Consider the following 125,161-nt stretch of genomic DNA (forward strand, 5'->3'; position numbering starts at 1 on the left):
AGATTTTACCAGCCTCACTGATGGAATGTGACAATTTCTTCAATGGGAATGAGTTGGGCGTGAATTGTTCATCAGTCGTTTTGATTTATTCAACCTTTCAGCCCCAGAGTTTGCAGTGGCAGGGATTACTAGAAACTCAGCAAAAGAAATTCTTTCTCCCACTTAGTTTATAACCTCTGCAGGTGCATGTAGAGTTACAGAGAGAGGATTAGGTATTACAAAATGGCTCCATTTACTTCATTGACGAGATAGCCCAGAATTGGCTGTGTGGACTCCATGTGAGAATCTATTGCAAAAGCTTTTTTGGCATTGAAATATCTCTCTCCTTTTCGAGATCAAAATCTTTCCCCCAAACCTTTCTGCATAGCAATTAGTTACAGCTGTGTTTTGCAAAGCCACCTAGGGAATTTGGATGTCCAGTTCCCATAAAGTTTTATGTGAACTAGGTTTCCAAGCAGCTTTGAAAGTTCAGCTGAGTTAGGACTGGAACTTCATGGTTTTGATACAGTTCTGTACACGGAACCCCTACACCTCTGGATATCAAAAAAAAAAGGGTATTTTGAGTTTTTGTCATCACCTTGCAGAGCTCCAGTGAAAGCTGCACTGGAGCTTGCAGGACCTACAAAAGTTACACTTTGTGTCAAAAGAAGCAGAAGTAATTTTCCCGGAGTTTTTCATGGTTGTTAAGACCAGATTTCCAAGGGAGTCCATCTTTGCAACAAAATAAATGCCAGGTTTCCAAAGGATCCCTTTATGAAACCACAAATGTTGCATCGCAGTGCACTCAGTACTCCTGAAAATCTGGTCAAGGATGAAGGGATGCAGAAGACTCTGTACTCAGGAGTACCTTGTTCAGGCCAGAACAAGCTGTAGGGTACATTTTCCTGGAGGGCTTATCAGTGAATGTGTGAACTTTGCCAACTGTGGCCACCCCCAGAATTTCCAGTTCTTCCTCTTGTCAATTAGGAGGTTCCTGTCTGATCTGTGAAGTACAAGCACAGGCAGACAGCCTGTCACATCTACTGCTTGAAGAAAAAATACACAGGAAGTAACAAATAGAAATCCAAGTGAAACAGCTCAAGAATTGCAAGGGTGAAAGCTTGACTTGCACTATGCACCACATGACATTCTCCTTGCTACCAACACCTACAGAGGTGATATCTTTTTTATCACCAAATTATGGCTTAAGAGGACAGAGAGGTGGGGAGAAGGGAAAGAAGAGAGAAGCCAACTAGCTGATGCAGAAGCCTCATGTAAAGAGACTGGTTATTTAAGCTGCAGACTTCTCAGAAAAGGAACACTTCAGAAATGTTTCCTGTAGCTACACCAGGGGTCTACAGATCTTAGCCAACAATCTGGAGCCACACTGGTAAACAAACATGTACTGAAAAAAAAAAAAAAACAACCCAACATATTTTGAGAAATAGGTCCAAGGCAACTTGGATGACTAGTTTCCAGTGCTAGTACTCAGTGGCCACAGAGCAATAAACCAAAAAGATTCCCCTCTTAGTTAAAAACAGAAGCAGCTGTTTATGATCAGTCCTATTTGGAGCCTCCAACACTGTAAAACTAAACCTGCAGTGACCTGAGTGAATGTAAAGATTTTATGGGGCCACAAAATATATGCATGTTTGCATTGGTGTAATAGAAAGGAGAAGCCAAACTGGAGGATTTGAGCCAGTCTCCCCACATCTTCTGTTTAAAAGTTAAAGTGTACATTAGCTCTCAAAGAACAGGAACAGAATGCTGCATTTTTGAACTCTTGTCCCACTGTTTGCAATACTTGTCTTCCAGGCTTTTTACTTTGCTGTATCTCTACCCCCTGAGCCCTGGAGAATTCATGGAGTTCCTCAGCTGCTGTGGAATCAGCAGGTACTGAAGAAAATGGTGTTGGGTACTCAGGGGTGGCTTTCTATTCAGGCATGACCTGAGTAAAACAATTCTGTGGTGCTGGCTGGTCAGGTGGAGTACACCAAAGAAAGCAGAAGACTTGGACTCCCTTTATTGTCATTCTTGATGACACAAAGCTATCATCTACTGATACTTTAGAGGGAAGGGATGCCCTCCAGAGGCACCTTGAGAGATTAGGAACCTGGGCTTATGTGAACCTCATGAAATTCAGCAAGGCCAAGCGTAATGTTATGCATCTGGACCAAGGCAAATCCCAGACAGTGCCTGGACAGGGCAATGTGTGAGCAGCCCTGTAGAGAAGGACTTGGAGGTGCTGGTGGATGAAAAATTGGACATGATCTGGCCATGTGTGCTTCCAGCCAAGGAAGCATCCTGGGCTACATTAAAAGAATTGTGGCCAGGTCAGGGGAGATTATTCCCCTCTCTACTCTGCTCTCATGAGTCACCACCCAAAGAATTGTGTTCAGCTCTCAGGTCCCCTGTGCAAGAAAGACATGGACATGTTGGAATGAGTCCAGAGGAGGCAATGAAGATGACCAGAGTGCTGTAGCCCCTCTCCTCTGATGACAGGTCGAGGGAGTTGGGGTTATTTAGCCTGGAAAAGGAAAGATAAGCCTCTAGGGAAACTTGATAGCAACCTTCCAATACCAAAGGGAGAGCTACAGGAAAGATGGGGAGGAACTCTATATCAGGAAGAATTATGAGGAATAAAAGTTTTAAACTGAAAGAGGGTACATTTAAATCAGATCTTAGCAAGAAATTCTTTACAATGAGGGTGGTGAGGCATGGCAACAGGTTGTCCAGAGAAGCTGTAGATGCCCCATCCCTGGAAGTATTGAAGGCCAAGCTGGACAAGACTTACAGCAACCTGGTTTAGTGGAAAGTGTGCTTGTTTGTGGCAGTGGGTTTGAAACTAGATGATATTTATGCCCCCTAATCCAAACAGTTTCATGATTTTGATGGCCTTCACATAAATAATTATGGTTGGATACTGTTGGCCAAATCCTACTTTGATCATTTGTGTTATCAAGCATTGTCATACCCTTTAGCTCTGAAAAATGTCTTTTTTGTTCCCTGCAATTTTATTTTTTTCAAAATTAAATCTTTTTTCCCAAAATTGTTTTTTCTGTTTTGTTTTAATTTTTCTTCAAAATGCTGCTTAATGTGGTCTGGATGTTGTCAGATGAGTCCAAGTGCTTGTAAGCCTTGACCTACCACAGGAAAAAAGATAAGTATGTCTTAGGTAAACACACATATCTAGCTGAGGGACATTGTGCTCAGTGGCTTTTTGTTCAATTTTCCTCAACTAGGAAAAGCCCTTTAGTCTTTAGAAAGCTAGGATGGGGAAAAATAAATGGAGTGGTGTAAGGAAAAGGTGCTCACTTCATGAAGGTGAAGCTCAGTACAGCCCAGCAGAGGTGAGCTGTGGCTTCTTTTGCCATGCATCCCTTTTCCTCTGCATGAAATAAAAATTCCCTCTCCCCATCCCCCTTTGCATTGTTTCCTCTCTTCTCTTTTTTCTCTTCCTGTCAAATATTTAAGCAGATATTTCCTTTTTGGTGGTGTGCCAGGGAGCATTCCAGCTCTGCCCCCTTTGAAAATAAAAAGGCTGACCCCCATTTCCATAACCAAGGAAGGGACAGGTAGCCTTTGTTTGTGTTCCAGAGCATGACTGTTTTTCTTAGATTTACACCAAAAGAAGAGAAATGATGCTGTTATTCAGAGGAGGAATTGGTCAGTGACCCCAGCAAATGCAGTAGCAATGACAGCAAAATGGGTGGTATGATCTGAACCCTTTTTGGTGATGAACCTTTGGCTTTGGCCAATTCCTTTTCTTGCCCTCTTCCTCTCCTCTCTTTTCTCTCTCCCTCCAAGATTTCCCTATTTTCTTGTGTTTAAGACACGTCAAACCCTGGAATAGCCCTCACAGGCATTAGTCACCAGTGATTAAAATAGCCACTAAGCAGGCAAGAGCCTGCAATGATTTGTGCTAAATTGGGTATATCACTGTTTGTAGCAAGGGTTGCTAATTTGCAAACCTCCCTTGTTATTATCGTTGTTTTTATTAATAGCGCCAAGGGGCTCCAGCTGACATTAAAATTCCATTTCATCCTCTGCTCTACAACAGTAAGGAAGAGTTTGTCACCTCAATGGGCACTGTAAAAATCAACATAAATGAAGGACTGTCGGGTCCATACAGCTGAAGAAAAGAGGTCTAGTTGGAAGAGAGGGAGAGGGAAATGGCAGACTTGAGAAATGGGCTTAGGTCCCCCTGGCTCTGAGCACGTTCTCAGCTGGATGACTGCTCATCAGCTCTCTGCTGGCAGCAGGGGACTTGGTGGCCTGGTGGTGCAGACAGAGCATCTGCCAGAAATGGGTGCTGTGCTGGGAGCGAAGAGGGTACTGGAAAGATGGAAAGAATTCAAAAACACCAAGCAGAAAGGCCACTTTGCTGGGGATTTGTGACAATCAACTCAATTGAAAGGCTGGAAATTTCACCTCGATCCAGAGAAACATATCCAAAACTGCAATTGCAGTTGTGTACTTGCCTTTTCTTACTTATAGAATGATGACAGTAGTGCAACCTCACAGGAACTGTGTGTGGTTTAAGGCTCCAATTTGATACATGTGCATGACCTTGGACTGCTCCTGGTGACCTGAGTGCAAAGTCCATTTGCTACTAAGGATGACTGCTGTAATATAGTGACTGAACTTATTGATGTATTCATTAAAGACATCAGGCTCCCCTCTAGTCAAAAGTATCGTTAGTGGTTCGGGTTTTCACTTCTAGCACCTAGAGGAAGCTGTAAGCATTTACCCCAGTTTGGAGCCCTTTAATTTCAACAACAAAAAAAAAACCCTAGCCCTGTGGTTTTTATTGCTCAAAGTCTTGGGTTCTCTCCCTGCCAATGGCTCATGGATAATACATGTCTTTGATGCAGAACAGAAATTGGAAATCTTGTAAGAACAACTTGGGTCAGGCCGCGAGTATATCAGAGGGAGTTTTCCCTCTGTGTATCTGCTTCCAGCTGAGAGGAAGTAACAAAGAATGTGTTTAAAATCAATGGAATTAGAAACTTCTTTGACGCATAATAAAGATCTGGATTTTTGGAGATTTTAAGTGAAGTTTTGGCTATGATTTTGTTTTGTCTGCAGTAATAACATATCTCTGACTGTATGATAAACTACAAGATCTAAGAAGGATTGCTGGAGGTTTGTGTTGCTCTGCAGCAAGCAGCACTCCAGCTGCCCACACTGACAGTAACAGTGGTGGCTTTGCAGACAGGGCACATTCTAAGTATTGGTTGTCAACTTGTGTCTTAATGTGTGGTGAGTTGACTTAAGCAGAGAAATCAACCTGCAGTTAGTTTTAATACAGCAGTACATAATTCGAGGCAGCTGTCACCAGATTAAAACCGTGAGCATTTTTGCTCCCAGTGAAGGGGATCCCTGGTTTGGGAAAGCTGCTAATGAAGCATTGAATGTTGTGATGTGATTAGTCTCCTTGCCATTGACAAGGCTTGAGCACTGAACTTCAAGTAAAGTGCGTTTTTGGAGTGAGGGGAGAGTGTGTGGGAAATGTACCAAGCCATGAGTGTGGAAAGCCCAGGAAGTTGAGTGATGAGGTTTAGGAAGGCTTCAAAGTGGCTGTGGATGGATGTGCAGCGGAAGGATGAAGTGAGGGTGAGCTGTGAAAATTACTCTCAAACATGTCTTGTCTGCAGCCAATTTATTTTGGTTTTTCTGAGAAAATGTCGTGGAGATAGAGAAAGGACATTTGGCTGCTGGATTCTCCAGCAAGGAGTGTGGTGGTTTGGGTTTGGTAACTCTGAGGAGCCAGAGGTGAAAGTGGAACTGCTGGGGCTGGCTTGTCCCAGATGCAGGATCTGGAGGGACAGTGCTTTCCAAGGCACCACCCTGATGCGCTGACACTCTTGCCAGGTTGTGCTATTGTACCTTGGGTTGTCCCTTTGGGGTTTTATCCTGCTTGGTGGTTTTACCTCTCACTTGCTTACTGAGAGGAAAGGATGCAAAGAATCTGTGAAGCAGTAAAGCTACCTTTCATTATCAGTTCCAAAGAGAAAACCTCAAAATATTCTGAGAATCTGCCCTGGGGGAAGGAACTCCCCAAACCTCCTATTAAGACACCACCACAACACCTCATTTTAGTGAGGTAAGAACTCTCATTAGATCCTTCCCAAGCCATATCTGAGCTACAGGCTCTCTTTCATGGGTACTCTAGATGGAGGGGAGAGGGGGGAAAAAAAGAAAAAAGGAGGAAAAAAAAAAAAAAAGCCCAACTCATTTTCCAAATGCTGTTCAGTCTGCACTGATTATATAATGTGATTGATAAAGTTGAGGAGTGAGCTGAGGTCAGATCCCCACGATGCCAGCTTCTCATTCCATGAAGGAGCTTTTTGTGTGTACGTGTATGTGCATGGCGGACGAAGGTTGTGTTTGTTTCTTGAAAAACCCTCAGACACTCTCCAAAGAATTCCAAATTTAAAGCAGTGTAAAATGCTCCATCAAACATGTTTTACAGTCTTGACATTGCTGCCTGTGAAATCTACTCCAGTGACTGTTTCTGACACTTTTTGAATAATCTCCTGATTGTGCTTTACTTGCTGTTGGGCAGAGTCATCGTGGAAAACGGGGCAGTTGTTTTATAGTCCTGTCTGCATGGGGAAAACTTGGAGGAAGACTGTTTCACCCAGGGTCACTCAAGACATGTAAAATATATTCTGCCTCCAAAAATAAACAAGATGGATACGTATGGCTGGGCTAGGGGATGAAGCAGGAGAAAATGAGACTTCTGGGGCTGAGGACTTGCTTTCAAATTGAGCAGAGATCACAGCGTAGTGGTCACATAGGGATGTTTTTCTGAAGCTTTTCTTGTTTCTCCATAGTGCCCAGGAGTGGGACCAGCCACGGTGGAAGCCACAAGGGAGATTTCTGTAGATCAAAAGGGAAATAACTGGTTGCCCTGAGGACTGGTGAGTTCCTAGAATCAGTAACAATGCTGTTAACTTACACAGAGCTACTCCATCCTGGGCTCTTGCCAATTGTCTGCTGTTTGTGTAGTAAAGGGACACTCTGATGGCTCATTAAGGGCAGCTCAATTGTATTTCAAACATGTTTTTTTCACCTGCTTTGCATCTTGGATGAAATATCCAAGACTAGGACTTTCAAATCTGCCCAAAAGACTAGGGAGCAGAACTGCCACTGGTTAATTTGGTCTAGGTGTGGTACTGGTGTAGCAGAGAAATGCACTGCGATAGGACATGATCTCATCATTACTATACCCAACAGGAAAATAAACATTTTGTCTCTGTCTCACTAATAATTTGTGTATTTGTTCCAGTAATATCTTGACTCTGGCTTAGCCTTTATGTAGCAGTATAAACCCATTAGTCTGTGACATTTCTACCTTTCTACAAATAAGCAGAATGGAAGAGAGAGGAAGAGTGGCAAAGCTATAAACTATAATGTTAGGAACAATAAGACATAATTAGACATGGCAAAATTGCACTTCAGTCTGAAGGAAGAAGAGTGTAACACTTCACCTGTGGCTAGGACTTGACAGTACTGTGCTCATACAGAGATAGTTCCTGCCTTGAATCATTTACAGTCCAGAGAGATGACAAGTGATATGTGACAAGCAATCCTTCATTTTCAGAGGAAGAATTCGGGCATACAGGGTTAATTGGTTTCCTTTGTAAGTCAGCAGGATCTTTGCTGCAGCCAGAAATAGAGTTTCACTGTATGTTGCTTGGCCAAAGTGTGTGTTGCAGGTTTGTCTCAGTGCCTTACCCATCCTTCTGCAGTCTGGTCTTCACCTCTAAAATGTGAGTGATCATTGTAAAGTTTCCTAAATTTACCTAAAATGAGGTAACCCAGGCTTGAGCATTGTGCCTGATCTTGTGCATTTCTATGTTGTCTGCTCAAGCACTATGGCACTGCAGGCAGAACGGGTGGATGTGCTACAGCTGGCAGCAGATTGTCACTCCAGGGCAGAGACACCCTAAGCCACCCTCAGCTCTGAGGAACAGGACATGCTCTGGGAAAGCCAGTGAAATACAGGTGCAGAAGTGCAGGATGGCTCTCACACTTGGGGCCAATTCGACCCTTATGTGGTGTGATTGTGGCCAAGTCCTTATGCCAGGGAGCAGGCTCTGAGCAGCACAGCAGCTGTTATCCGAATAGTCTGAGACATTTTCGTGGAGGACTGTCTGGTGGGAATATGGAACTCGGATCTTGTCTTTCCGCACTCATGCTCGTTCCCGGGCTGGCTGGCTTGAGGCTGGAGCCAGACTGCAATTGCCCAAGTTATTTCTGCAATGAGGAATATATGCAGAGTCAAGCAGAAAGCATCTCGGAAGAAATGAATTACCAGCCAAATATAGATTATTTCATTTTGAGGGACGTCATCCAATCTACTCAGCTTCTCAGCCATTCAGCAACTTTTAATGTCTATTAATGCCTATATTTATTATAATCATGCATACTGAAAGCTCAGCCTGAATTACATCTTTATTGCTTGTTCCTGGCATATAATGTTAGACAGGGCAATGCCTTTTCTTTTTCCTTCGAGGCACTGAGTGCACAAATTCATCATGTGTAAGTATTTCCCAACAACTTTACCTCCTTTTTGTGTAGCAATAGGGTAGGAGAGGTTAGAGACACTGAGGTAATTTTCAAAGGGAGCTACTTTCTTTTAAATGCATTTTCTGGCACTGATTCAGTGGCCCATACATGTATTTATTTATTATAGCTTTGATGGGATTTAAGCATGGGCCTGAACTTAAAGGTAAGCTTTGTATTTTGCAGAATATTTGTTCCAATGCCCCATTCGATGGTGCAACAGTCAAATGGCACAATTGTGCATGCTGCTTGGGCCAAAGTGATATGGAAGAAAAAGACAGCTAAACTCAATTAATTACAAGCCCTGCATAAGTACAGCAAAATTCACAGGCTCCATAAAAAACTTCTTAGAAACCTTGTTGAAAATTGGTAGTCACCAAATGATAAAATACGAAAACCTTTTCTCCGATAAAGTTGAAATACGGTGATTTTTCTTCTGAAATACTCTTGCAGAAGCACTGATGAGATAAATGTATTTACGTCGTGAATAAAACGCCTGATGAAAACTAATCTGAGAGACGGAGTATCTGATTGAAGAGGGCCAGGATTGTCAGTGCTTCCCATCTGCTTTGCATCACTGAGCCGGGCAAAACATCAGAGCATATTGGTGAATCTGGCAGACGTCATGTTATTTTTATGTCATCCTTATTCTTCCAGGGCCTGATCCAAGCCTCACTGAAATCCATAGAAATGAGTGGACTTTTCCTTTACATCAGCGAGCTTTGAATTGGCTCCTTCCTCACTCACTGGTAATGTCAGGAGCCTGTGATGGGTCTTGGAGGCATTTTGACAGAGCAGTTGGGCACAACCGTGCTTTCCTTGTTAATCCTGCCCTCTGACGATCTTGTTATTGATGTATGGTGAAGGCTGGAGTCCCGAGATAAAATGAAACGGGGAGCATAACAAACTGGAAAATGCATACTGATTTAGAAGTGAATGAGACCATTCCCAGAAGTGCTGAAATTCAATGGGATTTAGAATCCCAAGGACCCTATTATTTAGGAAAATGGACCACATGCTTTCAAGACATTTGGGCAGCTCTGAAAACTTCATCCATCACTTCTACGGAGAGCAGTGTAGACCTTATGTAATATCACAGGCAACAGCCAGAACTGTTGAGAGTAAAACCCACAAAATGGCTTGATCTTCTATTGTTTCTGAAGGTGTGAATTCCTCTTTTCCTGATATTAAGTAACTTTTGGGTATTGTCCTTTTCTGTTAAAAGAGGAGTCTGCTGTATATTAAAAAGATGTTTATAAATTCTCTCACATGCCTGTCAACTCAGACATCCCTCCTTATTCTCATTATGTTTATTTATATAGACACATAAAAAGCCAACAATCTTACACTTATTAATCAAGGTGATTCAGCTATGCCTCCCACTGTCTTTCTCTGATTCCAATCTTATTCCAAAATACAGCCCTAAATGTCACTGGGGTTACTCATAAAACACAGTGCTGCTCTGCATGAGTAAGACTATTTGAATCTGGCCTGGAGTAAAGTTACTAATTCTCAGTGAGAAGCAGAGCTAGACAAAGATTGCAAAATATTGTCCACTAATCTGTTCTTGAATTTTTAAAAATATTTTTTGGTCTCTGTTCACTCGTGGATCTCTGAGCTAATGAACTTGCTGACAGGAATGTTCACCATAACAACCCATTTACAGCAAATATTGCAAGATCTTTGCACTCTTGCCTTCATTCAAAATAATACCAGTCTCCCTCCCCAAGAAATGACCTTCCTGTTTCAGAGTTTTTTCATTAATTGTGAATATTCACATTGGTAAGATGTTTTGTTTGTTTTACTGAATCCTCTTCCAGCAAGAAAACAGAATTAAACCAATTGAAGTAGAATTTAACAAAGAAAGACCTCTGAGCTCCGATGCCAAGAGAAAGGATGGTCCCAAAGCTGGAGCTGCAGGGAAGTGTGGAGGTCAGTCCTCAATCCACCAAGGGCTTCACTGCTCTCTACCTTGCAGCACACTGAAATGTGAACAGCTTCCAGGACCTCAGACACGCTGGGGTGTGCACAAGGGATGCATAATACTGACAAATCATCTGCTTGTGACCCATCTATAAAAAAAAAAAAAAAAGTGTAGAAATTATTTAGTTACAAGTTCTTTACCTAAAGATGTCCTTTCATCTGCTGGTGGATATGTTCTTCGAGGAGATTATTCATGGAGCAAGGTTCTAAAATAAAAATTGAGGAGGATGGAGCAAAGCTGGGCTTTGGTGAATACATCTAAACCCTAGACACATTGCAAATAAACTAAGCTTGTTCCCAGGCAACTCCCAAGTAGAAAATAGGCACAACTGTTCTGAACGATTTTCTCTACGATTTGTTTACCTAGCTGTAGGGTCTTCTTCAGAGGCAGGCAAAATCAAGGGAGAGACAGTTATTGACCTCAGCTTGCTTTGAATCTGGCTTGTCATGAGAGCTATACCCACACCGAGTTTCAAATTCCAAGCAGCTTGATGTGGCCTTTTACAGAGAAAAAAAATTGTTAGAATTTTTATTACAATAAGAAAATGCAATTTTTCATTCTCTCCTCATTTCAGAAGGTCTGAAGGGATTTTACTCAACTTCCTCTTCTACCTTCAGGCAGAGACCAAATCTGAGAAATTGCAGCTCAATTTTGGAAAGTTCTCAGGATGTGAAAATCAGGGGCTCATGATGGGAAGCTGCTGTTCAATACACTTTGTTGTCATGAGCACTTCTGGGAATCTGCTGCGGACCAGGTGCCCCCTTCACCCTCACTTTGTTTTGTTTATATCCTTCCAGCATCTGATCAGAATGATTTAAAAACAAAAGTGTCTGATCAGAACAGTAGGAGGTTTTGCCCTGTTGGGATCAAGATGGCTAGAAGGTAGTCAAGATCTGGCCTTGCAGAGACTGGGAATTATCTAGCATCTTGTAGAGTGTAACATCCAGCAGATGCCTGAACCTCGGCAAGGTCAAATGCAGTCTTGCTGTTACTCTGGCACTGAATTTAGGAGCCCCAGACAAGACTCCAGGGGCAATTCAGGGAGAAGGAGAGAAATGACAGCTAAATTCAGGGGTTCTTCCTTTAGGCAAAGTCTTGAAACTGTTGTCCAGGCTTTTGACGATGCAAGGTGTAATAGAGTTAGTATTGATCTGCTTTTGCAATGCTCAGTGTTTAGAAGAGTGTGGTGTGCCCTTATCAAGAGCAAATGGGAGCCTTATAAATATCTGAATGCAGCTAGTATTATTTTCAGGCCCAATTTAGGTACCCTTGTTAGACATTTTAGCAAAATTCATCAGCAGTATGGAAAAGAGTCCATAGAACTGGAAAATTTTGATGTGAATTCTCTGTTGTTATATCCACCAGTTTGGAAAAATTGGTGCACAAAGGCACAATCCTTAAAATAAATAAAAGAAAATGTCTCATAGCTGCCGGCAGGCACTGGAGCTCCCCAGCAGAGGCTGCCTGGGAGCAGCACAAACTGTGCACAACTCCTCAGCCCCAGTAAACAGCAGCTTGGTCTTCTCCCTCCCTGGGAGAGATGTGCTCTTTGCCATCGGTGTAGGTTGCCGATGCTTCGATCTCTTCCCTGGCTATAGACACCTACTCCTAATTTGCGATCCTGCGCTACTCCAGGAAGAGCTGGAGGAGACAGAAGGTGTGAATGGACGGCCAAGACCGAGCAGAGCCAAGGGACTGGCTTGGCTCTGGAAGGCAAAATGCAAGCTGAGCCATTGGAGCCGGCTGTACACAGATGAGAAGGAAAATGCACAAAGTGATAAATAACTTTGCTTAGGCTGCCAGGAAGGGCTGCCAGAACATTCTCTCTTGGCTATGCTCTGACTTGGCTCGCCTGCCGCCGCCAGCCCCCCTCCTGCACAGACGAAATGCCGGGCCAGAGCCACGCATGCATCTCAGGGCCGGCTCACCCCATCCACCCGCTGGCCAGCCAGCCCCCCGGGCAGCTGCCTCTGCCCGTGCCTCTCCCGTTTGGAGCCCACCCTCCGCCTGCAGAGGTGCACCTGGCAGGAAGGCATGGAGATAGAAAATCACGAGGTGTTCCATTAGCTTGGGTTGTTTTTGGAGGAGCCACCTCTCCCAGTGCCTCCCCGGCAATCTGGATGGTATCTGCCTCTAGCGTCATCCTACAGTGTAACCTCCACGGGCAGCAAAATCTCTCCTTCTCCGGGGTCAGCGCTGCACCCGCTCCTCCCAACACAAGCACACGGGTGGCACGGATGGTTTCATCAGAAGTGATCAGACACCTGCATTCCCACCCATGAGTGCCTGGCAGTTTGCAGAGCAGCCTCAGATGAAGGGCTGGAGTCACAGCAGGGGATGTGCAGAACGGGGATGAGCTGCCACGCATGGCAGCATGCAAATCAATGCAACGCTTTCTCCGGTGCTGTGTGGTGCTACCAACTTCATGCCTCATTGGAGTGCAAGGAGAGATGGATATTTTAGAGGATTTATCAGGCAAAAAGAAGTGTCGGCATTTCTCAGTTTCAACTGGCAGCTCCAGCTTGAGGAAAGCTATTGTTGCAGGATTTCCAACGTCTCGTTGCCTTTCTGATCTGTGGTGCACATTGAACATATGTCTCTGTTTAGTTGCCCATTATTTAACCTAGATTTTTCCCCCCCTTGAGAGATTACAATGAATTCAGGGCACATGAATGGTGTAATTTATCATTTTCCAATATAGACTGTCGTGCACTTACATATAGAGAAAATAATTTGTTGTCAAGTTATCCAGTTACCACCTCATTTTATAAGCTTCATAATAAGCTATTTGTAATGATCCATGCTCGTCAGAAGTCTAAGTAACCAAAATATTGCCATCTCACTACAGATAACTACTAAATATTTCCAGCAGCACTGAATCATCCTGATCCCTGGGAGAGCTATGTCCACATTTTTACAGAAATGGTTTGCTACCAGAAAATCCCTTTTCAAGAGTGCCCAGTTTTCTTTTGAAACCCTATAGACTGTGGAAAAATTCATTTTGAGGGGAAAATGCTATTTTATTGGAATTTTTTTACATCTGTTCCAAGTTACATTTTTTTCCCTGTTTTCCTCTTACTGTCATGTATTCCCTTCTCAAAGGGTATGTCTTACTTTGAGACCCTCCTCATAGCACTAGCATGGTGAAGGTTATGGGCATGCCCTTGTGGTACATGCAAGCTATTTTTCTAAAATATTAGAATGCCTAGAGTACTCTGATTAGTACTCTCCTTGTCACAAAATCCCCAAGATCCTTGTAGTCACTGTTAGAAAGTGGTTCTTCCCGCTGCAGGATCCAGATGACCCTTGGCTGTACCTATCCCACCTCCTGACAGCTAAGGTGTGTTAGAAGAGGCCTTCAGTTAGGTGCATAAAAATGGCTTAGGCTGAACCTGGCTCAAACCCTTCTTTTGTTCCTCTGTTTTTTGGTGTTAAACCATTTCCCTCCCCTGCAAGCCGGAGACCCCAGCACCATTTGTTGTGCTTTAGCATTGCGTTGTGTTCTAATCCGCCAGCCTGATGGGGTAGCTGCCCTCGGGGATTTCAAACCTAAGTTATTCCTCCTGTTATTTTATGGCATGACTTCGCACGATGTGACATCCCTGTTTGGCTTGAACAGGGCCCAGTGGCTTGGACTGCCTGACAGACCATAGTCAGAGACTAATGACTGCCTGCATACTGCTAGGAGGAACCCCCTGGGGCAGCAGGGGGACTGCTGCCAGCTCTGCTCTGAATTAACATCTTCACTAAGGAGCAGGCAGGGAGATTAGGCAGCTGAGGACAGAAGGACAAGTAACACCAACCTCCCTGGTGTTCCCGCTGCCGAGAAGTCAGCCTTTTGAAAATACTGTGGGTAGGTTGTTCAGGTCGATCAAACAGATAAATAATCGAGGACCCACACTGTTCCCCAGGGGATTTTAATGTTTCAGATGGATGTAAACATGGCAAGTTGTTATCAGAGAAATTGCAGGAGCTGAAACTGGGCTGAAACTGTTTGTACACAGAAATGATCTCCAGAGCATACGGTTAGGATGTTTATAAAGTGATGAGCTGCTAGCTGCAGTTTCTGTGGCTTCCTAAACAAAATGATGGGCTTAGGTAGAAAAATCCCTGCCCTGCATATTCTCAAACTGCTAAAACAAGGCTACAGAATAAAACAGTAGTGGAGAAAAAAATGGTGGGGGGGAGGTTTGAGAGCTTCTTTGAAGCAGCTCTCTGGAGGAGGAGCACCTCAGAAAAAAACCTAGGGGACAAAAGAGCAAAAAATTAACACAAGATAAACTTTCAACTTGAGTCTTTCTGGTTTTCTAGCTCTTCTTTTGCAACTGTATTTCAAATCTTGTAATTAAAAAAATTAAAAAAAAAAGCTTTGTTCTATTAGAATAACATTGTTTTTCTTCTTTAACCTTGAGTGGGCTTTTGAAGGAATTCAGATAACTCTGGAAAGCAATAGGAACACTGGGTTTTTTAAAATATTTCTGAAACTAGAAACACTTTAAAGGGCTTGTCTTTGCAGAATACATCATTATTCAATTTTCTGAAAGATGGGTCTTTTGAACCCTTTTCAATTTGCTATTGCTTCTTATTGGGTTGTTTTTTGGATTTTTTTCGTTGGCTGGCTGGGGTTTTTTTTTGCTTTCCAGATATTTCAGTCAAATTACATCACTTGACACTGCAGGGGGACACATGGCCCTCCAAAGGTTTGCTTTGGGAAACCTGGTGCACATTTTTAAAGAGTAATGAATGGTAATACAAATGAACATAGGAGATAAACCAGGGAATCTCCTGCTGTTTGATTAGTTGTGCAGCTCTGGCAAAGAACACCAGCTCAGGGGTGTTGTGGCTTTCTTGGGCATCGGTGCCATTGGACAGGAAAACAAACTTTGGCTGGAAACATCTTCAGGAAGTGCCATGGATTTACTGTCTTGCTGAGACTACACAGGAGATCATGCTCCAGTAAATCAATGCTGAGGCTTTGCAATATGGTGTCCTGGAAACTTGGGCTCTTTTTGTCATTTTGCTTCTGTTTTTTTCTCTGCCCATGGTCCAGTTACTCCATCAGCTCTGACCAGGAAGTGTTCCTAAACTGTTCAAGGCTGGAAATGTTTTTTAACTTCTTCAAGTTATGCACATCAAATTATGATACTTGGGAAGCTGATGGATTTTTACAGGTGGTAGTTGGGCTGTTGCTCCTAATTTTGTCAGGTATTATTCTCACTGACTGCTCACATGTCATGCCTTACCCCAGCCCGGCCCTCCTTGCAGGGTTCATGAGAGGTGTGGGGTTAGGGATGCTGTAGCCCCCACCTTTTTCCCCAAAATCTTCCTTAGGAAGATATGTACTGTAGTTGGAATGAAAGAGAGATGTCACACAGCTGGTCTGCACCTATGAACCCAGGTCAGTCTCTGTGTATTTATTTTAAAACTGTAGCATTGTTTTTGCTTGACTTGTCTTCACTTTCAGGCAGAAGTGCAGTTAACATGACCCCTGTTAAACTGAATGTGGGTGTTAGTCATATATCAAATTGCACTCAATTAATGAAATCACTATGAAATAATGTCTTGAGTGATAACGGTATGAACTGGGGTAGCCCCAGAATGATGTGAAATAACCATAGCAATAGTTAAGAATTCTGTGCTGTTGCCGTGGCTACTAGCCTATTTGACTTACCATTGCAGTGGAAGAATATTAGCCAGGAGACAACTCATTTCTGAGACTCCCACATGACAATAATACTTTCTGCCAAACCTCCCTCCCCCCCCACCCTGCTGGATTGAAACAAGGCAGACATCAAACTGTTACTATTGTTGATTCTTACAACGTGCCCCAAAAGGGAAGCTAGATTTTCAAATGCCATCAGAAGAGGTATTTGAAGTGATATTTGAAAATTTTCACATAGGTTGCTCTTTTCTTAAAAAGAAAAAAAAGTTTTTAAATAAATTGATTAGTTGTATATAAGGGAGAAAATTGTTAACTTTCTACAGAAATTATTTATATTTTCAAAAATATAAACTATCCCAAATGGAATTATTGTAATCAAAAACTTTAGGATATGTTCTCCAAAACAGCACTGTGGTGCCCTTTTGAAATTCAGTCTGAACATTCCCCTTATCTCTCGTGCATCTGAACAGGCGATCTGAGGAGCTCTCCCAAAGTGCACTGAGATTTAGAGGTACTTTATTCACACTGTCAAATGGTTCCTGTTAAATTACAGCCTAGAAACATGTCCAGTCTGCTCCAATAGTTCAGAAATCCTTGTGGTTCTGGTGGCTTTTTCCACTCTTGGTTCAAGATGCCTAGGAGGAAAGCTGTTAGCCGGAAGGCACCCAAAATAATGTCCTTTGGATAAGTAATAGGGAACCCACTCAAACCACTACCTGCTGTTGAAAATCTAGACCAGGATGTTTTCTTGCCTGTCTGAAAGGACTCCTCTTCCAAAAACAAGTCCAACAAATCCCCAGTGCTTTGGACAGTAGTTATGAGGATTTCCTCAGATGACATTTGTAGGGGTGATGTTGAATATATGTAGTTAAATATGTGTAGTTAATTTTTTTTGGCATAAGACCATGTGCATCACTGTAGCTATAAAGCCTCACAAAACTGCAGGGCTGAAGTTCCAACAGCAACATTTTAGGGATTTGAAAGGAAGAATAAGAATCGCACTGCATCCTCATATCCCAAAACTTTTACCAGAGATAGGTCTTGTGCTTTAGATATTTTGCTTGGCCCAGCTTGTGGGATATAGGTACACAGCCATGGAGTCCTGCATCCCAGCAGTCAGAGGGCTGGAGTTTGTACAGAAATGCCTCCAGCTCATGGGCATTTGCAAGGCAACTACTGGAAAAGGCAGCAGTCTTCAGCTCTCCCCTTTTTGGTTGCTCCTGGCATGGAGACCTGTAGCTGGTCTGAGTGAGGCTGAAGCAGGTGCCTGGTGTGGAGGCAGCAGCAGAAGAGCTGCAAAAAACCTCCTTGATTAGCCACTCAACATATCTAGTGCAACTTCTGAGGATGCCCTGATCCAGAGCCTAAGGACAGTGAGTACATTTGGATGACTCAGTGAGGTGGGACAGGGTGGAGAGGCTAATCCCTGTCTGTTCCTAAACAGTACAAAAAGGAAGATCCAAAACAAGCAAATCATCACCAACCTCCAAGGAGTCAAGGAGACTTGCTGGTGGATAGCTGGTGTCTCTCCTCCTTCATGTCCTTGCAAGGGATCCTGGACTGGGCACTTGGAACACACGTCTTGATGCCTGCTGATGGACTGGCTGCTTGGACACGGTGAGTATACAAGTGTGGGGAAATAATTTTTACTTTAAAATGCAATCATTTCCGCCTCCTTCAAGATTCTGCAGTGAACTTTGCTGCACTGTTGCAACACTATTTCCTACATTTGTTCAAAGAGGAAAAGATAGTTCAGGACCCTGCTTTAACCCTAACATGAGTCAGTTCAGTGTGCAACCTCAGTCACACCGACTGGTGAATCCAGACCAGCACTCAGGGAGCTGGAAAGAGGGGAGTAGTTCAGGAGGGAGCTGAGAAGAGAGGATCTGATAGGAGAAGGATAAAGCTGCTCCCAGCCCTTGAAGTGCCTGCAAGGAGGTGCGAAGGTGAGAGATGCTTAAAATCCAGCGGTCAGCTCTCTGTCCCAGTGATGGCTTGAGAAAACTGGGATGCTAGGGGTGGTCTCTGCTGCAGCAAAAGCTTGTCTGGAGCCTGCTGAGGAGGAAAGGCAGCTTGCATGTAGATTTGTGGTGTTGTTGTATAGCTGAATGAAAGCATAAATCAGCTCTCCCCTCACCCTGCCTCCCCTCCTCTTTCTGTGTCCCTTAATACATAAAAATAAGGATCCTTTATGTGAATAAAAGTAGAAGGCGCCTCCCCTAAGTATGTTTTAAAAAAGCCAAAAATAGTCCCGAAGTCTCAACCAAAAGCGAACATAGCCAGAATTTCTGTGGAAAATGTCTGTAGCTGAAGTGGAGTGTGTGTGTAGCGGGGGGAGGAATTCACATTCAAACAGGGGCTGCCCTGTGCAGCCGGGCATTTCTCCTTGCCCCCAGCCCTGCCCCGCACCCTGCTGGGGGCTGACCCAGCACGGAGCCGGGACGGGACCCCGGGAGGCAGCAGAACCTCTGCTGTGGGCTTCCCTGTCCTTCGTCTGACAGTTCTTGGCAGCTCTGGCGCAACGTGTTGTTAACAGCAGTCCTAATTAATGGGGAACATGTGTGTGTTGCAGAAACCTTTTTTTTTTTTTTTTTTTTTTTCCTCCCCCCCTTCTTCAGTTTGATGGAAATACCGTAAAACTGTTTATATCCACTATAAAAGGGGCGGGGGAGGGGTTTACTATCTTCCTATCCCAAAGGTTTCCTTTACCTCAGATCAACCCATTTTGGGAACAGGCACTTCTCAAATCCCGGGGTGCCTTTTCCTAAATGCTTTCACACATCTGCACCACTCTGTCTTGCATTCCTGCCATACCATCATCTTGTCCTAATGAAAAATAGCAGACTTCAACCCTGCCAAGTCCATCTTTTACTTTTTTTTTTAAAGACAAAATCCTGTTTATCAAAAAGAATTTGGGAAGTTTGTTGATTTTTTCCATTCATTAACTTAAATTTTGGAAAAAAAAATTAAGAAACTTTTGCTTTCCCAACTGTTTTCCCTTCTTGAGTAATAAGAAAACAAATGTTTATATACCATCTGCCACCAGCATGTTCCACAGATGATGTGGTAGACTCATGTCTTCAGTTCACCCCTAGCTCAAAAATAAGGGTCCCATGTCATAGGTGACTTGCTCTGCAGCTCAAAGAGTGTTTTGGTTGGCTTAGGAATAAACACAGGAAGAGCAAAGCAAAGCGAAGCATAGATCTGTCCTCAGCTGGTGCTGAACACTGAGAGGACAAGTGAGCCCAGTGCAATGCAAGATTTCTCCAATGGCTTGTGAGTGTTGTAGGGCTCAGGGGACAGAGGTACAGTGTGGCAAGGCTGTGCTGAGATTGTGGACTCTGAGTGGGTTGGACCTTGGCAGCCCTTTGTGGTGCCCTGTTATGCAAAGCACACAGACCCACAAAGTTTACTGCAGCCGGGCCTGGAGCAAGGACCATTTCCAGACCTCCCCAGGGTACAGATAATGCTGCAGGACACCCCTATAAAGCTGTGCTTGGCCTTTCTTTGATGCTCAAGCTATAGAGACACCTGTAGAAATCCTTTCATAGAGGGGTGTGAATAAAATGCAAGACATGGGAAGAGAGCCCTAATGAATCTGATCTTCTTAAGAGAGGCAGATATTCCTGCTCCCACTTTATAAATGTTGAAGAAGGAGAGATGGACTAAAAAAAGGCCAGCTGGTAGAAGATGGTGGAGAAATCCATACTCCACACCCATCTTCTGAAGTTTCCTACTGCCAGGATGAGGAGAAGCAGCTGATAACCTTCTGGATTTCCCCAAGATCTGGAGAGGCTTTCACATCTCCCTTGGGTGGGTTCTTCTGCAGCTGGATAGATGAGGTGGGCTGCAGGATCAGCAAACAGCACAAGGGTTGTGGAGCTGTCCTTTGGATTTCAGGTTGTGTGCATGCACTGGTAACTTGGAAAAAACCTGTCATATCCTGACGAGCCTGGAAGGAAACATTATCCTAGACTGTAACCAGGTTCCTGAATGTGTTTGCTGAAGGTCCTGGGAGACCGGATATCAACAAAGAGCAGCTGTCCAGTCTCTTCTGGAGGAGGACATTTCTGAGCAGAGATGTGGGGAATACCTGTTTTGGAAAGAGTGGCTTCATCCAGCTATTTCTTGAACTTTGATTGCCGTGGTAAGCTCTTGGAGACATATAGAGTATATAGGAGGGGAGCAGAATGATGAATAGCAATCAGTATGCAATTTTGGCTTAGGGCAAAGTTAAATCTTACATTTTCCAGGAGAATGTTATTTCTGGTGGTTTTGGTGTTTTGCGTTAAAGAACAAGTTCTAAAATTACATAGATAACACTTTTTCCTACATTTGCCCCAAAAGAGGGAAAAAAGAGAAGGCCATTCGTAAAGCCTTGCCCTTTGTTTCTTGTGGAAGACAGCAGAAAATTTGAGACCAAAGCATCATATGTTTCACTTCTCATCAAACCCATGGAAATGTCATTTTTTCCAGGTTTACCAGAGCCACAAATATGTTCACACAAGCCGATACTACCAGTACAGCTAATGGGCAAGTCCACAGCCAGCAGTTGTTGGCACTGCCCTGGGGTATTCTTGTTACCTTAGCAGCTTGCCAACCAGGGTATCATTTTCCAGATGATTTGCATGGAACTATGGCAATTTGTATCCAACGAGGACCTGGCCAACTTGGGTCATACCCTCTCAGGAGGACTTGCTTTTGCAGAGCTTTAACCTTACCTTCTAAACCAACTTGCCTGAAGTGATTCACCTTTTTGTCAGGTTCTCAGCTGACCTGACGTTTCCTCCATGAAATGATATATTTATATACATGACATTTCCTCCATGGCAATGCATTGTGTGGCTTTGTGACATATCTGGCAAAGCCCCTCTGGGAGAGTCCAGTTTGGGTGAAACTCCAGCGAAGGAACATGGCAGGGGTACTCTGTTTTCTGGATGAACAGAAAAGGAAGAAAAGCAAGCAAGTGGAGGAAACTAGTAGAATCCTAAGATGAAAGAAGAGATGGGGTCATTGCTGAATGACTATAACAGACCTTGTCTGAGGTTACTGATTTGTGACAACCTTGAAATCTTATAGATAGTCTGTTTTTTCCCCACAGTCTGCCAAGACCTTGCTGACACATTCAGCATAAAAAAAGAACCAGCAAATGCTGGTTTCTGGATAACCCTCCTCTAATGCATTTGGTGCTTTAGCATGCAGAAAGAGAAGGCTCCATCTTTTTGTCTTCTATGAGAAGCTGGTTAGTCCTTATCCCCTTTTGGTCCACAGATTGAACTTGTCCTGTTCCCATCTTTTGTGCCTTTCAGGAATGGGAGCTTTTTAAAGTTTGTGATGCCTTCAGGGCTCATCCCAATACACATAGACATGTACTCTGTAACAGCTTTCAGAGAAATACCCTTACCAGCATGACCTGTTGTTTTCTGGACACTGGTGTCTAAGCAGATAGTGTTGCCAACCTCAGGTAAAACAAACTGCATTTGCCTTTAGAAGAGCAAGGCAGGAAAAGTAGCTGTAAAGTTGGGAATTAAAAGGTAAGATGTGTCACTGCTGGGCTGAGAAAGCCACAGCATGCTAGTCCTCAGAAATGTCCATAGCCAAGCCTAGGTTCATCTCAAAGAGCGTTAATGTCCAAACTGGGTGGATTTGGGGAGGTGTACTCAAAGAAGAGGACAAACCCACCCATTTTGGGTTTTCCCACAACTGAGAGTGTCAAACCAGTGTGTGCAGAGTTGACTTCTCATCACCATCCCACCCTTTGGTGCCTGTCTCCCCTGGTGCTCCCCTCCTCCATCAAGGTGCCTCTGCTGTGGCTGAGGAAAAGCTCAGTGTGGTGAGGGACCTGCTGTGCACAGTGACCGTGCACGCCAGGGGTTGTGCTGTAGCATTTTCTCACCAACTCTGGCTTGTTTCAGCTATGCTTGTAGCCTATACATACCTTTTTTTAGTTTTTTGCTGGACACTGACTTGGAACTCCACATTATTTTTCTACTTCAATTCTCTTGACAAATGACTGTTCAATCTAGGCTTCCCCATATCCCCTCTCTGTTTCTCTTTCTCTTGGATCTTAGCCACTCTTGGGGTTTTAACCAGGGTCTTTGACAGACATCTTCAAAGCAACCTGTTTCCTTATTCAGCTTGAGATCAGTTGTAAGTTATTCTGTGGCCAGCTTTTTTTTTTTTTAATGCAATCTCTGCTTTAGAGCATAGTACTTATATGTTTCTTCTTTGTGGGTAGAGAAAAAGGCATTCTTCTGATTTCTGGCCTGTGGTATCAGAACTGGATTTCTTCCTGCCAAGCACCTCAGGACTAGTAGCTGTCAGACATAACTTATGTCAGACATAAGTCTTATGTCAGCCAGTCTGACTTGTCCCACAGTCATCCTATAGCTTTCTAGGTGCAGCATGGAGTACTATAAAAATGTTCATAGTTTTAGTATTTCAGCCTTGGTAAAACATCCAACTACTACGTGCAGCCACCAGCTACAGGTTTTTTTGTTCTGTTGTTTTTTTTTCTCCTTATTCTGGTGTTCAGCAACCACCTAGCACTTTTCATGGTCTTTATATAAACCTGCCACAGCTACATCTCCTCCAAAAAAAAGCAACAGACCTTGGAAAGGCAGCTCCCTCTTTGAAAAGAGAGGTGTAGGGGCCCTTTGAGAACATGATACAACCCATCTGGACCTGTTTAGGGTGGTGAGAAGGGGTGGCACTTGGCATAAATAAAAGGTGAAAGAGGCACTCAGCAGGGCTTTTGGATGCCTGTGTGATCTCCTATGAAGGAGGATGTTAGAAGTGGGGTAGAGGAAGAAAGTAAATGAAGGTCTTTGCTGAGAAAAGGATGAGGGGTGCTGCTGTGTCAGAGGTGTTTCTCTGAAAGCTTCCAGAAATCAGGGCTGAAGAAGACTACAGTCAGTAGAAATATTAGGGTATTGTCTTCCTAAATTCATATAGACAGGTGAGAAAAGGTAGGGAGATCTCCAAAGGATGCCTGTCTGTTTTCCTCTACCATGAGAGGAAATATACAGGGAGACTGGATGTTACAAAGAATTGGAAATAAGGAGGGGCTCTTCCATTATGTCTTTTATGCAAGTCCACAAGGCGAAGGCTGAGCTGCTGAAGGCAATCTCTAGGTAAAGTACTTAGGAAATTGTTGTAGGAAAGAACTGAAGTGACTGATGGCACAAGAGATGGCAGACAAATTTGGGGGATAACAGGAGATGTGAGAAAAGTCAGATGTGTATCTTAATGAACAGCAATCAGGAGTTAAGTGACACAGAATAGTGAAGTACCATATTGCTGGATGAGGGCTGTCAGTGCTCCTCTGCAGCCCAGTGGCAAATCAAACTCTCTGATTTCCTCTGCTTAGAGGGGAAATTTTGGACAGATGGGCAGGAGGAGTAAGAATTGCAGCAATTCCAGCAGTTTTGAAAACTAGGTGACCTAGGAGAATTTGATAGAAGGCAAATTTCTGAACCTCTAAAAGCCTATGTGATTGCCGATTTTCCTTCATAAGTCTGATTCAAACCTGCTGGAATTGTGTTAGCTCTTGTTATTTGTAGTCTGCAGCTTGACTTAAAAAAAAAAAAAAAGAAGAAAAAAAAAAAAGAAAGAAAAGGGAAGAAAAACAAACCCTGAGGAGAAGAGGAACAGACCCAAATCCACAACACATCAAGTGGCCGTGTAATACCACATTGCAAATGGGCTCACCATGGGCTTGCAGATGACTTAATAGTATATAACGGCCCACAATGCTCCAGTGACTCATTGCATTTGCTATATCTGTTCAAACTCACCATTCTGAGTAAGAGATCTGCCTTCAAAAAAATCTCTAATAAATTCTGTTGCTTTGAAATATCCCTGGTGCTTTTGAGAGTATCATGGCATATCTCATCCTCTGACAACATCTCAACCCACTCTGAGGGGCTCTGGTAGGACATGCAGGCAGTTCAGCCTCCATCAAACCAGATTAAAACACACTTTGAGCCAAAAGGGACTTGAGAGGGTTCCCCACCATCTTTCTGAGGTGAGTGAAATAGATGATTTGTGATAGAAACAGTTGAGGTATATTTCTCATCTCCTCCTGCTAGCCAAGGGAGGGGAGGTGCTGCATTTGCTGGGCAAGGGCAAGGAGCTGTAGGGCAGTCCCATGCCAAAGATGGCCCCATGCCTTGCATATGTGAACCATTACCAACATCCAGCCTGCAGGGCTTCCCACTGCATTGCTTGTGCTTCATTACCTTGTCTTTGACTTTAGTAGGGTTGTATTGGTACAGCCTAGTGCAAGCTAAGGTCCTAAATTCCCTACCTTCCTCTCTGCCTCATAAATCCATTTACCTGTATTTATTGGATGTATAGCAGCAAATTAGTGCTGCCAATAAAATAATTGCACTGGTAGCATTAGTGGAAAGAGCACAAAGTCATGTCAGTCCTGCTGTGCATGATGCTACAGATACGTGCACAAGAGGTAGGATGCCCTGATCTGCAAGATCTTGGCTATGGAAACAAACTTCCTAAAATCACTTTTAAATTAAATGTTTCATTTTTACAATTCAGCCCAGACTTCCTTCTGCCAGCTTGCTTTTTTTTTCCCAGTGAACTCTTTAGCTGCTCAGCTGAATTAATTATCACAGCTTACCACAGGTTCTTAGTTTTTACTAATTACCAAAATTGGCAATTTCCCTCTGATGTCAGTATGGGTTTTGTCTGTGGAAGGACTAAATGAGACCCTTGAGATTACAGTGCTCCATAGGTTTTAGAAGAGGGAGCTTTTTATGTTGCTTCAGTGAGGGTGTGTGAGAGGGTTTGATAGAAAACTTTCTAGCTCAGCTCTCTTTGGTTACTTTTTCCATGAAAGGTAACAGATGGTCATTGTGACGTGAACGTTATTCCAATATCCACAGAGGAGGAAAAAGGACCAGCGTGATCCAAACTTACAGGTTAGTTTATTTTAAGTTATTTTTTGACGTCAATAGGCAGTGATATATATAGCAAAATATTTTTCCTCCTTACTGCAGGGCCTTTAAAAGGATATCTTTGTTGTCTTAGTTGCCATAGCAGTGACAAATGTGGATATATATCCATATGCACATATATACATGTGAGGAGGGATTCCCCAACCCTGGGACTGATTGTGTTGGCTTCTGTGCTTGTATTTCCTCTTTCTTCCGCTGCTTGAGGTGCTCCAAGGCACTAAGACAGCTTGTGAAACATCCCCAAGTTGGAAAATGAGTATTTTCAGTCAACCATCTTGAAGCGTGGGCCTCACCATGTTTTGCAGGGCTACGTTGTTTAGCGCTCATCTCTAAAAACAGGTAGCAAAGCTGGGCAGAGCAGAGCTCCTCTGGTGCCAGGTGATTGGTGTGTGAAGGAGATGACAGAGATTTGCAGTGTGATGGGGCTCCATAAATAAATTAGAAGGCTATTAGTAGTAAATGCGCTGTTTACTATTTAGATGGTTCACATGTGCCCAGATTGTGCTGAAAGGCCTTTGATGTATTTAGCTCATCCTCACCTTGGAATAGATTTTTATCTCTGTGCTCATGTTTCAAAACTGTTCCTCCCTTTCAGCAACCTACTAACATACTCCAGAGATATTCCCTCAGTGGTGTCTGTCACTGTTCTTCCCTGCATTTTCCCTGCCCTGAGCTCTGCATCCTGTATACAGCAGGACTGTGATCCAGACCTGGAATGGCCCCTGAGTGCAGCTCTTAGGAAGTGAAACCCTTGCAGAAGGTTTATTGGTCTCCTTACAAGTTCAGTTGTCACTTAACTTGAGGGCCCGCTGTGTTGGTGAAGGGAGAGGATTAATACACAACACCATCCCAGAAAGCAGAAATAGGGGAATCTAAAAACCCAACCAGCCTACTTTTTTGGTTTTAAACTCTTGCTTCCTAATGTTTCTATTTCCCCAGTGATTTTCATACTGTGCCTTTTTCACTTTACCTATCCAATACATTTCTGAATGCCCACAGCCTGCCAAAAATCAGCTTTTCCCTTTTTGCCTGTTTTTGTTGTTACCAACAAGTAAGATGCTGGAATGAGAACTTGGCTGGCCATTGTGTTGATGACAAATTAAAGAGAAGCAAACACAGCTTGCTTGTCTGCAGCTTCAGTGGTTCAGCGGGGCTGGCAGTAGTAAAGACATGTTATTTGTTGATAAAACATCACCAAACTCTGAGAAGGAGCTGAGACAGTATCTCAGTGCAATCATCTACCTGTCCTGCCTGCACCTTTGGAAATCCCAGCTTCTTGTGCTGGCTGAGCCTGGCGAAGTCACAATGGGGCATGGTTCCTGCTGGGTCAGGTCAGGAGGGACACTCCATGAGGGGCTATGAGCACAGGGCAAATCACAACGTGCCTCTTGCAGATGTGATGTGCACATGTGTGTACATTCAGACTTTGTCAACGTAGTCTGTGTCCACATCCATCTTTACACATATATAAATAAACATAACCACACATATGTATGTGTGTGTATCCATGTACACACATGGAAATGCCATGCATGGAGGGAAGGCACCAAGTGCCCTGCAGTGCAGGGCAGCTAATTGGTGCTTTCTGAGTTTTAATCCCACCTTTACCAGTTCTCTACACGGTGATTTCTTTCACTAGTGCCATTTAATCTCCTCCCCTTTGTGTCACTCCCTGTTGAGGCTGAGAAGTCTTCATGCAGGGACTGTCCTTCCATGTGTGTATGCCCAGTGCCCAGCACGGGAAGCCTTACCCAGAGATAATTTAGCAGCTACTGCGGAAGCTGCTGCCTGAAGGCATTTTAGGATCAGCCTTCAATGAGATTTTGGAGCTGAAGCAGGACCTGTGCTCTTAGTGGTGTGATGGCTCCTGGAGTTAAGGATCCTTAGAGCAAAACAGGGAAGAGGGTGGTCTCATACTTTGTAAAAGTCCTGCCTCTGGCACAGCCCCTTTACAGAGCTTTAACCCCTGTAAAGAAAAAGGGTGCTAGTGTCACACCCAGACATTCTCTTGTGTTTTGGTCTATGCTGGTCAGAAAGGACCCTGTGACTGCATGCATGACCCTGTGCAGTACTGCTTGCAAAAAGGTGCATGCATGCCAGGCTGCAAAGTCAAGGCATTGCCAGGAAGCTCAATGGCCCTCTAAGGTCAGGGATAAACCCTTGCCTTACTCAAGCAGTCATGACAAATGCGTGCTGGGTCAGAGGTGCACCTCAGGGCAAACCCCTCATATTTCTTGTGCCTCAAGAACATACCTTTGCATTGTCACTGGTAAACAGTTGTCCCTGGGTTGTAGTCCCTTTGGGGTGCTTCTGGTGGGTGATATGGGCAGATTGTTCTTCACAGTGTGTGTATGTCCCAGGAAGGGATGGTAGAAGCTGGCATGGTGTCTTAACAGAGGTCTGTGGGAAGGGGTGCTGGAATGCAGCATATATCAAATTCTCATAATTATGGTGGTAGCTAGAACAGTAGGAGACAGACTTGGACCATAAAGCTGGCAGCCTGAATAGCCAAGAGGCACAGGATGGCAAGGAATGTGGAACCATGGAGGGAAAACGTGACTTTCCAAGGTTACACGGTAGGGTGGTGAGATGGCCATGAAGAGTGGCCTGACTCCTAGGCTACTATCTTAGCAACATGACCACATTCTCCTCAGTAATAGGAGCCATGCTGAACCTTAGCCAAGCACCATCTTTGTTCTGCTTTGAATGGTCACCATTTTTGAGGGTTTTTGTGGGGGGAAAAGGAGTTGGACAGTAAATAAACCCATTCTTTTCTAGTTCTAGAGGTATTAAAAGCAGTAGTGTTGGAAGCCAGCAGTATTAGGATTTCTTTATTGGCCCAAACCTTCTGCAAGGCAGAAAACCTTCATCTCTGCTGCTGTTTCTTCTAAGGCTGCTGTCTCTGCCTTGAAGCATCTGAGTTGCTGGGTACTTCTCCAAGATATCTTTTTGCTTTTTGGTTTGCTTACTAGACTCAGTGGTGGAAAATGGGACCATAATAAACCTGGCTTCTCACCTGTTTAAAAAGTTGCTTTATAAGTCAAGGTCCTCCAATATGCAGAAGTCAGTAATCCCCATCCATCTATCCATCCATCCCCCACCCACCCAATTTTACTGACTTGATAATACACAGCAATGACCTCTACCTTGAAAATAAAGCATCAGACCCTCAATTACTTTTACATGAAGATAAACAGATTGGTATGGAGTTTATGGATGTTAGGGACACTGATCCAGGCTCTGAACAACAGAGCCCATTTAATTTTGAGAGCCGAATCTCCGCAAAATATTCACAATAAAGCCCCAAACTAGGTGCAATAAACCTAATACCAGCCAAGTTTGCAAACCCAAGCTGAATTGCAGGGAAGCCCAGGGCCAGGTTTCCAGTCAACTTTGAAGCCACAGTTTTAAAGAGGCTCCTGATCAGGATTTTGGTCTTCTCACAGGATGTGCTTCAAGTGATTTCCACCAGCCAGGATTTGAGCTCACTGCTGCCAAATCCCAAGCTTGCTTAGGATGGAGCAGTGGCAGTGTCCAGAGGTGAGTTTTAGCCATTCCTAGCACGCAGTTTGGTGTAGGACTGGTGCCCCAGGGAAGGTGCTCTCAGTCCAGCCAGCAGCATGGGCAGGGCTGAATGGCAGGCAGCTTCCCCTATAGACTGTAATGGTTTCATTTTCACTGGGTTTCAGCACTTGGCATTTTCGGCTGAATTTCACGCCAAGTTTTAAAATCCAAGAGGCCCACAGGCCTTGTGGACATGCAAAACCACCAATGTAATGAAAATTGGTTTAAAATTGATTTAGTTAAAAAGAAAAAGGAAAAAGAAAAAAATAATTCAAGCCACCATGTGGAAACATTTAGAAGAGTCAGTTATGAAGTTTAACCAAATGGAAGTGAATGCCTTTGAATGTGTCCATGCAAAGCACTGGCACTGGCAAAAGGAAATCTATTTGCCATGAATTTTAATTAAACCAGTTGAGCTCTCTTTTAATAAGAAGTATTGAGTAAAATTTAGCAAAATACCAGTACTTGTTCTTAAACTTCCAGAAATGCATCAGTCTCACAGTCACCTTTGTAAACTTTTTCAGATGCGTAATGTAATTTTTAGGGGGCTGGGCATTGGTATTTCAGTCCAGGTCCTTGAATATATTTACTAAAATGCCCAAGCACCACTGATTTCTAAGAGGATCTAATGCCTTTGAGGATCTTGGCTTGCAGACCTCCTGCTGGTTAATCTGAGGACAGTTTTCTTCCCTCCTTGGTCAGCTGAAAAACTGTGAAACTGTGACTGGATAGCAGGATCCTAAATGACTTAAGTGCAGTAGCAGCTTATTCTGTTGTTAACGTTTTGACGCTACTGTAATCAAAACACATAGGGCATGGAGATGTGCTGTAATCCCAAGGCTTCCAGCCTCTCATGGGCTTGTGGAAATCATCTCCAGGCATTTGGCACTTAAATGGTCCTTGCTTGATGTCAAACCTGTTTGGTCAAGGCATAAGTTTGAGTGAATATCTTTATTTTGTGTTGTTTCTGTGCAGACTGGGTAATTTCCCATTGAATAAAGAGCACTCAGCAGTCCCTGTACCAGGTTTCAACACAGTAAAGAGCAAGCTTCAAATTTTCAGGTAGGTTGTCCTGACAGCGGCATGGAAGAGATTTGTGGGTGTTTTTGCTGAGCTCTCACAGCAGCACCAGTGGTCTTTGTCCCACAGTTGTTTTGTTCTGTGTATTGTGGTTCCTTGTTGGGTTTTTCCCCTTGCTGGGGTTGTCCTGCAAACCCTACCTGCAGTGCCACAAGCGCAGGATACTTTTGCTCCCTGTCTTTCCCTTCAGCATCTGCCCATGCGCACAGTTCTGCACATAAACACAGCAGTCTTAGAAGGGATGTGATCAAAAGGTTTTAGAAGGGCTCTGCATGTTATGAAATGTTTTGAGGCTCAGAGCCCAAAGAGGGAACTCCATCATGAATTCCCCATGTATAACTAATTTGGGAAAAGGGATTAAAATGGGACAGAGCTTCTTGCTTTTTCTCCTCCCTCCTCGATGGCCCCTTTCAGAAAATTAGGGGGCCCCTCTCCAAGGAGAAACTGTTGAAAATTGCACACTGTTTTCCCTTCCCCTTCCTCCTGAACATAGCCAGAACAGCAATATACATTTCTGAGGTTTGGCAGCAGCATCTGAAAGCATGTTTTTTGCCAGAGAGGACTGGCTGATGGGGGCCAAAGTGCACGTGGGTCGGGGGGACACTTGGGGAAGAGAAGGGAAGGCACCTGTACCCTCTCTTCCTGCCACTGCTACTACCAATCTTGTTCCCACCATTTCCCAATTGGTACCTGATGATCATGTTTATTCTCTGGATTGTATCATTGGCTGCTGGAATGAGACCCATCAGGCGAGATTTGTGCCTGAACTTCAGTTTCATAACAAAAGCAGAGACAGTTGTTCTTGCGACAGACCTCTCTCGGACTGAACAAAAACATGTACGACCCATGTGCGGTCCATACAATTGAGAAATATGTTAGCTAAGCTAGTCCAGAGCTAGTGATGATCCTGGTTTATGTTAAGCTTTCCTCTGCTGTAACATCACTGCCTTTCTCCTGCCAGCCCCATCTCCATCCTGCCTGATGAAGCACCAGTCCCAGCAGCTTGCTGAAAGCCCCTTGGTCTGCTGTGGTTCTGGTTGCTGCAATGTCTAGACTGGTATCTGGTGCTGCAGCACACACTCACGTTTTTAGCACCATGCTGAAATCTAATGATGTCATCTCTTATGGCTCAGAGGAAGAAATTTCCATATCATTTCAGAATTTTTATGGAAGGATTTGAAAAGTTTGGAAGGGGGGTGTGTGGAAATTTTGATGCCCAATGAATCTGAAACTCAAAGTGTTTTCATGGCTCACAAGCTCAAAAGCCCTTCCTGCATTTCCTCCGTAGCACCTTTCTTTTCTTTAAAAGGAAAAGGGAGATAAAAACCAGAAGAGGACAATAATTAAGAGTTTCTTTCCCCTTCTGAACATCACTTTTGAAATGTCATAAATGAAACTTTCTCTGACCATTTTGTTAGCATTAAAAAAAGGGTTATTTAGTTAGAAAGAAGCCTTTATTTGACAAGAAGTCCAGACTATTTCCAATTATTAATATTAATTTATGGGCACAAACCTATCTTTTGTTGTACATGTTTGATGTGGAGGTTCTAGGGCATGCCCAAAGCCCATTCAGCAGCAATGGGAACTTATAAATGTTTCCTTATTGTCTGCCATCATAATTAAGAGAACAAATATGTACATTTAGCTTGCCACCTTCCTCAGCCTGGGATGGGAGGAGGCATTCATGTTCCAGTGATCTATTGTCCCATGGTTTAATTCTGCTAAACTTCTGCCAGTCCACAGCAGAAGGGTAGATGGAGTTGTTTCTGCTGCCCCCAAAGTTCAAGCCCCCATCAGAGGAGCTGCAGCCATCAGCGTGGGAGAGGAGAGAGGGGCTGCTGTTATTCATGTTTTTTACATGGCTGGGTTCCACTCTGGCAGACAGGAGAGACTGAAGTCTGAAAGCCGTGGGCTGATAAGTGGCTTTTGAGAGATAAGATATGAAAGACTCTGTAATTCTGGAAGAGAGTGTTGAGTAGTTTATATGTGTAAGTCCAGATGTTCAGTAGAAGGAGCTGTTCCAACCCTTCAGCTGAGGATGTCTGCTTGCATGTGTATGGTCAGATGTGCTCATGGCAATGGCCAAGCAATGAGGTCCCCAGTAGCAGCAAATGGAGCACTGAGATCCCTGTGGAACTCGGGGAAACCACAGGGTTAATGTTCAGGTAGTGTCCCATTTCCATTTTGCTTTGACAGATGTATTCCACTGAGAACATGAGGATCACAGGAGCTGTACACCTCTTGGTCTCAGGGGCTGCCTTGCTGGTCCCACAGGACTCTAATTTACTACTGGGCCATTAAATGCTATCCACATGTAGCTGGTGTGAATGCCTAAGTCTTCCAGAACACAGAGAGGCTCAGGGATAGACTCCCTACTTTCTCCCCTGAGTAATGAGCAAGTTGCAAAGTAGTTCTCCACTCACATCTGATGGAGCTATGGTGAGAGTGGCCACTGCAAGTCAGGAAGAGGGTTTGTCCTTGCGTCTAGTGTTAGGCTTTGGAGCACAGTTCTGGGATTTCAGTATATAACCTGCTTACCAGCAAAGCCGTGTGAGATACCTCCTCCAGAAAGTGCTTTTCTTGCAGAGGCAAGGCTTGTGTCCAGAACAGCTGGACCACTTAACTGCTCTTGAATGTGAATCATAGCTGAAGGAGGGCTGCATTTAACTAGAAGCGTATCTTATCAGCAGCCCATGTCTTAAACATGCAGTCACAGGGTAAAGGCTGTTTGAGTCAGAGATTCAGGGCCAGGTTCCCAGGATCTGTCAATTGGGGGATAGCTTCCCTAAAATGGATATAGCTGTATTGATTTAAATAGGGTGGGAATTTAGCCCTGAATATTCTGCAAGTACATGAACTGTCATTTGCCACGATTTTTCCAAGGAGGCACATCATTTTTTATTGTGAGCAAGATCATTGCAGACAGGGAAACAGATAAGCAGTTGGATTTTCCTTTGGGCTGTGATTTTTGGAATAGATGCATTGGTTCATCTAACGTGGGCTTGCATAGTTCGGTGTTTGAACAGAAACAGAAAACATCCGTACTTAATGAAGCCTCTTCAGAACCAAACTCCCATAATTCATCTATTTGTCTCTAAGAGGAAGTTTTATGTGGGGCCCTTGGACATTTTAATTGATAGGCATCACCAGGTTGTTCATGTATGCTCAAGGGCAGGTTATCACTCACCTGGAGGATCTAAGTGAGGTGCTGGGGATCCCATTCTCCTCTGCAGGGTTGGCTATCCACCAGGGAAGCCTTTCCAAGTTTTGCCTGCTGCTTGCATGCACAGCCTGCTGACTCTTCTGTCCCCACTGGTGGGATGGTGACCCTGACAGGATATGTGGTGGGCAGTGGGGGGTAATGGCCTCTTGAGCATGTACTGTGTGTGTTGGACACTCACATGTCATGTAGTGGCTACTCTTTGCCCATGGGGATGCCCTGCTGAGAGCCAAGCAAAGCAGGGTAGGCTCATGTGGCAAAGAGATGTGTCTGCAGGAGCTAAGGCAGGAATGGTTACAGTGGGGTGGGGAAAGACCCTTGGCCTGTGAGTGACCTGGTTGCTGGAGCATGAGCAGCTCATGGTGCTGTGTCATTATGTCCCTGTACAGCAGTACTCTACCTACTTCCTAAAATCCTCCTCGCCTGCCACAATGCCTTCAGGCACCACCAGCTGCTCCTGAAAGCTGCAGCTGCAGAGGAGCATGACCACAGCACTCCTCTGTTCCACATTACAGCCCGGGATCCACCTCTGTTGCCTTTAGCGTGCATTCCTCACTCTGATTCACAGTGGCATCTCTCTCTGCTTCTTATTCATTACCCAAACATCTTGGCGAGCAGCGGCCTGTTAGTGGCTTTGGTCACTTGGCACAGGCATTGGAATCTCATGGTAAACCCAGAGACACTTTATGGAGGTGTAATATCTTGGTTTTGGTTCCCATTGCATTTTTGTAGCACAGAGGCCAAAAACACATCAAAGAAGTGAGTCTGGCATTGAGCACCAACCCTAAATTCATTACACTCCAATTAGGCTGTTACGAAGAGATAAAAGAAGCAGCAAAACTGAATGTCCCCCTCAATTTCTGTTTGCTGAGGTTACTTCTCTCTTTTGTGGTCTGGGTCCCTGGGTATCTTAGTCCACCAGGACCAGTGGTGGTGTATGCTTAGGGCAGCTGAGGCATCCTTCTCATTAAAGCCGTGATTGGATCAAAGTGCTTTAGACAGTCCCCAAGGAAGAATGAAAGATTTTTCTTTTTGTGCCTCCCTTTGGGACGAAGCTTTTTCATTATTTCACCTCCTTGTCCTGGTCCTCTTCTCTCTGCAGTTTGTGAGGGATGTGGATTCCTTGCTGCAAAGCATGAAGGCCAAGACTTTGGGCACTGAGGCAATGGGCTTTGTCTCTTGCAGCATCCTTTGCTTGGATGGAGTGTCTACAGCTGTCCCTTGGTTAGGGTCATTCCTCTGAGGGCAGGAACAAAGCAACAATTACTAAGATAGGTCTATCAAGAAAGAAAATCAGTAGCTTGGGGATTTGGGTGAAGAATTATTGCATTCCAGTATCTTCTCGCAATGGTTTATTAAATTGGCAGATCTCTTTAAATTGTCTACCACTGCTTCTTCCCATGGCACCAAGTACAGGAACAACCAGGGTTTGAATGGCAACAGCATCTATGGAAAAAGCTGCCCTGGCTGTTAGCTCCTGGCAGAAGTAGTTGCAAATAAAGTAATCTTTTTTATATTTACCTGTATTTTATTTATGATCTAGATACCTAAATAATGGTAATGTCTTCTATAGAGAAACGAAGAAGTTTTACAAGCAAACAAAATTGCACCTTTTAACAAACATTGATTTTTGCTGTTGAAAGTAGTGTCAGTTCCCCCCTACATCTTGAAATGTGAAAACTCCCTATAGTCAGGCAGAAAAATGAGGATTTCCAAAAACATTCAGGAGTGATTTGTTCAGTTCAGAAAACCTGATAAAACCTGTGAAAGTTTCTTGACAGCTTTATGGATAACACTGACTCTATCCTCAAATGTATCTGGCTTTGATGGATAAAGAATATTTCTGTTTGTTAATGTGAGCTAAAAGTGCCTTTTCATAAAAAGTGGAAAACATCACAGTAGGGCCATGGTGTCTCTGTGGGACCATCTGGGATGTCCAGAACTTGACTAGGACAGGGAGGTAAAGTCATCAGTGGTCCTCAATAAACTCCTGCATGTAAGTTATGCATCCAGGTGAATCTCTCTTAACTAGAGGGTTTGTGACTGTGCCTCAGCTCCCTGACTTTTCTTCAGGGCACAAACCATCTTCTCCTGCACACGTCATAGTGGTCATGGGAAGGAAATCTGTGCACATGAGTTAGTCTTCAATCATATCCTCTCTCCTGTATGTCTCTCATGGCAATAACCTCAGGTAACAGCATGGCATAAGTGTGCCATGCAGTTTAGATATGGCCCCAAACCCATCTCTGAGTCCAGGGGCAGTCTGTTCTTTCTGCTCTTACTGTGTGACAAAAAGGTAACATATCCACTGCACAAAACACTTTCGGTAATAGTTTCATTAATGACTGGAACAACTGTCAGTTTGTCAGATCTTATTAAGCAAAGAAAGTGGACAGTCCTTCTCTCCTTTTCTTTCTCATCCCTTCCTTTGATGACAAAAGATGGCTTTGTCTTCACTGGGAGAAAATGGGGTGCTATGTAGCAGGTAAAACAGAACTAAAGCTGTAATTCCAGAGAAGTCACTGGAATTGTATTTTTTTTCTTCATTTTCCAGATCAAGAAAATGCTGTCTTTGAGCTGGCCTGTTAGCTCATCTGAAAATGTGTAAAGCATCTTGTCTTTCCAAGGCATTTACTTGGTCTCAACCACACTATTTTGTTTTCATTAATCTTAGCTGATGCTCTATATTCCCATTAAAGATCAGTGTCTATTGTTCTTCTGGCTGGAGACCACAGACAGAGGGACTACAGATGCCAGCAGGCATACAGGTGATCCTTCTCCCTGCAGACACAACCAGCTCTTTCCTCTGCACCGCAGGAGGTTTATAGAGAACCCTGGCTTAGGTCCTGGTCACCAAAGAGTGGGCAAACCTGTGCCCCCAAATAATAGAAAGCAGTTGATGTCTTGCAGGGAGCCAGCACCAGCAGTTTCCTCTTAGCTGTCTGACAAGGGAGGAAAAGGCTGCAGGAAGCCAAGAAGCCTCAAAGAGATCCCTGAGCACAGCTCAAAAGGGATTTCCTAAGCTCACCGCAAAGCCGCAGGGGAGGACAACTGTTCAGATGCTTTTGATTCAGCACACTGTGGTCCAAATCCCACTCCCTACATGTGCTTTTTCCAGAGCAGCACTGAGCTTCTCCACAGTGTTTAGAGCCTACCCTGCCAGGACTGGCCTCTGTGGTAGCATCAAGGCTCAAGGAAGAGGGCTTTGGGGTACCTTTCTCCTCACTGAGGAGGGAGCAGGGTTCAGAAATGGAAATTGGACACTTCCTTGGGTGGCTTGTGGTATGGCAAGTATCTCAGGTAGGACAGGAGCTGCTGACTAGCTGATAAAGGGAAGAGGTGGGAGAAGACTTCTCCTCTTTGTGCCTAGGGCTACATGGTGAGCTAATATCCAAAGGCACATTTTTCTCCCTCGTGCCCTGATCTTTGCTGTGCAGGGGAAGGGCAACTGCTGCAAACAGGCACCAGAATATGTTCTGGGTGTGTGGGAGCCCTGGACCCTCCTGTGGGCAGGGGCATTTCCCCATTGTTCCATTTGTTACTGGCTCTCTGAAAGTCTGCAGGACAGGAAAGAACTTCTCTCTTCCACCCCATGATCTTTTTGTCTTTGAAGCCTTCCGCTTTGTTGTTGTTATTGTTTGTAAAACTGGTCTCTGAAGGATCTCCTCTCCACATTCACACACGTGATCATTGAAGACTTCCAGAAGAAATTTGAGTTTGGCTGGAAATTGTGTTCAAAACCTCTCCCTGCGGAGGAAGATGAAAAGATTCCTACCGAAGGTTTTCACCTCTTCTGCCAGGAACTGTAGTTCTTTGGATTCATTTGAGTGACCCATCAACTTCCCGTACTCCCAGCTCAATCTGTGTCACCATTTTCCAGCTAACAGGCATCCAGTGCTGCAAGAAAGAGTTGTCAGCTGGGTTGCAGCAATGTCAGGAACTAAGGACAACCCCTTATTGGTAAGGCATTTCGAAATCTGTGCCTCACATGTTGATAGTCAGAAGCTTCCTGATAGGCTCCCGAGGCAGCTCTTCTTCCACTGCACATGCCTTGATGTAGCTCTGCCCACGGTTGGGAAAGAGGTACCGGGGCATCTGTTGCCCTGCCACCAGCAGCCAGTTTTAGCCTCAGCAATGAAATTATTAAGCAGGTGGAAGCCTTGCTTCTTCCCGTTTGTAATGTCTATGCTAGAATATTTCATTAATGAAATCACTGATGTTTATTACCTACTAAATGATCTTTCTCCCCAGCAATCTCTGAGGGTTATTACCACAAAGACTTGCACAACAGATGTTAAAAGCCATCACTTTAGATCAACATATACTTTCATTAAAAACAAAACCAAATGGGTTTTTTTTCCTAATCCCTGCATTCCAGTCACTAAAGCTGAGATAATCTTCTGGAGAAGCTAATGGATATTGTTAATATCTGGATTGAATTTATAAAGAGCTAGGAGAGAACAAACAGGAGAGCAGAGACAACCTTCAGCAGCAGCAATGAAGACAATCTGTTGTGCTTTGCTAGCAGAGCTTTATTTGTGCCAGCCATTTCATCCATTCAGGATGATGCACAAGATGAAATTGGGTATTTGTAACTATGCCTTGCACTTTTTTTCCTTGACTCAGGATCCCAGATTTAAGGAGTTAAGCAACTCTAATGTCAAGTGTGTATTTGTTGTCAGCCATTTTTCATTCCTTGTGGTTTGCTACAGAAATCTAGACAGGCTGTTGTTTGTGGTCAGTTTAATGCAATTTGAAACTTTTGTAAAGGTGACTAAGGGTCTGACATCTTCAGTCAAAGCTTATTTTTTCCTCCTGCTCATGAATGGAGCCAAGTCTAAGCAAGAACAGCCGAGGTTCAAATCTTTCTAATGTAGAGGTGACTGACTGCTGAGGATGAGGGGTTTGCTTAACTGTAGGAGCAACATAAGGAGCAGATAAAAAGCTTTGGATCCTGATTGCATTGAGTTGATGTTGTCACTAGTGAGCTCTAAAAAAACAGCAATACCTCATGAAATCGAAACAATTGCACTTTACAGTGCCAGTAGTGGTGCATAATCCATGCTAGTGTGAATGGTGATACAAGAGAAGCAGGGCAACATGAATGATGGTCCAGGTGTGGCCTTGCTTTCCTCAAAAAGGTTTCCAGTTTGACCTTATTTATGCTGGGGACTTTCTCGAAGATTTCTAAAGATCTCCTGTGAATTGACATGTTTCCAGTTGATCTAAACTCAGAAATCAATTCTAGCATGTAGACTTCAGTGGAAAATTTTGTAATAAAACCCATCTTGTGACATTTCATCAGGTACTGGAGAAGAACTTTCTCCAAGAGACTATTTCCCTGATGCTTTCTTTTCCCTCACTTTGGGTAATTCTGTTTTAAGACCTGCCGTGAGTCATGTCCATCGTAGTGGATTAGGAATGGTGCCTTTGGCATGTTTCAGAATACTCAGTTTGGAAATAACGTTACGGTTTCTGCAAACAGTGTAAACTGAAGATGTGCAGAGCACTCATTCCTAGAGCTTCAGAATGCCCCAAGGGATGGCAGAGCTGGCAAATATGCCTCCCTGATTTCAAAACAGAGGGGAAGCAATCTAAACCAAGGGTGCTCTTCCCACCACTCTATCCATCTGTAATCACATCCCGATCTGACTGCCCACCATTTGCAATAGCCATCCAGTCTGCCTCTCAAGAACCTCCTTCATTGTCTTCACCTTTCTTAGATTAAATAATAAGTGGCAAACACTGTTTTGTCCTCTTTTCTTTTCTTTTTTTTTCCCCCCCTTTCCCTTCTCCATTCCTTAGCAGAGCCTGATGTCACTCTCTCAACAGATATGTGGGAGGTTCGTACTGGGATTTTCCTCCCTGGGATAACGCACAGTGTTTACTGTCTGTTGGCTTTCCGGTGGTCTCCGGCCTCCAGCAATGGGAGTCACGAGGTCCTTTCCCCCCCCGTCCCATGGTCTGTGGTATCTGTTGTTTTCTGAGCGCTGGAATCTTTGTCCCCGTTACGTAGCCCCAAACCTGACCTTGTCGGAGACCACACACGGGTGTCTCTGGATGAGAGGGGAATGTATGGAATGTTTTTCAATGAGCAGTTTATGAAATTCCTTTCCTATATGTTTCAGAAATTCTTTAAGTTAAAGAGCACAAGCATTTCTCCAAGGAAACTAGAGTTCGCAGGAGCTCAAATGCAGGCACTTGTTTTTAAAAACATTCTTTATTAAGAAGAGGAGGAAAAAAGGAGGGGGTGAAAGAGAAAAGAGAAAATGTAAACAAGAAAGCCTAATTTCCCGCTCTGTAATGCACAGGCAGGAATAACAGCACAGTGGGGCTGCACTCCTCTGAGGCCTGAGAGCAGGCTGTGTCTTCCCTCCAAGTGATAGAGCTGAACCGACTCTGTGTATGCCAGAAAGTTCAAGGGGTGAGACCCACAGAGCCTCATCCTGATCCACAAAATGTGAGGAAAGAGGAAACAGGCCAAAGCTGATTGTGGAGATGCCCGAGATAGGCAAAAGCAATGCTGAGGACTAGGGGATGCCTTAAATCAGAAGACTCTCTTGAAGAGGAAAGCATATGGCTTTTAGGCATGTTTTCCTCAGACAGTGTTTTTTATATTCACACATTGAAAATAGCAAAATCAGGTATTTATACAAAACTTGACAGAGGAAACCAGGGCCAAGATCTATTTTTTTTTTTTTTGCATGCAACTGAAGTGCAGGGAGAAGAAGAGGAAGGGCTCTGGCCGGGGCACTCTCTGCAGTGTAGGCTGAGTCCTCACGAGCTGAGGGAAACCAGCTCTGCCTGGGTGTGTGCTCCAAGCGCTGAGCTATTGTATGATAAGGTGGTACCACCTCTTCCTCTGTTTGTATTTTGGAAGAAAGTGGAGTTGCCGTTGCATATTTGAAGGGCCCTGGCTTTGGTGGCCATGCTCCAAGAGATCCTGGGGAGGTATGGATGAAGGTGAAGAGGAGATGTGGGCATGGAACTGCATGTCAAAGATGAGGTGCTTTCAGGCATTCTCCAAAGCAGAATTAGTAATTTTAAAAACTCAGTGGTTTCCAGGGACTGAGGAGGACCTTTGTCTGGGCTCGCATACCTCAGTCCCACTTTAAGTACCTAGGTCCCTTTTTGGATCTGGGCCTAATCTGCTAATTCAAATCCAGCTTGCATGCGTCAGAACTGTAAGCCAATATAGAGTTGGCAGGAAATGGCTTTCCTATCCTGTGAACATTTTCAGGATTTTTTTTAACCAAACCTGGGTTTAAAAATTGGGCCAACAGCCAGAATTTTGAAAATTTTTGCAAAATGAAAACCCAAGTTCTGAATCCTTTTCCTCTAACATCAGCGAAAACATTTGATTTCAATATTGACTTCTGCTTTGTGTTTTGTTCTTTTATTACTAGTGGTTTAATTTTAAAAACAAAAGTGGAATTTAAAACTGGAGGGAGTTGGTTGAACTCTCTTGCCCCATCAAAAGTCTCGGGTTTGACGGATTGGCATGTTCTGATCTGAGAGGCACTTCATCAGAAACAACCGTAGGCCGATGAGCTGCAGCTGTTGGCATCTGGTGGCAGTGGTCTGTAATAAATGAGTATGTCAGTGTAGTGCAACAGATGAAAAACATAACAGCTGGTGTACACTGGCTATCTCAGCAGAGGCACCATCTCATAGACACAGGAGATGATTTTCCTTCTTATGAGGCATAGTTTCTTATCTGCTAGTTGAGGGACTGGTGCTGTGACTTGTAGTATCACTGTATGGATCATGGCATGAGGGACAAGGTTTGGATCTGGGACATTTCACCACTGTATGCCATTTATGCAACAGATCCATAACAGTATCTTTTAACAATCTGCAGTATGCCTAGGACTTCTCCTGCTGTATATAAATTTAAATTTTACCTTCTATGCCTTCTTTTATGTTACCCTCTATGCCTGGTGCCAGTTCTTCCCCATTTGGTTCTGATCCAAAGACCATTGGAATCAACTAAACTTCCAGCAGTTTCAGTGGGCTTTGGAGCAAATCCTTTGCATGCTAAAGAACTTTTGTCTCACCTTTCAGAATCACAGAACATTCTGAGTTGGAAGAGACCCACAAGGATCATTGAGTCCAACTCTTAAGTGAATGGCCCATGTGGGGATCAAACCTACAACTTTGGCATTATTAATACCATGCTGTCACCAACCGAGCTAATCTCAGGCATTTCCTGGAAAATACACTCCTTTCACAAAGCTTTTAAGCACAGCTGATCCCATGTAACTTTTGCTGTACTTTGCAATAGACTTTCATCCACTAAACTGTATGTGGGTCAACTGAAGGAAAACCAGGATTCACTGATCAGGGTTGCCCTGTGTTTGCTCTGTCAGAGCACACAAGCAAGAAAATAGGTTTTTTATTAGTACTGAGGATGAGTTTAAAAATGTGCTAAGTGCCATCTAGAAACATGTGTCATAACTCTTTCACTGTCATATAATATTCTTGAAGAGATTTGCAGTTTCTTTCCTTATGATATTGAGAGGCTTTTGGAACTAGAGTATGGAAATGTAATGAAAATATGTGGGTGTGGGGTGGCTCACTTCAGTGTCTTCTTGTTTCCACTGGCCAATAATTTAGAAATATATTGCAGTTTAAAAAATCCTGTGTGCAGTGAAAGCCAGAGAGATGTCAGATCTGTAGTCTTCCATCATACCAGGTGTTGTCTTTCCTTGGAGGACAGTGAATGCTGTTGGCTCGCCATACAGCAGTTCTTATCTGTCCCTGTATGACATTGTGCAAACAGACCCGTTCAGGCTGTGCTGACAGAGTATTCTACCGTGTCTTTTCTATTATTCTCCACCCTCAGATGTTCTTAATCCCACAGACACTCACTTGGTGTGCCATTTTTTCCTCCTCTCCTGCTCTCTGTCCCTTCTGTCTCCATAATGAATGTTAGTCCTACAATGATGTTAACTGATCTAGAACTGCCTTTTGGGTAGCACAGATGACATGCAAACACTAAATAATTGTCTTTGCCCTGAAAAGACTAAACAGCTGGAGAAGATGCATCGGATTCAGAAAGATGCTTGTTCAGGACTGAATGTCAGGTTGAAGAGAGAAGTCCAACCCAGTGATACGGTCATCTTCTCTTTTTGTTACCCAAGTGATTGTTCACCTTACCATGGTCAGTAGAGATATGAATCAAAAGGATTCTTACACCTGGGGCCAGCCCCTTGCACCTTCATGGAGTGTCAAGCAGACATGAAGCCAATATTCCTACCCTGAGTAGCTGGTGGTCTCCTCAGGTGAGCCACAGACAGTGGCGTGGGGAGCAGAGTAGCCTCCAAGAGCAGGAGAGCAGGCAGCTGTTGGTAGCATTATGGATGGGTAGGGCTAACTGTCCCTTCAACCAGAGTTGTGGGGATCTCTTGAGGAGGAGGTCAAGGGAAGGTGTGGAGAAAGATAGATAGTTATTCAGAGTTTCCATAAGAAATAGAGCTGTTTGGAGGATTTTAAGAATGGGAGGAGGCCATAAAGAGGGTATGGAGCCTGACCAACTGTATAGAAGTAATGGAAGGGGCAGAGAACAGAGACTGACACTGTCTGGAACCCTGCTGAGTTTAAGTTTCAAGATCAAAGCAGAACATCCTGGAATTATTGAAATAAAGTATAGTAACTGATATAATTATATTTGCTGGCTTGAAAAATGTTTGGAGGTTTAGAAATTCACTCTTCTACATGGCAGGAAGGGGGGGAGGGGAAAGGAGTGGGTGGGGGTTGGAGGGTGTGTGAAGAGAAATCAGAGATACTGGGAAAAAACCCACAACCTACTGATCACACAGAATAACATCATTTTTGAGGGTGACAGAAATCTTTGTTCTCACTGAACTCCTACCATAAAAAAGTTTATCTTGTGGACATTGCGAGAGCAGAAAAGGCAATTGAAAAAGCCCTGTCGAGACTTGCCTCTCCTCTCCATCCTAATTTGCTTTCAGATCTAGCCAGTGCTATCCTTAGTATGCCCTATGTCACCGCATTGGATTTTTTGTTGTACAACGAAGTTGTGAACCTGAAGAACAGTGACTTCCATCCAGTTGTCTCTGCAGTTTTCCAAGCCAAAAAAGAACAAACAGAATGAGACCATCAGCCTATCTAAGAGAAGAGAAGTGAACACAACTTCACTTTTAAAGCCATCTGTCAAACAGCTGGTTTCAGAAGGAAAATTTACCAAGCAGGAGTGTGGAGGAACTCATGATTATTGTTTTGTTTTTTCCCTTCCTTTCATCTGGCTAGGATTAAGTATTTTGTTTTTCTCTTCTACATGCATCAACATGCCACCATGGGACTATATTACTTCATACACAGATGAACAAAAGTAAGAAAAAAGAGTTACCAGTGCTTATATGGAACATCAGCTGGTTTGAGGTAGAAACTGCTCAGGGCTGAAGCAGAGGTGTGAGAAGCACAGCATTAGCTCCTAGGCAGGGGAGTGAAGTCAGCAGCTTTTTCTGCATGTTGGGGGAGAATGTGAAATTTCAGGTCATTCCAGAAGCATGGGGGTGAGTTTAGAGAAGTGTTAGAGAATACGGAAGGGAAATTTCGCTAGCTGATTCAAGGTTGGCTTATTACAAAATCATGGGAATCAGGGCTAGAAAAGAAAACATGTTCTATTAAGTCATTCTATCCAGTCCCTGCAACCAGCCAGTGTACACTTCCTCCCATGGGCTTTCCAGGCAAGGTTAACCCTTAGAGAATAATGAATGGTCATTGCTGTAGTACAAAAGGAAATTGGCTTCTAGATTTCTTCCCCCTCACTCCCCTGGAAAGGTATCTTTTCCTCTTTCTGATTCACATGTCCTCTGCCCTTCCCACCCTGCTGAGAGCCCTCAGACAGTTGTCTTCTCCCAACTCAAAAGTAAAGGTCAAGAAATACTGGTATCAGAAAAAAACAAAGATTTAGGAGGTGACTTAAAAGATGGATGGTCAGAGAAGTTCTTAATCCCTTAAGAGATATGTTTCTTTCTTTTCCTATTCTAAAGAAAGCTCCTTCCTGCCCTCCTACCTGCTTTGCAAACACTTAGCAGAGATGATGATTTACCAGTTGTTATCTAACTTGGAGCTGTCAGTTTCCTGAGGATGAAGGCCCAGTGCACAATACAACAACAAGGTCTTACATTTAACTGCAAAGTCCCTTGACACTGCAGCATTCCAGCACAGCAGGCTGGAAAATGTGTTGCAGCTCTGTATAAATTTAAGGTAGGGGGGAAAGGGAAAAAAAATAAGAAGAAATGTAATGAATTAAAAATGGAAATGAATAATACACTCAAGTATCATCTCCTCTGTGTCTTCTTGGTATTAAATTCCATTTATTTTATGTTGTCTCTGCATGATTGACTTGCACAGATTTATGTGTAATGAATGTGTAACTGTTTTGTTGAGATTATCCAAAATAAAGCTGGAGGCTCAGCCATGGAGGAAGAGAATAGAAAGGGTTTGTAGGGCTTGGGAAGGCTTTAGAAGCAGCCCCAGAACAGAGGAAAACATGTAATCCTGGCATTTGTTGCTGGGGTAATTGTAAGGATGCACCAACTGCAATTGAAATATACGCCTTTAGGTTTTGCTAGACCACTGGCTCAAACAAAGGAGAGATTCCATCCATCAGAGCTGCTTTTTCAGGCTGACATTATTTTAGTGTTTATGAGCATATCTAAATCACAAAATGAAGTTTGAGGTTTTCAGAAGAATGTAGAGCTTCTGTGGTGCAGAAGACTCAGCTTGGAGTAATGGAGCTATCCACCCTCATATGTGACTTTTACTGCTTTGACGTAAAGATGTGCAGCTTGATTTTTCTCCTCTTCTTAATATCCCATTATTTCTAGTGTAGGCTTCTTTTTCTTTGATCCCTAGGTGAGAACAGACGGTGGTGAATCTCTGTATTTTTCCTCTTGGGTATAGTTAGGTTGCAAAATGTTTTTGTAGGGGCTGCTGTGGAGTGACTTCTTTATGAAATATATTGATCCAAGAACAGGTTAACTTTAGCTGATGAGTTACCATGCATCAGCTGCTCTGCAGTAACTGTCCAAGCACATGCTTTTAAACCTAAGCACTCCCATGTAATCATGTGTGCCAAAGTGCTAAAATGTCAGTTTGTGTTTGACAAACTCCAAATGTTTTGTGATTTCATTACATGTCTAGTATTAACTACCCGCACAGTGAGGAAATCGTATCCTGCTTCGCAGTTGCATTTGTTTAACATTAGCCTGAATTCTCGCTGAATCTTTCCGTGTCTATTGGTGAAAGACTTGAAAAGTCTGTAAGACATCTTTCCCTACATATAAAAATATCAAGCCACATTTTGACTAACTTCAGCAGATTAAAGGCTTATACTCATAGCATTTCAAGACTTGTTTTCTCTTGCAAGGTCATTTTTGTGACTTGAATGCTGAGATGTCCATAGCCTTCCTGAACTGGGGGTGCCAAGACTGGAGGTATAATTCTTCTAATGAGTTTAAAGCAACCAGCTCAGGGACAAAACCACTTCTCTGTTTCTACTTGGTAAAGCCTTTTTTTTACACCTGAGTATCATATTAGTCACCAAACACTGTACTGAGATCTCATGCTGAGGTGGTTAATTTTTATGTTCTTTATGCAGAGATTTGCAAGACAGATTTTTCACCCTAAACACTGGGTCTTGGCTTCAACCTTCAAACTTCAGTCAGACTTTCCTGCTGAAGGTGCCATCTTTTCTTCATCAACTATAGAGGAAGCCTAAGCCAACTATGCTCTCACTTTAAATGCTTTTAGGGGCAGGAGATGGGTGGAGTTGAATCTCAGCCTTTATTGCCAGGTGTGATAAGTTTCACTTGCCTCTAGTAAAATGCACCTATTGCATTGTGATAATTTAAGCAAATACTTCTTGTATCCCCCTCCCCAGTCCAGCCTGTTCTCTTTCTTCTTTACCTCTTTATCTCAGTAATTTGTACACTACCTGCAAATCCCACTAGCAGAGATTTTGTGTCATCTAGGTTATTACTGAAAATACTAAACCTTATTGGACTAATAACCAATTTTCAAAAGCATCTTGCTAATAATGGTCCTATTCACAATAATGTTTCCCAGTTAATAACAATATGTTGAAAGCTGTCACTGAAACATATGTTGGTAGGTCTAGTACATGCCTTACTATTTCCATACGCTGCAAAGTATTTGTGTCTTAACTAAGGTCTCATGAGATATCAAATTACACACCTTGGAGCAAAACAAATATTCTCTACTATTGCCATTGCCTTTACCAAGAGAAACCTTTGTTCAAAGAAAGGTGACAGTCTGTGTTTCTCATGAGTACCAGCACATTTTCACACCTCTGTAGGTCTGTTTCTAAGAGACATTGAATTTGCTGGCAAATGTTTAGCAAAAGTCCCATGGCAAACCTCTGGAACTCAAATTTACTGCCTTTATTCCCCTCGGACATGTTGGCATTCATGTCCTGTTGTTGTTGGCCAACATCTCCTCAGTTGTCCATATCTTGCATTTCAAAGAATGTGACCCTTTCTTTGAGAAGGTATCATATTTCTTTGAAATCAAAGACTTTTGCTCTCTTAAGGTCTTGAAAAGTTCAGCCCACGCTTCAGATACTTGTGTGATCTACCACAATCCCCAAAGCTGAGGGATTTTCTTATTTACTTCCAGATACTCAGTGCAGGATGTGTTGGCAGAGGACAACCTGGGAGGGCAGCTTGCTGCCAGTAATCATTGCTGGGTGTATTTTACCTCATGTAAAGCATTACTGTTCTTCAAATTGATGTACAGGCAATAAGGAGTTATCTATGTGTCATTTGTCAGATGTTGTTGCTCTTGGAGCATCTTCCCAGGGTTTGCCTGCCTCTCTTGTCATGTTTAATTTTTCTTGCTAAGGGCTTTGGGATGGGGACCTGTGATTATTTTTTTCTCATTGTAATTGTAAGAGCCCATAAAGCTGCAGACCTCCTCTAGTACTGAGTAAATAATAAACAATGCTAATTCTTTTCACTCAAAAACTCAGTCTGCAGACTCTTAAGAGAGAGAATAGTGTCAATGCAATCGCAAAAGTGCACATCATCACCAGATGGAAATCAATACATGGCATCACTGTGAGAGTCCACATGGTAGCATTTGTCAGTAATTTTCTTCAGTCTGTCAACACAGTACTCCATCACACAAACAGGAGGAGCATGTTGTGGGTTTATGTATTTGAACCTCTCTGGGGACACCACTAATATAAAAAGCATTGCCACCAGAGGCTTCTTCTGCACTTAATGAAAGGAAATACATTTTCCTTCATTCTCTCCTTGAGCTTGTGGGAGCCTGGACTCACAGAGCACACCTATACTCTTATTTTGTGGACAGCAGCACTGCAAGAGTTACTGGCAACTGTGATAAGACTCCTACCCCTGCAGGCTGAAATAGGACCAGGCTCTTGGTTCCTGTTGGCAACATCTATAAAAAACTTTAATACCAAGCCTGCAAATCCAGGCACTGGAGCAATGGGATGATGTTGCCCATGCATAGGACCTCCAGGCCTTGCCTGGTGCTCCTGTACTTCACCCTTTGGAGAGGGAATAACTGCAACATGTAGCAGCTCATTCGGTCACAGGTGCTCAGCCAGCCATGGGCACATAGCGATGGAGAGACACTCTGGCAGCCCACAACTTCTTAGTCAGCCATCTTTCTCCCCTGGTCTCCAGTGGGAGCTCTCCACAAGGTGGCAATGTAACACCACGCATCCCACCATTTCCGCTGGCACCTGAGGCCTGGTGGAAGTTTCCCTCATCCCAAGAGTGGTGCCCTTGGCTCTGTGCACCCATTGCAGGCATGAAGGAGAGCCCAGCTCAGACTGAGGTGAATACAGGTGGACTTTCTGATGGTTCTCTGTCATGTCTTCAGGGACGGAGAGCCAAGTCCAACTTCGTAGCTTTGACACTACTTGTTGGCCATGGGAAAAGATAAGGCATGAGCCTCTGGAGTTACTAGGCTTGGAGAACTATGGTCGTGCTCTTTGGGCAAAATGGCAGACTTCTAAGAGACCAAATCTGACATCTTTGTCTTACTAAATTGTACCTAATTGAAAAAGTAATCCTGCTGCAATATGTAGGATATCTGCGAAGCACAAGATGACCTTGACTTGAATGAGCAAGCCAAAAAGTGTCTATCCTGGCTTATACCTGCTTTCTGTTAGTTTAAAAGCAGCCAGGAAACATGTTTGCTGAAAATGAGATGTGATCATTATTAGGTTGCTTATATCTGCTTAAATCTGGCAAGAGTAACAAATGAAATACAAATGATAGATACATAATGCTAGCTTCCTTCTACACCACAGGCCAGGATTTTGTGAATTATCCCCAGATTTCAGTACCTCCCCTCCAGCTTCTGTTCTGTCTCTTACAATAAAGATTTGCTTGCCAATTTCTTTGAACAAGGGAACCAAGCCAAGCTAGTCCTGGAAGGGGTTGTTCTGTGTTTGTTGTGCTACGTTTTGGGAAGCCCTTTTTTGATATGTGCCAATGTACTTTGTCCCCCTTAAGTCTCTTTATCCTTATTGTGGGGTCTCTGTTGTTTAGCTGACGTCTTGAGAAACCCTCTCAGAAAACCTGGGGCAATTCAGGGTGGAAGTGGGAAGGATGCTTTGTCAGCTCCTCACAGACAAAGGACTCTGTGTAAAGCTGAAGTGTCTTGTAGCTACTGTGCAGTTGTGTTGTCCTCTGAAGCAACAGGTATTGGTCATGGATGGCAAGAGGAGAGCAGATTAGATGGATCCAATGAACTCATCTGGTATGGCAGGCTTTAAGCAGTTTGAAGCCTACAAGGGCATTTCTATTTCCAAACCACAAATTATTTCCAGAAACTGGGAAACAAGAGGAGGGAAACAAGAGGAAGGAAAGCTTGCACATGGCAAGCTGAACAGAGAAGAAAAATCCTTTGCAATGAAGTCATTGGACAGAAAGTAAACTGCCCACAAGCCTTTTTACCAGAAGAGTTTGGATCAAGAGTCCAGTGAATAGGAGAATTATATGTAACATGCAGTATATGAACTGTCTGGACAATAAAGAACTATTGTCCATGGATTGGTCTCAAAGCTTCCACTGAAGCCTTTAATGCATGAGTCAGTCCCAGAGAAGATTGGTATATATTACCAGAGCTAGGTTAGAGGAAAGGTGGAACTTTTCACAGAAAATAGTTAACGCTTTGCTTAATCAGGCTTGCTAAACTTTGCTTAACTTGTGCAATGATTTCTGGCTCCTCCATATGGCCTTCACCTTTGAGTGCTATTGATTAACTAATACCTAGTTTACCATACTATCTGAGTTCCTCTTAAACACCTTTCTCTGCTTTATTCAATGAAGTTTGTTATTTTAACCCTTTGACTGGAATTTACTCACCCAGTAGGTGGCTGGTACCTCTTCTGAAAAGCTTTGTGTTAAGCAAGTGAGTGAGAGAGACTGAAGATCCTGTCAATGAAAGCCAAACTCTTTTGAACTGTTTAGGCTCTGAATTCTTTGTGTTATGGTAGGATCTAGTAGGAATTCTTCAGCTAGGAGTGGGGGGTTCTGCTCTGAGACACAGGACCAGCACAAAACAAGAAGGCTACTCCTTCTCTAAAGAAGTGCAGCCTGAAGAGAAAACACAAAGAATGGGAGAAAAACTAGAGAAACAAAGGAAAGATATTACTTGGCCAAGATTGAACAGTAAATCAGTGGCAAAACTTCGAAGAGTTCCCTTGAGTCCTAATCTGGTGACCTTTCCAGTGGGGCAGGCTGCCTCTGGCTTTTCACTGAAGTGTGCAAAGCATTGGCTTTTGGTTTGCAAATAGATTAAAGCATACAGCACCTTATGCCAAAATACTTGAGCACAAAGTTAACATTGCCTAATGGTGTCTCGTATTGTTCCAGAATGCATAGAGGATTAATCCTCAGCACAATGTGAAAAATTAATGCAAATTTAAACTTCTGAAAAGAAGGAAATATTGGTACACTGTCAAAATAATCTTAACTCTTCCCTCTTTGAGAATTGCTGCTATATTTGCTTGTACAGACCAAATCTCAGGGAAAATTCAAGAAACAAGGCACATGAAGGCATCCAGTACAGATTAATATTGTCTTTGTCAAATTCCATAATGAGAGATGGAACAGGTAGCAGAGAGTTCTCTTAAATTTCTTCATAGCCATTTCCTTTAAGTTCACAGACTTTAAAGCCAAGAAGACCTCCCTAGAACGTCTGAAATTATCTATAACAACTTTCAGACTCCTTTTAATTCCTCTGTATTGAGCCAAATGTACTGACATTGTCCACAACATCTTCAACAAAGGCAGGTCTTGAGTGCTGGAGTAGTTTCAGACAGAGAACCTATTGTCTGGGGGCCTTGGCTCAGGTCCTCCCCTGCACAGCCACCACAAGGTTGGCTGGCTAACCTTGGCATGCTCAGCTGAGAGGATGCATTTTGGGGTGTTGAGGCATGCTGCTTTGGGAGTGCTTAGAATAGTCCACCTAAAACAGGAAACTGATGCTTGGTATTATCTATAGCAGAGCTGGGATTCCTCTAATACCTGGATGAATTTATTCTAGTGCCCCTTTTCCTTTTGGGGTAAAAGGGGTCTAGCAGTGACGCAAATAGGTTACAATTTAGAAAATGGTGTGGCTCTTCAGGCTTTACGGTCCCTCCCATCTATGAGCAAGGTGCTAACAGCTCAACTTCCTACATCAAGGGCAAATAAATAAATTTACTTAGTCAGGATGCTTTGCCATAGAGGGAAAGGGCTAGTAGGGGTCTGTAGATCCAGAAGCACCTGCAGAGATGCTGTCGGTATATGGCTGCAGGGGACCTGGTGCTGGTTGGGTGGCCAGTGAGGGACTGGGTGTGGGACTCCCAAATCACCCTTGGACCTTGCTAAAAGCACTGAAGCCCCATATATGCTTCAGCTCCTCACTTAGCAACACTTCTCCCTTTGCCTATCTTAATTATTTAGCTTATAAGCAATTTGGGCAGAATGTGGGGCTCACTCCATATGCTCTGGGTGTTACATTTAAGTGTAAGATGCTCAAGTCTGCTATGCTGTGTATATAAACCCTGGATTTACTAAGCTGGGAGGAAGAAAAACCCTCTTTTCTCATCTGCAGCACACCAAACTCTTGTTACCCTGTAAGTAAGAGCTGGGTAGGGAAAGCTCAGGTTCTTGTGCCATTTAATCACGTCTGATCTTACAGCCCAGTGAAATGTTTATGGGGGGCCATTTATTAGATGTCTTTTCCCTCTACGTGCTCAGGTGCTTTGAGGAACTTCCTGAATTTGCCCCTGTGCAATGTTCAGTTGAATCATTCCTCCAGACAAGTTTCAGCCCCAGATTAATAGCAACTTGAGTCCAAACATGATTCACTCTTTTGACTGGATGCTGAAAGTCTGGTATTCTCTTGCCTGGACAAGGGCAGCTGTTTGTATCTTTCTTAAAAAGAAGAAATAATGAGTAAGGGAAATGAAATAATGTACAATGAATTGCAGTCAGGAGTTATTTGTGTAATGAACAATGTCTTTGCAATGCTTCCATGACACTGGGACTAAAACCCAGACGCCAAAGGGAAAGTGGCTGAAAGGGGACTCCCATACAGCCTACCCATCTGGAGTGGTCCCATCTGGTCCTCATCCCTCACACCTCAGGATTTGTCAGTCATGACATGGTTTCATTTTCTCCATCCTGCAGTGATGCAACATCTCTATGTCATGGTGGGAACTGAGGCACAGGCTAGATGAAATGTCTTGCCCAGTGGTTTGTGGGAGGCAGACTCCAAGTCATTTATAATGTTTTCTTCACTTCCACTGGGCACATTCTCCCAGTGACTTTTTATTCTTTTTTTCTTTTTTCTTTAGGGTGGAAGGAGGTTCCCTTATGTGCCCTGGCATCTCTAAGGGACACGGACACCCCTTTTGTTTGGTCTCTATACTGCTGTTTCCTAGAGGCTAAATATCTGTCCATGCCCTGTTCTTTACATTTGTCCCTGAATACCTGTTACCAGTTACTGTCACATCCAAAATACTGCACTGCTTGGACATTTGGTCTTATGTAATGTGGCATTCATGTTCTTATGAGAATTGGCCACTTCCCTGTTTTTCATTGTGGTCTCCACGGAGCAGGTAGCATGCAAAATGACCCCAGAAAATTTGGTGTCAGTGTCTCTCAGACGCTTTCTTTTCCATAGAGTCCTGCCTCCAGTGGAGTTGGCAGTCAACTGAGTTCTCTGCCACTCCCCCAGAAAGTTTTTACCAGGTATATATTTTGTGTTCAATAAAGAACTACTTTTCCCAGTAGTGTAACTAGGAGTTGTGCAAGCAAAACATGTCAGATTCTGGAATCCTGGTTCTTTTTAGTGGCCCAAGGAGCTGCTCCCATTGCAGAACCTGAACCTTCAAACCAGCCTGAAGAAGTTTTACCCTAATCATTGCTTTTGTTTGTGGGTGAGAAGGCACACGGATGCCTCCTGAGCAGTTGTCAAAAGGTGGGATAGGTGTATGGCACAGGAGAGGGCAGTAGAAAGGAGCAGAGCCACATTGAAGAGCCAAGGTGGTACAGTAATGGCCTTTTGACAGGGATGTGGCTTCCAGAATCTCTCTCTATTTCTGGCAGAAGATGTCAGGGCCAATGAATCCTGGAAGCTCTCAAGTACAAGTCTGGATATGTTCTGCCTCCATGTGCCAGCTCTGCTGAAGGAAAAATGACTGCCACACCACTGTCCCATCCCTCAGCAGCTATTTGGCAACCTCGCCCCTTCATAAACACAGCAGCTGGCTTGCCTGCTATCTGCTGACCCTTTTCTTTTCCTCAACCCTTATGCCCTGAATGGATCAATTTTTGGAATTTACGAAGAGTCAGATGTACAGCTGAGAATTGAACGTGGATGAAAAACTACTGGAAAAACAGGAGGGGGTTGCTGGAAAACAGCATTATTTATCCCCCATGGCCAGCATCAGGTCAAGTAGCACCTCTCCTGGCTCCCTTGAAGTCCTTTGAGCCCCTGCTGAATTTGATGCTTGCTCAAGGTCACCTGGCCACTTTTGGCTCCTGGCTCTGTGCCTCAGCCCCATAATGGGTGTGTTCTGCAGCATGATCAGCCAGGAAAGAAGGGGCAAACCACACAAACCTCACTCACTGGCACAAGTATTCTTGTTCACAGACCCTCTCTCCTTCCTTCATCAACAATCTTGGATCCACCAGTTTCTTTGACAATGTCCTTGGCTCCAAGCAGTTTCAGGGGCAAAGTCAGAATTTTATTTTGGTGCATCTCTCACCTTGAAAAGTGTTACAAAAACATGAAGTCACTGCTAGAAAGGGTTGGAAATTTAATTTCATTTTTTTTTCTGTCACAAAAGACAAATATATTCAAACTGAAATTATTTGTGGTAAATGGGATGGTTTTAACAAATTTTCCAGCTTATAAAACTGTTACAAGTCTTCTAAACAATTTTTTAAATTATTAGAAATTTAGAGGTTTTCTACATTGAAATAACATTTCATTTTAAAATATAATTTATAGTAGAAGAAAGATATTAAATAGCAAGAAAAAGTCCAAATCAAATATTTCAAAATTATTTTTATCTGTACCAATTTTTGTTTTGCCTTGCTTTGTTTTTGTTGGGTTTTTTTTTTGGAGTTTTTTTTTTTACTATTTGCTCATGGTCTGTGAACAGTTCTGAGATTTCCTTCCAGTTTTCTTTCTGATGTGGAGAGGAACATCAACTGAAGTTTCAAAAACTTTTATAAGTAAGGGAAAGTCTTCCCTGCCAAGCTCTAGCTACAGCTTGGATATGTCTTAAAACTGACTGTCAAAAGCTGTGATCTGATTTTACCAGGAAGGGTTTTCTTATGTTGTGACACCCCTGTGTGACACCGAAAAGTGAGTAACAGGGAGCTATTCCTGACAGTTTCCACCTGCGTGAGCTCTTAAACTTTTCTAAAATAGAGTATATCATGTTTTGGAGATGGAGATGTGTTAAGATGCTTGGAGACAGCCAGAAGGATTTGTAAACAGAATTATGTGAGACAGGAGTCAATGAATAAGAATAATGACATGTAGGAAAGGATTGGGAAATAAGTTAGGGATGACTCAGTGTGAAGGTACACAGCAAACAATCACCCATCACTGACAGAAAGTGCACAGGAGAGCTTTGAAGCAGAAGATTATCTCCAGTTGAGACTCCAGCTTCTAGAGGTTTGCAGCTCAGGGACTCCTTGAGCAAGGAGCTTCATCCCTTTGTTTAAAGGCACGGCTAAGGTATCTTGAAACACAGTGTGAATACAGTTAAAAATCTAGTAATTGTGACCTTTTCCAAGTTGAGTGGAACTGCTCACTGGAGCCAATGGAAAAGATCCTGCGACATCTTTTTTGTTAGAGCATCTTTCATTGCCCCACATATCATTTATCCATGGTTTGATTTCTAGAACAATCATGACAGTCCTGTGTTTTTGACTTTTACTTTTGCCTGAAAAATATTTTTTTTTTTTGTATAGTAAGCCTTCACCCTTTCTTCCAATGAAGTTTCAATTAAAAAAAAAAAAGTCAAACTGCAATTTAAATCTTTTATTCCACCATGGTTTTAGCCTTATCTCTCTCCCTAGCAGAGTGGTTAATTGGAGAGATGAGGCACTGGGGTGGCTTTGACCCTGAAGAACATCATCTACTCTTTCTTCTCCTGCACATAAATCTCAGTGGTGCACCTTGCCCTTTGCAGCACGATAAGACTGAGTGACCAGCACACACTCAGCAGAGAAGATGAGAAGGATGTAAGTACAGATAGTTTCCAAATGACCCCAGAGAAGTGTACAAATTATGTTGCTAACAAACATACTCTACATGGCAGGGATCCAGGGCCCTGCAATTAGATGTGAATATTACAGTTGGCTTCAAAACACTATAGAAATAGGAAATTGCTGTATTTTTGGGAATTAGAGCATCTTTTTATTGGATGTGGGGAGAGCGGCTTGGTGGCAGGCTCCTTGCATGTTTTTGTATTCCAGGCAGTTTGCCTGCTCGAGAGGAAGCTATTTATTGATCTCTGACTGTGAGGGTTAATAAATCTCTGTTCAGATTAGTTCAAACTCTGGCCAGGTCAGTCTGAGGCAGATAACTGCTTCTTAACCAGAGGCATTCTCTGAAGCTGCCTTGGTCTGGTCTGCAATAAGAAACCAGAGGTTTCTTGATCTTCCCTCAAGCCTCTAACATTCAGGTAGTTTGGATTTAATTCACATGGAGTTCTTCTTTTTTTTATTGCATGGTATTGAGGCAAACAGCATTTTTTCCCATCCCTTGACATATTCCATTATACATCCGTGCCACCTTCGGTGGGAGTGAGTGCTTGGCAGGCAGGCTGGTTTCATTACCCCGTCTCCTCCCCTCGCCTCCTGAAGGACATCTTCACTAGGAATCTCTGTGTGTGGAAATCAGCTTATGCTCCACACAATATGTGAAAGCCCCCTGGAAGGATTTTATGAGAGGTCACACGCTCGAGCCTGCCTGTCACTGCCCACCCGGGGGTGGCCACCCCACCCCGCCGCCTCCCCGGGACTTGCCCTTTGATTCCTCACCCTGAGCAGCAAATGCCTCCGCTTCAATAGACCTAATTTCCAATTGTCTCCATGCTCTTTGGAAGTCTCTCTATCACACCCTGAACAAATATGCTTTTTTTTTTCCCCCTTTTTTATTTGTTCTTTTGAGCTCTCTGCTGAATAATCGGTTCTTTCCCCCACTTCCATGTTTCTGCTTTAATCAAGGACAGATTCTTCTGAAAATAGATTGGTCTTTCCACCCCCCAATGTGTGTATGACTTTTTTTATAATAATTTCCTAGAACTGGTAGATTTGGCTGGCCCTCGGGTCTCTCCTGCTGTAGCAGGGTTAAAGGGAGAGCTGGGTGGCCTGTTTGCTTTCAACTTTAACTCTTTCATCATTTTCAGAGAAAACCTCTTCCCCTACCCCCCACCCCCCTTCCTTAAGAGGGTCAATCTCATGTGGTGTAGGAACCCACACTGAAACCTTGTCAGCAGCTTTGGGCTCAGGTAATGCCTCCTACCATCTGCCTTGAGCAGCTCTCAGCTATGGGTTGATACTGAGAGGTTCTGGATGTTGGATGCTTAGTGCCCTTTTCTCACTGGAAATGCCAGGTCTCAAGGAAGGGACCCTTTTCTTCAGGGCTATGAGAACACCTTGAAGTGTGGGAGCTCTTGATGTTGTTTCATAATTAAGGATATTGCGTTCCCTGGACTTCTTTATTTCCCTGGTCTCCCACTGGGTGTAGAAAGCACCAATTCTCACCTTCCTCAAGGGTGCTGGATGCCTGGCAAGGAACAGCAGGGCCAGATCAGTCTCACATCTAGAGGAAGGTGAACCTCACATCCAGAGGAAGGTGAACTTCTGCAAAACCTGAGGAGGGCACTAGAGAAATGCAGATATGTCAAGATGGGGACTCAGCCAGCCAGTGCATGTGGCTGCCATCTGCAGAGCCCACTGCCTCTTCTGCTAGGCTTTTCCTTGGAGGCTGAGGTGAAGAGGTGGGGGGAAAAGGGTTCTCAGACAATTTTTTATGTTGTGGAGCAGCTAAGGTCTTATCAACACTTTCCTCCCCGTCTGATCTGTGATTACTGAGCCTTCACGTGTACACACTGGCTGTGTGTGCATATAAAAATATATGGCTGTATAATTAGAACCAGCCAAGAATATTTGGCTGAAATGGTGGTGAAGGAGGGGGGGAAATCAGGGAGTGTCCAAATATACCAATTCATTGGAGCCAGAACTCTTCATGGGAAGTGTCAGGTTTGATGAATTTCCCATTCAAAAAAAAAAAAAAAAAAAAAAAGAAAAAGAAAAAAGAAAAAAAAAAGAAGATTAAAAAAAAGAAGTTTTGACATATTTTAAACATTCTAATGCAACATTTTTAAACCATCACCTCCCAGCCTCATTTTTTTTTCCTACTTGCAGAAGTTTTCTGAATCAGGCAGATTAGGGATTTAAAGTGTGGCCAATGTCCTAAACACTAGGTAAAGAGCATCAGTCTCCTCTCCTTTTCACCAATAAAATCTTCCTTTTAAAACTGAAGCCGAAATGGTCCACAAGGATATTTCGACTTTAGCCAAATAGTATATCTGACTAGATGAGGTGACAGCCACCTCTATTTAGAATGTTTCCATTGTGTAGTTTAGTGACTCCTCCCCGCTACGAGATGCACCTACCATCCTACCCTATAGCAGCTTTTTGACTGAGTCCCTTAACTGCGCTGGTTTTTACTTCCTCTCCTCGTATGCCCATATCTTTCCCTCTTCCCTGAAAGGCTCCCTGCTCCCTCACTAATGCTGCACAACCTCAGCCTTGCCACAGAAACAGGAGCTCAAGGGGATGGCAGCTCTGGCAAAGGCAGAGACACCACACATCAAGATGGTGTGTGAAACCACGCAGTTCAGAGAGGCTCTGAGGAGCTGGGACCCACCTATCGAGGATCTAAGCCATTATTAGAACCACATCCATCAGGGGAGCTGGCCTGAGGGCCACGTGCCCAGTACTTTTGCCCAAACTATTACTCATGCTCATCTAGGTAGAAAGTCCTTGCGCTGGAGCCCAGATCTTCAAAGGTTTGGTTTGAGCAGATAATCAAATACCTAAATACCTCTGAGGATTGCAGCTTTAGTCACTACATCGACTTGCAGTTTTAAATCCACCCTGGAGAACTTGTAAATGCTTCTTTATAAGCCTTTCAAGCTGTACTCTGACCCCAGCTGGCTTTGTCCTGGTGGCATTGAGCACCTCAGCTCACATCCTTGCAGCAATCATGGCCACAGCTCTTCCCTTCCTCCAAGCCCTTGAGCAAAGCTGTCTCCTGAGCCACTGTTTCAGTAGGTCACTGTGGGTTGGACTAAGCAGAGGTTAGCAGCTGAACAAAAAGGTAATGTAAATTTACAGGTCTGTTCGCATTTAAATAATACATAGATAGTCCTACATAGTTTATACATATTTATATCTACGTATTAGTCTCTTGCTGTTCTTCCAATACCTTGAACTAGTTTAAAGTCAGGCTGAAGAGCTGGGGACAAAGGACCCATTCCCAGTGTTCTTCCCACAGTGCTCTCTTCTGAGTGACACCACTGTGGATGACAGCAGCTTGTCACTGTACCAACACCTGCATTTGGGAGCAGTGGGAGGGACACTCAGCATTTCTCTTTCCTTACTTGGCACATTGGAAAAGAATTACTCCTGTGGGTCACAAAGGAGCTGCCATCTGCAAGGTTTTCTGCACTTTCCTTGCCACCATCAGGTAAAAGCTCTAAAACTCCAGATGTAATTCAGCTTGAATATCTATTATTGTCCTTTTTTTTTCTTTTCTGTGCCATCCATGTCACCTTCAAAGGTTATCTTTTGCATTAGTTACAAAGGACAATCTTGTTAGATATGCTGATAAATAGCAGCAAAAAAATAATGCAAGCAAGAAATTATGAACTGTTAAAAGGGAATTACACTGTAAAGTATTCAAATCTTAATGGAATACTCATAAGTGTTGACAACCCTTCACAATCCTGGGGGTATTTGAGATCAAAGTTTTAATTTATCTATTTTATATTGTGGCAAACTCAAATCTAAACCCAGACAGAGGTCTGGGATTGATCTGGTACCATCTGAACTGAGAGCAAATCAAAGTGCTGCCATACTGGGAAGCATTCCCACGGGAGTACCTGACTGAACCCAGCAGAGTAGAGTTTCCCCATGGATGTGCAGGAAATGGTGATGCTTCCAGGGGAGCCTGGCCACCAAACCTCTGCTGATCCCACAACCCAAATAAGCTCATCATTGCAATGCCAGCTAATTGTGCCTCCATACAGGAGCTGGACTCAATGATCCATGTGGATCTCATTCCCACTCAGAATATTCTGTGTTTCTGTGATACATTGCCCAAAACACCATCAGTCTCTGACCTACTTTTGTCTCCAACAAAACATTTTCTATTCTTATTTTTCCTGCTCTTTGCCCTGGTTTTCAGCTTGCTTTCCGTGCCATGACTCTGCATGTACATTCAAGGCTTATACAGCTGTTATTGATGTTTTCTTGTAAATATAGGTTTGGGCTGCAACCCACCCATTACATATTCAAAGGGTGCTTGATTGACAAGTCTCTCCAAATCAAGAGGAAAATCAGCTGCACGCTACTCTTTTATTTTCTTCTCCAGAGATCTGCTTGGACTCCCTCCTGTGCTGTGCCAATTCTCAGGCCTGCCTGCTCCCCACAGACATTTAGGGGACCTTTAAGGCTTCCCTGCATTGATTTTTACATCCCATGAGCTGTGGGAAGCAGAGGGCTGGCATTGCACCTTGCAGTGGGGGTGCGGGGGCTGCCCTGGAGCTCTCCTGTGAGATCCATGGTGGGGCTGTCTGTGCCAGGGGTGGTGCAGCCCTGCTGCTGGCATGCATGCCACCACACCAGAGAAAACACCGCAGCCAGCTCTGTCTCCAGAGCAGGAGAGCATCCCCTGAGCTAGCAGAGGCAGCAGCTCACATCTGTTCAGGTGGCCACACGAGCTGCACAGCCGTAACACTGCTGCTTCTCATTTATTCACCTGCCTTTTTTTTCTTTTTCCCCCTCCACCCTCTTGCAGACAGATTTCCCTCAGACAGGACCTCCCCGTGGCTGTTTCCACTTGTGTTGTTCCCTCTGCTGAGTTCTAGGCCCTGCACAGGGGTGGGCTGGGGGCTGAGTTTGCCCGAAGGGCATTGCTTTGTACCTACCAGATGTGCTGAATTTCTCACTCTGGCTCCCTCTGAGCAGCCCCCTGCTTCCCATTGACCTTGCTGCAATTTAGATTCTCATCCTTTTGCCAGTCCCTGCAGCTGATTTATTCTCCTGGTGTTTAATGTTGGATTTGCCTCTTTGGAGAAAGGTTATAACCACCTTGGAAATACTTGAAGAGCCGACCTTCTCTCTTTTTTGTTACTTTTTTTTCCTCACTCCTTGAGAGCAAGCTCCTGTTATGGTATGTGGTAGCCTGCAGTTTCCCTGCTAGCAAATTCTCTGCTGGTCAGGTCTCTATGTGAGCATTTGCATTCTATCATTAAGCCTTTAGAGATCTTGCCAGCCACTGGTTTGGCATCCAGTCATTCTCAGCAGGACTGGTTGCCTGTATCCTGTCTTTAGCTAATGCTCTGTCAACCACAGGGGAAACTCAGCCAACAAGATCTCTATCAGCCTTTCAAGGACCAACCATTCTTCCATGTGGACTGAAGTCGTATGCTCTGGCCTGATCTATTTATTAAAGAGCTCTGCCAATCAGCAGACCTTGTCAAAAACAATGTTTCCCCTTATCCTCTCCCTCCTTCCTGGAAAATGTTGATGTGAGTGACAAAATGTTTGTTTTCATTGACTTATTCCATGGAAATTTACAGCTTCTGTTGGAAAATGAAAGATACTTTTTCAGCTGCTGAAGATCTTTCACTTTAAGGCTTTTCAGATTTCCAATAAAAGAAAAATAATTGAAAATTTTAAAGGAAAGGCACTAATCACTTGTTAACACATTTCAGATTTCACTGAATCTCAGCCTTCCAGCAAGACTGCTCTTTGCTTAGGTTGACCAGTGATTGAAGGGTTCTCCTATCACAGAGGTGCTCCTGCAGGATGTTGCTGAGGCTTGCTGTGGCACACATTGCCACCTGCTCTTCTGGGCAGTGTTGGCTACCTCTTACCGCCTCCATTATTTTCCTGCATTGCTGGTTGGCTTCACACATGCAATAATGGTCTTTTTTCTTGATGGAGTCTGCTGACTGTCTGATCATCTTGATGGCTTTCAAGCATTGTTTCAGAAGAAGTGGTTTTTGTTTGGAAGACAGATGTAATTGTGTGGCTTAAATTCTTCTTTGTGTGGCAAAGATCTTGATCTTGTTACCATTTCTTTCTTCCTGTGTGGACTAGATGTAGTCATATAAGCTATAACCAGAGTCTTGTTCATTCCTCTGTGTTTGGGACACCATGTCTGAATGGAGGGGGAACTCTCTTAGACACTTCAGACCCAAGACAGGGGGTTTCCCTTCACTTATTCTTTAGATGTGTAGAAATCTGTGAAAAAACCAAGCAGTTCACACAGGTATCTTGCATTTTGATGACTACATGATCCTCTCTTGCTCATCTGAACACATCTGGTGCTGCCTTCCCCTCCCATCAGATATTTACCTACTGTTCACCTTCCAGACCTAAACACACACATGGGATCATGTCTTTGTTTCTATCCAGGCCATGGGCTTCCTATTTTATGGACCAGAGAGTGAAGCATTGCATCACATCCATCTCATTAGGCTCTGCTCTGCTGTACAAGCATGAGGGAAGGTGGAGAGGGTTGACCAAATAAAGCCTGGAACTGCTCCATAAGTGAGATGTGCTCACAAAGCTACTGTGATCACCAGAATTAAGCTTTAAAGTACTCTGAGCAAATGCTGTATTAGCTGAGCTCTGAGAATTGCTGTGTATGCCTGTGGTGTGTGTGCATGCACATGTGTGTCTCAGACAGATGTTGTCAAGCTCACCCTCCCTGAGCTTGGCAGAGAGCTCTTTCCAGAAACTTGGGCTTGTGACTTCAATGCCTAGTTGATTCCTCTGAGCTGGCCTCCAGTTTGTCTGACACATATTGGCTGGCCATTTAAGCACAGCTGGATTGGTAAGAGAAAGCTTTGGAAACCAAAGAGCCTTGCCCATCCTTGTTGGCTGGGGGAGATGAATCTCTCCCTCTTGCCTGCCCAGCTCTGGAGGTGCTGTCACTCCAACACCTCAGTTGTACCACGTAAAAAATCATCAAACAGATGGTAAGGCAAACACAGGAAGAGAGGGTTTTCCTTTGGAGAATGCAGCTCCGTCTAAACTCCAAATATCTTAAAATACTTTCAGTATGAAAAGTGCTATTTTTAAAATCTTGAAACAACTTTTAAAAATGTGATGTAATAGGTTATATGAAATATAGAGTAAGTCCAACTAGTCTTGTCCAGATTAAAAGAAAAAGGTTTGTTTATTTTTATCATAGAGAATTTAGTCGTATTTGTGTTTTATCCTAGCTTTGAAGAGAAAACTTTTCTCATCTTGAATGAGTCCAAATTACAGTACCCCAATTCTCTTTTGTGAAACAAATTACTTTTGTGAAACAAATCACCAGTTCATAGTGAAACTTAATGGGAAGAGTTTTCTTTAGGATCAAACCATATTTATGCTGCACAGCTGAATAATTCAGTTGGAGTTCTCTTACAGATACCTCAGTCCCTCACCTGGAAAACAGGAAAAGCCCCATGTAGCTGATGTAACCGATCATAAAACATGCACATTGAATCAAGCATGATAGCAATGAGGAAAAAGAATGACCCTGTGGGTACGGCAGTGGTCTCAGACATGAGATCCGGGTTCCCTGTTCCCTGCAAGCGGTCCCTGTGGCCATGGCCCCATCACCTGAGATCACCCTTGTTAGATAGCAGTTATGGCTTTGGCAGTGCTCTCAGGGTGCCATTAGGACTGATCGACTGATCGAGTGCGCCGTGTGCGCAAAGCCCCAGCCCGATGACGAAGGTGGCCCGAGGTGACGGAGGTGACTTGGTGCTAGGTATCAGCTCCTTGGTTATAAGGAAACATGCAAACCTTTTTCCTCTTGGCTTCTATTGCTTTTCATTTTCCTCTCGGCTCCTTGAGGGGAGCCAGAAAAATGACACCGTTAGAAGTCTGCTGGGAGCTCACCAGTTGAGGGGCTGGTGGCACACAAGACCTGACAGACTTAGGAGTGAATAGGAGCAAACCCAGCAAGGGTTAGGTGAGGCCAGCGAGCTTTATTTTTGAAGCGGCACAGAGAGAGAGAGGGAAGAAAGGAAGGAGGAAACAGCTGTAAGGACATTTTTGTTGCTGACTGGTCCAAAGGAATGTGTATAAACAGCTTTAGATGTATTTTCCTGAGCATGCTAAGTGTATTTACTCCCTGCTCTAATTGGTCCTGCCTGAAGTTAGCCAGGACTAAGAGTTCCCATGGGAAGTACGCCTCACTGACTAAAGGCTCTGCAGACCGACTGGTGTTCACAGTGCAACCTGTGTTTGTGATGGCTCCTGAGCTCTCCTTTCTCACAGCCTCCTGCTGCAGTGCCCAGGGCCAGTGCAGATTTGGCCCTGCTCAAGGGTGCACAGGCCAGGTGGCTTTACTGCAGGGCAGCAGCAGGGCCTGGCTGGCACCAGGGCTGGGGCTGGCAGCACAGGAATAAAGGGCTGCCTCTCCCTCCCGGGAAGGCCGGTCCACATGGCTGAGGCAAAGGATGCTTGAATTTATTCCATGAGGTGGCTGCAGCTCAATTCTTCACTCAGTTCAAGCAGGTTGCAGGCACAGGCTCCGTGAGCAGGAAGGTTTTCCCGGTGTGTGCATTGCCATGCAGGCACCAACAACTAAAGGCATTATTGCACGTGCAAATGCCCCTGGATGCACACAAAGTGTTTGTTTCCAGTAAAACCCAGATGGGCACTTTTTCTGAAGAAAGTGCAAGCAGTCAGCAAAAAGGGGGGGGAAGCATAAACCAGTTTCTTGTTGCAAAATGTCGTTTTGATGGAACTGACATTTTTAGCAAAGCCAGTATAAATTTCAATGTTTTGTTTTGTTTGTTTTAAAAAAACAAACACAGAAAATGTCCAAATATGTAATATTGACATTTTCAGAACCAAATGTTTTCCTATTCCATCCCAGCACAGTTCTTAAAATTTGAGTTAACTTTTTCTTAAAAATACTACAAAGAGACCAAGGGGAAAAGAAGGTTTAAATTCTTCTGAAGTATGTGGGCTTTCCACAAATATTATCTTTTCATTCTGACTCAACACTTGAGCCCATCCATCAAAGTGAAAATGAGATGCCCTCTTTTGGGAAATGCATATTTTACTCCACTATCTAAGCCAATTAGTTGTGAAAATGTTTCCAAAGAGCCCTGCCCACAACTGGTGATCTTTTGGGCTGCTGGCATCCTCCAGCCAGCAGACACCTGTAAAATGCATCCTTGGCAGGGTACCAGCACAACTGCCCTTCCTATGCAGTTGTTCCCTCAAGGCAGAAGCAGGTTACAACCTAGGCTATCACCTTGTTCAAAAGAAAGATAAACCAAAAATCTCATCCAGCTGCTGGATTTCTAAAAATGGCTTTCCCTGAAGGTGCTTGAGGGCAAGAGATGTTGAGGGAGAGAGATATTTGGGAAGTGGTGGGCACGGGGGCGGGGAGGTTCTGGGCGCAGAATGATACAAAAGTAGGATGTGGGAGCTGCCACTGCCTTGCTGGTTGCCAAGCCGTGGAGCCAGCAGAAGTTGTTGACAGGAAGGGAAGCACTGGTGTTGTTCTGACAGTTTTTTAAGCACTGTGTAAACACTGGTGATAAGGACTGATTATAACTGCATTTCTCCTTCATCCATTATATTGCTTTGGATCTACACAGAGAGCCCACAGTGAGTGAAAAACTGAGCAGTGGGTTTGAGTCTGACCTTGGATGCTGAGTTGGGCTTGGGATCTCCAGCACCATTTGTTTCATAAACATGCTGAGCTTCTGGTTTCCCTTTTCTTTCACTTCCACCTTTCCTTTAAAGCTCTCTTTCCTTCAGTGTTTCCTAAATCCTACCAGCCTCTGATGGGTTGGACACAGCTCTCAGGACCTGGCAGCAGAGCCAGTCACACCTGTCATTCAGAAGAAGATACTGCCTACAAATTTACTAGAACCGCTGAAGGGAACCAGTAGCAGAGGAGAGGTGGAAAAAATCAGCCCCAAGAAGACACCAGATTGCTCCCAGAAGGAAAGCTGACCTTGAGGGGGTGCGAGGTGTAAAGCACCAGCAACATGCAGTGTCATGCGTGATACACATGCCAACTCTCCAGGAGTGTTCCAGAAGCATTTCCATTTCCAGGAGGTTTGCCAGTTTTTATCTCATGTAGAAGTTGATGCTCTGAGCCCCAAAGACCTCCTATTCAGTCCCTCGTGCTGCCCATGGCCCAGAAATTCTCAGATTTTACACCTGGCTGGAGGGGTTATGAAAACCTGGAATAAGTCCAGTCTGCTTTTGATTTATTTTTCCTTGAGCTGTCTCTTTCCATGACTCTTCCTTTATCTTGCAATCCATCCCATGACATCTCTTTACCCCTTCTCCTGTGGCCCACACCAAAACTAACTCCACCCTTCCCTGAGTGTCCCAGTTAGGAAGCAAAGAGGTAACTACATGCCAGCTTGTACCTTCTTATCTAGTCACAGTGTGTTCCCCTAAGGGAATTTTTGGCCTGGGATTGTGTGTGTGTGTATGTGTGTGTTTTATATGCTTTATATTTATCACAGAAGGGATAGACAGTACATTATGTCTTCAGTCCAGGAGGTTACACACTAGATAAGAGACAGACAGATATACTACAACTGCTCCAGCCTGTGGAGTTGTGTTCCTGAGATAGCACTGGCAATGTAACAGGTAAACTGTTTCCAACCCCCCACATTTGGGCACTGGATTTTGTGTCAACAAATCCAGATCCAAGCAGAGATTTCAATGTTGATGTTCCCGCAGACAGAGAATAAAGTCCACAGTGCTTCCTCCATTTCTGCCACAACTGAACCTTCTCATAGGCATCAGTCTCTCATCACCCCCATCCCATCCACTCCTCCTCTGGCTTCATTCTCACCCCTTCTGTCCATCTCCAGTCTGGGTGTGTTATGTGGTTCAGTGATCCCGTTGCGCTCCTCCAAGAATACATCCAGATTCAAAAGAAAATAGGGGGTGTATGTGTTTAGGCAACAATGGTGTCAACAACCTCATAGTAGCACCTGTTAACCAAAGCTGGGAAAGTAAATTTAAAAAAAAAAAAAGGTATTTTGGTATTACAAGCTAGAATCAGAGATGGTTTATCTGTGCCTACTTCTTGCATCTTTTTTGAAACCATCCTACAGTTATCACCCTAAAAGAGCAATCCCTTTTTATTCTGTTGTTTCAATAACAGTGTCCTTGCCACTGAGCCACAGCTGTGGCAGGCTCCAATGGGCATCCAGGGGCTGATTCTCAAGCACCATCACTCCTCACAAAGCTCAGAGGCACACAAGCACTTCCACAAAGGCATTCAGCAAGGGAGGTGTTGCAGAGCCTTTGAGTCATCCCACAAAATCCTGCCCTCCTTCACCTCTCCCCCAAAGCCTTTGTCTTATGCTGTGAAGGTTAACAGCATGCTGCAGCATCACGGTGCTCCTTTGGGGATGGGGATGCTGGGTTTATTTTCTCAGGAGAAACAGATAAAGGTGGCACCAACTACTACCCAACACGAAAGCTAAATTAGTAAATTTATTGTTCTTTCAAACCTGAGGGACGTGACAGGAACTGTTTTGGATTTTGATCCAAAGCTTAGCAAAGCTGTGACCTTTGTATCAGCCTGACAATGAGCAATTGAGGCCGTGCTGCCCCAGCATCCATCAAATGCAATGATTTAGTGGCTTGACTGGCATTGCAGAGATAACAGTCACTGTAACTAAACATTGTCACAAGATGGATGTCTCCCACTTAGAAAATATTGTCTTAACTTAGGCTTTAGTTTCTGGGTGTTTCTGTGAGGGTCTCATCCCAGCGTCTGCATCCTTTACAAACATTATGCAGACTTTAATGAATGTATCTTTGTGGCTTACCTGTGAGATAAGAGCAAACCATCATCCTAATTTCAGAGGGAGGGAAATAAGGCAGCAAGAGATCATCAGAAGTGTAGCCACTCCTTGTGTTACCTAGCAAGAACTATATAAATTTCAACTTTCCTGATTAGCTTTTTTGTTGCTCTTTATGCATATTCAGCATAGCTCTGGCTGGCCCCAGCTCCAGTCCAAAAGGCTGACAACCTTCACACATGCAATCCCTCAAGTCTTGCACTTGGCAACTTGAAATGAGACATATGCAACACACATCTCAAAGCTCTAACTCCCTAACCTGTGAGGGCTTGACATTGCCTTTTTGGTGTCCTGATGCTTCTGTTCATGCCACAGATATTCAGTATACACTTAAGTTTAAAGTAAAGCTGACATCACCCCTGCAGTGTTATTTTCAAAGACTCCTGTGGTAAGGCTAATTAGGCCATTAACAGTATCTTACGAGATTTATAATCACTGGCTATATCAAAGGAATATATCAAACAAATATCAGATTAAGTTGTACCTACGTCTCCCTCACCTTCCACAAAACTCCACACTGATTGTTCCAATGCTACTCATGCAACTGCAGGGCAGTGTGTTTTCTCAAGGTTTGATGAGGAAAACCAGAGCTGCTGGAGCCCAAGTCAGCAAAATCCATGTAATTCTTGCAGCCTTCTGCATCTGCATGTGTCCTCAGCCTCAGCCATCTGCTGGGAGTTTGCAGGTGGAGGAGATGGGGCAGGAGGATGGTCCCTGCCCCATCACACTGCTGGGTCCAGTTGAACTTCTCTGCAATAGCTACACTTCTGCTTGAGCCCTTTAGCAGCTTCTCACCTTCACCTCCAGGAGATGTGAACAGAAGGGACAGATTTGTTTTTGATTTTTCCTTCCTACCAAAGCCCCCCTTTCTGATTCAGATTTTGGCATAGTTTTTCACTGGCTGATGATCAGCTTGGACACCAGAACAATTTCAAGGTACAAATGAGATTTTGAGCAATTACTTCTGCTACTCTAAATGCCTAGCAGCTAGTCATAAGCTTCTTCCAGGTCCCCCAACCTCCCAAAGACCCTCCTCACCCACTGTGGGGTTCCCTGTTGCCAGCTCTCACTGTAGGGCAGGGCTTTGCTGGGGCAGCCCTGCAGAGCTGGCGAGCCCACAGCCCAGGTAAACCTTTCTCCTCCAGCACTTTACAGCTCTAGGACTGTTAAAGCTCCTGAGGCTGAGCATCTCACAGTGGTTTTGGGAACAGGTTATTCTGCCGGCCTCTGGCTTGCTTTTATATTTCCAGGTTTCCCAGCTGCTCTGCATGGGCATTAGGAAGGCTGGGGTCTGCTTCTTCCAGTGTGCGTGGTGGGACTGGGTCCCTGCTGTGCCACACAAGCAATAATTTATTGCTCTCCTGGGTGAGGAGAGGCTGGCTGTTTGCCTGGGCAGTGGGGCTGGGACCCAGTGGGTGCTCTTGCCAGCCAGGGTGTCAGACAGGGTAGCAGAAATGCTTTCGTTCCAGCTAAGTGGTGTTGGAAAAGTGTTTTCTTTTCTTCCTCTTTCTAATTTTGGGCTCTGAACTCAGTGCCCAAAGCACACATACACCCAAGTCTAAACTCCAGCAGGCCAAGATACATGTGTCATTATGGGGACTGTACAAACAGGAGCAGGATGTGAGGGAAGGATCCAAACAATGGTGTCTCCCTTCTTTCTGCCCAATGTTTATTGTGATTTTCATGTGTCTGTCCCTGGCTACCCTCAGGCATGTCCATGGCAAGTAGGGTTGAGCTGCACCTTCCCTGTTTAAGCCAGACCTCCTCTGTCCACTCCATTTGACTGTTTTTCCCCCTTTAAAATTCATTTTTCAGATTTTCCATGATGGAAGACAACACAGGGAGCATCACTGCGGCTGCAACACAGCCCACTCCTGCCTGTTTCCAGGCTAAAGTCACTATATCTCCCATCATCTGTGCAGCACCAAAAGAGGACCAGAAACACAAAAACAGGACCAGAGACCTACATGGGGACGAGATGAGGAAACAGCCTACCCATCCACAAACACAGCCATCTCTGACTGAAGGATGTGGCCCAGGACAGGATGCAACCAGGCAAGTAAAAAGACAACAACTCATGAATATTTTGCAGACAGACCCAAAGACATTTTTGAGTTCTAATGGAAAATAATAGTTGATACTTTGGAAGTTTGTAATAATGCATTTTATCTATGTGATTTTTTTTCTGGAAGACAGGCAATGATATCATATTATTGATGGTATTCTTTGTACTCTGCCCAATGTCCTTATTTGCACCATTTTCCATCTCTTATCCCAATCACTCATGAATTGGTCATTCATTCAGCCACATAGTTAAATGGACAAGAATACAGATCAGTTGGACCTTGAAAATCAAGGGGTTTGTATTTAATATATTTTCACCTGTGAAGCAAGACAGTGATATTAGCTGAAAGGGGATGCTCCCACAGTGAGTTTCCTCTCTCACACTTCCCCAGAGAAGAGATCCTACCCACCATATTTCACCACGTTGTGTGTCTGCACAGGCACTGGGTATTGAACAGAAGCTGTACTTGGAGCAGTGCACAAAATATTATATTCAGCACACTAAAAAAAAAAAAAAAAAAGAAAAAAAGGAAATTAAATCATCATGTCCTGAGAAGTTCCCTAAACATTCCTAAAATAGATTTTTTTCATCATTTCAGGTCTTGTGCAGAACCCTGGTTGATGAGATCTGGGAATCTGCAGTTAATTTGCTCATTAGGAGGTGTTTTTACAACAGCTTTCAACACTCACAAGTTTTGTGTTCTTTCTAAAACACTCACTAAATTTCCAATAGATAACTGCATGAGGAGATGAATGCCCTCTTGATCCCATTGATCCCCTAAAATCAGCACTAAATCCAGACTCTCCCATGGTTTCCTTTTGTCAGTATGGTACCCAGGAAAGAATCAAACACGTTCATATCCCCAGATATGCCAGGACTGGAAGGTCCTGGGTTCAGAACGGACCTGACGGAGCTTTCACCTGTGTATCCCAGGAATGCATCCACTGCCTCTGCCAGCCTGCACGTGTGCCAGCAGTGAGCCCTGGGCCGTGACGTACAGGGAGCAGCAATGTACTCCCAGCAATGGCTGGGAGTGTGCTGGGGAATGCCAAGGATGCCACAACAGGAAACACGGAGACATAACATGTCCAAGTGGGGTAACTGAGGCAGACGGAGCAGGAATGCGATTACATGACCCCCGCGGGATTTGGCTGAGACGCCGGGGCGTGCTGAGCTCATTCCTCCGTCAGAGGGAGGAAGAGAGAGGAGCAGGTCTTGCTGTTTGTGTTTTATCAGCTAGAACGAAAAGGCATCAGTAAACATTGTGGTTTGGGGAAAGACGGATTCCAGCGCATTCCCCAGTTCCCGCTCTGTGTCCCAAAGTACAGCGAGAGCAAGTGAAAGTTTCCACTGGTGTAGGAGAGGGAGCCACCTGCCAAGGCTTGCCTGGAAGCCAGCAGATGCCAGGGGGTCAGGTTAATTCAGTGTGCAGGCTACAGGGCCTTTTTATGAGCTCATTCTTCAATGTGATCAGGAGGTTTCCTTTGAAAGAGTTTCAGGTTTTTAACTTGAAAATACCACTTTCTCCAAAATAAAACTGGGGGTGGGGGGTGGGGAAAGAGTTTCTGTGTCAGCTAATGCAAATAGTCCCTTGTCTGTGGTTTCAGCTCTGGGGAGTCCTGCACCAAAAATATTTTAGGTCCAGTAACAGTATTATGAATATAGAGAACGTGGAGTTAAAAGACCCTGAGACCCTATTAATAAATCATCTGAGTGTTCTTTTCTAGGTTTTGCAGGTATCTTAAGTGTTTTATGTGAAGCTCCGAGAAAACAGAACTACCAGTCCATCTGTGTAACATGGCTTGCTCATTCTTCTTCATTCTCAGCACAGTTTGGGGTTATTCCTATCAGCCCCTTTGCATTTTATGCACAACTTCTCAAGTTCCATCACTTCATTAGGAAACAACCATGTCCAGCAGCTCTGGCAAGAGTAGCAGCAGATCTGAGGTGCTCACAGAAAAGCTGGGAACAAAATTTTCAAAAGTTTGGAAAACAGTTCTCATAGCAACTAGTTTGGGCCAGTACCTGAAGCATCCCTCATGGCAGATCAGAATCAATAAAGGGGACCTCATCTAAACTACTTTGCCTCCCAGATATATTTCCTTTGAATGATTCCTGCTTTTCCCAGGTTGAACACTGCTTATAGGTTAAATCAAGGTAGCTTTTTTTCTCCTATCTGGCAATACTGCAAGTCTCACATGGGCAAGAAGTGAGATTTCTTTCAGTCTTCTATGCAATCAGAAGTCAGGAGGTTTATTTTAGTTTCTAAACTATATGGACCATATCAGAGCTCTGAACTCTGCTGGAATTTTTGAAATGGTTGATTTTGGGTTTCAGTTCACATTGGAAAGGAGGATTTAGGTGACTCTTGGTGCATTTGGTGCATTCATATTCCTGTGCTTGTCCTTCCTGGTTTTAAACTGTCACCTGCCAAAAACATGCTGAGGTCAGGATTCAGCTGGTGGCCTGGCTGGTGGGAGAAGCAAAAAGTGGCCTGAACTTCCCTCTTTTAGCTTAGCCTGAGCTTGGGAGTGCTGACTTTACTGAAAACTTGTTTTTATCAGTCTTCAAAGCTGCTTGCTTGTTACTCAAGGGGCAGAGAGGCAGTAGACTCCACTTGTTAAAGTCACTTCTCTGACCACAGACTTTGACCCCTCCCCAAAATGCTAATTTCTAGTGCCAACCCAAAAAGGGTTGCTCAGCCCCTCTTCCCCTATCGTTACTCCTGCTCTTTGACAAATGTAGATATTGTAACTTTTTTTTAATCAATATATTCAACAGTCTCTCTTGTTATGTAACTATCAATACACATACAATACAGAAACATCTCGAAGTACCTTATTTATTTTTGTTTTACTAACAGGCTGACATTCCTAAACAGATGGCTGAAGAACAAACCCGGGCTCCAGGCTTTAGTGCTGAGTTTTACTGTATGGACCCTGGGATGTTTCTGAGATGGTTTCTTTGAGAAATGAGGGAAGTCCCAGGGGTGGCTCTGCTGTGAGCAATTCTGCTGGCTGTCCTCCTTCCTGTGCAGCCACACCCATGCAGCCAAAGGATCAGCCAGGAGTATTGTGAGTCCTTTTCCCAGGAGGGACTGACCCAGGTGGAGGTAAAGGATGGCAGGAGAAGCTGTAATGTGCCTCTGTCCCCAGCAGCCCTCAGCTGGGTTCAGCTATGCAGCTGGATGTGCATGACAGTAGTCTGAAATGTCTCTTTCTGCTGACAGCTGAAGCTGATGATGCACTGGGCCAGACATTGCCTTTGCCCAAGCACCAGTCAGTTTGCCCAAGATCTAAGGCAGTCTTGGGGCCAGGCTGAGAGAAGAGGCAGGGCAGTGCCCAGCTGTGCAGCCCTTCAGCAGAGAGCCAGCATTTACCACCCTGACCACAGCTGTGCTCCTGCACACAATAGCCAAGAAAACCTGCAAGAACCATAGGCTTGAAACATGCCCATGGGGAAGATGATTCTCCTCTGGCTCATTAACTCATGAAAAGACTTTAACCAGGGCCAGCTTGCAAAAAAAAACCCAACCCAAGCTCAATAAGACAGAGACAAGAAGACAGCTGGTTAGCTATAACTAGTGTGTTTAGCTACTTCCCTAACCACTGTCCACCCTTATTAATGGTTAAACACTCTCTGTGTCATTGTTTGCTGTTTCTGGCCAATTAAAACTCTTTCAAGTGGGAGGAAGAGCGAAGCATGGAGGAAAAGCAACACCAAAGGCCTGCTTGTATTTTACAAGACACCCAATTAAATAGCACCTCAGGTTACCTGTAAGTGTCACTCGCTTTCCTGTTAGAGGACATTTATTAGAATTCAGAAATGCATGAATGAGCAGAGTTCTTAACCTTGCCTTGAGATTGGTGAATGAGTATTGTGCCTAACTCCCATCCTTCATACTTACATGTTATCTTTCCCTTATCTCCACAGTGTCAGAGAGCTTCAGTTTTCTGCTTATGTATCTCCATGGTGTCCTGAGGACTTCTTAAAAGAACAAGATCTGACTAACTTGTCCAGAGTCATACAAGAAACCGGCGGCAGCACAGAGGATTGATGATTTGTTGGCACAGCAGGTGGGTGACCATGAAGTCCTTCTAGAGCACCTCAAATGTCACAGCAGCCCTTTGGCCTTGGGCCCCTGCCCTTCCTGCATGGGAGGGGTTGAAGCTGTGCTGGCCTCACGCCCTCCTGGGTGCCCTGTGGCTGCCCATGCATGGCACAGCCGGAGTCATAGGGGCTTTCCCTGGCCATGGGGCTAAGGCATGGGGCTAACTCATACCCCTGCTCTACCACTGGTGTCTTGGTCCTTCACTGAACTGACACTGCTGAGTGGCAGATCTGCTAAAGCACATATTTTTCCCCTTGCAATCAGATGTTCAGTAAGGATTAAACGGAATGTACTACCTTAAATTTCTTACTTCCTCACTTCCTACTCCTGCCCAGTGGCCATGACATTGTGTTTGAACCAGGCTTGAACCTCCTCTGGCAGATGGAGACCCATAACCAGCCTTTGCCTCAGACTTGAACCAAACTTAACTTGACTCTTCAATTGATTTTGAAAAGTTCTTTCAACATTTTTTTCAACTTTCACATTCCTTTGCCCTCTTTGGGATTTGACTGGAGGTAGAGGCACCAAAATACCCTGAGGAATGCTGTCTTACATTAATTTCTGACCCTGCTGATTAACCAGTCCTTCTGATCCTGGTTAGCTCTGCTCATTTACAGGCCAAAAACCCACTTGGGCAAGGTTCAAACAAACATCCAGGCCAGCAGCTTCAAGTGCTCTCATTCACAAGCGATCAGTCAGAAATCTCTCTGCTGAGTTTGGTGGCACCAACATCAAAGGTACAGCACTTTTCATTGCATGACCACACTGACGTCACCACTGCAAAGCCTGATGGAGGATGGAATGAGCAGATCCTGCCAGTTTTCACTGCCTGGATTTGGCAGCACACAGAGCTTTTGTGATGAGCTCCACTGGAGGTGAGGTGATGTTGGACAGCTGTGACAACCCCTCTGTTAGATGTGGCACTCAATAACCTGACCTCAGGGACAACACTTAGACTTTCTAGGAGTCCATTACTAAACTGTCAAGCTACGTAAATAGCTCTGTGACTTCTGTTTTTTGTGGGGTTTTTTGTTGCTGTTGTTTTTTGGTTTTGGTTTTTTTTTTGGGGGGGGGGGGGGTTGGGTTTTTTTTTTCTGATATGAGTGCTCTTCTATGCAAAGACATCCAATATTTCCTCTTGGGCTGTCTTTCCTATTCCGGTGCTGATCTACTACCATATGTTCCTGCAGATGCTGCCATGGTCCTTGTCTTGCCCTGAGAAATTAGTGAGGCTTGGATGGGCTGAGGAAGGTATGAGGGCATCAGGACCACCCAGTGCATGGTTGGCACGTGTCCTTACAGCACTCAAGCATCCGACCAACAAAACATTATGCAGAAGATAATGAACCATTTCCAGACAATTTAAAAAATCAGCCATTGGCATTTCAGCTAGCCAGGATGGCATGAGCAGCTTCCACCTGCCTAGCCCTGCCATGGAGATAAGGCCCATCTTGAACTGCAAGAAAAGCAATTGAGGGGCAAGAGGGAAGTGGCAGTGAACATTCTTATGTTTAACATCTGTTAATGAGCCAAGTGCAAAAGCAAGAATGGTCACTACTTCAGCTTCCCAAACCCATAGTGCCATAGCACATCTCAGATTTGTGGTCCCTGTAGGGCAACACTGACAGGATGAAAGGGAGTTTAGTTTCAAGCAGATTACTGCTTCATAGCACAGGCGATACAGGGACTTCAGGGCTTGAGTCTGAGCGTGACAGCCCTTCCATACACATATCAGATGTCCTAGTCCAGCCTCCAGCCCTCCTTCCCTACCACCACAGCATAAGGACAAACCAGCCAGAGTTGTTGCTTGAGGGAGAGCAGGCTGATACCATTTTGATGGTGAAGTGCATGCACCTGGATGGATGCTGTGTACAGAAGGACCCTCTATTTCCTGAGAAAGAGATGAAAGATCAATTATGGGGCATGAAAGTAGTGATGCCTCCAGTGGGACTGAGAGAGCACTAGGTTCTACAGCTCTGCCTCAAAGAACAAGCGAGTCATTAAGGAGGCTGCTTTGCTTCCTTGTTGTTTTTTCCCTCCTTCTCAGGGGAGAGAGGGTGAGGTGAGTCCCAAGATTATCATCTCCCTGCAGGCAGCAGCTACATCACCTCTACCATGCTCTGAAACCAGATGAAGATTCCAGGTCTATTGCCTGGTTGCCCTCGCAGAAGTTGCCTCATAGAAGCCTCATCAGCTTCTTCACTTCACTCCATAGGAAAACCATGATGGAGCAGAGCTGTTTATCTCAGCTGACTTTCTCCCTTCTCCCTTCTGCCCAGGTTGTTTGTTGGTACCTCCAATGTGGTGTCAGTGCCAGTGTGCAGCAGAAGGGCATCTCATCTCTGAACCATGCTGGATTAGGAGGTGCGAGTCAGCAATTTTCTTCCAGCAGATACCATCCAACCCTGACTTCCACCACACAGATCTGCAGGTCAGTGCCCCAAAGCAATCTTCTTCCTTGACTCTGATACTTCTACCCAGATGTTCATTTTAGCTGGTAATGAATTTTTCTAACATATGAAGAAACAAAGACCTAGCAAACCAAAATATAACTAGTGCCCAGCTGCTTCTTTATCTGGCTGTGCTTTATTTGCACAAGCTGAAGAACTTCATGGTGCCAGGAGGGATGTGATAGAAATTCTTTGTCTCATAAATTATTTTGGCGCAGTCTTCCCCTGGGAGATAGGACTTGAGAGCAAGAGCTGGCAGCATGGGTTCTGCTCCCAGCTTTGGCACTGACCTGCTGCGTGACCTTGGACAACTCACTTCACCTCCCCTGAGCTTCTGTTTCCCCTCCTCTCCTTTGTCTGCCTTGTTTATTTGGACTGTCAACTCCTAGAGAAAGGAATTCAGCCTCCCTGGCAGCTTGAAGATTGCATAGCATGGCAGGAGCCCAATCGGACTCGTTTCTGGGAGGTACTACAGTAAAAAAGGTCATAATGATGACTAGAAACTAGCATTTGCTAAACAATTGTATGGGAGTTTTTGCTTATTAAGGGGCATACATGAACTAGCAGAACATCTCTGACAGTTCAAAGAGCTTGTCCAGGGACAGCAACTGTTTTTGTTCCTTTTCCATGGCCACACTGAAGATCATATCTACCAGCCCCATAAATATTGACATCTTCTCCCTGTCCCAGCTGCACCGTGAGAGGAGTGGGAAGCATCTGCCAAAGAAAAGGGAGTGTTTGTTGGAGGTAATGAAGAAGGCTTCTCTTGGAATCCTCCCCCTCACACACATCTGGACAGATAACAGCTCTTGTGAGAAAGGTTGAAAGAGCTGGGGAGGCCTCCTGGAAAGGGCAGGGAAACACTCCACTTTGGAGCTGGTTAGCACCAAGGGCAGAAAGGTGGAGAGAGGCTGTGGGGTCTAATGCAGGCCCTGTCACCCAGAAGTAAGGGATGGAACAGACTAAACCAAGGCCACCAAAAGCCTATGGGGTAGATCATCTTTAGGTGAAACCACAAGAGCCTTGATTCCAGAATACACCACTTTCAGCAAGTGCTGCAGCTTTGAAATTCATTTTACCCTCTGGATGGTATCAAAAGGTGCAAATGAAGGGCTTGCCATTGCATTTGTGGCTCTTGAAGAGACTCGATGCTCACCTACTGCCTTCTACTCTGCTCAGAGTCCCTCTGGCAGTTCCACTGCTGTCCCTTAGCCAAGAGCAAGGCCTTCTCTTCCCACTAAGTGACCCACAACTGATACACAAGAACATCATGGAAGGACAAGAATCACATCGTTTGTGCTATACGCCACTCCACAGATATAGCTAAGGGCAAATTATTTCTCTAACATGCCAAGGATGCTTTCAAAAAACCTCTTACCCCACTACCCCTTCGGCAGTAGCCCTGCAGCTTGACAAACTCCACTGGAACGCTTGTCTGCTTTTAAAATGTCTTGAATGTATTGCATGTATTGGCCTGTCATTGGTTTTCTCAAGTCCCAGCGATACAGAGGAGTCTGCTGGGAGCAGTGTGGAAAGCAGCTTCTTAAGTGATGCTTTCCAGCTGACAGGACTGGAGGGCAGGCACTACCTGCTGTTAGGGGAGAAAGCCAATCCAGTTGTTAATCCATCAACCAGAGGCCAATGCTAAATTGTTCCTTCCAGTGTTGCTTTTCAGTGCTTTGTCCATTTATGCCTGTGCTGGTGAAGGTCCTTCCCCTGCCTGCCCCCTCAGAAGCATCCTTCTGGAATGAGTTCTTCCTACCCTGGCAATGCCTGGGAGTGCACAGAGGCTTTTTCTGTCTCCAGATGTAACAGGTGGCATAAAGAAGGCACAAAAATAGGAGATTATCTAAATGAATAAGCTCCACCTGGCCTTAATTCCCTACTCCCGACTGCAACAGGAACTTTGGAAGCTCAAGAGACAGATGAGCACACATGGAAGAGTGATGCTCAGGCTCAGAATGAGCAGGAGTGGGCAAGCAGTGTGCATTGCCACTGATACTGCTTACAGATCTGTTTTCTGCCACTGCATCCATCTTGCTGCACAGCCCGAGGCCATCACCACATGAAGCAGGTAAAGTGCAGTAGCTGCATATTTAAAGGAAACATAATAAGAAATGAAAAAGTCTGTTTTTCACAGCTTGCAGGTTGCGGTTAAGTAGTTACTCCTTTCCATGGCAGTCGCTGGGGCTCAGAGACCACCACAGACATGCAGTTGCCAGGGTCTGAAGGGTGAAATTCCAGTGTCTCAGTCTCCAAATTCTTCAAATAGTCCCTCCAATTTTTATGTTTTCATAAAGGCATGGCCTGCTGCCGGGTGACCTGGAAGAGGCATTGCAGTGCTTTGTCAGCACACTCGCCTCACTGCAGAAGCTAAGGACCAAGTTGTCTTATTAATCATTTAAAAAGTGGGGAGGAAAAAAAAAATAAAAGGCACAGTTCTGGCTAATTGTAGGGGGGAAAAATGAGGTCAGAGTTCATTTTTTTCTCTGCTGTCACTTCACAGTTCACTGGCTGACAAGGAAAGCAAGATAAGAAGAGACTGGAGATAGTTCAGGGAACTGAACTCCCTCTCCCAAGGAGAAGTGGGGGAGTTCAGGTTTCTGATGTGGATGGAGAGGCAACTGTGCTGGATGTTGAGCCACAGGACTTGGCAGAGGGGATGCTATAAGCTTCTCCAAGAGGAAGCAGGGGGGTTTGGCATGGTGCTCATGGAGCAAGCATGTCTCATTTTTTTCCACCCCATAAACGTACTGACATTGGTGCTGCTCACAGGTAAGTCTGAGCTGAGAGAAACTGAGAGTCTCCTATACCAGCAGCCATGCAGGATTTCAAGCAGATACATTTGATTCAATCTAAGCCTCAGGGTTTATCCACTCTCTGTTTGTTTTTTTTTTATTTCTTTTTAGTTTAACATCTATGCAAAAGTATAGATTGGAGGGGAGAGCAGAGCCCTGGTGCTCCTTCCTGCTCTGACACTGGGCTGATGATACAGCAAAGCCTGCCAAACCACCCTTCCCTCATTCTGTCCCCTATGGTCGCTCCCACTATGAGCAGCAACTGCTGGAGTAAGCGAGACCTCCTCAGGAGCGTGAGATCCAGAATCATTCATTTTATGGGGCCCTCCTGCGAGAGCAAGGGATTTGTTACCCTGATTCCTGCTGGGGAAGCACTCCCACAGCCACAATGTGAAACACAATACGGCACGGACTCTGACATTCAAGCTGGGTTATTTGAGGCAAGTTTGTTACACGGGGCCTATGCAGCACAATTCCAGCAGTAATTATCCAGGCTCCTTGCACCATTCTGGCCACTTCAATGCTAACTCTGGCCTGAAATCGCAAAGTCACGGGAAAAGCCGATGTGCCGTGCTTGGCTTTAGGGATATAGGAGAAAAGGGATCAGGAGAAGGAATCACAATCTGGGGAGGCTGTTTAGTGAAGACCCCAGTGGTGAGGACATGCTCTAGGGATGGGATGTTTGCCTCTGTGAGCATGAGCAGTGGACTATGGCAGGTGGCTTGGGACTTTCTTCTGCAGTGGCACTCATGGAAATTCCAGTGTTAATGGGAGACTTAAGCTTTCTGCTTACAGAAATTTAAGTGATGCCTACAACTCCTGAGGTCAGGCCAGGGGATCAAAGCAGCCTGTGAATCTCTGTCCCAGGGCTATTTAGCTTAAGGTAAAGTTGTTGCCTTAAGGTAGGATCAAAACTTTTTCCTTCCTCAAGTGAGCATGTGCCGAGCAAGGAGGGATTGCAGGGGAAGTGTGAGGTGAGAAAGGTGTTGTCAAACTCTTGTGAGAGGTTAACCTGGTTCCTGAAGGTTGCACAAGCCCCCACCAGCAACACTGGTGGTGTGGCAGAGCTGAAGACTGAGCAGGTAAAAATCAGGTGGGCCATTTGTGCTAGTCCCCAGACAAACATGAATAACCTCCAGCACAGCCAGTTCCACTATACTTCGAAACAGAAAACAACTCCTGAAGAGACTTGGAATGCTAAGACATGTAAGAAGGAAGAGTAGATAAAAAGGGCTGAACAGAGGACTATAAACATCTACAAAGATATGTTCCCCTGCCCCTCCAGCCAGGATGCCCATCCCTTCCCAGCCCTATTTTCCACTAATGCAGGATAATTCCTAATTGCTTTTGCTATGGAAGTAATGAGATGTCAGGGTGTTTTCCTTTTTTCTTTTTATTATTTTTTTTTCTTTTGGCAGGGACAACAATCAGGACCCTTCTGCATTTAGGCATGAAGGAAGAGAAGGAAAACAGTCTTGTTTTCAATAAGACAGGGTCTCTTCCTCCGTTGCTCAACTGCCCATTTGCACAAGGCTTTCTGGCCCCGTAGTAGCCTGTTTCCCTGGAGAGTACAGTCAACATGGGGAGGCAAGGCAGTGTTGGAAGGTAGCCTGAGGATAACAGGCGTTATAAAGAGGAATTTTTTTCCCTGCTGTTTTTGTTTGTTTTACCACAGAGGCTCAGAGGAGCTGGCCAAGAGCCTCACACAGCAGGTGCTGCCTGGGAATGCAAGGGGAGCAAAATTCCTACTAAATGGAAGCATTATTTGACACCACTGCCTTTCGCAATCTTTTTCTTTTGTTTTAGACAAACTCCAAGGCCTCCTGGGTTTTGTGGTCAAAGCTGAGTTGGACTCTTCTGCAGGGGAGGAAAGGGAAATAGTAAGGGTGTCCCCAAACATGCCAAACACTTGGGTGACAGAGACCAAGCCTTCTGGAAACAATGCTGCTGGGTTCCCACAGAAGTAGCAAGAGGGCCAAGAAAAAAATAAAAATCACCTTTGGCTCCCTCACAGCAGTGTTAATGCCTTTTTTCTTTTTTTCCTTTTTTTCCTTTTTTTTTTTTTTTTTCAGTGAAGGAGAGGCTGAGCCTGCACACCCACACCAAAATGCTTTTGATATTTGGAGATCTACAGGAGTGGGTCACTATTCTGGCCAGCTTGCTATTGTCTACCATGGCTGTTGCAAGACTCGAAGAGAGAGTAAGTGTGGCTAAAGGAAGGCAGAATAACTCCTTCCTTTACCAGAGGCTTCCCCTGTGGCTCAGTCCTTCCTGTCCTCTAATTTTATTTTGGACTTCAGCTCCTTCCCAGTAAAACTGGCAGAATCCATAGGGGAGGGGGTCATATATCAGCAGCATGGGATGTGTAACTATTTCATAAATGATGGAACAGCGTTAAAACCCATAAAGAAGGAAGTCAGAATCTTCCAGAAATTACAGGCTTTGTGACAGACTTTACATTCTTCTAGTTTTTTACAAGCAACCAGGGTGCCTCTGTCCAAAGGCTCTCCTCCCACCAGTAAAAATGTAGTTTCAGAGAAAATCTCATTTTCTTAGCCTTTTGGATACTCTCAGTTGCCAAAATTACACCAAGGAATTGATAGCTCATTTCCAGAAGCCTTCAAAAAAGGTGCAGTAACTGGCCATGCCTGTGTGTTCAGGTACATCTGTCTCGTGGTTGTCCTCGAGCAAAGGGACTGTTCTTTGGTTTGCTCCACAGCTTGCATGCTGGCATTGTCCTCACTGATGGAGACCTCCAAAGCTGGTGCTATTAATATTGATTATATTCTCCCCCTTCCACACTCTGTGGTTCCTGGGGGGCCAACAGCCCCAGCCTAGATGCTTTTAAACAGTGCATTGTGAGACACAGCTACATTCCTTAGCTGTAAGTCCTTAGAATCACTCAGCAGCTCTCCAAAACAAGTTCAGAGCACAACTTGCAGCCACACAGATGGCGTGGCTATTCAGGCCCAGAGGTAAAACCTACAATATTAGCAACACAGTGGATAGGTGGCACCCACATTCCACTGACATTTCTCCCTGCCAGTGTCCAGATATTGCATTCCTCAGCCCAAACAGCAGCTTTCTTGAATTTCTTGTACTGCAAAAGATGGAGAAATCCATGTGAGACAAGTATCTTATGCTTACTCATTCTTCCACTGCTATTTATTGGGTACTCTAAAATTAATGAAAACCAAAGACACTTGAATGGAGTGCATAAGTCATAGAGTTCAGAAAATGAAAATTTAAATGAGCTTCTTTCAGAAGGCCGTTTGTATATCATTAAAATTTCTGCCCACTTAGAAAGGGGAAGGAAGCAAAACTTAAAAGCTTCTGGTGTAAATTTGCAATGGTGAGAAAAGTATGTCCTTGACAAATAGCCAGAAGGACAAGCTACTACCATGATCAAGCTCTTCAGGATCAGGAGTTTCAAAGATGGAAAATATGCCTTGATGGTGTGAAACACAGATCTATCTCCATGTCTAAATGGAATGGGGAGAGTGTAGTAATGTACAATACATCTGTGCAAAGAGATGGGTGAAGTGTTCAGAAGTCCTTTGGCAAGGCTGGTCAGAGCCCTTGTTTCAGTAAGAAATGTCTGTCTGGTTTTTACATCAGCAAGTTCAATTTCTCTTCATTTTTTTAAATGAAAGTATTTTGAAAAATATTTTTTTTAATATCCCAAGTGAATTTTTTCTGTATTAGTTAAGGACAAATGATAATGCAAACAACAGTGCAAAAAGTTTTTAAATAGCTAAAACTGAAGTAAAATTGACTCACAAATACTTCTGATATATCAGCTTTTTTGTCCAGATGTCAGCATTTTAATAAAAACCCAACTCCAACTCTTTGAAGGATGTAGGGCGCCAGGCAATGCCATTCAGTTATGGAACAGAGAAAAAACTGATGGCCCCATGTGAAACCAAAAAAAAGTGGATTAGAAATGAAGAACATTTTTAAATTAATGTGAGGTTCAAAATCAAGTAATTTGCTGAGTCTCCAACTTCTGATGTGTTCATATTCCAATATATTGGTATGTCCGGAGATGGATGTTTTTCTGGAAGATGCAGCAAAGCTACTGGGCTTGGTACTGGGCTAATTGACTGCAACTGAATGGCTTTGAAATATAGGAAGTCATACCAGATGTTCCCTTGGTTCCTTCTGGCCTTAAATGCTGTGATTCTATGAATGAGTTTCTGAATCTGCGAAATCCGAAGTCCTCAGAATACAAACATATGCGTAGAGTTATATTTCTGGCCTCTGCATCAGAAGAAAGATATTGAATGTGCATTGTTGTGATAAATCAAAGAAGCAGCTAAATCAGAGCTGTAATAAAAGTCAACTGCAGATCTTTGTGCAGAAATTGGTCATATGTCATGTGAGGACAAGGTTTGGAGATGAGATTTCTCAACATTTGAAATGACTCCTGGAAGCAGCCCCTTCCAAGCACTGTGGTGGAGATCCTTCAGACTCTCCACAGCCTTCTGTGCCACACAGGAGCTTGCTTGACAAGTGACGATCAGTGAGGCACTGAATGCTGCTGACCACAGTGTAATTGAGATGAGCATCCCTGCCACGAAAACCAGCAGCGAGACATTCAAGCCAAGAGAAAGGAGTTTTGTTTTTCTGGGCTTCCTAAAGGGGAAGCATATCAAAACTGGGGAAACTGAAATCCATAGTCAGCAAGAAAGCTTACTCGGCCATGGTCTAGGCATAGTCACACCAACCATGTATCCACCCACTCCAAAAAGTGTTTTGAAAAAGGAAGAAGAACAGCAACAAAAGGAAGAAAAAGGAAGAAGAGCAGCAGCAGCAACAACAAAAAGTCTCAGAAGAATTATGATACTTCTGTGTGATTTGAAAACACATCTAAGTAATTTGATTCATTCTGGGAGGAAATCCTCTGCATACCCCCTAACTGGATTCAGATGACATGAATGTGCAGATCACCACTGAAATTCCTTCTTGCCAGGCTCTGAGCATCTCTGGTTTCCTGCCCTCACCATCTCTCTTGGCTATGCCTCTGGTTCTTGCTGGAGAAGGTAGCAGAGTGGGCAGGACCCAACTGGCAACCAACACATCTCATCAGCACAATATGGGGTGATTCCTAAGATACATGGTTGATCACTGTGATGCAAATCTCCCTCCTTCATGCATGGAGGGTTCTAGACCCTTGCAGCATGGGCCCAACTGCTTTAAAGAAAACCTTTGAGAAACAAACACTTGGTTTGAATGAAACGCTCAGAAAAAGGACACATGCTGCCAAAATTCTCCAGTGGAGCACCCTTATTATATAATGCCAGGCTACATGTGTCGTGCAAAGTGCTGTCTGTCATTTGCAGAGGGGCCGTTGATGCTCTAACGTCACCACCAATGTCACGCAACACTGGGTGAAGCAACGAGCGCAGCAATGTCACCAGGAAACACATAATGCCAATGACAGTGGAACTAATGTAGAGGAGATTATCCTTACATTATTCAACACTTCCAATTGCTCTCTGGTTTAAGTGGTTATATGATGTAATAATATATAAATACTGTAATGAAGGGTTTATTTATAGCCATCCTCAGCGTTACTGGTGAAAGTATTAATGTGTTTTTCCCACACTGTGCTCATTGACCGCAGCTGTGCAACCCATTTTCAAGGGACTATGTCAAAAGAGTGTTTAAGCCATTCCTCAGTCAGAGGAACAGGTGAACAGCTAATGCAGCGAGGGAAGTAATCAGCTTTAAAAATGGGAATGAAGAAAACCAAAAACAAAGCAAAGAAGTGTGGGTGAAGAGAGGACATACCTCAAATGGAAAAAGAGGGTTAAAGTGTCTCTAAATCTGGCAACTACTTTCCAGCCTGAGGACCAATGGACTCCATGGAGAAAAAGACACTTGCACCTAGCTCTCATTTAAGACATGACCACTGATGGAGGGAGCAGGGAGGAGTGATCAGACCTTGGACCAAAAGCAGATTCAAATCTTAGAAATAAGGAGTGATGATATTCATAGTGGACGAGTTGCTCTCGATTTCAGTGTTGGCCTTAATTGATCTTGCATTTCTGTATAATGCTTCACATCCTTTAACTTTCTGAACCACCCTGGAGCCACCAGTAGCTTCCAAATGCTTTTTTTCCTCCTCCCTGAGGATGGCATGGAGAGAAAAACAGCAGGTCTTGAATGGTTGAAGGTGCAGGATTTCAGAAGGACTATGTAGCTCTTGCAGAGACACACAACTCTGCCATTCCTACGCTCCATCTGCAAAGAGACTTCCCTTTCACTGTAAACACAGTAAAAATGGGAAAAAGCAGAAAGGAAAAATTTTACTTGTGGGAGAAATGTGTGATTTCATCATTGCAAAGTGTGGGTTTCTTGGGGTGTGTAGAAGAATCCACAATTACCTGGAGAGACAAAGTGTTGAAAATGGGGCTTCTGGCTCTCTGGCCTGCTTTCCTCGTGTGCTGCACCAGGTCCTGACCCATTCCTGAGCCCCTCCTGTTACTGCAGCTCCATTGCTGACCTAGGAAGAGATCCTTTTCAGAAATTCATCTGATACCTGCATTTCCCCTATTTAGGGAGGACCTTTCCCTGTCTTTGACTTGGCTCATCATTCCTTGCAGGGTGTACCACATATTTCCTTTAATGGCTCTTTGAGTGGTGAAAACAGGGCCAGGCTTGTAGAGAAAATGTCAAAATTTCTCCACCCAGATTAGGGCTTCTCCATTCATCTTTCTTAATATTTGCCATTCCCAGAGCATGAAAATCCTGTGTCTCTATGTGGGCATTGAGTGCAAAGCAGAGCAAGAAATGGGGCAAGAAATGGAGTGACAGCAGGAGGGGATGTATCTTCCTCCACTGCATTGGCATGCTGCCAGCAAGTGCAAGAATCTGCCTTTTTTTTTTTCCCTGTTTCACAACAGAGCTGTGCTGTAAACAGCATTCATCACACAGGGAGTTCCACTTAGAAATGGGTGAATGCTAGAAAAATACTATTTACAAGTCCTCCCTCAAATAAAAACCATGAGTTTATTTTGGCACCGGCAGTGATTCTCCAAGTGATTGCTTCTGGCAAGCACTCAGGCAGGTACAACAACACTTGCTGAAATAATCAGAGGATGGGGACGTGTTGCAGATACTAGTGTAAACGTGAACTGTGGGACAAACACTTGTGCAAATCTGTGCAGTGAGGGGTTTGCATAACTGGTTTTGATTGCTGCTTTTGGGTTCCAGACTCCTCGAATCAAAGCGGAGAAACTCTGCCACATGACGGAGGTAAACAGGGACACACGCACAAACTCATCAAGAAGAGTACAAATAAAAATTAACAACAAAAAAGGCAACAACAAATAGTTGAACTGCAGTCAGGCAGCATAGTTTACAACCAGCCCAAAGACTGAGAAACGGCCAAAGAAACCATTCACGTAATAGCAACATGTCAAACACATCTGTAAAGTTCCTGTAGCATTTGCAAACAGCGGCCTAAATTCAACAGGATTTACTTGGAGTAGTTCATGAGATTAAAATCAAGAGAGCATGCAAATATCTTACTGGAACAGGGCCAGGAGACAGGACTACAATTGCATGGTTAATTGAATTTGGCAAGCAGTCACCCAGCTATATTTCCCCAGGATTGACATGTGGAGTAGATCGATTGATACTGGAAGAATTAAGGATGGGCATTGCAGAAAAAAATGAAGATCTGACCAAGTGGGCTCACCAAGGTGGGCAGATTGGCTAACATTCAATAGGTGGCACCTACAAGAAGAGATCCAAGGCTGGTGTCACCTCAGATTGCCCTCCAACCTCCCAACACTTCTCCTGATGCAGACAGAGACTTAACCATATGCTGGCTGTAACTGGTGTGTCCACATGTGAAAGCAATTGCAAGGCTGGAAGGGCTTGGGTTCTGTTTTGTTTGCGTTGTTCATTATCTACAAATGCAATTACCAAGGGATAAATTAAATTAGGTTGTAACATTATTTTGAACATCTTTTCTGGTTTGCTTTATTTCAGATTTTCTGAGAGGCCAGTGTTTATAGTTAAAAGTACAACTTGGCAGAAGTACAATCAGGAGTGAGCAACGCATACCACAAACAAAACCATTAAGACCATTTAGAAAATTTTTGCAAAAGACAATCAAGTATTACGACCCTAATTTCCCACTTGGTCACCATGATTTTATGTCAACATTAACACCATTGACTTCAGCTGAGCCCTACAGGCACAAAGCTTGTGTGATGGGGTGGGAAACTGGCCCAGTTTAGGATTATGTATATCGTATTATTTAAAAGACAAAGAAGCAAATCCCAAGAGTGTGTAAATATGCTGAAGTCTCTGAGTGTAGACTTTTCCCACTGAAATCAAAAGCAGAGCATCTGTGTACTGGGAGCAGTGGAATCAGGTGTCCTCTACCTGTTATTGGCAAGGCATGACCATTACCAATGAGCATTTTGGGGCTGGATGAAGAGTGTAGGACAGGATGGATACTCTGGAAAATAGAGGGATGACTAAAGAGAAGGGTGTGTCTTCTTCTCTGAGAACCTCCTCCCCCAGTCCTAAAACTTTATTTATTATTACTTCATACACTAGGACCTATTTTTAATGCTTCTCAAATTAGTCATATAATTTTTTTTTCCCATCTGTGTATGAATATAGAGATACGTAAACCCAAAGAAAGACAGAAGGTGTTTTTTCTACCTGGTTGATCATTGTTTTGTGTTTTTTTCATTTTAGTTCTTTTGGAAGTGCAATTATATTAGACATGCTGGGCTGGCCACTAGGATGAGTAAAACAGTCTGAGAGAAGAAAAGGTTTGTGAATATTTCAGGATAATTACTAACAGTTAGTCCCAGACCCAGAAAAAAATATTAAAAAGAAAAAGAAAAGCGAAGAAAAAGAGAGAAAAAGAGTTTCGCCTGTTACTGATTTCCTTTTTGGTTTCAGGGGCCATTGTTTGTTTTAATGACAGGAAAAGAGAGCTGTCAGAAGACATTTGCATAGTGCAAATAGGGTCACAAATCAGAGGGGCTGTGGAGATCATGTAGCAGTGAGCCGGCACCCGTCAGTGTGCAGCTACGAGGATGAGGTTGTTTTCTGTAGTAATGGGGAGAAGCTGATAGTTTTTCCACATGCAGTTGAAGGCTCAAGCGATTTTGGGGAAGAAGAGCTTCCCATTTGCAGCAGGGTCTGCTGGGCTCTCATGAAGGCGTTGCTGTTTGTTTATTTTCCTAGCTGTGTGCTTAAGATGCATTCTTTGAAAATTCAGCTGATGGGTCTGTTTGTATAGACTGCACTGCTAGTGAGTTAGACCAGGGGTTTGTGTTCATCTGGGAAAAGAGAAAGAATCCTGGCCATCAGAAATGTTTACTATATCAGGAAATGAATTCACTACTTGAGGGTTCCAGTGGATATAAAACAAAAATTAAAACAAGAGCCTTGTATAAACCCACTTTGTATTGTCTCCTCCATAAACAGCCCCATACATGACAAAACTCAGAGTGAGTGAGAGAGGTAGTTTTATTGGGGCATGTGGAAGTGAGTTAATTGCTGTTGTTTTTTGATTGTTTTTTTGCACATGTTGGTGAGTTTGAAGTGAAAACTGGTTGTCTTTTCTTTCTCCCATTCCAGAGAGAGCTGAGCCTTTGCTGAGAAATAACACTAGGCAAAATGACTTCAAGCTGTCACCATTACACAACCTAAACTTTATTTCTTCATTAATGCATTACAGAGCAAAAAAACAATGAGAGCATTCCTCTGGAATGTGTGTTTACTGAGCACAAAATGATATGTTTACTGAAATAGCAGTTGCTGCCGGGTTACCCAGTGGGAGAGAGCTCTCTCTTACCACACCGGTCCGAGATCCTGGTGTCGCTCTGCTCCACGCCGGTGACTTCCCCCTTGCCAAGAGGGTCCTGTGGGAAAAGGCAGTGCTGGTGCTGGCCAGAGCTGAGGCTCAGCATCATCCAGTGGCACCTTTCTGGTGGCTCCTGCAAGCCCTGGAGGAAAGGGGGAAAAGGAGGGGGATTTCAAGGCATCTCTTTCTGGAAAAAGCATGAGTTAGAGGAGAAGGGGCTAAACCCAGGATTTCAGAGAGGGTGTCAGCACTTCTGTGGGAGTGGGAGAAATGCTTGGGGAAGAGGACAGGTGCTGTTGCCATGTGGATGAAGACTCTCTCCCCAAAGAATGGGAAGAGGTGGTGGCTGAGGAGTGGCAGAGCAGCTCCTGGGTACAGCAGCACTGGGAGGCTGTGCCACAGGAGGAAGGGTGATATCCTTTGTGGTCACAGTAAGGAAAACACCATTCCTGATGGCCAGGATGAGATGGGCATGTTACAAATGCCCCAAACAAAATCAGCCAGGGAAGGCAACAAAGGCAAATAAAATCAGTGAGGGAGGTTGTTCCTTTATCCCAAGAGTCAAAGCAAACCATGTGTCTATTAGTACATGTGTACATATGCAGGTGCACACACGCACACCCTCCTATGTACCCAGTCTCCTAAATTCAAAGGTGGTTTGTTCTTTTCTTTTTATTCCACTGGGATTCAGACAGAAAAAAACCCCAGTAATTAAGAAGCTTTTGCCCAGTCCAACTGCCAAGCAGACATCAGGTTGGCTGCAGCACTGTTTGGTGTGGATATGGCTCTCCAGTGATTCATAACCAGCCCAGTCGGAACAGGGTTCATCAGTGCCCCAACCAACAAAAATACAACTGCAATGTTTTCAGTTCTTTCCCTTCTCCTTTAAAGAGAAATACACACACACACATGCAGAGGAAAAACAGAACTAGAGAATGCTTTCTAACCTGGTACAGCACATTGCACTAATTCGGGGATGCTGTTACTCATGCATCATTCACGACCCTGCCAAAACTGGGAACAAACAGTCCCTACACTCTTGATCGGACTGTCTGAGCTCAACTTTGTAGAGTTTTCCAATCTGAAAGAGCCCAAATAGGAAACATCCTTCCTCACTGCTAGCTCCTGTAATTGGCAGCATACCAGGCAGTGTCCTTACCCCGATCTGCTTCTCTATTGATATTTTTGTTCAGCAGTGACTGCAAGGCAGGTGAAGGAATCTGTAAATGTCATGTGCTGTCATCTTTCCACTGGGTTGCATCAGAGACCACAGAGTCTCCATGTTGGGTCGGCTTCCCCCACAGTGGCAAAGTCCCTGGAAATGAGGAGGAAGTTGAACCCGGACATCACCTCTGCCCTGGAGGTAAAAGTATCTCCTTGCTGAGAAGGCCTTTGTTCTGGTTACTGTGGTGTTCATGCTTTTTGGTGTCTTGTTCGACACCACAAGGGCAGGGGGGCACTGCTGCCAGGAGAGCCAGAGGCATCTCCTCACCCCAACATTTCTTGGTGAGGAGAGGAAGTCACAGAATCAAGGAATCATTAAGATTGGAAAAGACCTTTAAGATCATCAAATCCAACTATCATCTCCTTCAAGGTGTCTCCAGCCGTGGCTGAGAGGGGCCAGGAAAATGTTCTATTTGTATACGTGCCATGAATGCATCTCGGCACCACACTGAGAAGGATTGACAGGAGCTGCAGAAAGGCTGAGTAAAATTTTCCAAAATACCTAAGTGATGTGGAAGCCTCCTGTCCTATTTTTAAAATGTGACTGAAGCACGTGAGACCCAGAGCCTTAAAGGTATCTGCCTCTGCAAATAGATCTTTAGAGCTGGACACCTAGAAGAGCACCTCCATCCCACTGCCCTGATGATCCATCCTCCCCAGGATGGGGTCCTATCCCCTCTCAGTCACATCATTTCAGACTCTCACATCCAACAGGAGGTTGCCTCTTCTGCAAGTCCTGCAGGGACCTGCACAGACCTCTCTGTCCATCCCACAACAGAGATCTGCTCTCTTTCCTTCACTAGTCCCAACAGAGATGCATTGTACTCGGGTTTCGCTTCCAGGCATGCTGCCCCTGGGGTTTTTTTCCGCCTTCTTTCCTTAGCTTTTGCAGAAACCCCTGCTGGGTCATAATTCCTTTCCAGCCCAGCCAAAATCCAGATGGGACCCAACCCTCTCAGCTGCTGTGTGTGGGCACATTGCTCACAGCAGAATTTGTAACTCCACAATAGGAAGCAAGGTGACTTTAGCTGTGTCTTTTCCTGCTGGCCAGTGGGGTCTGTGAGCTCAAGTCCGGATGGCTTGGCCCAAAATATCTCAGGCTGCTTCCTCAGCAATGAAATGTCTCCTATTTATTGCTGCTGATTATTGCTAATGACAAAGGCAGGTGGCTGGAGACAGCATAAGGAGAATGGCAAGGCTCGGAGAGATCGGAGAAGATAAAAAGGTCAAAAAGCAGTTATTTTAGCTGCCAGCTTTGTGCAATTTTGGAAGCAGAGGACTGTTTCCATTAGATGTAGAAAGCACAGGTTTTAGCTGCAAGAGCACACTCTTCCCACTCCATGTTTTTGCAAAACTTTCTGCCTATTTGTAGCACCTCCTGCTGTATTGCTCACACCAGCCCTCCTCACTCAAGAAATGTACTGGAGCCATACGTCGGAGCCGTATGTCTCATCGGCATAGTGAGACTTGAGCAGAATCTATTGCCAGAGGCAGAAATACTCTCATGGATGCAGCCAGTAGAATAGGTGGAAATTTTCCAAATTTCTTTTTGCAGAGGGAACATTTATTCCCATGAAAAATGTGGAGGGACTGAAGGGAAGGCTTAATAATGACTTTTATGACATGTCCTTTCCCATTTCTAACTTTTTTAAATTGTCTTTTCTATCTTACAATGCCCTTGTAGAGCCCCTACTCTCTCACCGATGTCAAAGCAAGAACAGTGAGGAAAGAAATATTGTCACCCAAGCTGCAGTGCTGAAAGCTCCTTCTTGTCAGCACTGATACAAATAACCATATAGATACCAGGACGTGCTCCTAAAGTTTCTGTCATTGCGCAAGGGCCCTTCTGGCCTCTCAGCTGCTGCTGCAGTGCAGTACTCCTGACATTCCCATGTTTCTCATGAGAAAATCCTTTCCCTATGGACAGGAGATGGCATGGACCATGCTGCTTCACAAAGGTGCTGCTGTCAGTTAGGATGGAGGGAGAGGTAGGTAGGAGAAGATGAGAGTTTGTGGAACACCAGCAGAAGGCAGGCTGGGTGCTGGGAGCCTGGACACTTCAGCTGATACTCAACAGGAGAGCCCTCCAAACACCATCTCTACAGTGCAAATTCCCCTAACTTTTAAATGCTAGAATGTCTATTTTGCTTTTTTTTTGCATGATGCTGGTAGAGCCATCAATGATTTGAGCTTGTTTCTCTGCCACCACTCACCTACTGAACCCTGGGGACCACCACACACCCTTCAGGTACCATCAGTTCCATCCCTTCTGGTGTGATGCAGCACTGGGCCTCACACCAGGGAGCTGCAGACATGTGGAAGCTGCGGCTGCTCAGATGAAGGCCTCTGATAATTATCCACCCTCCCACTTCCCTGCTGCATGGACCAGATAGCTGCAAGCCAAGGCCATTACTCAGCGTATCATCAGGTGTGTAGCTGTGTCCTGAGCACTCCAAATTGGCAGGGAGATAACTATTGGAAGTAAGATGAAGCCAAAAGGGCTGTGGAATCTGGCCAAATCTGCTGTCGATTTTAAAGCTGATTCCGCTGTTCCTCCCATGGAGCAAAACAACCATATTTTTCATTTTGCAAAGGACAAAGCTCAACAGGGCTTTAATTTCTTTTATTTCCTTTTTTTGGCTTTTTTTTTGGTTGCGCTTGCTAGGAATTTATTGAATGCTGTTACATTATTCTTTCTTGCTGTCAGAAACAGGCTGACTGCCCTCCCAAAGTTTGGCTACTGAGCAAGTAGGCTGCATGGGGCTTTTTGGCCACTGGTGAGGCTACTGTCTTAGATGGTGGCCTATGAATGTCCTTCAAACATTTGGCATTGAAGAGCTTTGCCATCAGCCTCTGGAAGTTCCCCTATCAGTGGGAGGTGAGTGGGTAGCAAAGCTTCTGGGCCCAAAGAGAGCAAAAGACTACTACCATAAAATCTGTAACAAAACATCTGCTTTGATTTATCCTCTATGTGCTGCATTTCAACCTCGTAGAGTGGCCTTGAGCTGCTCAGGATGTGTGCTGCGTGGGCCAGGGCTGTTGGGGAAGATGCCCCATCCCCTGGCATTGTCAGCTCATCCCACAGGCTGAGAGATGCATAGTCCTTTGATGGGAAATTTGTAAAGCTGAACCCTCCTTCCCTATTCCTTCAGTGGCAAGCATGGGAGGAAAAAGCCTGCAGTATTTTCTTGGGATGGGGATGAGCAGCAGAAACATGTTGTAAGAAGGGACAGTAGCATGAACAGAGCAGCAAATTGCGCTCATCTTTTACTCCTTCCTCCTAGTTATCTATCATAATTTTGCACCTGACCAATCCACCTCCATATATAACAAAAATTTGATGCTTGGCCACCTGCCAGCCATCCTCTTTCTGTGCTGGAGTGGGTCTCATTCAGGGGAAAATTCCCCTGCCCTGGAGAAACCAGAGCAAGAAGCAGTTTCCCTGGGTTTGTTCCATTATTCATTGTTATCCTCCCCTCGGGCCGCCCTGAACAATTTCCTTCCCCTCCCCTCCATGTACACCCTTCAAATGGTTTTAGAATATGGCACTGAAAAATAAAGTTAAAAAAACCCCACCAAATACCCAAGGCATTGAAAACATTCAAATATATTGCTCAGCTCTTTCCTCCCTGCACCATTGTCTTAGGAGGGCTGGCACGGGACCAGACTTCTTTCTTATTACCAATCTTAACTATTCCGCTGGGCATCGAAAAATAAAGCCCTATAAAAGTCACTAATTAAATAAGTTCTCCCATCTGACCTAATACAAGCAACATGAGAGGTTGCATGATTTTTTTTTTTTTTTTTTTAGTATTTTTTTTCTTTTCTTTTTCCCTCCTTTTTGTAGGGCCCACTTTTCTGACGGGGATTCGTTGTTTTTCTGGTAGGGGAGAGGGATTTCAAGGTCATGGAATGAATAAATGATGATAATGCATGGCTGCAGGGAGAAGCAAGCACAGCAAGCGCGCGACAAGCACGGCAGCAGCCGAGGTGCTTCTGCCTGCCCGGTCCCTTCCAGCAAAGACAGGCCTGCAGTCGTCCCACCCTGTGGCTGCTGAGTGTGTGCTTGTCCTCCCTGCTTTTGTTTGCCATGGTGGCTGCTTGCTTTTTTAATTATCGTTATTATTTTCTTCTCCTGCGACTCAAGAGTGGATGATTATCTCATCTGAATGTCGCCCGCCCCAAGGCTCTGTGGGGCTCCTTGGCTCCAGGCCTTGCGGGATGTGGGCTCGCCCCAAAGCAAGAGAAACAGAAAATTAACAGCTGTATGTCCTGTTATTCTTGGGAATTTTAGATGGATTCATGAAAACAGATACTCGCCATGCTCAGCCGTGGTGGTTCCAGTGCTGTGTGCCTATGCTCACTCTTTTTCTCTGCTCCTTGGGCGTGAGCCCATAAGGGGATGAGTTGGGCAGCTCCATCTCGCTGCCCACAGCAGGGACTGCGTGGGGCAGTGCTCTTTCCTTTTCTCCTGACTCACTTGCTAATGAGCTCTCCTCTTGCGATAGCATCCTGAGGTTTTCTAATAACAGGAAGCAGCGCGCTGCCTGCCCCGGGGTCTGGCCGCATGCGGGAAGAGGTGTGGCTGCCTCCAGTTTCGAGGAACGCCAGTGTCATGACCTGCCCAAATCACAACATGCTCTCCCCTTGGCATCCACCTTGCTGCCTCCAGCACTGTTGTTTCACTTACTACCTGAGTAACCCGAGGGATTACAGCCAGGATTGGCCCTGCAGAAGCAACTCAGGGTACAGGGTTGCAGCTGCTGAAAAGTGGTGGGTAGGGGTGGGGATGCTGACTCCAGGGAAATGTACAAATACACATTTGTGCTGTGGCTTCCCTGGTTCAGGTTGCCAAAGGTACTGAAGTCTTGTGAAACAGGTGTTGAAGGGTTCAGTGATCACCAGAGGATTTCCCAATTCTCTTTCCCTTTTTTAAATGCAGGATCTCTGGCAGTGTAGGGTCTCGTCCTTTAATGAAGTGATGGATGGGATCTGCCCAGCCAGACAAGCTCTTCATCTGGTGAGCCAGGCAGCACAGATCCCTGGGGACGCCTCCCAACAGTCCTGATTTAGCTTGTTCTAGGCCATGCAGGGAATTATTAGCTGCAGAAATCTGCGTCTCTCCTCTCCTCGTTGAGACTACATTTCCTATTTTAGCTTGGTGTTTTGCTTTCACCCCACACGAGCTATTTATTCTATAGCTTTTACACTATAAAATCTAGGAAAAATAAACAGCAGCTGAGAGGGGGCTGTGGCTATCAGGGAGGGCAGGGATGTGTGCATGGAGCTTGGAGAGGGTGGTAGGAGCCTTCCCTAATGCTACCTCATGGAGTATGATCCCTGAGCCAGGGATGCAGCATCTGCCCAGCTTTATTCCTGCAGCTGTCGTGGTTAAGCACAGCTGTTCGTTTCAAGCCCAAGGTAGCAAAACAAACCAGAGTCACCTCATGGAGCCAGCAGGCTCATTGCTTAACCCATGGAAAGTTTTCACATGATTTTTCTGTGACCAGTCACTTCAAATCTTCCGTGAAATGCCCCCTGGCCATTAACGTTACGTGAATATTCCTGTGTACTCATTTATTAATGAGAGGCTCGTGGAAATGACAAACCCTAAACAAATGCAGGAGGATGTTCATAGAACAATTATATTTGCTTTTCACCAGCTTGCGGCCTGGAAAAAACATCGCTGAATTTGGATCATGTCAACCTAGTCATGAGACAAATATGTTGTGTGACTTGGCTGAAGTGATGGGGCTCTCCACTGGCTTTCCAAGGGTTGGTGGTCGCTTTTGGAACTCAGCAAGTTCCAATTCAGTTGACACTTCACATGAGTTGCATTATTTTTCTGTGCACCATCTGTAATCTCAAAAGGCTTCCTGCCTCATGGGCCTTGTGCTGAATATCTGGTGGGAAAAGCATCAAAGATACCTGCCCAGGCCTCTTAGGAGATGGTTTCCAGAAACAAAAAGTGAATAAACTGCAGACCTAATGCCAGGATAAGGACAGCATGGAGCAAGCTCATTGTCAAGCTTTGTAAGACATCCTGGTGAAGGCATTAGCAAGATTTACTTGGTGTCTTACCCTGCAACTCGTGAGAGGAACCCTTCAAATTTCCATGTTCTTCTCTATGAAAAATATTAAACACATGCACTGTTGCCAATTCATTTCCTCAGAAAAGTTGATTAGGGGAGAGGCCAAGTCTTCAGCACAGAGAGGAACAGTCCTACATCAATAGCAATGATCACTGAATATTTAATATGATGTCCAGCTTCATAAGATATCTCAAATGGGAAGACCTGTGGACTTGGCCCTCTGGTGACTTACTCTGGACAGCTGAGGACTCTTGTTGCTATCATACTTTGTGAAGTTCCCTAGCAATATCTGTGTTCCTGCAGGCTACCCAGTGGGAACGACTTCTATTTTTCCATGGCCTTAAGACTGACAGCAAGAATTGGTGTTTGGAGGCTGTTCTGGGAAAAGGTGGATGAAAGTCACATCTCTTCTCTAACTAAGAAAGGCCAAGGATAAAAGAGAACAATTTACTTTTCTGCAGGTGCTGTCTTTGGGAGGCACTGCCTGTCTCCTGCAAGTTCTTGTGCTTCATGGTCAGTGCAGTTCAAGCTGAAAGCTTTTTTTGGTGGGAGAACCTGGCGCTGGGTGGGGTGGTATGAATTACTGTTCTGCAGAGCAGGAGAGGGCTGCAGGGCTTTTGGTAAGTAAATAAACCATTTGTTATTGAGCAGTAAAGAAAATTTTAATTGCCACAAAGCTTTTTCTGCAGGAAAACGTTGTCAGCTCATGATGGACGGCCAGGTTTAAGGCGACAGGGAAACGGAGTGGATCATAAATATATTCTAGCTTACCCTCTAACAACAAACCTCCAGAAACAGCTTTTGGGTGGTTGGTGCTTAGAGACTTTAAAAGACAAAATAACTGAGATGTCTCCTACAGAAGGCATGCAGATGAATCAAACTATATTACAGTTGTGTTTAAAGACCTCTATAGAGAGTACAGAAAATGGGGTATTGTCTGGTATTCATGCATACCTTAAATACATCAGTTCAGCTGTATATTTGCATCCAAGTAAATCTGTAATCAACGGTTTGGTAAAAGGGCCTTGACTTGTCTTCTTTTCTTTATTTTTCCTTTTTTTTTTTTTTTTTTTTTTTAATAATGCTTCAATGAAAATACCCCCATGTTTCTAGCTTGTTAGGACACAGTCAAGAAGGGAATAACTCATTACACACTTCATTATTTTCCAGATAGCAGAGGAAATCTCCTAGGAATATTTGAAATATAAAGGGTAGTATAATGTCTAAAATCAAATTACATGAATTTTGATAAAGTGTCAGCATTTGCAATTAATAATGCTAATGCTGATTTTTGGGAAGCCATTACTCAATCTGCATCTCAGTAGCAAATGAAACCAGGATTGCCTTATGAACAGAGCAGCTGCTCTGTTCATTTCCTAAATAATATACAAAATATGGTATAGATGGATCCCTCTTTTTTACCTTTCCTTATTTGCAAATCAAAGCTTTAGAATTATCCCTGATATTTTGCAACATGAACCTTTGAGATACAGAAATGCTGAAGCAAATCCCTAGATGCAAGCAGCATTTGATGGGCTAAAATATTCTTTATGATAGTCTTAAAACTAGAATTACCCAGTCCAATACCTGCTGAAATTTACAGTGATGCATTAAAGCTACGACAAACAACCTCTGACAAATAATTTGGTCATAACTCTTTTTTCAGTACACATTATGGTGAAGCAATGTAAGTGGAAAAAGATGCTGTTGGGTAGCAGTGGGCACCATCTTTCAGTGCCAGATTCCAGATTTCAACTTTAACAAGCAAAATTATCTTAACCTACTTTATGCTTCTTTTTTCTGGAAAAAAAAATTAAAAGAAAATTCCTGTTCATTTTTTTTTTCAGAAACTCTCTATTTTATAATATGCTTGAAACTTGAGAAGAGACTGGATATGCTTTGTCTCCATGAGAACTACTTCATTCTGATAGATTTAGTGGAGAATGTGTCTGTGCTCCATGAATCTTCCTCTAAGAAATAGCTGAATGTATTGTTTCCAAACACTAATTCTCTCAACTTCTTAAAATCCCTTGGCACTTATTATATTCATTCCTCACAAGCAGTAGTGAAAACAAATGTTCTTTGTGTAAACAGATTTTGACAGAATGTGGGAAACTTAAATAAATATGGTTATAATATGGTATAAAAATCAACTTTATATTTGAAGCAAACTGAAAGTGCATGGGTAAAGAGTCTTGTCACTCATCTTCAAAAAATATCCAAACCCAAATATATCCCAAGATATATTAAAACAGGTAAATATCAGCTCTGAGGCTCCCAACTGTGTCATATGTTTGAAGACATATTTACACAAGAACTGTGTAAATATACAATGTTAAGTAAAACAGTTGCTCCAAAATGTCCTTTCACGTAGAACATGCTCTCATATGTGTTATTCCGCTCCAAGAAAAATGAGCATCCTACCAGTGGTGTTTTCCTCAGCTGGCCAGAGGTGTGGGGTGTAGCTCTTCCTTTGGGGTGGGCAATGATGTCATAGGACTGATGGAAACTAAAGATATTTTGAAACATTTACATGGCTTATTTAAGTTAGGGGGAAAAAAGGAAAAAAGTACTTACTCCAGAAAGCACAACTGGCCACAAAGAGTTTCTATGAGATTGGATACCCTGGGTGGTTTTCTGAGGCATGAGGCCAAAGGCCAAAAGAGCAAAGCCACCCAAAAAGTGTCATAATTGCCCTTTGGGGCAATGGCTGTATGAAATGGAACTTATGAATAAAGACAAGGAAAACCCATTAAGTAATATTATTGACATGTGTCTGACATCGCCAATAGCCAATCAGCACTTGCCACTTGTGCTCCAGATTTCTGAAATCATTTCTTAATGGAATAAGGGGTTTCCAATTCATAATGTCTTTCTACAGATGGTAGAGGATGCAGGTTTGCCAGCTATTCACCTTCTCAGACTACATGCTGTTAATAAATTCGAAGTGTAGTTGAAGCAGGGTAGTAGTCCTCTGTTAAATCAGTATTGCGAACAAGTTTCAGCTTCATGCAATAACATAAAATTGCCATATATCAGCATTTCCTAAGCACCTGTCCCTGACAGTGCCAAGCCACTCTGAGAATTACAGGGGGAAGAAATGAGAGAGACCATTTTCCATGAGAGATGTAGTGCTGCGGCGACAAATATACCTTTTGATTACATAGTGCAAACAGATTTCAGTGCCAATTTCAGAGGCAAAATGAAGGAAAATAGGGTTCAGACGATGCTACAAGCCTGAAAAATGTGTCTGGACCACATAAGAAAGGCATAAATGGAAGATTTGTGACTCCTGAGGTTTTTAAGCTTTAGGGTCCAAACAGCTGCTTTACTTCCATGTTTAATAGCAAAGCACTTTTTAGGAGAAGTGAAATCAGAGCTGAAAGAGGATCAGCTGAGTAATGCAGTTGTAGAACCAATGGACACCCATTTACTGGAGGGTGATATGGTGGTCATGAAGAGGGAGGTAGTCCTGAAACCAGAAACTAGGCAACATCTCCCCTCCAAAAGCCCTTCTCCTCACCTGTGTCATGACATGGACACAGGTTCTGTTGGGCTGAATGTGGAGAAAACATTTTTCTAGGGGACAGCATATAGAAAAGTATGCTCCCACTGCCTGGGCTTAGAGAGGAAGTGGACTCCTGTCTCTTTGTATGTACAATGAGGAGTGAAGATGTTGATGGCTCTAGAGAGTTGAACCTTTTATCTGAATTCTTTTTTTTTTTTTTTTTTTGCAACAATGAGACTCTGCACCTTTAGAAGTATTTCTTTTCAGAGCTCAGAGCAAATCTACATTTACTTAATTTAAGGAAGTTGACTCTGCTTTTGAGAAGCAATAGAGTGTTAGTAAGTCCAAAATTCAGATATTAATCACAGCTAAAAATGACACTTCAGAAAGTGCATGACTGTTAATCTTTTGGAGGCGTTTTGAATGTGCATCTGCTGGGTGAGTTGTACTTTACAACTTGAGTTGGGATGGCCAGTGAATCACAGATGCTATTTCCAAGACTTTTACTTAGCCTTCCTTTTACATATTTTATACCCATTTTAGCTCTTATCCTGATGGCTTTACTGTGTCTCCTTTTGATCACTGAATCAGGCTGCATGATCTGATGTGTTATGCACCAGGAGCAGCTCAAACGCAACCTTTCTGTCTTGCCTACACAGTTGTGGTTGGTGAGATGGCTGCAGATTGAGTTGGATGATATCTGGCTTTCTTTGTGGGAATTTCTGCTCTTCCCCGTGTGCCAAGTAAGACAAGCTAAGGTCCCTTCATGTAGTCAGGCATACAAGGATCCAAGAAGGGACACAGCCTTGCAGAGCAAAGCAGATGTGGGTGTGAGACCTTGCCATTTCCTCCACAGAGATGCCCAAGCAGACATGGATCCTAGATTTTCATGCCAGGACCCTTCTCTGCCTTTCAGGGACTACACAGTGAAATGTGGCAGCTGCACACCCGTCAGTACCCCAAAGCCATCCTTCCATAGGGCTTCATGGAAGGGAAGGGTCCCTTGAGGGAGAAGGCTAGGGCTGCCTGGCAAGGTGAGGAAGGTCAGCTCTTGGACCACCTCATCATGGAAGGTGGACTTGTTTATCAGCAGAGCTTGCCTGGTGTCACCCCTTTTCATTTTGAACTGAGTCAATCCCCCAGACACCAATGAATGTGCTCTTGTAAACAAACACCATGGGTTGTTCAGTTTTTGTTGTTGTTGCTGCTGCTGTTAAATGCTTTTCTTCCTTTTCCAGATAAAACTGCTTTGCCTTCAGAAAACAGGGCAACATAACCTTTGCAGACACTTGAGCAACTTTTGAATGTTCTTGGTTGGAATTGGAGCCTTTGCTTTCCTGGTGAAAAAGGCATCATCATGGGCAGTAAACAGTTCTGGGACACTGAAGAGGACACAGTGAAAGTGTATTAAATATACAGACACTCAAAACTCTTCCTTGGCCTCACCACCTTTGGTGACGTGTGGGAAGAGGTACAACAGGAGTGTCTAGTGGAGCCCCACAATGCCTTGTCTGTCTTTATCATGTTCCTGCTTTATTTTCCTCTCTTTTAAGTGATTTTTTTTAATTACTATTCTGCTCTTCTCATGCTTGTGTAGCCCTGGTTGTACTGATAGCTTCCCTTTGCCTTTGGTTGAGCATTAGTGGTTAACAGCACAGCATGTCCCACCAGCTGGTGTATGGTTGGCTTTTGAGGGATGTAGTGTGCCCTTCGCTGTCACCGGAGTGGATAGCTGGATGCCTCTGGCAGCAACATTAGTGCAAGTCTTTGGTTTTCCCATTTTGTCCTTTCCTGCTCCCTCTGTTTGATCTGTTGGCCCAGGAAAAGAAGTAAAAGCTGTGTCTTGCTCAGATGCCGGAGGCTGCTCGGTGAGGGGAAGAACTTGGCTCTGTTTCCCAAAATGCCTGTGCATGTCCTTTGCTTGGCCACGGCAGCAAATTGGAAGTGGTTGGGCCGTCTCAAAAATCAGAGGGGATTTTACCTTTGCACATCCAACTTTGGGTGTTGAGCGTGATGAATCTGCAGATGACTAAACTGATCTCATGGGATATTGCCTTCCCTTGGGTGAACATGCTCCCAAGGGCTTGTTTCACTCATGCATTAAATTGAGTGACTTCAGTTATTAACTGCAAAAATACAAATTTTTCTATGCTTACTACAATAGCTCAGCCACTGGGAGTTTTAGTAAAGAAGAAATTGCACTTCACTTTAGGGTCAGCCAGAAAAGCTTCTTTGCCACCAGCTTTCCTCTTTTTCCAGTTTTTCCCCTTGAAGCCATTGAAGACCAAGACCCCCAGTTCACACAATGCTTTTGGCATCAGTGAACTCCTCCTTGCCACGCATCAAGCAACACTGCAGCAGCATGGCAGCTCTGCATCCTGACACAATCAAGAGTGAAGGTGAAAGGGCATTGAGAAAAGCAAACTGCATGTTCCTCCCCCTTGGCTCACCTCTCCTAGCACTGCAAGACACAGAAGTTGAAAGTTAAGCTTTTGGGTTACCAGCAATTTCCACTTTGGTGCATTATTTACTTTGCTGCAGTGCTTTTATAAGCCTGTTTATAAGACAATAGACAATGGGAGAAGTTGCTGAGGCTCCCAGTGGACATATGTTGACAATAAACTCCTGTAACAGAGGTCAAATGTGTGTTCCCAGAATAGCAGAGGGTGACTTGCTGCCTGAGGAGCGTCACACTGCAAACGAACTGATACAGAAGAGAAGTCTGATTGTTTGAGCCACTGAGTCAGCTTGGCCCAAGAAGACTAATTTTCCAGAAGATCTGATCTCTTTACTTGCTGCAAGGATGTGACAACATGTCTCTCCCACTGGTAATGCTTATGTGTATGCAAAGGTCCCTGTAGTCATAGATATAAAGCTGTTTGAAACTATTTGAAGTGTAAAGAGGCAGCACCACCCTGAATGTCATGTTCTTGACCAGGTGCTCCCGTTGGTGGAAAGCCTCTCTCCAAGTGAGACATTAGAGTGAATCAGACAACAGTTTCATGTGGGTGGGATGGCTCTGCAGAGTATTGAGGGAGTGAAGAAAATATAAAATGCTATGTCCTATTTTTAAGAAGTTGTAACTTAGCTTTACTTTTCCCTCGTATGAAATTTCCTTGGGCGGGAAAGCATTTTTCACATGTGGTTTGCAAAAACAAAAAAAAAAAATACAGCTGACCTAGTGGAGATTTCATCTTTTGCTGGCCACTCCACCTCCTTGCAGTTGCCAAAATTAATTTAGAGCTTCTTTTTTTCAGTGGCTGCAGATACACTGATTGTGCTCTGATAGTCAGAGGATGGTAGGATGGCTGACTGAATAGGACAACCCATAGTCATTTGTGTCAAAGACTAATTGCTGGCAGGCAGGCTGCTCAGATTTGGTTTCATGTTTTGGGAGCCTGTCACACCAAGCTCTCCCTGGTGCTACAGGAGCTATGCTGTCTGCAAGGTGTTTTGAGTAGCAATGTGAGCACATACGTGAGCACTGGGCGGATGGGATGGTCTGCGCAGGCTGCAGAAGAATTTTGGCAAACAGAAACTCTGTCCTTGAAAAAACATGGGTGTCAATCTACAGAAAATACAACTACAAAGTGATCCAAAACTGGCTGTGGGACAGGCCAAGTCTCCTCTATGTGCCATCTCCACAGCAGCAGGGACGTGAAGTTGCTAGCATGCAATGACAACAATTGTCCTAAGTTTAATGCTTATTTTTATTCTTCTTACCTCAATTTTTCCTGGCATGTGAGTGGCTGAAATCAAAGGCACTGCACCTGGTGTGGTGAGGGATATTACAGTGGGAACACATGCCAGGGTTACAATTAGATCCTAGGTTTCCCTTAATTGCACCATAACAGTTTTGTGACAAACTTTGTCTTACAAACATCCAAAGCTCTGGGCCAAGAAACAGGTGTTGGTTTCTTTTCATTCTGGAGCCCTTTAGTGAGCAGCAAGCAGTGGAGATTGGAAGCAGCTGCACTGTAAAGGTCATGCTTGTGGGCTAAATACATTCTCTTTCTCAGAATATTGTGTTCCTAAAGCCAGTAGAGTCACTTAAAGACCCTAAGACATGTAAACTAGGACCACATGGCCCAGCTAGCAGAGGACACTGCATCCTGGTCAATCCCTCATGCTGTTTCAAGGCTACATTCCATTCAACTTGCAGACTGGGCCTCCAGTTCAAAAGGGGAAGGATCAGGGTGTGTAGAGTGACAGGGTTAATGGTACCTAGCAGAAAAACTGGAGGGATAGTGTCTCCAACCAAGTGTGTGACTTCAGTATTTCCCAACCAAAATATTGGTTCTTCCTGGTTATTGAATTTCTGCAGCCAAATTCACAGCTCACCCATCCAGCTTAGTACCTTGACATCTTCACAACACATGGCTCATTTTGAGCAAAGTTCCTTGAGTTTTTTTTTTTTTTTCAACTGTCTGGTCTAGAATATGTAGGTAGTAAAATAATGATTGCATACCTAGAAAGATGTATTTGTTTGTGGAGATCTTCTTATACCTTCATGAATTCCACTGCCAGTGGTAAGTTTTGCCAAAAAAAGGAAGCTAGCAGTGACAATCGTGACCTGGACACCCCTTTGCTGGTATAGTAACACCCTGAAGGTCTTGCTGAAGGAACCATTTATTTAGGTATTTTAAATTATCTACATGTCTGTTTGATGGGGTCATTCTCTTTCTTGAAGGTTTTGCTGTCCAGCCACATAACACACTTCTCCACTCTGTGCAATCCATGGGAGAGGAAAACTTTTACGATGCCATGCAGTCTAGTTACAGCAGGTAGCTGCCAAGTCTTCACATCCTCCTTAGTTTTTATGTCAAATCCTTCACAAAAATGCCAGAATTCTAGGAGGAGTGGGAAAAGTACCTGTTAGAAGGTCAAACAAAGCAAACAAATTAGCATAGAAGGTAAATACCATATGAAGATCCAGCTAAAACAGTGTCCTGAAAAGGGTTTACCCATCTTCATCTTGTCTGAGTTGGAAATAATATCAAGATGTTTCTTCTCCATTCCCTAGTAAAGAGGTAGCAATGAAAATGTTTTGCAGTTATTTAGGCATTAATAACGTAGAGAATGATAGAATCGTAGTATGGTTTTGGTTGGAAGAGACCTTAAAGATCATCCAGTTCCAAACCCCCCTGCTGTGGACAGGGGCTCCTTCCACTAGAGCAGGGTGCTCAGAATCCATCCAACCTGGCCTTAAACATTTCTAGAGGTGGGGCTGGAAGTGAAGGACCATCAGCAACTTCTCCACAATTTCTCTGTGCTTTTCCAGTGTCTCACCATCCCCCAAGTAAACAATTTTTTACTAATATATAATGTAAACCTGCTCTCTTTAAGTTTGAAGCCATTTCCCCTTGTCCTGTCTCTACATTCTCTTCTAGAAAGCCCCTTTCCATCTTTTCTGTAGACTCTCTTCAGGTACTGAAAGGCTGAAATTATTCAACCCAAAGCCTTCTCCTTTTCAGGTTGAACAACCCAAATTTTCTCAGCCTTTCCTCATAGGAGAGATCCTCCATCCCTCTAATAAACTTGTTTGCCCTCCTTATTGTTCCCAGTCCTTTCCTGTGCTGGGGACCCCAGAGCTGGATGCAGCACTGCAGGTGGAGTCTCACCAGAGCAGAGGGGAAGAATCACCTGCCTCTCCCTCCTGGCCATGATCCTCTTGATGCATCCCAGAACATGATCCCTTCACCTGTGTCATTAATGAAGATATTAAATAGCCCTTGTCCCCATAGAGACCCCTGAGGTGGTCTTGCCACAATGTCCATTGGGACTCTGAGCCATTGATGTGACCATACAGTCATCTTCTTATCCATCTAACAGTCCACTCATCAAATCCATCTTTCTCCAGTGTAAATAGAAGGATGTTGTGGGGAAACGTGTCAAAGGCTTTACAAAAACCCAGACAAATTATGCCTGTATCCCTTCCCTTATCCAGTCACTCCATCATAGAAGGCCACTATGGTGGTGAGGCAGGAGTTCCCCTTGGAGAAACCATGCTGGCTGTCTTGATTACCTCCCTGATCCCCATGCACCTTAGCATTTTCAGCAAGGAGTTTGGAATTTCTTTGCAACCATCTTGGAGGGGAGAGGTGAACGAAGACAAAAAAAAATTGGTAAAATCAGCGCTGCATCATCTACTTTAGCCACAAGCATTGCACTCACAGGTCTCTCTTCTTGCATCCAAAATGGACTCCACAGATATTTCTGTTTCTAGGACACTGCTATGTACAGCAAGTGTCCCACCAAAGCTACTGATTCAGTTGCCTTGTTGGCTGAGCTGTCCTGTAAATGAGAAAAGCAAAATCTTCCTCTACCCCACCAATGCTTTACAAAGTTGCTCAGGAAAATTTGAAATGCAAGAGGAAGCAGCAATCTCAGCTTCACTCACAGACACAGATATTATACAACCTGAAGCTTTCCTTGCTGCCCTCAATAACTCCTGCCTACACTCACACATTGAATGCTGTTGCACACATGTGCAAAATCCAGGGTGATTTAGCCTTTATTTTATCAAAATTGAATGTTTGATTTGCAATCAGCTAGGAAAAAAGTAGCTGCTCCTGACAGTAGCAATTACTTCAAACCCAGATCACAGGACTCTGATATTCAGTCTCTTGGAGAAGAGGCAGAGGGGTCTGCTGTTAGTGAACACCTTGCTAAAAACCAGCTTTGTCCACCACTGGTCAAGACTCAATATAAGTATGCCATTCAGCAGTGACCAGTGACCTTACCTTCAGCTGCCTACTTGAATGTTGCTTAAAAAAACACAATTCTTGGCTTTCTCAGCTTAGATGCTCCAGTACTTTTAATGTAAATTAGCTGATCTGTACCCATCTATGTCATATTATCCCAAAACCTCCATAGCTGGTCATGATAAGGTGATCCTCCCCAGCTGATCAGACTAAGCTCTTCCTCTTTTCTTCTCCTCTATTAGTAGTGGAGAAAGTGAGGAAGATGATGGATAAGGCTTTCTTGCACTTATCAAGTGAATATGAAATATTATTTCTTGAGGAGTTTTGAAGTTTGAACATCCTAAGGTCTGGCCTAAGCTGGTTCTGCATTGCCTCTCATGGAGGTAGATAAACCTTGGTTAAAGCAGATTCTCCTTCCAGGAAATTGAGCAAGGTTTCCACAGATGGAAACTGGAATGCTTCATGATCCATGAGCCATGATATATTTGGGTGAAATTGTTCCTACTGGTTCTTTTTCTGCTGTCTCAAAATCATCTAGTTGCCTGCTGTGTTGGTTAGTATTTGGCTGAAGGCATCAGCCCCTCTATTCTGTCCTCACCTGCATCTCATGGTTGCCTGTTGGAAGTTATTATCCTTTTCGATGTCTGAACTGCCTGGGCGGTTGCTTTCTGAGCTACTTTCAGTTCCTTGCCAACCAATCTGAAGGGGCAGCATCCTGCAGCAGGAGAGTGGTTCAAGATAGTAAGCTGTCCAGCTGGCTCAGTTGCTTTTGGAAGATGTGTGATCATGCTGTAAATAGAACCATTTCCTGTGCTTTTCCTCACAGACTTTATCTTGTTTATTCATGTGAAAGGTACCTGGGGAATAGCTGTGCCTGGCCTTGGCTTTAATTTGTCTGTAATTCAGCAGTATCATGTCATTACATTGGTGCAACATCAGAGCTGGAGGAAATTCATGTGGGTGACCTATTCTTGATAGCCCTTTAAGTGTGGCCAGATGGAGCATGACCCGCTGGTGGCCACACATTGCACAGTGAGGAGCAAAAGTTACTGTGCGTGGCCGGGAATGTATCAGAACTCTCACCACAGCTTGCTTAATAGAGGGTTTGAAGCATGAAGCATAAGGCAGAGCAACCAGCTAAAGAGCTGTAGGGTGTTTCTTGGAGGTCTCTGGCACCCTGATCAAGTGAGGAGCTGCTCTCTGCCTGCTTTCTTCCAGAGATGTTTGGGGAGCCTTAGGCTAAGCAGATGAGCTGCAAGCATGACCCTCTATGGCAGCATCTGCAGTGTGACTGCACGTGCATGGGATTTCTGCTCTACTCTCTTGTCCCCAGTTATTGTGGCTTTGGAAAACTGCATTTGACTGTGCCAGTTTCCAGTGTGTCACCTGTAGCGCTTGGAGCAAGAAGTAGCCTTGCATAGCCATATCTAAGTCACCCAGTTAATTAGCATCTTTCCCGCAAGGATCTCAAAACACTTAATACAGGGAAATTTTCTCAGGTTTTGCCAAAGGGCTGCCTAGAGCCAAAGACAAAGTGATCTTTACAGGAACACTTTCAAACCAAGCTTCCTGAATGCTTTTCCAGGACCTGTTAAGGAATAGTGCTTGCATCCATCAGTCTCATCTAGTTCTGGTTCTTGTGGCCACTAAATATTTTTTCAGTGTGTGACTGAGAACCCTCCACTTTAGGACTCAGGAGAACACTTAACCCATTACTGCTTCCCTGTCACTTTGTATCACCATTAAGTCAAAGTGGTACAGGAAGAAAATGTTCTGAGATGGTGAAGTGGGAAGCTTCACCAAATATTTAACAGGGGCAACCCAAAGAGCCAAAGGATGGCCACCACCCACTTTGGGAGGCAGCAGTGGGGTGGTGAAATGCCCAGAGCTGCTGAAGGGTGCCCCAGTACTGAGGCAGTCAGGAATGCCTTCACCTTCACCCAGTGTTAGAGGCTCAGGGTTAGAAGGAGGCTGGTTTATGGGGGTGGTCCTTGTGAGCATGAGGCATGAGATAGACTTGGATCACTGTTTCTCATTTCATTACCACCTCATATAAAATGTTTTTAAAGAAAACCTGGGTCTCTCACAGCCATTTAAAAAAGCTATAGAAAGGAAGATAGAGTCCTGCAGCATGTTGGGGGGATGGGATTAGCTGATATTCAACCACTCCAGCAATGCACTTGGCTCAACACCTCTCACAGCCTTACATGATTTCCAGGCCCTGAAGATCTCCTGCAGCTGGACCTATCATAGAGGCTTGTCCCAGGTGATTGTAGCAAAACACAATTTCACTTTCTAGGATTAAACTCCACTATTTCCTTGCTCTTAAACAAGTTGCAGCTCTCTGGGGTCAGTAGCAACTCGGCCAGCTCCTGCTTTCAATTGCATACAGATGTAAAATGCAGGGTAACATGGTGCTCTGCTATTCCCTCTGGGCTGAGCTGCTCTGCTGGATGCTGTGCCTTTCCCCACCCATTGGGAGGCCAGACATATCCCCTCAAAACAGCACAGTGACCCACTCCCCAGTGTTGCACTGGGACACTGTGCGCCTCCATGCTGTCTGGCCCTTCCACGGCTGGGAAAGACTTTGGATGGAATTCATTCATTGCAATCAAAACCCAACAAGTACTGGAAGAAAGTTCAAATGTATGTGAAATAGCTTGTCCAAAAAGCTGGCAAAGGCAGCTTATTTTTCCTGTCTTACAAGAAGTTATGCAATCAAGTGATTAATTACCCGTGGCACAGTCTGAGGGGTGAAAGATTAATATTCCTGGAGACTGCTGCTGTTGACCTTGTGTTATACCCAGCATGGGAATAGCCTGAGCTTCCCAGCAGAATAAACCTTGCCCAATGGTGAGATTGTCTTCTCACTATAGTTGAGTGAAGAGGTTAAAGTTTTATTTTTCTTCTAAATTCTGTCCATCCAGCAGGAAATAGTACCATCAAAAGTCTCCCGCCCATCTCCTGGAGAAAAAATAAAGCTCAAGTCTTTTATAATTCCAGGGCTGTGCCTCAGCCAGCTGCAGCAGTGGAGTGGGAGCCCAGCCTTGGAGATGGGCGCAGTTGGGAAGCGCTGTAGTGGCACTCTATGTGTTAACCAGCGTCCAGACAATGCTGGGAACCATCACAACTGGTTGCAGTTAGTCCTGGGGGGACGAACCTCAAATTCAGTCACAATTGTAAACACTGGTTCTTGCCTGCGCGGAATGCTCATTAATGCACATTGTAATATTATTTCTTTCCTGGGGGAAGAAATCCTGGGATGTGACAGAAGTTAAATCTGTGTGTGGTTGCAGCACTCATTCATTCATGCTGCTTGTCATGTGCAGCCCAAGGGTGCCATGTTTCTGTGGCGTAGGAGGATGTGCCTTCTCCAGCACATTGCTCATTCCACCTTTCTTCCTCTACGCAAGCCCATGTGCAGCAATCACTTTCTGCTGGAAATCCTGCACTGGCTTGCTGTCAGCAATCTTAGCTTACACCAAAAGTTATCTGGTACTTTTCCTAAAAGGTTGCTTTTCAGTAGCTTTTAACTTTGCCAAACTAAGTGTTCACTTCAAGATGAAATTATTTCACCAGGGAAGGGTGCAGTAAATTGTCACTCATTTTAGTCACTTGATGTACAAGGAATAAAGTAGCTTTACTTGTCCACTTTGTTATTAAGTGTTTTCAACATCATTATTTTGGAGTATCTCTTATCATATTCTGCCTCTCATGGTTGAATTTGCAGTATTAAATACTCTTCTAAGAAGACAAATGCTCATTATTCAATTTTAAGCTAATCTCAATATAGAAAGACAGAGCAGAAAAAAGAGCTCTTACAATTTTGCTTTCTCAAGTAGTGGTTTCCATCAAAGCAGCTTGGCATGTGAAAGCTCCTAGTAAGGGAGAGAACCAAGTGTAAGAAGGGAAATCAGAAAAAACAGGGAAGGGGGCAAGGGGTTATTTCATATGCATTAAATAAAACCTCCCATAATCTTCGTCTTGTGAAAAGATCTATAGTACTGGTGCCAAATAATTCTTCCCAGCAGGAAGACTGGACAGCAGAGGTGCTTCTGAGACCAGTGGGCGCCTCTCAGCTAAAACAAATGGAAGGGATGAGGTCAAAACAGTGAGATGGTGAATGGAGGCTGGGTGGAGGGCTTAGAACAGTGTTAAGAGCCTCCAAAAATGCTGTAACAGACCTGACTTGGTGCAAAGTGGAGCTCACAGCTCCTCACATAGTCAAGGATGGTGTTGGTGGTATGACTTGCGTCTCACTGTCAGTCTAGGAGAGCTTGTGCCCATGACCTCTTATCTTGCCACTGCATCACTGGGAAGAGTCTGTCTCCATCTGTCCTCCCCCATCAGATTTTTATTCATTGTGATAAGACAGCCCTGAGCTTTCTCTTCTCTGGGCTCAGCAGCCACAGCTCTCACATCCCTCCTGCACATGATAGATGTTGCAATCCCTTAATCATCATTAGGGCTCTTTGCTGGGCTTGTTCCAACACATCCATGTTTTGTACTGAGACACCCAGAACTGGACACATCTCTCCAGGGTTGGCAGTGGTCATCATAATGAAGCCTAGGATGTTTTTGGCATCTTTGCCATGAGGCCACATTGCTGGTTGACAGTCAGCTTGTTGTGCACCAGGACATTTAAGGTCTTTTTCTGCAGAGCTGTTTTCCAGCTGTCTGATCATCTCCCAGTCCATACCTCTGCCTGAGGTTATCCTTCTCCATGTTCAGGACATCACATTCCCCTTTAAACATTGTGAGATTCCTGTTGACCCATACCTCCAGCCTCCTGAAGTCCCTCTGAAGGGCACCACAGCCATATGCTCTGATCCCATAATTTCAGCCAGATTTCAAGCCACTTCACTATCCATTTATGTCATCCATATTCCATCACTTTGTCTGTAAGGGTGTTATAGGAGACAGTGTTGAAAACCTTTTTAAAATTGGCATAAATAACATTTACTCCACACTGAGCCACTCATCTCTTTGTAGAAGGCTATCATGATGGCCAGGAATGATTTCAGCATATCAAATTCACCAGAGCATGAGGTTTTGAGAAACTGGAGAAAGGGAACCGCACCTCATCTGCCTCCGGCCTTGGTTTTCATAATAGTTGGAGGGAAATTGGTGTTTTAGCTTTTGTTGTAACTAAGAATGTCTGTCTCCCTTCTGGGGAGTTTTGTAGAAAAGGCAGAATTTACTGTAAAAGCTTAGTTATGTGTGCTAGAATTTTAGTCTCTGCTTTGGCATGGATTTAGAAAAATAATAATCATTTAAAAATAAACCTAGCTATTGTATTTAACCTTGGCCCGTGCAGCCAGTGATATTTTGTAAGACATTCCAGATATCCAAAGATCCTTTTCACCGAAGCTTCCCTTCAGGAAACAAAATAAATTAATGATACAAACAGGAAGCAGCTGTCTTTTCCTAAATAATAATTAAAATGGGGTCCCCTTAGCAGAGAGAGGAATAAATGGGAGGGGAAAGACCTGAAGTATTGTTGGTTTAATTTTGACCAGCCTTCAGAGGACAGGCTTAGAATAATGACACAACCTGTGAGGCTGGGAGGACTTATTTTCTTATGAGCCATTTTTGGATTTGAAAAACAGATAAAGGTCTTTGCAAGGGGCAGATGGGCAAGACAAAGGAATGCTGCTCTCTCAAGGCACACAGTCTGTCCTCTTTCAGTAGTATTCACATGGAAAGAAACATTAATCATTGTAATCATCGATGCTGTTCTTCAGCAGCTTTCATCTGCTATCAGCAATCACTAGGAAATTCCAGAGTGTTCCTGGATGTGCTTTTTTTTTTGTCGGTGTTTTTTTTTGTCTTTGTCCCAGACTGTTGGCTTGACACAGTTCCTTGAAATTCTACTTTAAGAAGGAAGAAGGACAAGAGAGATGGAAATTCTCATCTCCTTCCAGCTGGCTGGGATGAGGAGATGGTGGCAAAGACTGTGGTGGCTCCTGCTGTGGCCCTAGAGCTTGGTCTGGTCAGGGCTTCCAGATGTGGAGGGCCCTTGCCCCTGTGGACTTAGCAGCTGAGCCTGTGGGTGACCGCAGAAACATGTTGGTCAGAGGCGAGGAAACCATGGGAGAAAACTATGGCCAGCAAAAGCCACAAGCAGCACAAGAGCTGCCACTTTTTATCTGTCATTACACTGGGTGAAGCAGTACATTGATAGAACATGGCAGTGTCGGGGAAGGTGCATTTCTTAACAAGGTGAAATCACACTTCATTAAAAACTGGGTTTGTGTTTGCTCCACCTCAGGAAATAATGTTGGCGTGTAACCATATGACATGGCCCTGAGAGATGACTTGGGATGCACCTGCACATGGTGTTCTGCCATTGGCTTGAGTAGGTGGGACTGGGTGACAAGTGGCTCTGGTTATAAAAGGAGTGGCTTAATGCCAGTTTTCATGGCTGCAACCAGAGAACCAATGCTAGAGATAAAACCTGTGCCATAAACCCAGCGAGTTAGGCAGTGTTATCTCCCAAAATAGAGACTGGGTGGAATAAACAAGGCTTAAGATTTACTTATAAGATTTCAAGAAAGGGCCTTCTGTCCACTCCCAAACATATCACGGAGTTGCTGGATGTGGCAGGGATTTACAGGTGAAAAAAGAAGATGGCAGAAAATGGGTGACATGCCTTCTGGTATTTGAGGGTACCATCAGACTATCTTAGATGTTTAGAGGCATGGAAACTCCAGAAAGGCCTTGTGCCAGAGGCTTTTCTCCATGAATCAGAGTTGGCACCAGTTTTGACTTAAAATTTTTTTAAATGGTTTGCTTGTAAAATTGGAGGGCAATAAGGTATCTGGGCCTGAAGAAAATTTTGACATTGTCTGATTACTCTGCATTCACCTACCCTACTATCTATACAACTTTTCTTCCATCTTTTTCTCATTGTATCTTGTCCAAGAAGATGGTATTCTCTGAGTGAAGTGAGCAGTAGTATATGTTCATTTTTAACTGGACACAGAAATGTCCTGCCAGTCATATGTCTTTGACACTAAGGGGACAGAGCTAATCTTGTGGCAAAATTGCAAATGCTTCTTTTAGCAGCACAGAACTTAAAAGTGTAAGAAAGTTCAGCCAGGACTGTCCGAGACACTTAACAGCCTTCACTAGCTCAGAGGGAAAACTTTTCCATGGAAAAACTTATCTTGAGTTACTTTCAGATAAAGATGGTGGGTGTACTCACAGTCACCAGGGAAATTCCCATCGATGTTCCCTCTGTGAGAAGGGAAACCTATTATGGGCCTCTGAAGGAAAACATCCCATTTCAGCATGACGTTTTTGCTATTCTCTAATGGCAGTACAGTCCTGTCTCTGCTGTAATATCCAATAGTAGTTAAGATACAGACTCTGCATCTTTCCTGCCATGAGGCACACTGGAAGAACAACACAAGCCAGGGATTCTCCTTCAGGTGCTCAGAAGAAAGGCAGGTGAGCTGATGTGTTATGGTCAAGCACAGCTGTTAAGACAGAAAACTTCAAGGACAACAAAAGAAGGAGTTAATATTTCCCTATAGGTATGGCAGTGCCTCCACAGGGTCCCAAGAAACTGAGCAACTGGCAACATGATCACATTTAGTTTTGCAGATGCTCACACATGGCACCTGCACAAGTGAGGTTCCTAGTAGTGATAAACTTCTAAAATTTGGGAGGAATTTTCAAGAAGATACATTTTAATGAATGTTTATATTCACACAGAATATACACCAAAAAAAGAATAGTATTAAAAGGGAGACATATGTCATTAGAGGCTTCTTGACTACCAACAGTACATGTGCCCTCATTTTTAAACTAAATTAATCTATTAAGGTACAGGAAACCTAATTTCACATCTGACTCTTTTCAGGCAGATGTTGGAATGCCAGAAAAGGCAGCTAGGTCTTTATTACAATGTACAATTCAAGGGAAGTAAGAGGTATTATTCATGTGGGTGTGACCTGATGGCCATGCTGATTCACTCTTCCACTCCAAAGCCCTCCCTGTCCTTCCTATGCCTTGCAGTCCTTGGCGCCTGCCCTTACAGGGATCCTTATTTGGTGAAGAGGGCTACATATTTTGGCTTACTCTCTTTCCTCCTGCTACAAGTTATTGTTGTGGAAATGGCTCACAAAGGGGTTGGTTTTTGTCTTTTTTTTTTTTTTTTTTTTTCTTAAACATTAGGGTCCAAGCTGCTAAGAATAGCTTCTGCCATTATTTGAGTAGCAGAAGAAAGTAATAGGTGTATCAATAATGTGAATCTCTCCTGTGACAAGAATTCCACTACTCCCATTGTGATAGTAGTCCACCTTTGGAGATCTCCAAGTGGTGCTTGGCTTATTTTGAAAATTCCTCAGTGGGGATCCACAGTTGGTGTGATAAAAAGGATGGCAAAGTTAGGACATAATTCTGCATCAAGTAATCCCTGCAGTGCTGCCAACATGCTGATACTTGGACATCATTGACCCCGGCAAGTTTTGAACTCAAGAGAGCTAGGGTTCTTGTTTCCACAACAGATGGCTTGCTATGAAATCCCAAAAATCTTCATGTATTCGTCTCAGAAGATAGTTGTTGTTGTAGCCATGCATGCTTCTCCCTCTAATTGTCTGGGAAAGAGAAGAGGGTCAGCGAGCTACAGGTATGCATATTTTCTCATGTTCTTTCTTTTTTTCCAGACAATGTTTTCCCTAATTCCCCTTCAGAAGTAACTGCTGTTCTTCTTGCTTTTAGTTTACAGCAGTTTCTCAAAGCCATAGTGAGAGACCCAGGACAGGAGAGCAGCTGCGAAGAGGTGAAGGGAAGACTAACAAGGCCACATGGTTGTTATTCAAAGACTCATCTTTCAAATACTGTTTTTCAGGGAAGAGAGGGGTGAGAAAGGCTGTAACTGTTATTGCTACAAATAAAGCCTTTAAAACATATCCCAAGTAGGATGAATAAAGTCCTAAAGCAGTTCATCTGAGATATGTGCAGATTTACATGTCTTGGCAGCTTCGGCAATTTTTAACACAGATGTCAATAAGGACTCAATTTCCATAGCCAAACTTGGTACCAGTGGTGACCAGAGCAGAATTATAATTCACTGCAAACAAACAGTTGAGTTCAGAATAGTTTTGAAACTCTTTGCTAAGGTGAGAACAAACAGGGCATCAAGGAGGTGAGAGAGGTAACAGTGACCAACACTGATATTATTGCCGAACACTTGGTAGCCTCAAACCCCAAGAACGAGTGCATTTCAAGCATACAAACCTTAAGCTGTTCAAAAAAATCTGTCTGGCAGCAGTCAGGATCTTCAGCTGCTCAGTCAAATGCAACCTGGAAAAAGGTGTGCATGGTGCTTGAGCTGAGGTGAACAGTGGGTGAGGGTGCTTGAGGGTGGTGAGCTTTGGGAAGGAACCATGCAAGAACCCATCTTGTTTGTGTATGAAGTTACATAAGGACATAAAAACAGCCTCACTGGGTCAGAGTAAAGGTCTGTCTAACCTAACATCCAGACCCCAACAAAACCCATGGGTGGAAGCCTAGGTAAAGTAAGAACAAGGGCAAGTATATACAATACTTCTCTTCAGTGTTGTCCCAGACTCCAGCTATTTTCAGCTCAGGAACTTCCTGAGCCAGATAGAGTTTCTATGTATTTAGTAACTCTCAGAGGATTTCTCTTCTGTGAACTTTCCTTGAATCCATGCAAGCTTCTCATATCCACAGCATCCTTTGGTAAGAAGATTCACAGCTCTACTGCCTGTTGCATGAAGGGCCATCTCCTTCTGTTTGTTTTTCAGCCTGACTCCTACTAACTTCCTGTAATGCTGCCTGTTCTTGTACAGGAAGGGACAGCAAAGCTTGACCCATCCTGGCTCCCAGGCCACTCACAAGCTCAGAAACCTCTCTCATATACTTCCCAGTCATTCCTTTTCCAACCTGAAGATACCTGTCTGAGTTGGGAAGGACATTAAACTTTAAGGTGGAACTTGTGAAGGACTTGGGCTATTTTATTTTCCAGCCTCATTTGCCATCAGATTCCAGAGGATCTTGTTGCATCTTGCAGATGTGAATGAAAGCCTCCAACTTGCTCAGGGTTTGAGTTCTAGCTCTAATGCTGCAAGCACCATACACTGGCAGAGCTTTGAGAATATAAATAATAGCCTGCACTCAAATTCCAGGCAGGAACTGTTCCTAACCATGCCGTACACATGCACAAGCCATTCCTGGAAGTTTTCCATGATCCCATCCTCCCTTACACCTCCTCAGTTTTGCCAGCAACCCATACTCCCAGCTTCTCTTCCAGGGGTCTTGTGAGGTTATTCATGTCTACAAGCTGCACTTTGTAGACAAAATTGTGGCATTTCTGGCAGTGACCAGTAAGTTATCCTTTTCTGTCATTGTGCTGGCATGTAAATCCATGGTGAGTGCCCAGGGAAACCAAGAGCCTGCCACCTGCATAAACATTACAGAATACCTACCAAAAGCATCAAGTGCTCTCCCCTCTGTGTGTATGTCACAATGACCTCTGAGCACACCATCTAAAATAATCCCATGCATGCAACCAAAAATAGAAAGAAAGGAAGGATGCATTTTATGTAAATGTAGTCAGAAAGTCTGCAAGACAAATTGCTTGAAGTGGTTCGAAAGATGAAGAAATATGACTCACTTCCAGAAGGAACTGTTTTTCTGGGCTGGACTGAGTGTAGCATTGTGTCTTAGGCATGTACATGGTTGCCATTGGGGCTTTACTGACATCCACAGGGACAGGTTGGACACCCAAGAAACTGTGTGATGGACATGAAGATCAGGTGTGCCTCATGAACAGGAACATGAGGGAGCTCTGCAAGCAGAGGATGCACTTGTTTATCTGCAGTGCAGATTTACACACAATATTTCCAACCAGTGGTACTAACATAAGGATTCTTGTCATGCTCTTGACAGAAAAAATTCTGCAAAGCACCTTTGTCTAGGCAAGCAGAAACTGCCTGAATGGTTCAGAGCAGTGCTGTATTTAATTAAACACTGTAGAGGATGAGGTAAACATGTTCAGAGACTAACAAGCTGCTAGCAGAAGTCTCCTCTGCCCCCTAAGTTATCATCACTTAGCTCCCCTGAAGCATGAGGGTTTAGTGTTGTTTATCAACACTTCCCCTGTGAAACACAGCTCTGTGTACCCTAATTTGTCACACAGGCAGCGTTCTCTTCCCAGTGTTTTTCTTTCACTAACTCCTTGCAGCAACGAGCGATTTCACTGAATTTATCTGTGGCTGTTGACGACATTGGGTATTTTATTTCAGACCATCTTTCCTCTCCATGCGTCACTGGCTGCTGAAACCAGGGTTGCTGTTGCATGTAGGAGAGCCGAGAGAAGTTCTTCATGTGCAGCTCCATGGCATGTCCCTGCCTCGCTGTGCCAAGGGGACAGCAAGGGCAGGTCCCTCCTCCCTGGCCAGGCATGCGGTTCTGGAAGCCTGTTTTGGCTCAGGTGCGTGTCTGAGCAGGACCCAGCTATCGTAAATTGCCGGCTGCCTTGAAACAGACCAGATTCTGAATTTTCCAAAGTCGTTCTTCCATCCGTATCCATTGAGTACAGGAATGCAAGTTCACCTAGAAACTGCCTTTCCCTTTCAAGCGAGCACATTTTTGAGCTGGTTAGGTATTTCCCATCTCTAGATGGGAAATTTTTTCCACTGACTCCCCAGGCAGCGCCAGGAGTTTCAGTGAAAGCCTAAATCCATCAGCGCACCAGGAAGTGCAGGAAGCCAAACACCGAAGCTTCTCATCCCATTTTCAGCAGAGGGGTCAGAGCTGTCTCTGCCCTGTGGAGCCACGACCGATTCAGCGTCGTGCCTTCAGTGCCGGGACAGGAAAGCGCTCGCAGCCGGGCTCCATCCCCGGCGCCCCCATCCCTCGCAGGGATCCCCGCCCTGGGAGCTGCAGGCGCTGCCTGTCTGAGCACCACAGTTTTTCCTTTCCCTCTCCCCTCTGCCACCTCTGAAGATGATGGGTGAGCCAGGCTGTCCCGCACATGCCGGGGCCGGTGGCAGGGTGGCACAAAGCTGGCATTGTGCATGCTCGCCGCCCTGAGAGGCGAGCTAATTGTCTTTCCCAGCTCGGAGCAACAACTTGCTGGCAGCCAGACTTGTGGCATTATATAACTGGAGATAGTCCGACTTGTAAACGGATCTCCAGAACATGTCTCTCTTCCCTTATTTTGGAAAAACAATAAACTCGGGGCTGGCTGACACCTTGATGCTGCTTGCAGGGTCTCTCCCTTAAAGATAGAAATTCGTCCGGAGTATCACCTCCCCTTATCCGAGGCAATGGCAAGTCAGCAGGGGAATCCCAGGAAAGGCAGGAGCTTTAAAAACAAAGCTGGAGATCTCTGAGGCTCCTTCAACTGCACCTCATGCAATTCAATGCAGCAGGCTTTCCTCCGGCTGGGAAAGGAGCTGTGCAGTGAAGGCTTTCGATATAAACCTGGAGGAGCTCAGAGAGCTAAAGAGGAGGAATTTGATTTCCGTGCTCACTTTCCCTCCTCTCCCTGCCCAGCTCTATCCTATGCTAACCAGCTGGCCAACAGCAGGCGAGAGAAAGACAAAAGCCATCCTCACCAACTTCCATTTGCATTTTATGCATGACTTCCAGGATAGTGAGAAATGCCCAAAGGCATCTCCTCCCAGTGATTGCCAGAGTTGAAGCTAAAGGGCATCATGTTGTCACGGTCACTTGTGCTCCTTAGGTTCCTTTTCCTTCCCCATTGTGGTTGCTCTGCACTGGTGCCTGTAACCTCCTTGGGGAAAGAAAAGAAACTGCTTTCTCTTTCTGAGTTTCATCTTTCTATGCTTCTGCACGTGGTGATATTGGTGGACAAAATTTATACTCTGAAAAACTGTTTCCCACTGACTGCAGGAAGAGTATTAATCTTTGAGTTAACTTCAGTGATGGGCTCCCCAAACAACCGTTTTGCCGACTGAGCCTGAAGCAGGGGATGAGGATGGGGTGTCATTATTTATTTGGCTGGAAACTCTGAATTTTCTTTGTAAAGACTAAAAAGGTTGAGAGAAAAGGACTGCTAGAGCCTGGTCAGAACCTGCCTGAAAGCAGGTGTCTGGGTAAGGACTGCACCTGAGCATCCCAGCAGCAGAAAGTACCTTGTAATGATTCCTCTTTGTCACACCTTTCCCTTGCTCTCGATGCTAAAGCCTATCTCTATGGTTCCCCTCTTCTACCTCACTTTCCCTGGGCCTCCAAAGCTCTGATCATCCCATCCCTCCCCCAGAAAGAGGATAGGAAAATACTGGGAGACTGCTGCTCTATTATAACTTGGCAGCTGCTAGCTCTGCGCGTCCATCTTCCTCTACTCCTCTCTCCCCCACTGTTTGATTCAATTTCATAAATAAATACCCTGCGTATTGACGTCAGCGTAGGCCTTGAGAAATAATATTCCTGCCGCTTTCTCTGCTACGCACCGGGAACAGAGGGGACAGGGAGGAGGAACAGAAGCAACAACATCTTGGAAGACAAAGTCTTAATATTCTCTTAATTGCCTTCCTCCCTTTTCAGCTATGCCCCAGCTGCGAAGAAAACAAAGATTACCATTATCAGTGTGCCCTTCTGGCTTGAGACAGGACAATCAAGTATCCAAAATTCCTGTTCCTTGTGATTTTTGTTTTTTTAGTGAGTGGGGATAATGGGGAGAAATCTGTCCTAGAAGCTAGAAAACACCATAGGTCTCTGTTCTCCTCACATGGAGCTTAAGAAAAGTGTGCCCAAAATGCTGTCACCTTGGTGAAATGAAGGAGATGGTTCCTTCATCCAGGGAGAGAAGAAAGAAGACAGGGTTGCCATTGGAATAGGTGTGATCATAGGTGGCTTCATCTGGCATTTAGGAAGTGGTTTCTCCCAACCAGAAGTGATAAGTCACCATAGGCCTGCCAGTAGAGTCAATGAGACAAGAAACCTGGGTGTTTTGGGGGAAGACATCTATTCATAAATTATTTTTCAAAATAGTATTTGTTTGCAATGACAAGCTTTGCTATAAGCCTTTCTAAATCAGTTGCTTTGAAGTTCGACACAGCTGAAGGATGTGGGTGTGTACAGAAGGAGCACGACCTTCATTTAAACAAGCTGGTGAGGGGACAGGGAGGCAAAGAGCCTGTGCCAGTACTTCTCCCATCGAAAGGCACGCAAATACATTGTTTTACACTGTAATCATTGCTATCATTTCACCTCACGGACTTAAAATTGTGAACTATGCTCTTTATAAAGCTGGCCAGCAAAGAAGCACAAATATGTTCAAGAACAAGATGCAAGAGCATTAAAAAGTCAGCAGAAGCTGAATAAAAGCCTAGTAATTTTGAAAAGGAAAACAGATATTTTACTGCTGGTGACAGGGTGCAAGTTCTGCACTTACCTTGGTTGCTCTACCTGTCAGTTACTCAGGTATTAGAATAGTGTCTTTTTCCATCTAAAACATGCTGTGCTTAATACTTTCTGGTCAAAGCTGTGTGTCATGTTGCCCTTTGCAGAACACACACAAAGATGGATGTTCTACCATGAGGCTCTCCTCTGATCACTGTTGCATGCTGCGCCTGTCCTGAAAACCCCAATCCAGAGCTGCAAGCAGCCAGATGAAGACCAGAACAGTCCATTTTGCAAGTCAAGTTTGACCTCCCATGCTGCCTAAGTCAAAAAAAAACCCTAGTTCAGAAATCTCCTGCCTTCAGGCTCTTGCTGGTCCCTGAGCCAGAGCCTGGCAGGTTAGAAACCTCAGCTTTCAGTCTGCTGTTGGCAGGTACAAGAAGAAGGCAGGGAAAGAAGCTCTCGCAGGGCTTTCTGCAAACTCTGACATGATTTTAATGAGCAAGTGCATTCCTTGGGTTGTGCACAGCTGGGAGTGCAGCAGCAAAGCAGGCCAAGATTCCTATGAGGACTTGTGCCTTTCCAGCAGGTTGAAGTTATGTCTGCCACTGCACATTGCCTGCTGGCAGTCAGAGCATCCTTCAGCAACCTGGGGGAGGGAGAGCCAAGGCTGACACCTTGGTGGCAATGACAGACCCCTCCTAGGACATGGGATCTATTTATCTTTGAGAACCAGACTTCCCTCTTTGTCTGCACTGGGAGCAGTGGAATTGCTCTGCTATCCCAGCCTCAGGGTAGTTTATGACTCACCTGCTCCTCTGAAAATAAATAAAGCAGAAGGGGGAAAGTTGTCAGCTGTCAGGAGATTGTTAGAAGTGCTTTGCTTTATTGATGCTGTGTTACAAATGAAAAGCACAAAAGGTGCAGAAAGCATCTGAGTCTTGCCTACTGCCGAGTGCATGAGTAAAATAATCCATGGTACAACAGTACCTTTCTCAGGTGTTCTCACAGCCACATAAAAAATCAGTGGACATTTATAGATGCAACAAAGAAATCAGGTGATTTTAAAAAATAACAAACATAAAAAAAACATAAAAACAAGGTTTTTCCCCTTTGCCTGGTGCAGGTAGGTCCTTCATTTAGTGCAGCTAGGTACATCACTGAGAGACTTCTGATGACAACAGGCAGGATTGAAGGGATGAAGTTGCTCTGGGACACAGAGGAACCAGTTTGGAGGCTCAGTATATTATGATGGCACCAGTACAACTCACTGAAAGCTAGGTAACAGCTCATCTGCATTCTAGATTTTTAAAAAACCCATTAAGAAATAATGTAAAATGGGGAAGAAAAGGAGAAAGTATGTGTTGGTTAGTGGTGTTTTTTCTTCCTGTGTCTCCCTCTACCCAGACAAATCCAGAGACTCTGATTCATGTACGTTGAAAATATTTTACCCACTTCCACACAGCAAGTTGGACCTCCCCTCTTTCCCAGTATTCCTCTGGGTATCACTTGGGCAAATGGCCTCCAAAGAGATGTTTTATGCAAAAAAACATTTTCCCTTTGCTGCCTGCAGAGCTACATAATAATTCTGAGACCCAGGGACGAGAGCTGGGGCTGGGCTAGGATGCAGGGTTAGCTCTCCCAGTTGTTCCTGGGCCTCTAAGCAGCACTTAGGACTTCTCTGCTGAAACCTTTGCCTCCCCACCTTCACCACCTGCACATCAGCAGGGCAGTGGGTGGAGGTCCCTGGGCCAGCTGAGCTGGACATGGAGGTGCATTAAAACTCAGACATGCCAGCTGTGCCTCCCCAGGGATCACTGCCCCTCACTGCTGCAGTCTGCCACACTCCTGCAATTCAGCAGCTAAACACTCAGAGCTCTGCCTGCACGTAGAGGCATCATTCCAAAAACCAGTTCTGCCCATCCGTCTGAGAAAACATGGCAGGCTTGGGTTTGTTCTCAAGCCTGCTGTCTGAAATTCCCAGGCTAAGCCCATGACTTACCTCCCACCTTGCAAAGAGCCTTTGCAGGCAACAGAAGACGCTTGAGACAAAGCAAAGATGCAGTTTCATCCAGACTCCCACCCTCTGGCCAGGATGATGCTCAGAGACAGCTTCTGCCTCTCCTTGCTAGTAAAGGCAGTCCTTGACAAGCCAAAAGGCAAAATGGCATATTTTGAAGTCTCTTGCTATCCAAATAAATTAGCTGCTCTGGTCTGGCCCCATGGTGACTCCTGATAGGAAAAAGCAAAACAGAGGGTTTATGAAGAGCCGTGCTTGGAAACATCATCATCACACTTATGGTGCTTCCAGCTTTGTTGCTTTCCTTCCTGGGAAATGCAGCAAGATATTTGGCCAAAGATTTTTTTTCTTGCTTTTTAATCAGCTTTAAACACTCCCCATGACAGTGGCTTATACAACAAAGAGCAGAAGAGGAGCAAAGTTCCCGAAAGCAAAATTTCCATCAGTTACAACCAGAAGCCACAATGAAATCAGTCCTCACTCTTCATTGAGACACATCTTAATGTGAACAAAACCTGTGCCAGGTCTTGGAATATGGTCAGAAAGGCAGACACATCCTTTCTCCACCTGGAATAAAGCACATGTCCAGAGGAAGCAGTCAGCCCTACATCTGTGCAAAACCCCTCCTGACCAACCACAAAAATCCCAAAAGGAAAAACTGTGTGAATTTTTTTTTGTTGCTCTTTATTGCAAATATTTGAAAGAAACTGTGGGTACTGTTTTACCCACGGTTGTTCTACTACCAAACTGGAACTTCAGTGTTCTACCTTCTATTTGCAGTGGTGCCTGATGGTTGTACATGATGAAAAGCAGACGTTTGGGATTTCTAAAAACATAAAGTAAAGCTAAATCTACCCCAAGAAACCAGAGAAGCTCCATCTATCAGGAAACCTAACCTAGACACGTTTGTTTGTTCTTTTTTGCCATCTTCAGTTCCCATCCAGCTTTCAGGTCCCTGGGAACAACCCGAACTGGTAAATACTAAGCAAAGTCCAACAGCTGCTGGGAAGCAACCCCAGATCTCACCAAGAATCACTGGGCAGATGACTGGGGGCTTCAGGGGGGCATCTGCCACAGGACTGAGGTTTCATCTTGTGTTCAAAGGTACTGCACGCTCTCTTGCAGTTTTGAACTTCAAAATAGGACCTGCAGCGCACCCTGCTCCTCCACAGGGAGTGGCTCTTAGCATGGCCTTCTTCCCACCCAACTCTCACCCCAGGAACAAAAATAAAAGAAAAGTAAAAGAAAAAGTCAGGCTTCATATTCTGGATGGATATTTATTTGCTTAACAGGTTTTCTTTTTTTTTTTTTTTTTTTTCTTTTTTGGTACAAAGCATCCAGGAAAGCTTTTACTTCTCTTTTTAAAAAATAAAAACTAAGTTTTTTTTAAAAAAAGACACATGAAAAGGAAAAAAAAAAAGTAAATTATTTGCAATTTCTCTGTTTTTAGTCTACCTCCCCACCCCCCCCTTCCCTTCCCCCCTCCCTAATTTGGACTGATTTTCATTCTTTTCCATATATATTTAATAAAATAAATAAAGGATTTTCTTTGTCGTGTATTGCAGTGCCATTTTTTTTAAACAAAGGCTTCATGGCTCAACATTGCAAGGTAATAACAAACAAAAGGATTATACATTAAAATCCTCCCCCTCTCAAGACTCCCCTAGCCCTCCCCTCCAAACCACGAAATAGAATACAATTCAAGTAGTCTTTTTTTTTTTTATGTTTTAAATGTATGGATATATAAGACAAAGCAAGTACAGAACTGGTTAACAGAGTGTCCCCATTTTATTAGCAAGTGAGAGTATATTAGGGAGATGTAATTGATTCCCCCCCCTTTTACGGTTTCTAGACAGATAATATATATTATTTTAAACCCAACCTATTTTACAGCCCTCTGCCCACCTCTCAAAACCATCCGCTCACCGAGTCCCGAGGCTCAAGCCAGAGACTGGCCTTTGCCCCATCCCCTGCAGCAGCCCCAGCCCTGCGGCCGCCCCGGCACAGGTGCAGCCCTTCCTCCTGCGGGAGGAGGGCAGGGACGCCAGGGGCCGGCGAGAAGGACGCAAAGGGCAAGAGAAGGAAAAGGAGATGGCAGGGCGTGGAACTGCTGCTTCTGCAGGGGCTGGGTGTGAGGGCAGCCTGCCCGCCTGCTCGCTGGACCATCGGCACTCCAGCGAGATTCCCCTCGGCTCGGGAAGCCAAGCTCCAGGGGATCCAGGGGGTCTCCATGGCCAGGGGGTCTGTGCAGAAGCAGGGCCTTGAGTTCTAACTGGCAACACCTTCACCGTTCAAAATAGTTTGTCTCCAGAACAGTTCCCTTTCAGTCTAAGTTGCGGTGGTTGTGTTGTTTTTGTTTATTTTTAAACAAAAAAAAAAAAAAAGGATGCGTGTCGATGTATTCTGTGTGTGCGTGCATCTGTGTACATGAGTAACAGCCAACTAGCTCATATGGTCATGACCAAGCTATATTTCAGAAGAGAAAAGAAACACATTTATCACACTTTTCCTAAAACGAAAAGCTAAAATTTCAAGTTCAGTATTCGCTATCTTGTCCTTCCCTCCCCACCCTCCCTTGCTATTTCTGGGTTTTTTCCCTTCCAACTTACTTTAGCACCATAACACATTTTAAACATTACAATCCCTCTTCAGATACTACACAAAATGTCCCATAAAAATAGTGCTTTTTTGCCAAAAAAGTTATATAATATATTATATATATAAATCAACTAAATCCGTGGCAAATGTGCAATGCAGACGCCTCCTCCATTTAAAGTGAGCATCAGCTCACTTTTTTTCTTTTTTTCTTCTTTCCCCTTTCCTTTTCCTTCTCTCTTTCTTGCTTTCTCTCTCCTCTTCCTCTCTTTCTCCCGTCATCGGTGATTTCAAAAAAGGTGCAAGTCGATTTGGAATCTTGTAATGAAGCACACACACAAAAACGCAGATGGGGGCTCCTCGGAACTTCTTCTCAGGTACGTTTTTCTTTTAAAGGTGCAAAAGAAAGTTATAAAAATAAAAAAAAAACAAAAGAAAAAAAAAGAAGAAGAAAAAAAGTGGGGTGGGAATGAGGCAAAAAAATTTTTATCCCTCAATGTTTCTCCCCGTTCTATTGTTTTTTTCACTTTATTGTCAAGAAAGACACGGAATGGATGCTTCTCGAGAAAAAAAAAAGATTAAAAAAAGGATTTAACTTCATATCCTTTTTTCCTCTTGCTCTTTCTTTTGTCTTCTGGCATTGGCACTGAGGATGTCACGCAGCACCCAGCAGCAAAA

General features: G+C 44.2%; 1 protein-coding gene across 1 annotated transcript; it reads left to right on the forward strand.

Moving 5' to 3' along the window:
• The first annotated feature begins 6,882 nt into the window (after positions 1-6,882).
• LOC110468659 (uncharacterized) lies at positions 6,883-71,903 on the forward strand. Its single transcript, XM_077783775.1, has 6 exons — positions 6,883-6,905; positions 17,644-17,816; positions 28,621-28,714; positions 29,714-29,800; positions 68,548-68,787; positions 71,661-71,903. The coding sequence occupies exons 2-6, from the start codon at positions 17,795-17,797 to the stop codon at positions 71,749-71,751; spliced, it is 534 nt and encodes a 177-aa protein (XP_077639901.1). The 5' UTR covers positions 6,883-6,905; positions 17,644-17,794; the 3' UTR covers positions 71,752-71,903.
• Positions 71,904-125,161: the final 53,258 nt, after the last annotated feature.

Source organism: Lonchura striata, chromosome 6 (assembly GCF_046129695.1).
Source record: "Lonchura striata isolate bLonStr1 chromosome 6, bLonStr1.mat, whole genome shotgun sequence".
NCBI lineage: Eukaryota > Metazoa > Chordata > Aves > Passeriformes > Estrildidae > Lonchura > Lonchura striata.

What these genes read in the sequence shown, in the direction of transcription:
- LOC110468659 (XM_077783775.1), top strand. Translation starts at nt 17,795, where the DNA reads ATGGACTGGCTGCTTGGACACG. An exon ending in GGACTGGCTGCTTGGACACG is followed by an intron (nt 17,817 to 28,620) that starts GTGAGTATACAA and finishes GTCTTCTCACAG; the next exon opens with GATGTGCTTCAAGTGATTTC. An exon ending in AGCAAGCTTCAAATTTTCAG is followed by an intron (nt 29,801 to 68,547) that starts GTAGGTTGTCCT and finishes TTCATTTTTCAG; the next exon opens with ATTTTCCATGATGGAAGACA.